Source organism: Trichomycterus rosablanca, chromosome 14 (assembly GCF_030014385.1).
Source record: "Trichomycterus rosablanca isolate fTriRos1 chromosome 14, fTriRos1.hap1, whole genome shotgun sequence".
NCBI classification, from domain to species: domain Eukaryota; kingdom Metazoa; phylum Chordata; class Actinopteri; order Siluriformes; family Trichomycteridae; genus Trichomycterus; species Trichomycterus rosablanca.
The window spans coordinates 7,572,499-7,716,677 of NC_086001.1; the positions used below are offsets into that span (position 1 = coordinate 7,572,499).

The 144,179-nt window shown below is 39.9% G+C and overlaps 5 protein-coding genes, 1 long non-coding RNA gene and 1 pseudogene across 7 annotated transcripts in view; 3 read left to right on the forward strand and 4 right to left on the reverse strand.

Moving 5' to 3' along the window:
- Positions 1-2,191: 2,191 nt before the first annotated feature.
- On the reverse strand, positions 2,192-61,054 carry LOC134327113 (chitin synthase chs-2-like). Its single transcript, XM_063009189.1, has 20 exons — positions 60,900-61,054; positions 37,585-37,726; positions 36,704-36,886; positions 35,825-36,589; positions 33,006-33,352; positions 32,157-32,246; positions 31,900-32,052; positions 23,665-23,839; positions 22,876-22,980; positions 22,646-22,787; positions 22,377-22,577; positions 18,545-18,829; positions 15,871-16,059; positions 13,631-14,039; positions 12,662-12,684; positions 9,996-10,060; positions 9,755-9,865; positions 8,345-8,562; positions 6,887-6,971; positions 2,192-6,031 (listed from the first exon to the last, which is right to left on the reverse strand). Exons 1-20 carry the CDS (start codon positions 61,052-61,054, stop codon positions 6,020-6,022), a joined length of 3,855 nt encoding a protein of 1,284 aa, XP_062865259.1. The 3' UTR covers positions 2,192-6,019.
- LOC134326903 (uncharacterized) lies at positions 27,479-30,205 on the forward strand. The gene is made up of 4 exons (XR_010014634.1): positions 27,479-27,583; positions 28,795-28,989; positions 29,078-29,146; positions 29,309-30,205. It is a non-coding gene; the product is annotated as an uncharacterized LOC134326903 (long non-coding RNA).
- Positions 61,055-64,831: 3,777 nt separating the features above from the next.
- LOC134327114 (chitin synthase chs-2-like) lies at positions 64,832-78,294 on the reverse strand (annotated as a pseudogene).
- Positions 78,295-83,724: 5,430 nt separating this feature from the next.
- irf1a (interferon regulatory factor 1a) lies at positions 83,725-100,823 on the forward strand. Its single transcript, XM_063008767.1, has 8 exons — positions 83,725-83,821; positions 85,427-85,667; positions 88,453-88,552; positions 89,922-90,101; positions 91,477-91,623; positions 99,050-99,102; positions 99,278-99,371; positions 100,503-100,823. Exons 2-8 carry the CDS (start codon positions 85,578-85,580, stop codon positions 100,577-100,579), a joined length of 741 nt encoding a protein of 246 aa, XP_062864837.1. The 5' UTR covers positions 83,725-83,821; positions 85,427-85,577; the 3' UTR covers positions 100,580-100,823.
- Positions 100,824-103,934: 3,111 nt separating this feature from the next.
- Positions 103,935-126,302, reverse strand: ddx21 (DEAD (Asp-Glu-Ala-Asp) box helicase 21). Of its 2 annotated transcripts, XM_063008253.1 has the most exons (16): positions 126,156-126,302; positions 123,276-123,488; positions 121,752-121,916; positions 121,387-121,459; positions 120,517-120,695; positions 119,964-120,081; positions 119,498-119,683; positions 116,918-117,063; positions 113,782-113,931; positions 112,206-112,367; positions 110,990-111,109; positions 110,811-110,884; positions 108,751-108,910; positions 107,858-107,992; positions 106,860-106,904; positions 103,935-104,426 (listed from the first exon to the last, which is right to left on the reverse strand). In XM_063008253.1, the coding sequence occupies exons 1-16, from the start codon at positions 126,240-126,242 to the stop codon at positions 104,160-104,162; spliced, it is 2,280 nt and encodes a 759-aa protein (XP_062864323.1). In that variant the 5' UTR covers positions 126,243-126,302; the 3' UTR covers positions 103,935-104,159. The 2 variants fall into 2 exon arrangements, with proteins under 2 accessions (XP_062864323.1, XP_062864324.1); XM_063008254.1 differs by lacking the exon at positions 121,752-121,916 and having other exon boundaries at positions 126,156-126,301.
- Positions 126,303-135,223: 8,921 nt separating this feature from the next.
- Positions 135,224-137,600, forward strand: LOC134326899 (RB-associated KRAB zinc finger protein-like). Its single transcript, XM_063009015.1, has 2 exons — positions 135,224-135,602; positions 135,882-137,600. Exons 1-2 carry the CDS (start codon positions 135,341-135,343, stop codon positions 136,910-136,912), a joined length of 1,293 nt encoding a protein of 430 aa, XP_062865085.1. The 5' UTR covers positions 135,224-135,340; the 3' UTR covers positions 136,913-137,600.
- A 4,097-nt stretch (positions 137,601-141,697) lies between these two features.
- si:ch1073-291c23.2 (uncharacterized protein LOC799862 homolog) overlaps positions 141,698-144,179 on the reverse strand; it is a 7,877-nt gene continuing 5,395 nt past the window's right edge. The window contains exons 6-7 of the mRNA XM_063008851.1: positions 143,378-143,491; positions 141,698-142,047 (exon numbers count right to left, since the gene is read on the reverse strand). Of these exons, the coding sequence (XP_062864921.1) occupies positions 142,009-142,047; positions 143,378-143,491 (153 nt within the window). The 3' untranslated portion in view covers positions 141,698-142,008. The remainder of the gene's footprint in view (positions 142,048-143,377; positions 143,492-144,179) is intronic.

Genomic DNA, 144,179 nt, shown 5'->3' on the forward strand with positions numbered 1-144,179 from the left:
TTAGTCTTATAAAAAGCAATATTTTATCTTTTTTTTTTAAACACAGACAATTTTTTTAATGTATTTTCCCCAATTTTCTTCCCAGTCAATTTGTATCCAATCACCTAATCTCATTTTGTATTCTTTACTGCTTCTAACCTCCACCCCTGACTAAGGAGGCCCTTGATGATGCATATACTGCATTTACAACTGGCATTATTCACATCTATAAAAGTGTAATAGGGTGTGTTAGTTTGTACGTGTACTTACATCACAGGGAAACTCTGTGAGATTACAAAAATGAATTCTGATATACACATATAGCTGAAATCAAACATTTACATACACTAGGATGTTAATTAGCGTTCAGGCGGCACAGCAGTCTATTATACAAGCCCACCACCACTGAGATCAAGGTTTGAATCTCAGCTGAGCTATCAGCTGGCCAGGCAACTACACAAACATGATTTGAGGGGTGTATGTCCAAAGGCCTGCGATGGATTGGCACCATGTCCAGAGTATGTTAGGCTAACATGAGGTCATATAGCTGTGGGAGTATGGTAGTTGTTGAAGACAATTTGGCTGATGGAGTAGTTGAGAGGCTGTTTGGCTGTGGGGGATTTGCTTTGATTGGTAATTTGCTTTGGGGTAGTAAAGGCTGAAGGGCTATTTAGCTGTTGGGCTAGTTGTGATTGAGGGATAATTTGCTGTGTAGTAGTTAAGGTTGAGGGGGTGTTTAGCTTTTGAATAGTTGTGGTTCAAGGGTAGCTGGATATGGGGTACTTGAGGCTGGAGGCATTTAGCTGTTGGGGTAGTTTTGGTTGAAGGGTAATTGGATTTGGGGTAGTTGAGGCTGGAGGCATTTAGCTGTTGGGGTAGTTTTGGTTAAAGGATGTTAGGCTAATGGGGTAACTGTTGATGAGGGGTATTTAGCTGTTGGGGAAGTTGTAGTTGAGAGGTCCTATAGCTGTGGGGGTAGTTGTTGAAGGCAATTTGGCTGATGGAGTAGTTGAGAGGCAATTGGCTGTGGGGGATTTGCTTTGATTGGTAATTTGCTGTGGGGTATTAAAGGCTAAAGGGGTATTTAGCTGTTGGGGTAGTTTTGGTGAAATGCTATCACAGTAATATTGTCGGCAATTTAGCTATTGGGTTGTTGTTGAAGGGCTGTATGGGGTAATACTGGATAATGAGTAATTCGTTCAGGGGTTGTTGAGGTTGAGGGATTATTTAGCTGTTGGGGTGATAAGGATTGAGGGGTAGTTGGCTTTGGGGTAGTAAAGGCTGAAGGGGAATTTAGCTGTTGGGGTAGTTTTGGTGAAATAGGTATTTAGACAAGGGTAATATTGTGGACGATTTAGCTATGGGGTTGTTGTTGAGGGGCTGTTTGGGGTAATTTTGGACAATGGGTATTTAGACAAGGGTTGTTGAGGCTGAGGAGTTATTTAGCTGTTCGGGTAATCGGGATTAAGGGATAATTGGCTTTGGGTTAGTCTAGACTGGTTAAAGACTATTAGGCTAACGGAGTAGTTGTAGACAATTTATATGATGGGGTAGTTGTTGATGGGCTGTGAGGGGTAATTTAGGTTGATTGGTAATTGGCTTTGGGTTGCTGAGGGATTATTTAGCTGTTGGGGTGATTAGGTTTGAGAGGTAACTGGCTGTGGGGTAGTTAAGGCTCAGGGGTTGTTTAGCTGTAAAATTAGGTGGAATGGGATGATGTTATTGTAATGAGATTAGGGATTTGTTTGTTTGTTTATTAGGATTTTAACTTCATGTTTTACACCTTGGCTACATTCATGACAGGAACGGTAGTTACTCATTACACAAGATTCATCAGTACACAAGGTTATATCAAACACAGTCTTGGACAATTTTGTATCTCCAATTCACCTCACTTGCATGTCTTTGGACTGTGGGAGGAAACCGGAGCACCCGGAGGAAACCCACGCGGACACGGGGAGAACATGCAAACTCCACACAGAAAGGACCAGGACCGCCCCACCTGGGGATCGAACCCAGGACATTTTTGCTGTGAGGCGACAGTGCTACCCACTGAGCCACCGTGCCGCCCATGAGATTAGGGAATCAGCGCTCTATCTGGATTTTTATTGGAACCACTAGAAAAACTAAATTCATAACAAATCACTCACTTTCTGATGAAGTAATGTTCTTTAAGTCAGTTTCTTTAATCAGGAAATCACTCTCACAGCTTTAAATTCGATTATTACAACATTTATTAAACACAAGAACTATAACATACACTGGTAATTAACAGGTCAGTTAATGCAACTAAGTAGTAATTAAGGTAGTATAAGTATGTAGACACAAGTCTAATACTGTCAGTGTAGAACGTATTTGAAGTGTATGCTCCAAATGAATAATAATAATAAGTTACACTTATATAGTGCCTTTCACAAAACCCAAGGTCGCTTTACGTATAAAAAGTAACAATCACACAGAGATAGCAGAAGATGAAGTGAGAAAGAGCTGAGAAAAGAGGTGAGTCTTTAGAAGAGCTTTAACGTAGAAGAAGTGGAACGTAGAGAGGAAGGAAGAGAGTTCCAGAGCGAAAGGTAAAATATCAAATATCAATAGTAAAATATAAACCGCCCATAGTACTCAGCCTGAACCTGGGGACTACCAGGAGACCAGCATCTGACGACCTTAAATTCAGTGATGGAGTGTGGCACTTGAGAAGGTCCAACAAATAAACAGGACCTAAAATTTTATATTGTTTATGCTTATTAATGGGCAGCCAATGAAGCTGCTCAAGGACAGGGGTGATGTGTTAGAATCCAAGCAGCAGAATTTTTAACTATATGTAGGGGGCGACTATTGAAGACTATGAAGACTATTAGGCTAACAGAGTAGTTGTGGACAATTTACCTGATGGGGTAGTTGTTGATGGGCCGTGGGGGATAATTAAGGTTGATTGGTAGGCTTTGGGTCGCTGAGGATGAGGGATTATTTAGCTGTTGGGGTGATTAGGTTTGAGAGGTAATTAGCTGTTGGTAATTAAGGCTTAGGAGTTGTTTAGCTGTAAAATTAGGTGGAATGGGGTGATGTTATTGTAATGAGATTAGGGAATCAGAGCTCCACCTGGGTTTTTATTGGAACTGCTAGAAAAACCAAATTCAATTAAACATAGAGAGGAAGGAAGAGAGTTCCAGAGCGAAGGGGCAGCAATAGTAAAAGATCGACCACCCATAGTACTCAGCCTGAACCTGGGAACTACCAGGAGACCAGCATCTGACGACCTTACATTCCAGGATGGAGTGTAGTAGCACTTGAGAATGTCCAACAAATAAACAGGACCTAAACCATGAAGTGCCTTAAATTTTATATTGTTTATGCTTATTAATGGACAGCCAATAAAGTTGCTCAAGGTCAGGGGTGATGTGTTAGAATCCAAGCAGCAGAATTTTGAATAATTTGTAGGGGGCAAAGTGACTTAGAGGCAAGCCCATAGAGCAGAGAGATGCAATAGTCCAGGCGAAAAGTCACAAAAGCCTGGACCAGTGTCTCAGCTGCCCTAGAGGACTATAGAGGGCAGATACGAGCAATATTATGAAGATAAAAGAAAGCATACCTGGACAGAGATTTTATGTATGGTTCAAAAGACAGAAGAGACAGAGGAGAATAGAACACCAAGATTGCGTACAGTAACTGAAGGTTTGACGTTGATGTCGTTTATAGGAAGAACCAAGTTAGAAAGAGAGGCGACATCAGACTTTGTGCCAGTGAACAGAAACTCTGTTTTGTGTGCATTTAATAGTAGGAATTTTGCTCAAAGCCAGGAGTTCAGTTCGTGGAGACACCTAGTTGGAATGGAATGTAGCAAATAATAAAATGATCAGAACCAAAGACTCTTCACTATAGGCATATGAACAGTCTACCTGCAAGCTGTTTCGAGAGGCCAGTGATGAAGGGTCATCTAGCATCAAAACTCTTGAGAACCGGTTCAGTGACCGATCAAATTAAAATCATAGAATCAAAGAACTTTACCCGGCCAGTGGTAAAGCGTCGAAATGCTCACAACTAAACCCAAATCCAACCAATGGGGTTAGTTCACTGCAACCAGCGCACTTAACTTGACCAGGTCACTATGAGCTCCACCACTGAACTCTCAGAACTCTGTAAACACTTTGAACTCTGTAAGTCCTTTTCAACTTATTTGGGAGATGTAGTTTTTGGTGGATGTAGCCAGTGAGAAATAAACTGCTACCAAATTCACATAACAAAAACGTGACACTTTTCTTCACCCCCAACACAAAGAATAACCACTTTTCAGTTTTAACATCTGGGTTCATACCGAAACATATATAACAATTACAGTGGTATTTTGTAACTCAACGTCCCCTAAACTCAAAATCATTGAAACTCAATGCTCGTCGTCAAGAAATCTGTACCCTTAAACTCAACGTTTCCCTTAAACTCAATGTGTTCACTTTGTTTAAAAAATAAAAATAAAAATCTAATTTTAAATGAACAATGAACTGCCGCTTTGTTCAGTGATCGACATGAGCGGTGTGGTAATACGTCATCAAAATGTGCATATGAGACGAATCTGCATTTGTGTGGAATAACCATCAGATTCACTCTAAAAGCATCCACATGTATCTGTGTTTAGCTGGATTTTCTTCCTGTTTCACTTTTAAACTTGTATTACAGCTCGGGGTTCTGAGAAATTGTGAGAATAAGCTTTTTATTTCAGTGTTTTATATTATAAATATTATATTTGTGTTATTTTCCGTGTATAGGTGTCAAAAACAACCCCATTATTTTACATGTGCCTAAAATATATGCGAGTCCATGGGACCATAGAACGCATTAACAGGTTTCCCATTCATCCTTATGGGAAAAAATACCTTGAAACTTAACGCCTTTTAAACTCGAAGCCAGTCTTAGAACCAGTTGACGTTGAGGTTTAAGGTACCACTGTAATTCTTTATACAAGGTACAACAAGCTAACTTACAATGACATTAAATATCAATATATAGATCTAGCAGGTTTAACATAGAAGGTCCTCTAATATGGAAACCATTTTTGAGGAACCATTTAGGTGAATAATAATATTACTAACAAAAATACATAATTAGGCATTCAATACAGTAGTTCTTGCAATGGATATACAAATTACTGTAGATAAATTCCAATAGCCTAACTATAAGAAAACAAGCAAGCATAAAAAGTCACTCCAGTCACTTCCTTCCCCTAGGGCAGCTTGGGGAGTAAATGACAGATCCAAAGGTCTGAAATTCCTGAGCGAGAGGGTTTTTTGAAGTATTAAATGGAAAAGAGTGAAAGGCAGGTGATACAATGCTAACTCCTGCAATCTGGTCCAGACGTTATCTATTTTATGACTGTTCCAGGTTAATTAATGATTCTGTAAAGTTGCTTTTGTTTTTCCCTTCCCTCCAGAGGTTGCAAAAGAAGCCATGAGTTACTGGTGTGTTGATTAGGTTGGGACTGCCAGTTTTGTAAGAACGAGTTTATTCCTCTGTAATATGATTTAGTTCTTGCATTGCATAGTGTGAGGAGGTTTGGAGGTCTCTTTCTTAAAGAGGTGAAATGCCCTGAAATGTGGAGGTATGAGCCTCTTTAGGAAGTCCGGTCCAAAGGATGTGATGAAGGTCACAGAGAGAGGTCACTGACTGTTGGCGATGGCAGCTGTTTTTACTACATAGGGTTGAAGGGTAATTGGCTGTGACGTAGTTAAGGCTGAGGAGGTATTAAGCTGTTGGGGTAATTAGGGTTGATGGGTATTTGGCTGTGGGGTAGTTGAGGCTGAAAGGTTGTTTAGCTTGTCCATGTAGTTCTGGTTGAAGGTTTCCGATGGGAAAAACGTTGACTTTGCCGGGTCGTCATAAAAACCAGAAGTCTGATCTTTCCCAAAAGTAGGGCTCATGCAGAAGAGACTAATGCCCCTCCTGGCACAAACCCTCATTTCATGGTTATCACAGATCCTTGGCCCTTGTCATAGATCATCATAAGCTACAGCCACTTGTAGGCTTTTGCTCATTTCCAGCCCATATTTTCCTAAAGATAATTCTGAAAAAAAAAAAGAACCATGATGTTATTAAAGTGTTTTTTTTAACATAATCCAAGAATCATCAAATCATGTAACACGATTGTATCGTATTTACTAGGGTTGTCACACGATTAAAATTTTTAATCGAGATTAATCACAATTAAAGAACCAAATTAATCACGATTAATTCGACTGCAAAAATAACTAAGCAAAATTTGAACAGTTATGCACATTTTTATTGCAAGAACATGTTTACCAATAAAATAATTAACAAAATTATAATACAATTATTGAATCTAAACTATCTGCAACATGTATAACGTCATGTAGACCCACATCATTAACTATGTTCAAGCATCTACAGCCCATTGCAATCCATTTAACACCATTGTTTTTAATGTTTCCACAACGTGCACAGTTCATGTGCTTTACATCCAAATTCCTCTGAAATAAAGTTAGGTAATAAAGTCTGAGCTCATTTTGCCTGTAACGCGTATCCGTGTGTGCAGACGCCTGACGAGACAAAGTCGTGCTTCGACCAAAGATGATATTGAAGCGTCAATTAATAACTGTAATTTTGTCTAGTGATGATTTCTCACACTTTTTGAAAACAGAAATTATTATTAGAAACACCCCTACATTTTGCAATATGTAGTAGCAGCAGTTAGAGAAAGACTGGAAAAAGACCTGTGTTATCGTTATACAATATAAACACAATGTTGCTGTGTTAAAGCAGCGCAAATGACCACAGTGACATATGTTTAAAGTGGCACAAACATAACCCAATAAAAATTTTATTCTCGATTAATTTTTTTAATTGTGATTTAAATTTTAAAGCGTTAACGCGATTAACGACAGCCCTAATATTTACTAACCATTGCCAGATTCTGTTGTCTTGCCTTATTGTTACCAACAGCCTCAGTCCCATTATAAGCGATGAAGTGGATTAAAGTCTGAAGTCTAAAAAAAAAAAAAAAAAAAGACACACACACACACACACACACACAATTAATCAAAGTTTCACCTTTTTAACACTATTAAATTACATAAAGTACAAGAATAGATCAAATATAATATATGGAGAGACAAGTACTCAACATCTTTTGTTTTGGTTACATTACCAGTGCAAATATTTATTCCAAATAACACACACTGACTTTTGATTCTAAACTTAAAACTTAAGATACATGTGTAATAAAAAGAAGGTATTCAGACAATATATTACAATTTAAAGTAAAAACATCAAATTGCATGTGATTGTATTATTAAAGACTGTATTGGTTGGGAAGTAAATGGAAGAGGAAGAGCTTTTTTCCTAAAACTGGAACCCTTCTAATCTCTACCACACCAATGTAAAAATATCACTGCACTTTGTACCACATCTGAACTCTGTACTTTTTACAAATGTATCATCTCACCTGTATATACCATCAGTATTTGCAAATTTGCACATGGCACTATTGCACTACTTACACCAGCACAACAATAATGTATATACTGTAAATATCTGCTATACTTATATACTTTACTTCATTTATTCTTATTCATTACCCATTCATCTAGCCACTTCAGTCACCTTCCATTACTCTGTAAATACATATTAGTCTATACACTGTACAATCATCATTATCTGTTTAAAATCAACATTATCTAATATTATCTTAATATTCTTAACTTATGTCTCCTCATTTCACTTATCTGGTCACTTTAACTGTATTATATGTAAAGAATGTATCTTGCACTGCTGGCTTTGTACTTGTTTACTCTGCACAATGACAGTAAAGTTGAATCTAATCTAACTAGCAGTGACAGTAAATGCATAAAAGCTTCTTAAAGTTCTCAGTGACAAAATGATTAAACAACATTTAACTACAAAAAGCTACAGATCCACAGCAAACACTGTAATCATTCCTGCCAGAACAACTGATAACACACAAGTGAAAACTTCATGGAACCACAAATCCTCTCTGGACAGACGTGACATAAAAAATGAAGAAAGGGAATAATGAAGTCAGCAGACAAGACACAAGACTGGGCAGGTTGCAGGACCATCTAAAAATCAGCTTATACATAAACAACTCACACCCAAAGAAGAGGAACTGAGATAAAGGTTTATCATTTGCAAATGACTATTATTTCTTACAGAAATTATCTCTAAGCTTTAATCACCAACAACTCCTAACCCTAACCCTGCATTTCTCCACTAATACGTATATATTTATAGTCCAAAGTTACAGGACATTTAAAGTGATGTATATTTGCACTGTGAGTATATTAAATACCAAAAATGGTTGATTACTTGTTTCCACCCACTGTTTATTGTACTCATATACCTGTGCCACAGCATAGCCAGGAACTGGATGACCAGAAGACCCAAACAGCTGAGGAGGAACATAAGTCCAATAGGATCGATATAAATGAAACTGTCAGAAGCAGAGGAGGAGTTGACATAAACTTTAGGGATGCGTATGGTCACTGAAGTACCCATGGCTTGCAGAAAGAAAGTAGCTACAATCCACAGAGCGTTGCTGATGAAAAACACGAAGGTAGCCTAGAAGCATAGGAAAATATTAGGTCTAGATAGTGCAGGTGAGTTTACATTGTTTATACAAGTACCATAATATTCAGCAATTAGTATTAATTCAAATTACTGTCACACCAAGAATGTTCCACTAATGTTTTTAGGTTATGCGGACACTGATTTGTCTTGTTTTCTTAGAGGAAACCAGACATGTTTGGCTATTTATTCTTTAATTTAATACAATCCAAAAAAAGTTGGGAAGGTAAAGCATTTACCACTTTGTAATTTTGCCATTCCTTCTCACAACCCTTTGTTTGTTTATTTAATAGGATTTTAACATTTGCCCTACACATTCATGACAGGAACGGTAGTCACTCATTACACAAGGTTCATCAGTTCACAAGGTTACATCAAACACAGTCGTAGACAATTTAATGTCTCCAATACTTGCATGTCTTTGGATTGTGGTAGGAAACCTAAGCACCCGGAGGAAACCCACGCAGACACAGGGAGAACATGCAAACTCCACACAGAAAGGACCTGGACCGCCCCACCTGGGGATCGAACCCAGGACCTTCTTGCTGTGAGGCGACAGTGCTACCCACTTAGCCACCGTGCCGCTGTTAGGTCTAGATAGTGCAGGTGGGTTTAAATTGTTTATACAAGATACCATGATATTCAGCAATTAGTATTCATTTAAATTACTGTCACACCAAGAATGTTCCAATAATGTTTTTAGGTTATGGGGACATTAAATTGTCTTGTTTTCATACAGGACAACAGACATGTTTGGGTATTTTTCTTTAATTTAACACATTCCAAAAAAAGAGTTGGGACGGTAAAGCATTTACCATTTAATGTTGCCATTCCTTCTCACAACACTTGTTGGCACCAAGGATACCAAGCAATGCAGGTCTGAATGGTCCTTTTTGTCTTTGAAAACAAACTGATTTGGACCAATACTTTGGAATGTTTAACCTTTTTTAAGTCATAAAGATATTATAGGCTTGGGTTGCTTGGGTAAAACATTTCTTCCTAACTTGTTGAGAACATTTAATTAATTCGAGCCTAAGTTTTAAATATATTCCTGTTATCTCTAAGATGTGACTTGTTTCAAAAGTCAACAAATGAAATTTAAAATGAATTCCTAAGTTAATGTTAATTCTTAAGTATGTTACTCTAAACAGCACAAGAGACTTTTAATAACATCACATAAACAAACCTTGTTGCGTAGGGATTGTAGATCAGCTTTGAGTCTTTCCTCCTTCGCTTTGTCAGTCTTTAATGGTTTTAAATACTGATCAATCAGGTCCTCCCAAAATGTTTCTTCATCCTAGCACAATAGCAATCACCAGAATACAGATAACATATTCCATGACATTGTTAAAAACACTGAATTCTTTGCTCTGTAAGAAAATAATAAAAATGAGAAAATTTAGGGAGTATTTTTAAGTAATCCTTACCTCACTGAGATCACACATCCTAAGGGGCAGTTCACCAGAGATCTGTTTAAGCTGTTCAATGAAATCTATCAAAAGAATAAATAAATGAAATAAAAATGTCAACTAACTGTGAATATGTATATGTGTACAAAACACTTCTGCATATACAGTGTATCACAAAAGTGAGTACACCCCTCACATTTCTGCAAATATTTCATTATATCTTTTCATGGGACAACACTATAGAAATAAAACTTGTATATAACTTATAGTAGTCAGTGTACAGCTTGTATAGCAGTGTAGATTTACTGTCTTCTGAAAATAACTCAACACACAGCCATTAATGTCTAAATGGCTGGCAACATAAGTGAGTACACCCCACAGTGAACATGTCCAAATTGTGCCCAAAGTGTCAATATTTTGTGTGACCACCATTATTATCCAGCACTGCCTTAACCCTCCTGGGCATGGAATTCACCAGAGCTGCACAGGTTGCTACTGGAATCCTCTTCCACTCCTCCATGATGACATCACGGAGCTGGTGGATGTTAGACACCTTGAACTCCTCCACCTTCCACTTGAGGATGCGCCACAGGTGCTCAATTGGGTTTAGTCCATCACCTTTACCTTCAGGTTCCTCAGCAAGGCAGTTGTCATCTTGAAGGTTGTGTTTGGGGTCGTTATCCTGTTGGAAAACTGCCATGAGGCCCAGTTTTCGAAGGGAGGGGATCATGCTCTGTTTCAGAATGTCACAGTACATGTTGGAATTCATGTTTCCCTCAATGAACTGCAGCTCCCCAGTGCCTGCAGCACTCATGCAGCCCAAGACCATGATGCTACCACCACCATGCTTGACTGTAGGCAAGATACAGTTGTCTTGGTACTTCTCACCAGGGCGCCGCCACACATGCTGGACACCATCTGAGCCAAACAAGTTTATCTTGGTCTCGTCAGACCACAGGGCATTCCAGTAATCCATGTTCTTGGACTGCTTGTCTTCAGCAAACTGTTTGCGGGCTTTCTTGTGCGTCAGCTTCCCTCTGGGATGACGACCATGCAGACCGAGTTGATGCAGTGTGCGGTGTATGGTCTGAGCACTGACAGGCTGACCTCCCACGTCTTCAACCTCTGCAGCAATGCTGGCAGCACTCATGTGTCTATTTTTTAAAGCCAACCTCTGGATATGATGCCGAACACGTGGACTCAACTTCTTTGGTCGACCCTGGCGAAGCCTGTTCCGAGTGGAACCTGTCCTGGAAAACCGCTGTATGACCTTGGCCACCATGCTGTAGCTCAGTTTCAGGGTGTTAGCAATCTTCTTATAGCCCAGGCCATCTTTGTGGAGAGCAACAATTCTATTTCTCACATCCTCAGAGAGTTCTTTGCCATGAGGTGCCATGTTGAATATCCAGTGGCCAGTATGAGAGAATTATACCCAAAACACCAAATTTAACAGCCCTGCTCCCCATTTACACCTGGGACCTTGACACATGACACCAGGGAGGGACAACGACACATTTGGACACAATTTGGACATGTTCACTGTGGGGTGTACTCACTTATGTTGCCAGCTATTTAGACATTAATGGCTGTGTGTTGAGTTATTTTCAGAAGACAGTAAATCTACACTGCTATACAAGCTGTACACTGACTACTCTAAGTTATATCCAAGTTTCATGTCTATAGTGTTGTCCCATGAAAAGATATAATCAAATATTTGCAGAAATGTGAGGGGTGTACTCACTTTTGTGATACACTGTATGTACGTAACAAAAGCATGTTTTAATTTTTATCTAAGCAATCATTACCTCCTGTGTCAATGTGGTCAAAATCACTTGATTGTTTATCAACATAGGGAAGATTTGAGAATACATACATTAAATAAAACAAGTGTGCTGACCTAAACTAAAAATCTTTGCCCTTTGTTGAGAAATTTGTACCCTTAAACATGTTCAGTTTGTTTTTAAAAATGTATTTATTTAATTTCAGATTAACAATGAACAGTCGCTTTGTTCAGCGCTCGGCTTGAGTGGTGCGGCAATACGTCATCAAAGTGCACATATGAAACAAAACTGCATTTGTGTGGAATAACCGTCAGATTCACTCTGAAAGCGTCCACATGTGTCTGTGTTTAGCTGGATTTTTCTCCTGTTTAACTTTTAAACTTGTATTACAGCTCGGGGTTCTGAGAAATTGTGAGAATCAGCTTTTTATTTCAGTGTTTTATATTATATGTGTGTTATTTTCAGAGTAAAAGTGTAAAAAAAAAATCTACATTATTTTACATTAGCCCAAAATATATGCAGTTCCATTCTTACCATGGAACACATTAACAACATTTCCATACATCCTTATGGGAAAAAAATATCTTAAAACTCAATGCCACCCCCAGAACACTGAGTTTCAAGGTACCAATGTACTTATATATGTACACTGTGCTGTAATATACTGTAGATATAGTTGATGAATTGGCAAGTAAGTGTACATAAAATATACAGTGGTTTTCAGAACAGTATTATGTAACACCCATATCACTCATGTGAAAAAGTAATTGCCCCTTGTTTCATGATCTGAATATTCAGTGTGACAAATGTCTATAAGCAGACACAATCAGAACAGAGGCAACTACTTTGTCACATTACTGCATATAGAAAAAGAGATAAGGAAATAGGAATATGTATACTTACAATCCTCAACTTCAGTTGTTTGCCTGAAAAAGTAGTATATATTAAAATTACCTTTGATAGTTGGTTGATTAAAAGTTAAATACAGTTAAATTTAAAAGTTGACATACTGTATATTTCTAAGATACATGCTATTAAATGTAGCAATGGCATTTTTCTCCTTTCTATGTGATCATTAACAAATGTTAGTTTAGCTTGAACCTTTTAGAATAGGGAATTCTTTCTTGTTAAATTCTAAGCACATGGTCAGTTTCAAGTGTCAGCTTCTAAGTTCAGGCATATCATTATATAGGCACCTTTCTAATATTGTGTTGGTCCCCCTTTTGCTGCCAAAACAGCCCTGCAACTACGATGCACTGTGTATTCTGACACCTTTCTATCAGAACCAGCATTAATTTCTTCAGCAGTTTGAGCTACAGTAGCTTGTCTGTTGGATCGGACCACACGGGCCAGCCTTCGCTCCCCACGTGCATCAATGAGCCTTGGCCGCCCACTACCCTGTTCCCGGTTAACCACTGTTCCTTCCTTGGACCACTTTTAATAGATACTGACCACTGCAGACCGGGAACACCCCACAAGAACTGCAGTTTTGGAGATGCTCTGACTCAGTTGTCTAGCCATCACAATTTGGCCCTTGTCAGACTCGCTTAAATTCTTACGCTTGTCCATTTTTCCTGCTTCTAACACATCAACTTTGAAGATAAAATGTTCACTTGCTGCCTATTATATCCCATCCACTAACAGGTACCGTGATGAAGAGATAATCAGTGTTATTCACTTCACCTGTCAGTGGTCATAATGTTATGCCTAGTCTGTGTACCTTATTAATGTAGTTCTCTCTATCAGAATGAAGCACTAGTTTGATATTTTCCCAAGACAGTTGTTCCATACAAATGTATGTATGTATCATGTGACTTCTGTGATAGTCAGGCATCTATCTGTTAAATCGGATAATAAGCCAAAAGTCTTTACCCGTCTTTAGATTTGCAGGTGCTTTTGGTTTCAGGCTCTACAGCTGAAGGTAGAAGTGGATCCAGCTCTGGTTTGCTCGTCACCTTCTCATCTTTTTTGAGCTGAAACTCCAGGCTGTAGCCACAGACCAGCTTGACCAGCTTTTGGCACTTAACATCTCTTCTCTTCTCGTCAGACCCCGCGGCCTGGTTGGATTCTCGTGTTCCCCATGAAACGTTATTCATGTTGACCATGGAGTAAATAGCCAGCAGAAGGTAGCCACTGGGGATGCCGACGACGTAGAGCAAGCCATAGATGATGAGATGAAATTCTTTTGGATGGAGAAGAGCAGTGAACGTGTACATAGTGATGATGCCAATGAAGAACAAGCCACTCGGGGTTATGAAGGTCTGCTGCACTACCATTTCCCCTTAACACACACACACATATACATACAAGTTTCAGTGTATCATATTAATAGGATTTAGTGTAGATAAAACCTCAGTCCTGTTAGTTCCAAATTTGGAATGTGTTGTAAAGTCGGGAGCATTTTACCCAATACAGAGGCTACGGATCAACCCTCTTTTCTGTGACGATCAGACAGAAGAAATCATAAATTGTTTTATATACAAAGGTACGTACATGTACACCCATCTGTACTTAAATTTGTTGGTTTTAGGTTTCACCTACTACACAGATAAACTTTGTGGGTATACAGTTACTGACTGTCACCTATAGCCCATATGTTGCTCTGAGATATTTCATGTGATATTTTATCTGCTCAACTTAATTTCATTTGTTAATAAACATCCATTCCTGCATTTCAGGCCTGCAACACATTCCAAAAAAGTTGGGACTAGTAATGAGGTGAAAAAACTAAATAATGATGTGATTCCAAACAGGTGACGTCAACAGGTGATTGTAAACATGGGTTGGTACAAAAGCAGCATCCAGGAAAGGAGTCTTTGATGAGCAAAGATGATCAGAGGATCTCCAGTCTGTCAACAAATGTGTGAGAAAATGATTAAAATGTTGAAAAACAATGAACCTCAAAGAAAGATAGGAAGGGATTTGCACATTTCTCCTGCTACAGTGCATAATATCATTAAACGATTTAAGGAATCAGGAGGAATTTCAGTGCGTAAAGGCCAAAGAAACAAGCTTAAGCTGGACGCCCGTGATCTTTAATCCCTCAGACGGCACTGCATCAAGAACCGCCACTCAACAACAGCTGATATAACCACATGGGTGAGGGATTACTTTGGCAAACCTTTGTCAGGCACTACAATACAGAGTTACATGCACAAATGCCACTTAAAACTTGTGCAAAAAAAAAGCCTCATGTTAACCATATCTAGAAGCAGTGTTGGCTTCTCTGGGCTCGGAGGCATCTAGAATGGACCATCATACAGTGGAATCGTGTACTGTTGTCAGATGAATCAGCATTCCAGGTCTTTTTTTGGAAAAAATGGACGCCATGTGCTCCGGACCAAAGATGAAAAGAATCATCCAGACTGTTATCAGCAACAAGTCCAAAAGCCAGGGTCTGTCATGGCATGGGGCTGTGTCAGTGCCCTTGGCAAAGGTCATTTACACTTCTGTGATGGCAGCATTAATGCAGAAAAGTACATTGAGATCTTAGAGCAACATGTGCTGCCTTCAAGACGTCGTCTTTTCCAGGGACGTCCAGCATTTTTCAACAAGACAATGCAAAAACACATGCTGCACACATTACAAAGGCATGGCTGCAGAAGAAGAGGGTACGGGTACTGGACTGGCCTGCCTGCAGTCTTGATCTGTCCCCAATACAGAATGTGTGGAGAGTGGAGACAACAACCCCGTACTATTGCACATCTTAAGACGTGTTTGCAGGAAGAATGGGACAAAATAAAAGCTGAAACACTAAATCACTTGGTCTCCTCGGTACCAAAACGTCTTTTAAGTGTGCTAAAAAGGAATGCCAACATTACAAAGTGGTAAATGCTTTACTGTCCCAACTTTTTGGAATGTGTTGCAGGCCTGAAATGTAGGAATGGATGATTATTAATAAATTAAATGAAGTTGAGCAGATAAAACATGAAATATCTCAGGTTCATCCTGTCTGCTATCAAATAAAAGTCAAAGTAATGACTTGTAATGAGTCAATGTAAGAAACTGTGTTTTTTTATTATTTGCATTTTTCATTCTGTCCCAACTTTTTCTGATTTGGGGTTGTAAAAACTCGACACAACTGAACTCGACAGAAAAGAAATTTCACTCACCTATAACAGAAAAGATGGTTGCAATCATTAGAAAAGCATACAATATGCTCATGAACGCAGCAATGTTGATTTGGGTGTCTGAATTAGTATGTCTGAGGTAATAACAGAGGGCCATGTAGATGGCTGGGGGTAAAACTGCCAGCACAAGAGCGACGTTGGCATCGATCTTAAAGACGAATTTAAAACTTCCTGTAAAAAAAAGCAGACATGTAAAAGCAACATGTAAAATACAAGTTTATATAAATGTATTAAATTAATTATTTCAGAGCAAATTTATGTGTAGCACTTTTTACAATGGACATTGTTTCAAAGTGACTTTACAGATTTCAGGACCAACAGACCAAAAACCCCTGTTGAGCAAGCCAAGGGCGACAGTGGCGAGGAAAAACTCCCTTAAATTTACAGGAAGAAACCTTGAGCAGAACCAGACTCGGCAGGGACCCCCATCCTCTTTGGGTGCATCTGTTTTGCCAGCTGTTCGTCTGGCTGATGTCCATTTTAATGCTATAATTTTATTATTTTTTTCTATTTGTTTCTATTTTATTTATGCATTTTGTCCCATTTTAGCGTAGTCAATTTTCTTCCGCTGCTGGGGGATCCCTGATTGCAGTCGAGGTGGGTTGCTGCTCACTCCTGCTCCGACCCGCATGCAGCCCTTAGCAGAACCCTTTTTGACCCATGCATTCTGCACAGGCACCTCTCTTTCTGCTAATCAGGGTCCTTACACAGCGTTTGAAGACTCCACCCACATAATCCGGACATCCTGTCGTAGCAGAAATGTCAAACCGAGGAGTTCAGAATCTCTGCGCTGAAGTGCTAGTGGAATATCCCGCTGCTCCACCTGGGCGCAATTTCAACAATTCTTAACAACTCAAGTTTCTTGCAATGTGATTTGTGTCAAGTTTACAGAGTGTATTTATGTTTTTACTTTTGTTTTTCACTTTGTGTTTCTACAGTGCTATTATACTACGAGTTGTACTGTTGCCAATGTGCTGTAATTATGTAATTATGTGTGATTATGTGCCTAGAATGCATTGACAGCTAATTAGCTAATTAGCAGCTATTAAGACTGGATTAAACTAAGCAGCATTTTCAGTTCAGCCCATTTGCCGAAGGGATAAAATATGAAATCATAACAGAGACAGATATAGAGGAAGCAAAGACAATAGAGCAACCAGTGTCAAGTCTTATATCATAACCTTGCAACCATGGATTTAGTGTCTAATATTGTACATATATAATGATGAAATGGATTGTTTGTTTGTTTGTTTTTATAATGCCATGTTGTCACATTTATTTTATTCACAGCAGGAATTAGTGTTTTATGCCAGTTTTTGTCTTATATTATTAAGGAATTTGAAGATTATTTCTGTATTATCATGGGTGAGAGCTTTCTTTAATGTAATGGGGGTATTTGTCTTTCATTGTTGTACTTCGGGCATTTGTTCGGGCTGTGATTTATGGTGATGGGTGTCTGATACGGATGTAACGATACACTCTACCCACGATGCGATACGATTCACGATACTGGGTTCACGATACGATTTTTCCCCGATTTTTTTAAACAATAAAATTAAAGACAAATGATGACAAAGTTTCCTTTTATTATATGTCTTTAAAAAAAATTCAAAAATAAAATACTGTATTTGTGATTATCTTTTATTTATCTAAATAATGAATGCACTTTTATTTCTGAGGTAGGTACAAACTATGCCAAATAATGCTTATTGCCGTTCAGGTGGCGCAGCGGTAAAAAGTACGCTAGCACACCAGAGTTGGGGTTTCGAATACATCGTATCGAATCTCAGCTCTGCCTTTCCGACTTGGCTGTTGTTCATAGGGGTAAAAAGTCGGACCATAGGTCCTCATAACTGATGCAACTGCGGCCCCTGCTGGCTGACTGATGGCGTCTGCATAATGCTGATGGGGGTGTGGCCCTCTGTACACAGTGCCCGTCAGTGTATGAACTTGACTTGTGCAGGTGAAAAATGCAGTCTGTACTGACTGTACATGCTGGAGGGGGTGTATGTCAGTTGAGAGACGTCCCCAGTCAGCGGTGAAGGGTCGAATCAGTATAGAGGACGCAATCAGGGTAATTGGACACGACTAGATTAGGGGAGAAAATTGCGGGGAAAAGTGGGAAAAATTGAAAATTCAAATAATGCTTATTGTGTAAAATTTTGTAAAACAAATCCCACATTAAATAAATAAATGAATAATACAAATGAAGAAAGTATCATCACATAAATACATTTGGCTGGAAAATCCCCTACCTGGCAACTTTGTGAAGTGCCGTCAACCAGGCGAGGTGAATAAGTGCCAGTGCCCTCTGCTGTTTAAAGTGAATATCGATTCATCTTAAATGAATATCTGATTCGAATCGTGGCACATGTGCACCGATTGTTAACAGTCTTGTGGTGCATCGTTACATCCCTAGTGTCTGACATTCCTGGCAAAGTTTTCTCCTAATATTAAGTGTTGGTGTGTCAATCTGGAATGGCCTATTCTACATCTAGTGTAGACAACATGGTCTGTACATTTTCCATAGTGAATTTTTGGTTTATTTCTGACATTTGGGTGAATCTTGTGTTATTTATTGATATAATGGTTAAATAGTTAAATAAATCGAATATATTACTCCTGAATAAAATTATAAGAAGATAAAAGCTGTTACCTGCGATCATTAAGCAGACTGAAGCTGGTCCCAGTATAGAGGCGGCCATGGTGATGGTCTGGTAGAGGATGTATAGTCGGGAAATGGATTTGTTTGCTTGAGCGGTGACTGTGCCGCTGGACAGAAGATCCAGAGTGTTGGCCATGGTTGACGGGCCCCAGCGACGCCTCTGATTGTAGAACTCTTTGAACTCCTGTGGAGCATTTGTGTATGAATCTGATGCAGCGTTGTACTCCACTCGCCAGCCCTGCTGCAGCATCAGTGTGCACAACCAGCGGTCCTCACCTGAATACAGTGGGATCATAAAAAAGCTCACTCACTCACTTTCTTAACCGCTTATCCAATTAGGGTGCAATGGGTGCAAGGCACACAGTAACACCCTGGATGGGGCGCCAGTCCATCGCAGGACAGACACAGATACACACACCCATTCACCTATAGGGCAATTCAGTGTCTCCAATTAACCTGACTACATGTTTTTGGACTGTGGGAGGAAACCCACGCAGATACAGAGAGAACATGCACACGCAGACACGGAGAGAACTCTGCACAGAAAGGACCCGGACCGCCTCGCCTGGGGATCAAGCCCTTGCTGTGAGGCGACAGTGCTACCAACCGAGCCACTGTTCCACTCAATATAAAAGCTTAATATCAAAAAATTAAACAGTTTTACTTGTGGTAGATTCCAAACTGTATTAATTAATTAATACTAATTAAAAATGCAAAAACATTAAAAAGTACAAAAACAAAATCTTTGATGTTGATGTTACATTATGCTTATCATCAGGCACGTGCACAGAAATTTTTGGGGGCAGGTGCTCAAGCCAAAAAAAGGGCACCCATCACCAAAATTATTAATAAAATTAAATAATAATAAAAAAAACCAGTAGAATATTTAACTTATATATTTATTTTGTTAACACAATCAGTACACATCTAATCAAATAACTCAAATTATCAAGCTGCATAAATAAATAAAAACAGGTAAAAACAAGGCCATATTGTGCGCGCTTTTTAATAACCAAACATCTCATACTGATACAGCTCCCTCATGTGCTTTACTGGTAGATGGCCTAATCCAGGATAAAGGAGAGCTGCTACCCTGAGCTGCTGCTGTAGTTCCTTTTTTTCTGCTTTTGTAACCTTTCTTTTCTTGGCATTATGCTGCAAAATTTATAAATGAGATAAATCAATGTTGTGCATAATAATCAAGAGTGACTTACTGAAGGGGAGAACACAGTATACATCATTTTACTGTTTTCGGACAGAGTTGAAGCATTACACTAATAATATACCATTACTAGTATCAATTTACCTCACCAGACTGTCATGTAGCTCAACTTAAGACCTACCTTTGATCAGAAACCCACTTTGGGTGGTTAATGTTAACAATGAGCCTATTATTATGCCAATAAAATCAAATAAACAGCAAAATAACATTTTCATATTTATTCATCATTTTTTGTACGCTGTTCTATATCATAGAGCATTATAATTAGCCTTCTACATACAGTGTATCACAAAAGTGAGTACACCCCTCACATTTCTGCAGATATTTAAGTATATCTTTTCATGGGACAACACTGACAAAATGACACTTTGACACAATGAAAAGTAGTCTGTGTGCAGCTTATATAACAGTGTAAATTTATTCTTCCCTCAAAATAACTCAATATACAGCCATTAATGTCTAAACCACCGGCAACAAAAGTGAGTACACCCCTAAGAGACTACACCCCTAAATGTCCAAATTGAGCACTGCTTGTCATTTTCCCTCCAAAATGTCATGTGACTCATTAGTGTTACTAGGTCTCAGGTGTGCATAGGGAGCAGGTGTGTTCAATTTAGTAGTACAGCTCTCACACTCTCTCATACTGGTCACTGAAAGTTCCAACATGGCACCTCATGGCAAAGAACTCTCTGAGGATCTTAAAAGACGAATTGTTGCGCTACATGAAGATGGCCAAGGCTACAAGAAGATTGCCAACACCCTGAAACTGAGCTGTAGCACAGTGGCCAAGATCATCCAGCGTTTTAAAAGAGCAGGGTCCACTCAGAACAGACCTCGCGTTGGTCGTCCAAAGAAGCTGAGTGCACGTGCTCAGCGTCACATCCAACTGCTGTCTTTGAAAGATAGGCGCAGGAGTGCTGTTAGCATTGCTGCAGAGATTGAAAAGGTGGGGGGTCAGCCTGTCAGTGCTCAGACCATACGCCGCACACTACATCAAATTGGTCTGCATGGCTGTCACCCCAGAAGGAAGCCTCTTCTGAAGTCTCTACACAAGAAAGCCCGCAAACAGTTTGCTGAAGACATGTCAACAAAGGACATGGATTACTGGAACCATGTCCTATGGTCTGATGAGATCAAGATTAATTTGTTTGGTTCAGATGGTCTCAAGCATGTGTGGCGGCAATCAGGTGAGGAGTACAAAGATAAGTGTGTCATGCCTACAGTCAAGCATGGTGGTGGGAATGCCATGGTCTGGGGCTGCATGAGTGCAGCAGGTGTTGGGGAGTTACATTTCATTGAGGGACACATGAACTCCAATATGTACTGTGAAATACTGAAGCAGAGCATGATCCCCTCCCTCCGGAAACTGGGTCGCAGGGCAGTGTTCCAGCATGATAATGATCCCAAACACACCTCTAAGACGACCACTGCTTTATTGAAGAGGCTGAGGGTAAAGGTGATGGACTGGCCAAGCATGTCTCCAGACCTAAACCCAATAGAACATCTTTGGGGCATCCTCAAGCGGAAGGTGGAGGAGCGCAAAGTCTCGAATATCCGCCAGCTCCGTGATGTCGTCATTGAGGAGTGGAAAAGCATTCCAGTGGCAACCTGTGAAGCTCTGGTAAACTCCATGGCCAGGAGAGTTAAGGCAGTTCTGGGAAATAATGGTGGCCACACAAAATATTGACACTTCAGGAACTTTCACTAAGGGGTGTACTCACTTTTGTTGCCGGTGGTTTAGACATTAATGGCTGTATATTGAGTTATTTTGAGGGAAGAATAAATTTACACTGTTATATAAGCTGCACACAGACTACTTTTCATTGTGTCAAAGTGTCATTTTGTCAGTGTTGTCCCATGAAAAGATATACTTAAATATCTGCAGAAATGTGAGGGGTGTACTCACTTTTGTGAGACACTGTATATTAGTTTGTGATGTTAATTACCTAGCAAAATTATTCCTCATTTGTAAACCTCAACTGTTGAAGAATAAATGCTTGCATGAAAATAACTCCTTAACTAAAGGTGACTTTTCCTACACAGCGGTTTGGCCAGGATGCTGTAATTATATAATATTGTGTGTTTGTATCTATTTTCAACACTTTACTGTCAGAGCTACTTCACATTCTCCTGGAAATTGTTTGTGCTGATGATTTTTTTTTTCTTCAGGCTTTCACATCAAAATAAGTCAGATTTTAAATGAAACAAAACTAGTGAACTTGTCTCATTTGTTAAACAGTAAAACTGTCTTTAAATTCTCTGATTATCGGGGATCAGATCGGGGCAGAATTCTCACAAGAACTCAAATAAAGGCCGTCAGATATCAAAACACTTTTGATATCAAAACACTTTTTTTTCTACACTATTGATGAATGTAGAAAAAAATTGGGCTCCAGCAGAAAGGGCACTTTCCTCATCCAGGGCAAAAGGGCAGGTGCTTGAGCACCACTAGGGGTCTATCTGTGCACGTGCCTGCTTATCATAATGCGTAATGTTTTAACAGATCTGAACTGTGAGCAAGCCAGTCTAGCAGCTGCACTCTCTGCTCGATAAGTAAAAAGTTATTGTATTAGGTTGTTCTGGAAGAGTCAGAGGACTCACCCTGGTCGTACTGTACATAGTGAGCAGCCTCAGTTGGTTTGGTGGTGTATCTCTTCATGACATTATCGTCCATTAGTGCTGAAGCACGCATCAGGCTGAAGCAGCCTGGACTGCACAGCACAGATCCAAACACATGCTCAGCCGTCTTCTGCAACCAGTGACCCACAGCGTACTCGAATTTCTGATACCACACCATCGGCCCTGCAGTCAACCCAGCAACAGTTCTTAGTATTATTGTTATCTTTATTATTATTATTATTGTCACTCACCTGTGCCAGTAGGATGGATCCGGCCACAGGCAGCTCCCACCTCTGGGTACAATCTGAGCCTGTCCACTAAAAGCATGACAGCAGAAGGCTGAAAATCTATGTCTCCATCTAGAGCCAGAATGTAGGTGTTTGCTTTGGCTTGCTGAAGAAAAAATGAAATACAACATTAGGTTATGAAATGCTATATACTGTATACTGTATGTACTGTATGTATGTATGTATATTAGAACCTCTAGGAGTTCTTCAACATTACACAGCAGCTCATCTCCTTCCTTGTACATATCGTAGTAAATACTGTGCAGCTTCCAGCCAAGCAGGTAGTACATGTACATGATCTGTGGAGCAAAAACCAACACTGCTTATAGTAAGACTTAAATATAAACTCAATAAATAAAACTGTATTTAATGTATGTTTACTGTGGGTTCTGGGACATCTATTGGATCAAAAATATACATACGTTCATGTGGTAGTGTAGTATGGACTTCTAAATTCTTGTTAGTAAGTGACTTCACTTGGCCCATATAAACAGGACTGGTTTGACTGCACCCAAACTGTCTCCTAATGCTTCGTGAAAACTGGTTCAGATTAACAGAACTGAATTTTAGCTATGCTATCAACTGGTCAGGCACCTACACAGACATGATTGGCTATGTCTGTCGTGAGTAAAGGTTGAAGGGATACCTCATTACCGCTGCTTTACTATACTATCTGGTTAAACACGCCTGCACTAAGCTGGTAAATAAAAGAAAACATGGCGTGACTCTTTCAGATTCAATCCTGCTCTCTATATTACCAGTCTAGAGGGAGCGTTTCTCTGTCTGCACTAGCTAACTGTTAAGTACTGTTAGGTATGGTACTCCTTGGTAAAGGTAGGGGTCTGTAAAAACTACACGCCAGTTGAATCATGGACACCAAATGCTCCAACACGTTACACATTGGTGAGCCATTAAATAATATGGTGAAAACTAAGAGAAAGGAAGAGTAATGCAAGATCTTAATAGACAGTGTGTGAGCTTACCTGAGACCATCTCTTTTTGTGACGGATTTGGTGTTTGTCCTTGTAGTGAACAAGCAGTGTGTTGCCATGAGGAAGGTTGTACTGCAAGCGGCAACCATATGGGGTCTGCATAATCTTCTGCTCCGGCAGTGACTTGCTCTCTTCAAACACATCCTGTGTGTCATTGCTAAATATCCTGTAAATTATTTGTAGTTTACTTGTCATTTGTACAAATGTTAGGAGCAGTTATACACAAGTTAATTATATATATATATATATATATATATATATAATAATAATAATAATAATACATTTTATTTATATAGCGCTTTTCAAGATACTCAAAGACGCTTTACATAAGACAAATAATCAAAACAAATACGTACATACACCATACAAATCATAGTACAAAATCAAAATAGTACATCAACATCAAGAATAATTAAGATAAAAACAAAGAGAGCAGCATAAGACAGTTCATTAAAAATTAGCTAAATTATGAGAGAGAACAACAAATATAGAACAATTTCTTAAAATTAGACAGAAACAGGACAGATTTACATGCAATCAGGAAACTGAAAACTTTACAAGTTTTAGGATCTAGGACTTCACATTTCTGTCGTGATCTAAGTATAAAAACTATTAAAAAGAATAGCAAAAATAAAAGCATTTATTTCGTGTTGTTACAAGTTAAATGCCATATTGAATAGATGAGTTTTGAGAAGTGACTTGAATTTGGACAGGTCAGGACAATCTCGTAGGTGTTTGGGGAGAGCATTCCATAAAGATGGAGCAGCTATGGAAAAGGCCCTGTCACCCCAGGTCCGGTGCTTGGTCCTAGAGGGTATGGACAGTAGGTTAGCCTCAGAAGAGCGAAGGCTACGGGAGGGAATGTGCTGATGGAGCAGGTCGGTGAGGTAGGATGGGGCCTGATTATGGAGAGCTTTGTGAGTGAATAGAAGAATTTTGAATTAAATGCGTTGAGCAACGGGAAGCCAATGAAGTTTTTGTAGAACAGGTGTAATATGATCACAGGAGCGAGTATGAGTAAGGAGGCGAGCAGCTGAATTCTGGATATACTGAAGTTTTTTTAGGATTTTGTTAGATGTACCATAAAGGATGCTATTGCAATAATCAATTCTGGATGTAATAAAAGCATGAATCAAGGTTTCGGCGGCAGAAAAGGAGAGTGATGGACGTAGACGTGCTATGTTTTTTAGATGAAAGAAAGCAGTTTTGGTGATGTGATTTACATGGCGGTCAAAAGAGAGGTTGCTATCAAAAATTACACCAAGATTTCGGATGTTAGAAGACGGAGACAAAGTGTCATTATCAATGGTAATTTGAAAATTTTTTGTGGTTTTTGCCAGGGATGTAGGACCTACAATGATCATATCTGATTTTTCACAGTTTAATTTGAGGAAATTAGCTTTCATCCACAATTTCATTTCAGTGATGCAATTTGTCAGAGTGGAGTGAAGTTCAGTATTAATGGATTTGGAGGAGATGTAAAGCTGAATATCATCAGCATAGCAGTGGAAATGTAAACCATGCCGACGTATGATGTCACCAAGGGGGAGCATATAAAGAATAAACAAAAGGGGACCTAACACTGAGCCTTGGGGAACGCCTTGGGACAGTGGAGCAATGGCAGAACTACAATTGTTGATATTAACAAACTGTTGTCTGTTTACGAGATATGACCTTAACCACAAAAGGGCAGTACCAGTGATGTTGACAGAGGATTCAAGGCGGGACAGAAGAATGGAGTGATTAATGGTGTCAAAAGCTGCAGTAAGATCAAGGAGGACGAGAATATTAATTTGTCCAGAGTCTGAGGAAAGAAGAAGGTCATTTGTGACTTTGAGGAGGGCTGACTCAGTGCTGTGCTGGGGGCGGAAACCAGACTGAAATGATTCAAATAGATTATTGGAATTTAGGTGATCTTTGAGCTGTGAGGCAACAACACGTTCCAGTATTTTCGACAGAAATGGAAGATTGGAAATGGGCCGAAAGTTACTCATAATGTTAGAGTCAAGTCCAGGTTTTTTAAGTATGGGAGTAACAGCAGCCAATTTGAGTGATTGAGGGACTGAGCCAGAACTAAGAGAGGAATTGATTATCTCTGTGATAAGTGATGAGATAACTGGAAAACAACCCTTAACAAGTTTTGATGGAGCAGGATCCAAAACACAAGTGGAGCTTCGCATCCCTGTTAAGATCTCAGATAGGTCCAAAAGAGACACAGGTGAGAACTGAGACAGAGGCTGGGTAATAAATTGAGATGAGATAGGCGGAGAAACAGAGATGACAGGGGAAACTGTCAGAAAATTGTGGATATTCTCAACTTTTGTTTGAAAAAATGAGAGGTAAGAGTTACACTTGTCAACTGTAAAGGAATTGGTAGTATTGTCAACTGGTTTGAGAAGTTTATTTATTGTGGAAAAGAGAGTCTTAGGATTTGTTGATCCAGCATGTATGAGTTCGGAATAGTAAGTGGATCGGGCTGCCGTAAGAGCGTCTTTGTAATGTTGAAGATAATCAGAATAAATCTGATAATGTACTGTTAGACCGGTTTTCTTATAAAGTCTTTCAAGCTGGCGTTTACGGGATTTCATTTGGTGAAGCTCAATTGTGTACCATGGTGCGGAATGACTAAATGAAACAAATTTGGTTCTCAAAGGAGCCAGCTCATCAAGACATGAGGCGAGTATGTCATTATAGTAATCGACAAGGTCAGATGAATTACTAGACAGTACAGGACAGACAGACATCTTTTTAACAAGAGAATCTGAGAAAGCAGAGGGAGAGATATATTGAAGATTCCTGAAGGATATTTTACGTTTAGCTCTAGTGATGGGCCTAGTGACCTCAATGTCCATGATGATTGTCAAATGATCAGAGACAGTAAGGTCATGGCTGGACGGCTGATGAACTAGGACACCAGTAGAGCAGACAAGGTCAAGAGTATGACCTTTTTTATGAGTTGGAAAATGTATATGTTGTGTGAAATTAAAACACTGTAACAATTCCAAAAATTCCCTGGCAAATTTACAGTTGTTGTCATCAATATGGATGTTAAAATCACCCATAAGCAGTACAGAGGATGAGAGGGCACTAAGCTGGGTTAAAAAATCTGAAAAATCAGAGAGAAAGGAAGCGTTTGGCTTTGGCGGACGATAAACTACAGCAGTGACCAGAGGAGTAGGCCCTGACAACTTGAAAGCCAGGTGTTCAAAAGAAAGAGCAGCAGGAAAAGACAAAGTGGTTATTTTAATATCATCCCTATAGACTGCAGCAACACCACCACCTCGCCCTTCCATACGAGGTTCATCAATATACGAGTATCCCATTGGCGTGGTCTGATTTAACGTAAAATAATCCAAGGGTTTATGCCAAGTTTCAGTGAGACAGAAAAAGTCTAGTTCACTGTCAGATATAAATTCACTAAGTACAGTACTTTTTGTGTTGAGTGAACGAACATTAAGCAATGCCATTTTCAAGTGGTATTGTTGTGTAGTTGGCTGTGAGGAACGAGGAAGAGAACGGAGATTTGCTAAGTCCACTCCGCGTTTCCTATCCCACTCCGTGGACAGCGTTGTCATGGAGACTACACCGCTACTGGTGTGCAAGGCAGCAGCGCTCTGATGACGTGTTTGCGGAGCGACAGTGCGCACGGCTGACCAGAAGGATGGAATGGACTCTTTGCACAACTACTTCCGCATTTTCTTTAGTGCTGCTCCAGCGTTTCCGGTTTGGCATTTCCGGTTTTCCACTACATTCGCAATGGCGGTATTTTTCAGTCGGTGTTTGCAAGAGCTTCCAAAAATGAACATTAACGACATTCATCGGATATGTAAGAAGACCAGTAAAGCCTCCTCTAGCAAGCTGGAGAAGGGCTTTAAACTGTATGCCTCGTCATACATCCACAACTACGAAGGTAAGGAAACGCTTATCTTATATTTTAGGTTAGCCCGCGAAGTACAGAAAGAAGCTACTTAGCTAGCGTTAGCAAGGGTAACTACATTAGTGTTAGCTGGGTTAGTTTGTCCTGTTGACAAGTGGAAGTATTATGTTGTTCATGATATTTACTTCTAGGCATGTTTTCCATTAAAATTATGAAGTTTTATGTCTTTTTTCACCCTGTTATGCTGTAATGGTCAGTATTGCTAACACAGCTTAACAGCATGAAAACGTTGCTAATTTGTTTACTAACGATGAGGTAACTAGCTATCTAATGTACAAACTGTACAATTAATTTGTATGTTATTTTTATTTAGTGTCGAATAGGGACAGGCTGTCAGGGGAGGCCAGTGTGAGAGCCTTGTGCTACAGATCCATGAAGAAGAACGAGTCAGCGCACAGTTTACGAGTAGGGAGGAAGTGTAGGGCTAAACCAGGGGTTTCAGACTTCACTCCTGTGTCCACAGCACTGCAGAGTTTAGCATTAACTTCATTTAATGTTCACTTCTTATATAACTGTCTTGTTCTAAAATTGGAAAAAGCTGTTGGCATCCAGGAGCTGAGTTTGACCCTCTATGGCAGTGTTTCTCAGTCATGTTCCTGACCACTCCATACAGTTTTAAATATTCCATGATTCAACGTACCAAGAATTCAATATACCTAATCTAGAGTTACCAGAAGTAGCATTAAGAGACACTGCTCTAGCAATGAACATATTGGCAATCCAGGATTCCTAAAGTCAGTCTTATGAACGCCATACTTAGCAATTTTTTGTGTTTCCCCCACATGACCAGCCTTTACTTAGGTAATGAGCTGAATCTGGTGGAAAAATATGCAACACATAGGGTTTAATGACTGGGTTGGGATCTCTGTTTGCTCTAAAGTTCAGATGTTCAAACACTGTTCACTGTTCTTTGATGTTCTAGGTTCTATATCCAAAACCTATTGCTATAAAATAAGCAAGAGGTTCCAGGTTCCATTCTTGGGGTGCTTATGCCCTACACATTTTTTTTCTCTCCATTTTAAAACACTTTACTCAGCCTCACCCACGAGGAACTTAATTTGTTAATTAGTTCAATCAGGTTTTAGATAAGTTAAAACAAAAAATGTGATGTGGGATCACCAGCACTGGTATTGGAACCCATGAATTAAACAAAGTCATTACTAATTTTGCTTACCCCCTTACAGATCGGGCTACGTGATTCATCTCCTGTTGTGCTGACACACACATGCAGTTCATGTGTTGCAGGCACTGCCCTATGCAACCACATAGTGGCTTTGCTTTTTCAAACTGCACATTTCTCTCAGCTCAGTGTGCCAGTAGTTCCTCCTGTGCACAGCTGTACTGAAACTGAACAGCGTTGGCACAAACCTCGGACAATTGTAAGTTTATAATAATCACACTTGATAAGCATTCTAATTTAATGCACTGTCTGAACTACATTACAGCAACGTTTGTCTCTCTTATTAGGGTGTAAAGCCAGGACCAATCAACAACATGATCACCTGTGCCAAATTAAAAGTCTCACGGCGTAGTTAGGTAAGGTGATTAATTACTTTACAAATCTTCTCATTAGACCTGCAGTTGTACAATTTACCTGCTCTACCACACCTGAAATGTATAAATAGTTATAATTAACTTTAATTTATTATTAACCTGAATGCTTATAGTTTGGGGTATTGTCTCTACTTAAATTTGTAGGAGTGGACTCTACAGGGGCATGGTGGGCCCTTTACCGGATCCATGCATGTTTAGAGTGGCAGAGGCTTATGAAAAATTCAGCCTTGAAGACAAGCCGCTGGTGACCACCATGGGCATGGAACTCAACAAGCCAGCTGTGCAGTGTGCGTTTGGTATGGTGCAGGAGGGCAGTGTTCTGTCATATCAGCAGCCTGTTTTACCATCACGACACATCACGCTGCATCCTGATGTTCCATCAACCCCACTTCTGCCTCTGAAAGACCACCACCTTGATGCACCCACCTGTGCTTTTGTGTGCACTGAACAGGAGCTTTTTGATATGGCTCACAAAATTGAGGTGTCAACTCGGGAGCAGAGTTCTTGGGCTGAGTGGCATCTGCTCCGCAAGCCTAGAGTAACAAATAATTAATAAATAATAATAATAAATAATAAAAAACAATAAATATTGGAAACAGAATTTGTTTAGACTTAATGTTTTAATGTACAAAGAGTATACAAGATATTTACAGAACCTGGTGTGTCTAAAATATGCTCTTTTACAGTTTAATAAATACATAATTTGTGGACAGAAATGAGAAAATGTAAATATTGAGTATTCTGTATACTTATTAAATTATAGGGCAGCACGGTGGGTAGCAGTGTTGCCTCACAGCAAGAAGGTCCTGGGTTCGATCCCCAGGTGGAGCGGTCCGGGTCCTTTCTGTGTGGAGTTTGCATGTTCTCCCCGTGTCTGTGTGGGTTTCCTCCGGGTGCTCCGGTTTCCTCCCACAGTCCAAAGACGTGCAAGTGAGGTGAACTGGAGATATAAAATTGTCTGTAACTTTTCAATATAACTTGTGAACTTGTGAAGTGTAAAACATGATATTAAAATCCTAATAAACAAACAAAATTAAATCATGTTTACTTAATAAAAGATTGTTTGTGTTTTTGTGAAACAGTGCATTGTGTTTTTATGTAAAGAACTGGTGTGTAATGCAAATTATTTACATGTTTGCTTAATTAAACCAGGAGCTGAATTTAAAGTGTTGAGAAATACAACAGTATAAATTACAGAGGGCATGGGGTCCCTAGGACTGGAGTTGATAACTACTGCTTTATTTTTTATTTAACCCATACCTTAACTAGTGCTTTGTTTTGATAGTTTGACAACAGGCATGCCACTGTAAATAACTGGCTAATGTTTACTGTATGGGAAAGGGAAATTAATTTGCCGTGGAGCCTGAGTGCTGTAGCTGTTCCATTAAAAAAAAGCAATGGTACTGCACCCTTCGTCAATCTTCTCCGATTATCTGGAATTTTTGGTTCAACCAAGTGGTCTGGTAAGAAATGTCTGCTACAGACCTTCGTATAAGGCGAAATAGTAAAGTGGTCCCGACGGATGTTTATTAGCCACTGCCTCCTGAGTTCATAGCTGGGAAGCTATGAAAACTTCCATTAAACTTCGCCGACGCCGAGCAAAGAGGAACACAACAGTGCTCTGAATATTTCTTGAGCTGTTTCTGAAAACGTTCCGATATAAAAACTTTACACCGGACACTCATTTTAATCTCACGAAGGTTTTGCATATGCCGATGAATGTAAACAATACTACCGGAAACGATCAAGCCGCACTATTTGAAAACGGAAATGCGTCATAGCCTTGAGTGCAAGTAGTCCATAGCGTTACCGTTTCGAAGATAAACAAGCTTTCTCCGGGAGCCCCTGTGAATATAACGAGGCCGGCGAAGGAGTCCAAGCTGTTTGATGACTGAAATACACGATGGAGTAGTGCAGTTGTTGAACTTCCTCAGCTGGTCAACGGTAGGGTGACCAAACGTCCGTATTTCCCGGGACATGTCCGTATTTCACGTCCTGTCCCGGGCGTCCCGGGTTTTTTTTTAAAAAGTGAGGAAATGTCCTGGTTTTTAAATTACCTTCATTGGACCATTAAATTTACAGGCACTAGGGCACTGCGCACGGCGCTGCGTGTGACGTAATCCCTGAGCCGCGTCAGTGAGGGCAGCCCTGTTCTTAATCAGAATGTAGACAGCGTGACTGTCAGTACGCAAGCAACATGCCGAAGCGCAAGTGTATGTTTACCGACGATTTACAAAAGAGTTTCCCCGCTTTCAGACCGGGTCGAGACAAATGGGAAGCCTTGTGCACAGTGTGCAAAGCAGGCACATATGTCTCGGTGTCCAATGGAGGTGCAATTTTTTTGTTAATTGGCTAATTTGTTAATTTATTTTTTCCAATAGCTGATTGTTAATTAGTTCATTTGTTAATTTATTTTTTTCCAATAGCCTACAGAACAGACAATATTTCGTTCATTACTGAGGGTAACTGAGTATCATGTGTTATTTGGAGTTGAGAGTTATTGTTAACTTTTGTTGTTAAGTGAGGGATGTTTAGATGAGACATTATTTCTTTCATTGTGCTATTCATTCATTACAGGAAATGTTAACTTAAGCTTTTTGAGTAAATGCATTTTGAATAAAATAATCATTTGTTATTGGAGTTTTACTCCAATGAGTGTAGAAACAAGGAGGTGGTTTTAATGTTATGGCTGATCAGTGTGTATTAAATTATGGCTTGAATACAGAATCACTTACTCATAAACCTCTTTGATAACTTCCACTAGAGTCTCGGCGTACTCGTTGACACACCGTTTGTTGTCTTTGGTGATAAACGCATCGTCAAAGTAAATGTGGAACTCAAAACTGACATCGTTAAATTGGTTCTTTTTTGGTCGGAATTTGTCTAGTCTGGTGGAAAAAAGAGAAAAAAAGAGAGAAAATCCTTAATTTAAGGTGGATTTAAGGTAGATTTAAGGGTTCTGACCGAGTAACAGAATCTTGTATTATCTTACCTGAATATTGAGATGATCATTGTCATCATTTCCTCCCAGGTCTCATGCCACATTGTGGCACAGATATAGATGGTCATTTTCTCCCTCTCCCTATTGATCAAAACAATAAGAAACAATGAGTCTCCACATCATTATATGCACACCAAGGTTGTAATATGATTTTTTTATGATCATGTGGATAGCTCGGCAGCTGTTGTAATTCATAATCACTAACAAAGAATTAAGAGGTCATGCCACAAAGAAACACTTTGAAATTAATAAACAAAGAAACATAATCAAAGGTTACTTGATTTTAAAACTATTAATACTTTCACCTCACTGAAGAGAAATCAAATTACAATGGTACCTTGAAACTCAACGTCAGTTGGTTCTGGGAGTGGCATTGAGTTTAAAAGGTGTTAAGTTTTAAGGTGTTTTAGGGATGTATGGAAAACTTGTTAATGTGTTCCATGGAACTGCATATACTTTAGGCTTATGTAAAATAATGGGGTTGTTTTTGACACTTATACACTGAAAATAACACAAATATAATATACAAACACTGAAGTAAAACGCTTAAAATTACTCAGAACCCTGAGCTGTAATACAAGTTTAAAAGTGAAACAGTTCCAACTCAAGCCGAGTGCTGAACAAAGCGACTGTTCATTGTTAATTTGAAATTAAATAAATAAAAATGTTAAAAACAAACTGAACACATTGAGTTTGAGTTTAAGGGCACACATTTCTCAACAAAGGGTGTTGAGTTTCAAAGATTTTGAATTTAAGGGACATTGAGTTACAAGGTACCACTGTATTATTAATTCAGATCACTGAAGCACATTAAAATGGTAATTCATAAATTGTATTTACCTGTTATGCTTGAAGTCTGGAACCTGAAACTTGACGTTTAGCAGCACGGACTGGTCGATGAACGCTGCTTCGTACAGGCTGCGCACAAACAGGTCAGCGGTCCTGGCAATGCGCTGAGTGTTTAAAAACCAGATGTAGAGCGTGCAGAGTACCAGACCGACCCACCAGCTCGCCAAAGACATGCCCATCAAGCTATAGCCCAGTGTTGTGCCATTCGCGTATGCCGTTTGGTTACAGAAGCTGCGGGTTAGGTCGGTCAGTAAATAGTTCATGACATTGAGCTTTGAGTTGCTCACACGCCAAAAGTTCTGGCAGTAGTTGAAAAATGTGCCGTGGAAACTTGGAAACTGTAGAGTAGAAGAGTGGAAATTATTATATATAAAATTTGACATGCAAAATTTGACTACAGATTATGCTATTTCACATGATTCTCTTAAATGTTACCATTAGATAACAGACACAGAAATGTATTTTCATATCTGCAGGAAACGTACACCGATCAGCCGTAACATTAAAACCACCTCCTTGTTTCTACACTCACTGTCCATTTTATCAGCTCCACTTACCATATAGAAGCACTTTGTAGTTCTACAATTACTGACTGTAGTCCATCTGTTTCTCTACATACTTTTTAACCTGCTTTTACCCTGTTCTTCAATGGTCAGGACCCCCACAGGACCACCACAGAGCAGGTATTACTTAGGTGGTGGATGATTCTCAGCACTGCAGTGACACTGACATGGTGGTGGTGTGTTAGTGTGTGTTGTGCTGGTATGAGTGGATCAGACACAGCAGTGCTGATGGAGTTTTTAAACACCTCAGTGTCACTGCTGGACTGAGAATAGTCCACCAACCAAAAAATATCCAGCCAACAGCGCCCCGTGGCCAGCGTCCTGTGAACACTGATGAGCTGATAAAATGGACAGTGAGTGTAGAAACAAGGAGGTGGTTTTAATGTTCTGTGATCTGTGTATATATACAGTGTATCACAAAAGTGAGTACACCCCTCACATTTCTGCAGATATTTAAGTATATCTTTTCATGGGACAACACTGACAAAATGACACTTTGACACAATGAAAAGTAGTCTGTGTGCAGCTTATATAACAGTTTAAATTTATTCTTCCCTCAAAATAACTCAATATACAGCCATTAATGTCTAAACCACCGGCAACAAAAGTGAGTACACCCCTAAGAGACTACACCCCTAAATGTCCAAATTGAGCACTGCTTGTCATTTTCCCTCCAAAATGTCATGTGATTTGTTAGTGTTACTAGGTCTCAGGTGTGCATAGGGAGCAGGTGTGTTCAATTTAGTAGTACAGCTCTCACACTCTCTCATACTGGTCACTGAAAGTTCCAACATGGCACCTCATGGCAAAGAACTCTCTGAGGATCTTAAAAGACGAATTGTTGCGCTACATGAAGATGGCCAAGGCTACAAGAAGATTGCCAACACCCTGAAACTGAGCTACAGCACAGTGGCCAAGATCATCCAGCGTTTTAAAAGAGCAGGGTCCACTCAGAACAGACCTCGCGTTGGTCGTCCAAAGAAGCTGAGTGCACGTGCTCAGCGTCACATCCAACTGCTGTCTTTGAAAGATAGGCGCAGGAGTGCTGTCAGCATTGCTGCAGAGATTGAAAAGGTGGGGGGTCAGCCTGTCAGTGCTCAGACCATACGCCGCATACTACATAAAATTGGTCTGCATGGCTGTCACCCCAGAAGGAAGCCACTTCTGAAGTCTCTACACAAGAAAGCCCGCAAACAGTTTTCTGAAGACATGTCAACAAAGGACATGGATTACTGGAACCATGTCCTATGGTCTGATGAGACCAAGATTAATTTGTTTGGTTCAGATGGTCTCAAGCATGTGTGGCGGCAATCAGGTGAGGAGTACAAAGATAAGTGTGTCATGCCTACAGTCAAGCATGGTGGTGGGAATGCCATGGTCTGGGGCTGCATGGGTGCAGCAGGTGTTGGGGAGTTACATTTCATTGAGGGACACATGAACTCCAATATGTACTGTGAAATACTGAAGCAGAGCATGATCCCCTCCCTCCGGAAACTAGGTCGCAGGGCAGTGTTCCTGCATGATAATGACCCCAAACACACCTGTAAGACGACCACTGCTTTATTGAAGAGGCTGAGGGTAAAGGTGATGGACTGGCCAAGCATGTCTCCAGACCTAAACCCAATAGAACATCTTTGGGGCATCCTCAAGCGGAAGGTGGAGGAGTGCAAAGTCTCGAATATCCGCCAGCTCCGTGATGTCGTCATGGAGGAGTGGAAAAGCATTCCAGTGGCAACCTGTGAAGCTCTGGTAAACTCCATGCCCAGGAGAGTTAAGGCAGTTCTGGGAAATAATGGTGGCCACACAAAATATTGACACTTCAGGAACTTTCACTAAGGGGTGTACTCACTTTTGTTGCCGGTGGTTTAGACATTAATGGCTGTATATTGAGTTATTTTGAGGGAAGAATAAATTTACACTGTTATATAAGCTGCACACAGACTACTTTTCATTGTGTCAAAGTGTCATTTTGTCAGTGTTGTCCCATGAAAAGATATACTTAAATATCTGCAGAAATGTGAGGGGTGTACTCACTTTTGTGATACACTGTACATGCTAGCACTGTAATACTACCCCATTTATATTGGAACATAGATGTTGAATGCGGTTGTGCATAGAGAGATGGTCATATTGGAAAGGGAAAGGACCTTCCCCCATACTGCTGCTATAAAGGTCAGGGATCAGTGTAGGCCACTGGAGTCATCAAACTGTTGCTGTTAAGTTGGAAGCATATAATTGGTTGGAAACATATAATAAGAAGGGTATGTGTGTGTGTGTGTGTGTGTGTGTGTGTGTGTGTGAGTGTATAACCTTTGACTGGAAGTTCAGAAATGGAACATAGATGGCCAGGAAGAAGGCGACCAGCACAGCCGGAGACGTGAGGATCAGAGGAACGATGAAGCTCCGGCGCACTGCATGCATTTTACACGCCGCCACAGCCAACCAGCGACACACGGCAGAGCAGATGATCTGAATGCTGAACAGACTCAAGACGATGGTCACAGAACTTGATTTAACTGACTTCACTGATGACCAATCCTGGTCCGAGAGTTTCACATAAGCTCCCAGGACAATAAACGTCACTACAATCCGCACCAAGCTCGACACGATGCCTACTAAGTTCCTGGACCTTTTAATGTCTCGAATGGTGTTTTGGAAGAAGTCCATGCTAAAAAGTGTGGCGTAGTTCTCCCACCAGTTTAGAGACACCAGGACAGTGCCTGTTATGGCTAGACCCAGATACATCACCATCACACGCCAGTTGGAGTCCGCTCTGAGGTAGTTCACAATGAAGAAGACGTATCCCGCAATCAGAAAAACCACAGCAGCTAAGGAGGTTGAGATGAATCGTTTCTGTCCATGCGCTTTTGCATTTGTGACCACCTGCAGTATGGCTGATGAAATGGCAACACCATTCAGGAGCATCACATTGGTTAAGATGTCGAATCTGGGCATGACGATCATGGTGAGGATGGAAGAACCGAGAGCCACCATAGTTTCCACCAAAACAACCTGAGCAGAGAGGAAAGGTTTGAGTATACTAGTAGAATGGAATATGTAAAATATATGGACACACAAATTCTAGCATGTATATTATTAAATATATGTTTTATACTCAGTACTTACCCATATCAGCGTTTGTGTGGACGGGGTTTTCGAATCCTTAAAGGTGATTTTCCAGATGCATTTAATCAGCATTAAAATACTTGGAGCAATTAAAAGGCAGCCGATGAACAGTAAGACGAAGGGTTTCGTCACAATGCTGCGTGTGTTGTGGCTGCTCAGGTTTATTAGTAACAGCAGGGATGTCTAGGGCAAGCCGTAGCCTAGTGGTTAAGGCACAGGACTAGTAATCCAAAGGTTGCTGGTTCAAGCCCCACCACTGCTAGGTTGCTGCTATTGGGCACTTGAGCAAGGCCCTTAACCCTCAGTTGCTCAGACTGTAACTGTAATGTAAGTCGCTTTGGATAAAGGCGTCTGCTAAATGCTGTAAATGTCACTAGGTAAAAGAAAAGCACTTGTTGTAGATAATGAGCTAGTTTTTCAATGGTCAGGACTCCCCCAGGACCACAGAGTAGGTATTATTTGGGTGGTGGATCATTCTCAGCACTGCAGTGACACTGACATGGTGGTGGTGTGTTAGTGTGTGTTGTGCTGGTATGAGTGGATAAGACACAGCAATGCTGATGGAATTTTTAGACACCTCACTGTCACTGCTGGACTGAGAATAGTCCACCAACCAAAAATATCCAGCCAACAGCGCCCCGTAGGCAGAGTCCCGTGAGCACTGATGAAGGTCTAGAAGATGACCAACTCAAACAGCAGCAATAGATGAGCGATCGTCTCTAACTTTACATCTACAAGGTGGACCAACTAAATAATACCTGCTCTGTGGTGGTCCTGTGGGGGTCCTGACCATTTAAGAACAGGGTGAAAGTAGATTAAGTCATATAGTCAGTAATTGTAGAACTACAAAGTGCTTCTATATTTGATTGTATTAGACATACCTTGCTAAAGAAGGCAAAAGCAAACACCAGGATTCCCACCAAAGTACATATGATGATCTGGATGAAGCTTAAGAGCTTGCGAGGTTTCAGTTCATCAGCAATTCTGGGGGTCTCCTTGGCAGCATCCCAGGCCTGCCTGGACCTACAATAGTTCACATATTGGTTTACATTTTAAATGAGCTTTAAAAGAGCTTCATTTAGACTACAGCTAAAAGCATCAATTATAAGACAATATTTAAATATTTGAATAAGTGAATGCTCATTGTCATGATAAACTTTTGGGTACAGTAGAATGGATTGTCCTCTTCTCTTTCAGTGGACAAAGTTGGTTGGAGCTCCTGCTGACAATAGGATAGAGAGCAAAGCTGGTGGAGCTCGACTTGTCTTAGGGGACGGTCTGGAGGACAGAAGTGAGGTTGAGGTGGTACATGAGGGGTAAAGGAGAAGCTGCAGGGAAAAGGACAGCCTTGTTCCAGCCCATACAAGCTTCTTCATGGTTGCTGGAAGGTTTAGGTGGGGTGACAGGTGATGGAAATGGGAGACAGTATGGATTGTTCTTGGGGTTTTGCTGTCTCTGGCAGCTAAGGTTGATCAGTGCCACTCACATGAGTCTGCAGCTCCCTCGGGGCATTCTCAGTGGAAGAAAGATCTTGTGATAAAGTGATGACATCAGGTGGTACAGCAGAGTATCTGGGTGTGGGTGATGACTTGTCTCCACCAAGAGTGGATAAACTGTGTACTGAGTAAATGAGGTTTCAGTCAGAGATTTGACACCGCTCTTGTTAGTGTGCTGTCCATTTCACTTAAACATTATATCTTTCCAAAAATGCAGTCCACCTGACCTGCAGCTTTTATGTAGACAAGTGTTTAATCCAAATAACCTTAGGAACATGCAGGAAATGACCAGTGATAAAAAATATTAAACTTGCTAAGTGTGATAAAGACCCACACATTTACACACAATTTCTCCCCTGGGTTTCAGTCTCATTGTGACACAGCACTCATTGCCAATGACAATCTGATCGCAACACTTTTCACACTACATGATTTTGATTCGCTGACAGGTCCGGATATTTAGCATGTGAGAGTTTACACATAGTGATCGAGAGCCGATTTTCGATTTTCAAACTCCTACACACCGATACTCCTCACTTAAACCCTGATAACAAGCCCTGATAACCCATTCCAAAAGCTGTCATTTTCTGTAGAAGTAACAATTCTGACAGCATGTGATCTGAAACCTGGAGAGGTATTTTAAAAGTTTCTTCCTCTGTAGCCAGTTGTAACTTGTCCGGTTCCTCAAACTATAGCACTAATGATACAAGTAACAAAACCACAAAAAAATGTCTACTTATGGCTTAGTTCTCATAACTAGTTTATATTTAACAAGCTAAGATAATGTAGCTTAAAACACAGGAATCTTCTAAAAAAAAAAAAAAAAAAATAGCAGAGATAAGCAGGGGCATGACTGATCGACAAGGAAACAGGATATACTGTATATGTATTTACTTTAGAAGATATTTTGTTCTGAATGTTTTTTATTGTGTGTAATATTTTTGGTATTTTTCGTTGTATCTTAATAAAAGACAGACAGACAGACAGAGAAATGATAGATAGATAGATAGATAGATAGATAGATAGATAGATAGATAGATAGATAGATAGATAGATAGACAGACAGACAGACAGATAGACAGACAGACAGACAGACAGACAGACAGACAGACAGACAGACAGACGCTGTCTGTAGTGAATCCTTGATTTGTGCTCTGTGTTTCTGGATGAAACCAAAAACAGCATGACACTGACCAGGGTTGAATAAATGATTAGCAAATTTTTAAATTGGAGCTAGAATTTGTCTACAGTTAAAAAAAAATTTCATTTCTAGACAGACAGACAGTCAAGCAGGCAGACAGAAAGAAAGAAATAAGGACAGATGGACAGAAAGACAAAAGGAAAGAAAGAAAGATAAGGCTGAACATTAAATACATAGAAGAACTTACCTTTGCTCTCTTAGTTTCTGATGTACGTGCATGCTTGCTTTGTAAATGTTGATTGGTAAGTTGATTAGTGTCACAAAGGTACATATGTGGGAGTACACCTGTGTCATTTGTTTGTATTTCATGACATTTGATCAGAATGAATTAAGAATCTGGAGCTGCCCCACCTTAGTAAGTCTTAAGTAGTGCCAAACTCAGAAGACATATTTTGATTTAAGGTGACTAAGTGCATAGTAATAAAAAAAAAATGTCATGTGCTTTACTAAAGGAAAGTCTGATTTCAGGTTACAGTTTGAATACAGGAAATAAGCTGTCTAAATATCATTCAGGTTTTTGATGGGAGGAAAAGCTTGTTTAAATGCGATATGAGAAGTCTATAAGATCTCCCTAAGATTGAGCCAATAATAAATGCCTTCAGTTCTGTAAAAGTAATACACAAATCGCAACACTTTCTATGATTTGATATAGTCTGCTTAAAACCCTATTTCTGAAAAAATAGGAATGTTTTGTATATGCTATAAAACAAGAATTTTAAAATGTGTTTCTCTAAAAAAAGTACAACCCCAAATCAGAAAAAGTTGGGACAGCATGTAACTCTGTATTGTAGTGCTTGACAAAGGTTTGCCAAAGTAATCCCTTGCACATGTGGTTATATCAGCTATTGTTGAGTGGCAGTTCTTGATGCAGTGCCGTCTTAGGGATCAAAGATCATGAGCGTTCAGCTTAAGCTTGCGCCCTTGGCCTTTACGTACTGAAATTCCATCCGATTCCTTGAATGGTCTAATGATATTATGCACTGTAGAGGGATAAATATGCAAATCCTTTCCAATCTTTCTTTGAGGTTCATTGTTTTTAAACATTTCAATCATTTTCTCACACATTTGTTGACAAACTGGAGATCCTCTGATCATCTTCGCTCATCAAAGACTCAGCCTTTACTGGATGCTGCTTTTGTACCAAACCATGATTACAATCACCTGTTGACATCACCTGTCTGGAATCACATCATTATTTAGTTTTTTCACCTCATTACTAGCCCTAAATTGCCCCCATCCCAACTTTTTTTGGAATGTGATCAGTGCCACTCACATGAGTCTGCAGCTCCCTCGGGGCATTCTCAGTGGAAGAAAGATCTTGTGATAAAGTGATGACATCAGGTGGTACAGCAGAGTATCTGGGTGTGGGTGATGACTTGTCTCCACCAAGAGTGGATAAACTGTGTACTGAGTAAATGAGGTTTCAGTCAGAGATTTGACACCGCTCTTGTTAGTGTGCTGTCCATTTCACTTAAACATTATATCTTTCCAAAAATGCAGTCCACCTGACCTGCAGCTTTTATGTAGACAAGTGTTTAATCCAAATAACCTTAGGAACATGCAGGAAATGACCAGTGATAAAAAATATTAAACTTGCTAAGTGTGATAAAGACCCACACATTTACACACAATTTCTCCCCTGGGTTTCAGTCTCATTGTGACACAGCACTCATTGCCAATGACAATCTGATCGCAACACTTTTCACACTACATGATTTTGATTCGCTGACAGGTCCGGATATTTAGCATGTGAGAGTTTACACATAGTGATCGAGAGCCGATTTTCGATTTTCAAACTCCTACACACCGATACTCCTCACTTAAACCCTGATAACAAGCCCTGATAACCCATTCCAAAAGCTGTCATTTTCTGTAGAAGTAACAATTCTGACAGCATGTGATCTGAAACCTGGAGAGGTATTTTAAAAGTTTCTTCCTCTGTAGCCAGTTGTAACTTGTCCGGTTCCTCAAACTATAGCACTAATGATACAAGTAACAAAACCACAAAAAAATGTCTACTTATGGCTTAGTTCTCATAACTAGTTTATATTTAACAAGCTAAGATAATGTAGCTTAAAACACAGGAATCTTCTAAAGAAAAAAAAAAAAAAATAGCAGAGATAAGCAGGGGCATGACTGATCGACAAGGAAACAGGATATACTGTATATGTATTTACTTTAGAAGATATTTTGTTCTGAATGTTTTTTATTGTGTGTAATATTTTTGGTATTTTTCGTTGTATCTTAATAAAAGACAGACAGACAGACAGAGAAATGATAGATAGATAGATAGATAGATAGATAGATAGATAGATAGATAGATAGATAGATAGATAGACAGATAGATAGACAGACAGACAGACAGACAGACAGACAGACAGACAGACAGACGCTGTCTGTAGTGAATCCTTGATTTGTGCTCTGTGTTTCTGGATGAAACCAAAAACAGCATGACACTGACCAGGGTTGAATAAATGATTAGCAAATTTTTAAATTGGAGCTAGAATTTGTCTACAGTTAAAAAAAAATTTCATTTCTAGACAGACAGACAGTCAAGCAGGCAGACAGAAAGAAAGAAATAAGGACAGATGGACAGAAAGACAAAAGGAAAGAAAGAAAGATAAGGCTGAACATTAAATACATAGAAGAACTTACCTTTGCTCTCTTAGTTTCTGATGTACGTGCATGCTTGCTTTGTAAATGTTGATTGGTAAGTTGATTAGTGTCACAAAGGTACATATGTGGGAGTACACCTGTGTCATTTGTTTGTATTTCATGACATTTGATCAGAATGAATTAAGAATCTGGAGCTGCCCCACCTTAGTAAGTCTTAAGTAGTGCCAAACTCAGAAGACATATTTTGATTTAAGGTGACTAAGTGCATAGTAATAAAAAAAAAATGTCATGTGCTTTACTAAAGGAAAGTCTGATTTCAGGTTACAGTTTGAATACAGGAAATAAGCTGTCTAAATATCATTCAGGTTTTTGATGGGAGGAAAAGCTTGTTTAAATGCGATATGAGAAGTCTATAAGATCTCCCTAAGATTGAGCCAATAATAAATGCCTTCAGTTCTGTAAAAGTAATACACAAATCGCAACACTTTCTATGATTTGATATAGTCTGCTTAAAACCCTATTTCTGAAAAAATAGGAATGTTTTGTATATGCTATAAAACAAGAATTTTAAAATGTGTTTCTCTAAAAAAAGTACAACCCCAAATCAGAAAAAGTTGGGACAGCATGTAACTCTGTATTGTAGTGCTTGACAAAGGTTTGCCAAAGTAATCCCTTGCACATGTGGTTATATCAGCTATTGTTGAGTGGCAGTTCTTGATGCAGTGCCGTCTTAGGGATCAAAGATCATGAGCGTTCAGCTTAAGCTTGCGCCCTTGGCCTTTACGTACTGAAATTCCATCCGATTCCTTGAATGGTCTAATGATATTATGCACTGTAGAGGGATAAATATGCAAATCCTTTCCAATCTTTCTTTGAGGTTCATTGTTTTTAAACATTTCAATCATTTTCTCACACATTTGTTGACAAACTGGAGATCCTCTGATCATCTTCGCTCATCAAAGACTCAGCCTTTACTGGATGCTGCTTTTGTACCAAACCATGATTACAATCACCTGTTGACATCACCTGTCTGGAATCACATCATTATTTAGTTTTTTCACCTCATTACTAGCCCTAAATTGCCCCCATCCCAACTTTTTTTGGAATGTGTTGCAGGCCTGAAATTCAGGAATGGAGCAGTGGCGATTTCTCTAAGACTGCAAGGGAAGCTCAGCTTCCCCTAAAATGTCCAAAATGAAATGGTCAAATATGTACAGTTGTGTTAACATTTAATTGACTACAAATGCGTTAGAACACGTATATCTCGAAGACGAGTTCGTTCAGAATCAGCTACTTATCACAGATCGACTCGATTTTCTTAACTTAACTCATACATTCCCGTAGCGTCAATGCATTTGCCCGCAGAAGCTGAGCGTCTCTTCACTTCTATGGGACTGTGTTGAGGTTTTTTTTTATGCTCCGAAACTCGCCGGTCATTGGATAAATGCCTTGATTTTGACCCGCCCCCGGACGCTGAGCGTCTCTGGGGGTGAATGGGGCTGTGGGCGGGTCTGGACGCTGAGCTTCTGCAAGATGATTGGAGGATCAGTGGAAAGGCTGAATCCCGTTTTGATTGACAGCTCGTTTGAGCGCTACACCGTCACTTCTCAAACTCAAACTCAAAAGAAGCTTTATTGGCATGACAAATAGGGACATTCGTATTGCCAAAGCAATACACTTCATTAGTCACTTAATCACTAGTCACGTGGGGGGTCAGCCTGTCAGTGCTCAGACCATACGCCGCACACTGCATCAACTCGGTCTGCATGGTCGTCATCCCAGAAGGAAGCTGACGCACAAGAAAGCCCGCAAACAGTTTGCTGAAGACAAGCAGTCCAAGAACATGGATTACTGGAATGCCCTGTGGTCTGACGAGACCAAGATAAACTTGTTTGGCTCAGATGGTGTCCAGCATGTGTGGCGGCGCCCTGGTGAGAAGTACCAAGACAACTGTATCTTGCCTACAGTCAAGCATGGTGGTGGTAGCATCATGGTCTTGGGCTGCATGAGTGTTGCTGGCACTGGGGAGCTGCAGTTCATTGAGGGAAACATGAATTCCAACATGTACTGTGACATTCTGAAACAGAGCATGATCCCCTCCCTTCGAAAACTGGGTCTCATGGCAGTTTTCCAACAGGATAACGACCCCAAACACAACCTCCAAGATGACAACTGCCTTGCTGAGGAAGCTGAAGGTAAAGGTGATGGACTAAACCCAATTGAGCACCTGTGGCGCATCCGCAAGTGGAAGGTGGAGGAGTTCAAGGTGTCTAACATCCACCAGCTCCGTGATGTCATCATGGAGGAGTGGAAGAGGATTCCAGTAGCAACCTGTGCAGCTCTGGTGAATTCCATGCCCAGGAGGGTTAAGGCAGTGCTGGATAATAATGGTGGTCACACAAAATATTGACACTTTGGGCACAATTTGGACATGTTCACTGTGGGGTGTACTCACTTATGTTGCCAGCCATTTAGACATTAATGGCTGTGTGTTGAGTTATTTTCAGGAGACAGTAAATCTACACTGCTATACAAGTTGTACACTGACTACTCTAAGTTATATCCAAGTTTTATTTCTATAGTGTTGTCCCATGAAAAGATATAATGAAATATTTGCAGAAATGTGAGGGGTGTACTCACTTTTGTGATACACTGTATACTGAGTAAAACTTGACTTTTTCATGGATTAAAATATGGAGACATAAAATTTCCCTGGTGAGCTAATAAAAACTTATTTTTTGTCTAGTCTATTTTACGATGTTTGTGTAGCAAAAGTAGCCAACAACTATGCTAAGGTTAGCTAGCTAATTATTACGTGTTTGCGTTCTAGGTAAAAATAAACTAAACAATAAACATTACTCATTTGTTTAATGCATATAATTTTTAAAATACTGATTTTACAGACTGATATGTGGAATTTGTTTTTTCATAGTTTTTATTGTTGTCCACTAATGGGATTTGTTAAAAGTAGATGTGTTCTGTAATAAATGATTTTTGGTAATAATTCATGTTTCCTTGTTCTTGTATCATTGTTTAAATTGTTTTACATTCAGCAAATTCAGTGCGATGCTAACAAACATTTAAATTAATGTTTAGAGATATTAGGCTACAGGATGTTGGATCAACGTAATTCTACGAGCAGTTGGCATAACTCAAAAAGACTAATGCAAAATGTTGCCTTGATTTTTTCTGTTGACCCAATGTTATATTTAGTATTAAAACTTTTAAGTTAAATGAATATTAAATAAAACATTGGGTCAACAAAAAAAATCAAGGCAACATTTTGCATTAGTCTTTTTGAGTTATGCCAACTGCTTGTAGAATTACGTTGATCCAACACAATATTTTAGGTTTTCATAATTCAGTAAAAAGCATTTTTAAATAACACTAACTTAAAAATATGTGTTCATGTTGACAGTTATTAAGTTTGTGTAATTTAAAATATTGTGTTGGGTCAACGTAATTCTAGGAGAAGTTGGCATAACTCAAAAAGACTAATGCAAAACGTTGCCTTAATTTTTTTTTGTTGACCCAATGTTTTATTTTTTAGAGTGTACATGAACAACGATTGGCTGTTGTTCATCCAGGGAGGGAGCCGGACAGGGACCTCACAACTGGTGCAATTACATCCTTTGCTGGCTCATTGATGGCGTCTGCACAGAGCAGAGGAATAATGCTGATCAGGGTGTGGTTCTTCATACACAAAGCTGATCTGTATATGAACTCGTCTCGTGCAGGTAAAAAGATGCAGTCGGCTACTGCTAACGTGTCGGAGGGGGCGTGTGTCACTTCACTCTCCTCAATCAGGGCAGGGATCGGCATCAGTAGAGAGGAAGCATAATGCAACTGGGTAATTGTAAACGTTAAAAGTCGGGAGAAAAGGGTAGAAAAAAATGCACAAACAAAAAAAAAAAAATATATATATATATACACATGTATAAAAAATCTACCATACCATAGAAATCTCAGTCTGTGTAGGGTAAGTTTGTGATAGAGAGTAAAATGAATCCCTCTCTAATTACTGCAAGTTGCAGTACAAACAATAATAAACAACAATACACAGTAGTAGTACTGTACATAAAAAACACACATCACATGTACAGTACGTGTGCTCAAACACCATAATAAATTTCCTTCTTTGTTAATAAAATGTATCTACCTGAAACATCAATAACTCTCATATTTCTCTATTATTTCCTTCTTTATTTTAACAGTGTTGTATTTTGTAGGTGTAATGGCACGAAAGAAAGAATACTTTACTCGATTTCCTTCTTCTCTCTCACTCACTGTCCCTGCTGTCTGATACACAGTGACAGCTACTGGCAGGAGTAATTATACAACAACAAACACCACTACGCTTTCTCTTCCCCTCCTCTGGGGACATTTTAATATTGAATTTTACAAACTATAAAGAAAACACCGAAAAAAACACTGTCCACTGCCTGAATATATATATACAACCCCTGGCAAAAATTATGGAATCACCACTCTTGGAAGATGTTCTTTCAATTGTTTAATTTTGTAGAAAAAAAATAAATCACAGACATGCCACAAAACTATCATTTCTCAAACTGTCAACCCTCTGGCATTAAGAAACAATAAAAAAAGAAACAAATATAATAGTTGTGGTCAGTCACAATTGCTTTTTTTTAGATCAAGTAGAGGAAAAAAATATGGAATCACTCAAATCTGAGGAAAAAATTATGGAATCATTAGAAAACACTGCACCATTATTACTTTGTTGCACCACCTCTGGCTTTTATAATGGTTTAAACTCTATGAGGCATGGAGTTAACTAATGACAAACAGTATTCTTCATCAATCTGCCTTCAACTGTCTCTTATTGCTGTTGCCAGATCAGCTTTGCAGGTTGGAACCTTGTCATTGACCATTTTCTTCAATTTCCACCAGAGATTTTCAAATGGATTGAGATCCGGACTATTTGCAGGCCATGCCATTGACATTATATGTTTTCTTGAAGGAAAGTTTTCACGTCCTTTGCCCTATGGCAAGATGCATTATCATCTTGAAAAATGAAGTCATCATCACCAAACATCCTTTCAACTGATGGAATAAGAAAAGCGTCCAAAATTTCAATGTGGACTTTGGCATTTATTGAAGACCATCTCCCCTGTGCCTTTACCCGACATGCAGGCCCATATCATCAACAACTGTGGAAATTAACATGTTTTCTTTAGGAAGTTATCTTCATAAATTTCATTGGACAGACACCAAACAAAAGTTCCAGCATCATCACCTTGCCCAATGCAGATTCGCGATTCATCACTGAAGATTACTTTTATCCAGTCACCCACAGTCCACGATTGCTTTTCTTTAGCCTACTTTAACCTTGTTCTTTTCTTTTTAGGTGTTAATGATGGCTTTTGTTTGGCTTTTCTGTATGTAAATCCCATTTCTTTTAGGTGATTTCTTACAGTTCAGTCACAGACATTGACTCCACTTTCCGGCCACTTGTTTCTCATTTGTTTTGTTGTGCATTTTCTGTTTTCAAGACATATTGCTTTAAGTTTTCTATCTTGATGCTTTGATGTCTTACTTGGTCTACCAGTGCTTCCCTTTTACAACCTTCCCATTTTGTTTGTACTTGGTCCAGATTTTAAACACAGCTTACTGGGAACAACCAACATCTTTTGCGACATTCCACAATGATTTATCTTCTTGAAGGAGTTTTATAATCCTCTCATTTGTTTCAACTGACATATCTTGTGTTGGAACCATGATTCATGACAATCTGCTTTGTGCAACAGCTCTCCGAGGTGTAAGCACTCTTTTTAAACTGAAGAATAATTAGCAAATCTAATCTGCTGCAGATGTTTTGTTTTTAAACTGCAAATTACAGAGTGATTCCATAATTTTTTCCTCAGATTTGAGTGATTCCATATTTTTTTCCTCTACTTGATCTAAAAAAAGCAATTGTGACTGACCACAACTATTATATTTGTTTCTTTTTTTTATTGTTTCTTAATGCCAGAAGGTTGACATTTTGAAAAATGATAGTTTTGTGGCATGTCTGTGATTTATTTTTTTTCTACAAAATTAAACAATTGACAGAACATCTTCCAAGAGTGGTGATTCCATAATTTTTGCCAGGGGTTGTATATATATATATATATATATATATATATATATATATATATATATATATATATATATATATATATATATATATATATATATATATATATATATATATATATATATATATATATATATATATATATATATATATATATATATATATATATATATATATATAGAGAGAGAGAGAGAGAGAGAGAGAGAGAGAGAGAGAGAGAGAGAGAGAGAGAGAGAGAGAGAGAGAGAGAGAGAGAGAGAGAGAGAGAGAGAGAGAGAGAGAGAGAGAGAGAGAGAGAGAGAGAGAATTTAGGTTCGTAATCTGAAATTTGTTCGTACGTTCGTACGTTAAGTTGAAAAAGATCGTTCGTAACCCTATGGTTGTATGTTAAACCGTTCGTAAGGCAAGGGTCTACTGTACTTGAGAACCACAAGAGATACTTATACACACTAAAGAACCTGACAGTCAGACACAGGTGATTCCAATGAACCGATGACAGATCAAAAACAAGGAGCGGAAACACGGTCATAAAACACTTGGAACATTGCCACAGAAATGGCAACAATAGAGGGAAGACCAGAGAGGATGTTATACAGAAAGGATGTTATCATTATTATCATTATTATTATAACTATTATTATGTTTCTGTTGCTTCTGCTGTTTTCAGCTTGTCCTGTAATGTTTCTTGAGTGCTTTATCTGTTCAGGTATTGCTTTATCATTTTGTCCCTAAGAACAGTGGAAAGCGACTTAATTTCCACCATGAAATCTTCCCAACTAACAGCAACATTTTATAATTTAGTAACATACTTTGAACAGGATGTCAATCCATTGCAGAGCCTTAAAAATGAACCTGTTTAAATTATCATTCTTATTCTTCTTATTCTTGTTATTCTTCTTATTCTTCTTATTCTTCTTATTCTTCTTATTCTTCTTATTCTTATTCTTATTCTTATTCTTATTATTATCCATTAATAATGGAATATAGCGAATAATAAAATCACCAGAACCAAGTCTCTTTTTCGTGAGCATATGTCTACCTGCAGCTGTCCCCTCTTCCCCTTATTGATTCAGCTCAGGTATAAAAATTAGGTTTCAGAGTGTAGTATTAGGCCACTAGGTGGCATGGTAGACCATTGTAATATACTGAGGTTTTTTTGTTTGTTTATTAGGATTTTAACGTCATGTTTTACACTTTTGGTTACATTCATGACAGGAACAGTAGTTACTCATTACACGAGGTTCTTTAGTTGACAAGGTTATATCGAACACAGCCATGGACAATTTAGTATCTCCAATTTACCTCACTTGCATATCTTTGGACTGTGGGAGGAAACCGGAGCACCCGGAGTAAACCCACGCAGACACAGGGAGAACATGCAAACTCCACACAGAAAGGACCCGGACCGCCCCACCTGAGAATCAAACCCAGGACCTTCTTGCTGTGAGGCGACAGTGCTACCCACTTAGCCACCGTGCCGCCCTACTGGACTAGTAATCGAAATATCGCTGGTTCAGTACACTGTCACAGCGTCTGCTAAATGTCGAAAATGGAAGTGGAGTCCCTATGCTCTGGGAACTATGTGGTTTTGTACATGTTTGGAGCACTGTGTGATTTAATAACCGGGTGTGGATATGCTGACTGATGGATACTAAATCTCTGTCTTTTTGTGCTGACTGGTCTAATCTTCTTTGTAGCAATTAATTCCAAAGTAATTAACATCTGTGTAAATGCTCCTTTACTTTGCAGATGCACTTACCAGTAGTAAAAAAGCAATTTGTCAAATAATTAGTCTGATAAACTAGATTGTTAATGTCTTTGTAAACACATAATATGGCTTAGCTCTGTTGTCGTGGTCATAAACCAATGATAATGGATCAGAACTCCAGTACAAGATGAAGTACACTGATCAGCCATAACATTAAAACCACCTCCTTTGTTTCTACACTCACTGTCTATTTTATTAGCTCCACTTACCATATAGTAGCACTTTGTAGTTCTACAATTACTGACTGTAGTCCATCTGTTTCTCTACATACTTTTTTTTAGCCTGCTTTCACCCTGTTCTTCAATGGTCAGGACTCTCCCAGAACCACTACAGAGCAGGTATTATTTAGGTGGTGGATCATTCTCAGCGCTGCAGTGACACTGACATGTTGGAGGTGTGTTAGTGTGTGTTGTGCTGGTATGAGTTAGACACACTTATTTCACCTTGTAGATGTAAAGTCAGAGACGATCGCTCATCTATTGCTGCTGTTTGAGTTGGTCATCTTCTAGACCTTCATCAGTGGTCACAGGACGCTGCCCACAGGGCACTATTGGCTGGATATTTTTGGTCGGAGGACTATTCTCAGTCCAGCAGTGACAATGAGGTGTTTAAAAACTCCATCAGCATTGCTGTGTCTGATCCACTCACACCAGCACAACACACACTAACACACCACCACCATGACAGTGTCACTGCAGTGCTGAGAATGACCGACCACCCAAATAATACCTGCTCTGTAGTGGTCCTGGGAGAGTCCTGACCATTGAAGAACAGCATGAAAGGGGGCTAACAAAGCATGCAGAGAAACAGATGGACTATAGTCAGTAATTGAGAGTAGAAACAAGGAGGTGGTTTTAATGTTATGGCTGATTGGTGTAGATGGTCAGCTTTTATTTAGGAGATTATTGGGTTACATCTGGACCATCCAGACAAATTTAGAGCACAGGAGAAAGTCATTGTGAAATCGTTGGTACATTAATTGCAGAGCTGATGTAGGTAGAAGTTCATTTCGGGGTGTGTTCTCAGTTGCAATCTGTGAATTATGCTCATCTATGTGAATCATCTGGCATTTTTTCACACCTTCTTTGGCACCTGTGTACCTAGGTGTATAATTATACTTGGAAGATGATGGGCCTGTACTGATGCACGTTTTAAACGAGTCAGGTGTGCACATACAGTATCAATTAGCCATATTGTGTACGTCACTACTAAAATGTAATTGCATGAGTAATTACTGCAAGTTGCAGTACAAACAATAATAAACAACAATACACAGTAGTAGTACTGTACATAAAAAACACACATCACATGTACAGTACGTGTGCTCAAACACCATAATAAATTTCCTTCTTTTTTAATAAAATGTATCTACCTGAAACATCAATAACTCTCATATTTCTCTATTATTTCCTTTTTTATTTTAACAGTGTTGTATTTTGTAGGTGTAATGGCACGAAAGAAAGAATACTTTACTCAGTCGATTTCCTTCTTCTCTCTCACTCACTGTCCCTGCTGTCTGATACACAGTGACAGCTACTGGCAGGAGTAATTATACAACAACAAACACCACTACGCTTTCTCTTCCCTCCTCTGGGGACATTTTAATATTGAATTTTACAAACTATAAAGAAAACACCGAAAAAAACACTGTCCACTGCCTGAATATATATATATATATATATATATATATATATATATATATATATATATATATATATAGAGAGAGAGAGAGAGAGAGAGAGAGAGAGAGAGAGAGAGAGAGAGAGAGAGAGAGAGAGAGAGAGAGAGAGAGAGAGAGAGAGAGAGAGAGAGAGAGAGAGAGAGAGAGAGAGAGAGAGAGAGAGAGAGAGAGAGAGAGAGAGAGAATTTAGGTTCGTAATCTGAAATTTGTTCGTACGTTAAGTTGAAAAAGATCGTTCGTAACCCTATGGTTGTATGTTAAACCGTTCGTAAGGCAAGGGTCTACTGTACTTGAGAAACACAAGAGATACTTATACACACTAAAGAACCTGACAGTCAGACACAGGTGATTCCAATGAACCGATGACAGATCAAAAACAAGGAGCGGAAACACGGTCATAAAACACTTGGAACATTGCCACAGAAATGGCAACAATAGAGGGAAGACCAGAGAGGATGTTATACAGAAAGGATGTTATCATTATTATCAATATTATTATAACTATTATTATGTTTCTGTTGCTTCTGCTGTTTTCAGCTTGTCCTGTAATGTTTCTTGAGTGCTTTATCTGTTCAGGTATTGCTTTATCATTTTGTCCCTAAGAACAGTGGAAAGCGACTTAATTTCCACCATGAAATCTTCCCAACTAACAGCAACATTTTATAATTTAGTAACATACTTTGAACAGGATGTCAATCCATTGCAGAGCCTTAAAAATGAACCTGTTTAAATTATCATTCTTAGTCTTCTTATTCTTGTTATTCTTCTTATTGTTCTTATTCTTCTTATTCTTCTTATTCTTATTCTTATTATTATTATTATTATTATCCATTAATAATGGAATATAGCGAATAATAAAATCACCAGAACCAAGTCTCTTTTTCGTGAGCATATGTCTACCTGCAGCTGTCCCCTCTTCCCCTTATTGATTCAGCTCAGGTATAAAAATTAGGTTTCAGAGTGTAGTATTAGGCCACTAGGTGGCATGGTAGACCATTGTAATATACTGAGGTTTTTTTGTTTGTTTATTAGAATTTTAACGTCATGTTTTACACTTTTGGTTACATTCATGACAGGAACAGTAGTTACTCATTACACGAGGTTCTTTAGTTGACAAGGTTATATCGAACACAGCCATGGACAATTTAGTATCTCCAATTTACCTCACTTGCATATCTTTGGACTGTGGGAGGAAACCGGAGCACCCGGAGTAAACCCACGCAGACACAGGGAGAACATGCAAACTCGACACAGAAAGGACCCGGACCGCCCCACCTGAGAATCAAACCCAGGACCTTCTTGCTGTGAGGCAACAGTGCTACCCACTTAGCCACCGTGCCACCCTACTGGACTAGTAATCGAAATATCGCTGGTTCAGTACACTGTCACAGCGTCTGCTAAATGTCGAAAATGGAAGTGGAGTCCCTATGCTCTGGGAACTATGTGGTTTTGTACATGTTTGGAGCACTGTGGGATTTAATAACCGGGTGTGGATATGCTGACTGATGGATACTAAATCTCTGTCTTTTTGTGCTGACTGGTCTAATCTTCTTTGTAGCAATTAATTCCAAAGTAATTAACATCTGTGTAAATGCTCCTTTACTTTGCAGATGCACTTACCAGTAGTAAAAAAGCAATTTGTCAAATAATTAGTCTGATAAACTAGATTGTTAATGTCTTTGTAAACACATAATATGGCTTAGCTCTGTTGTCGTGGTCATAAACCAATGATAATGGATCAGAACTCCAGTACAAGATGAAGTACACTGATCAGCCATAACATTAAAACCACCTCCTTTGTTTCTACACTCACTGTCTATTTTATTAGCTCCACTTACCATATAGTAGCACTTTGTAGTTCTACAATTACTGACTGTAGTCCATCTGTTTCTCTACATACTTTTTTTAGCCTGCTTTCACCCTGTTCTTCAATGGTCAGGACTCTCCCAGAACCACTACAGAGCAGGTATTATTTAGGTGGTGGATCATTCTCAGCGCTGCAGTGACACTGACATGTTGGAGGTGTGTTAGTGTGTGTTGTGCTGGTATGAGTTAGACACTCCTACCTAGTTATTTCACCTTGTAGATGTCAAGTCAGAGACGATCGCTCATCTATTGCTGCTGTTTGAGTTGGTCATCTTCTAGACCTTCATCAGTGGTCACAGGACGCTGCCCACAGGGCACTATTGGCTGGATATTTTTGGTCGGAGGACTATTCTCAGTCCAGCAGTGACAGTGAGGTGTTTAAAAACTCCATCAGCATTGCTGTGTCTGATCCACTCACACCAGCACAACACACACTAACACACCACCACCATGACCGTGTCACTGCAGTGCTGAGAATGACCGACCACCCAAATAATACCTGCTCTGTAGTGGTCCTGGGAGAGTCCTGACCATTGAAGAACAGCATGAAAGGGGGCTAACAAAGCATGCAGAGAAACAGATGGACTATAGTCAGTAATTGAGAGTAGAAACAAGGAGGTGGTTTTAATGTTATGGCTGATTGGTGTAGATGGTCAGCTTTTATTTAGGAGATTATTGGGTTACATCTGGACCATCCAGACAAATTTAGAGCACAGGAGAAAGTCATTGTGAAATCGTTGGTACATTAATTGCAGAGCTGATGTAGGTAGAAGTTCATTTCGGGGTGTGTTCTCAGTCAATCTGTGAATTATGCTCATCTATGTGAATCATCTGGCATTTTTTCACACCTTCTTTGGCACCTGTGTACCTAGGTGTATAATTATACTTGGAAGATGATGGGCCTGTACTGATGCACGTTTTAAACGAGTCAGGTGTGCACATACAGTATCAATTAGCCATATTGTGTACGTCACTACTAAAATGTAATTGCATGAGTAATTACTGCAAGTTGCAGTACAAACAATAATAAACAACAATACACAGTAGTAGTACTGTACATAAAAAACACACATCACATGTACAGTACGTGTGCTCAAACACCATAATAAATTTCCTTCTTTTTTAATTAAATGTATCTACCTGAAACATCAATAACTCTCATATTTCTCTATTATTTCCTTCTTTATTTTAACAGTGTTGTATTTTGTAGGTGTAATGGCACGAAAGAAAGAATACTTTACTCAGTCGATTTCCTTCTTCTCTCTCACTCACTGTCCCTGCTGTCTGATACACAGTGACAGCTACTGGCAGGAGAAATTATACAACAACAAACACCACTACGCTTTCTCTTCCCCTCCTCTGGGGACATTTTAATATTGAATTTTACAAACTATAAAGAAAACACCGAAAAAAACACTGTCCACTGCCTGAATATATATATATATATATATATATATATATATATATATATATATATATATATATATATATATATATATATATATATATATAGAGAGAGAGAGAGAGAGAGAGAGAGAGAGAGAGAGAGAGAGAGAGAGAGAGAGAGAGAGAGAGAGAATTTAGGTTCGTAATCTGAAATTTGTTCGTACGTTCGTACGTTAAGTTGAAAAAGATCGTTCGTAACCCTATGGTTGTATGTTAAACCGTTCGTAAGGCAAGGGTCTACTGTACTTGAGAACCACAAGAGATACTTATACACACTAAAGAACCTGACAGTCAGACACAGGTGATTCCAATGAACCGATGACAGATCAAAAACAAGGAGCGGAAACACGGTCATAAAACACTTGGAACATTGCCACAGAAATGGCAACAATAGAGGGAAGACCAGAGAGGATGTTATACAGAAAGGATGTTATCATTATTATCATTATTATTATAACTATTATTATGTTTCTGTTGCTTCTGCTGTTTTCAGCTTGTCCTGTAATGTTTCTTGAGTGCTTTGTGCTCTGTTCAGGTATTGCTTTATCATTTTGTCCCTAAGAACAGTGGAAAGCGACTTCATTTCCACCATGAAATCTTCCCAACTAACAGCAACATTTTATAATTTAGTAACATACTTTGAACAGGATGTCAATCCATTGCAGAGCCTTAAAAATGAACCTGTTTAAATGATCATTCTTCTTCTTCTTATTCTTCTTATTCTTATTATTCTTATTATTATTATTATTATCAATTAATAATGGAATATAGCGAATAATAAAATCACCAGAACCAAGTCTCTTTACCGTGAGCATATGTCTACCTGCAGCTGTCCCCTCTTCCCCTTATTGATTCAGCTCAGGTATAAAAATTAGGTTTCAGAGTGTAGTATTAGGCCACTAGGTGGCATGGTAGACCATTGTAATATACTGAGGTTTTTTTGTTTGTTTATTAGGATTTTAACGTCATGTTTTACACTTTTGGTTACATTCATGACAGGAACAGTAGTTACTCATTACACGAGGTTCTTTAGTTGACAAGGTTATATCGAACACAGCCATGGACAATTTAGTATCTCCAATTTACCTCACTTGCATATCTTTGGACTGTGGGAGGAAACCGGAGCACCCGGAGTAAACCCACGCAGACACAGGGAGAACATGCAAACTCGACACAGAAAGGACCCGGACCACCCCACCTGAGAATCAAACCCAGGACCTTCTTGCTGTGAGGCGACAGTGCTACCCACTTAGCCACCGTGCCGCCCTACTGGACTAGTAATCGAAATATCGCTGGTTCAGTACACTGTCACAGCGTCTGCTAAATGTCGAAAATGGAAGTGGAGTCCCTATGCTCTGGGAACTATGTGGTTTTGTACATGTTTGGAGCACTGTGTGATTTAATAACCGGGTGTGGATATGCTGACTGATGGATACTAAATCTCTGTCTTTTTGTGCTGACTGGTCTAATCTTCTTTGTAGCAATTAATTCCAAAGTAATTAACATCTGTGTAAATGCTCCTTTACTTTGCAGATGCACTTACCAGTAGTAAAAAAGCAATTTGTCAAATAATTAGTCTGATAAACTAGATTGTTAATGTCTTTGTAAACACATAATATGGCTTAGCTCTGTTGTCGTGGTCATAAACCAATGATAATGGATCAGAACTCCAGTACAAGATGAAGTACACTGATCAGCCATAACATTAAAACCACCTCCTTTGTTTCTACACTCACTGTCTATTTTATTAGCTCCACTTACCATATAGTAGCACTTTGTAGTTCTACAATTACTGACTGTAGTCCATCTGTTTCTCTACATACTTTTTTTAGCCTGCTTTCACCCTGTTCTTCAATGGTCAGGACTCTCCCAGAACCACTACAGAGCAGGTATTATTTAGGTGGTGGATCATTCTCAGCGCTGCAGTGACACTGACATGTTGGAGGTGTGTTAGTGTGTGTTGTGCTGGTATGAGTTAGACACTCCTACCTAGTTATTTCACCTTGTAGATGTAAAGACAGAGACGATCGCTCATCTATTGCTGCTGTTTGAGTTGGTCATCTTCTAGACCTTCATCAGTGGTCACAGGACGCTGCCCACAGGGCACTATTGGCTGGGTATTTTTGGTCGGAGGACTATTCTCAGTCCAGCAGTGACAGTGAGGTGTTTAAAAACTCCATCAGCATTGCTGTGTCTGATCCACTCATACCAGCACAACACACACTAACACACCACCACCATGACAGTGTCACTGCAGTGCTGAGAATGACCGACCACCCAAATAATACCTGCTCTGTAGTGGTCCTGGGAGAGTCCTGACCATTGAAGAACAGCATGAAAGGGGGCTAACAAAGCATGCAGAGAAACAGATGGACTATAGTCAGTAATTGAGAGTAGAAACAAGGAGGTGGTTTTAATGTTATGGCTGATTGGTGTAGATGGTCAGCTTTTATTTAGGAGATTATTGGGTTACATCTGGACCATCCAGACAAATTTAGAGCACAGGAGAAAGTCATTGTGAAATCGTTGGTACATTAATTGCAGAGCTGATGTAGGTAGAAGTTCATTTCGGGGTGTGTTCTCAGTTGCAATCTGTGAATTATGCTCATCTATGTGAATCATCTGGCATTTTTTCACACCTTCTTTGGCACCTGTGTACCTAGGTGTATAATTATACTTGGAAGATGATGGGCCTGTACTGATGCACGTTTTAAACGAGTCAGGTGTGCACATACAGTATCAATTAGCCATATTGTGTACGTCACTACTAAAATGTAATTGCTTGCGTGATGAAAGGGAGGCACAGATCTGTAACAAATAGGCGGGTGTGGTTAAAAAGACATTGTTCTAATGCCATGTTTTATCAGCTTTATAAAAAAAAAATGCCAACCTGTTTTTCACACCAGGCTTATACATGTTACAGTTAAATTAGGATCAGAATGGCCTTATTCAAGTCCATTTTACAATAAATAGATGTATACAGTGCATGGCTCATTACAGGATTAAAGCAATAAATAGACATTAGAGACAAATAAATCAAGTATATTAATTTAACTAAACAGATGCGTTTAATTTCTGTAAACGTTAGCTGTAAAAAATCCATAAAGTCTGGAGAAAAAATAATACATCCTTAATTATCATCCTGGTCTGGGTCATGTCAAGAGTACCAGTTCATCACATTCATCCAATTACTTACTGCTTCACATCTAGTGGCAGTTTACGGTGGTCAAACAACTTTCTGCATGTATTTGGAAAGTGAATGGAAACTGGAGTACCCAGAGAAAAAAACAACCTCAATTCCCAGGTATTTTGCTGCTGTGTGGCTCCCACTCCACCAGCCATGGCTTATTGGCTAATAATAAAAATAATAATACGGAGCCGCTCAGGTGCCGCAGCGGTAAAAACACACGCTAGCGCACCAGAGCTGAGCTTGTATCGAGTCTCAGCCCTGCCTGTTGGCTGGGCTGAGCAGCCACATGAACAACGATTGGCCTGTTGTTCAGATAGGGGTGGGATTAAGCCGGATAGTGACTCTCTTATAACTAATGCAGTTACGACGTCTGCCGGCTGATTGATGGTGCCTGCACAGAGACGGGAAAAATGTGCTGTCAGGGTGTGTCTCTCTGTATACAGTGCTGATCCGCACTGCACTCGTCAAAGTGTAGGTGACAAAATGCATACGGCTGCTGCCCACGTGTCGGAGGGGGTGTGGGTTAGATTCGTTCTCCTCAATCAGAAAGGGGATCGGCATTGGTGGAGAGGAAGCGTGACGCAATCGGACAATTGGCCCAGCGGGATATTCTGCTAGCACACCAGCTCCGAGATTCTGAACTCCTCGGTTCGAAACTCGGCATCGCCACCGTCTAGCGGGCATAATTGGCATTGCCTGCAGCAGACACTAATTGGCCACTGTATCTGCTAGGGTGGGCTGACCGGACTATGTGGGTGGGGTCTTCAAACGCTGTGTAAGGACCCTGATTGGCAGATAGAGAGGCGCCTGTGCAGAGTGCATAGGTGTAAAAGGGTTCCGCTAAGGGCTGTATGCGGGTCGGAGGAGGCGTGAGCAGCAATACACCCACCTCGACTGCAATCAGGGATCCCCCAGCAGCGGTAGACAAATGAACAACGCTAAATTAGGAAGAAAATTGGAGGAAATACATAAATAAAATAATAATACAAATAAATAATTATAATATACAAATACAAAGGAAGGGGAACAATGCAGAACAGACTAATGTCCCCTCTGACACAAACCCTTGAATCTTAATAAACACTTTTCTTAAACAGTTTCAGCAGTGTCACAGATCCTTGGTTGTCACAGGTCATCATACTGTAAGCTACAGCCACTCACAGGCTTTCGGTCGTTTCCAGCTCATATTTTCCTAAAGAAAATTCTAGAAAGAAAATGAACCCTCATGTTAATTTATTGTGTCTTGTCAACATAATCCAAGAATCATCAAATCATGTAACTCAATTGGGGTGTATTAATTTAAAAGTAATTTTATTTTAATTTTTTAATGGTTTAAATGCCTAGTTTGGAGGTACTTTAAGAAAGAAACAAAAAAACCCTTACATTTTCTTCAATGACCACTGTCAGACTCTGTCGTCTTGCCTTCTTGTTAACAGCAGCCTCAGTTCCATTATAAGCAATGAAGTGGATTAAGGTCTGGAGTCTAGACATAAAAAGACACACATCAAAATGTCACTGTTTTTAACATTATTCAACTTAATACAGGATCAAATATAATATATGGGGAAACAAGTAGTCAACCACTTTTGTATTTTTTATACTTCCAGTGCAAATACTCGTTTTAAATAACACACAATGACATTTAATTCTGAATGTATAGAAAATGTATGTGTGTATTTATAAGTATAAAACAAAAGTATTCAGACACCACATTCATTACATTGTCCAAAAATGGTTCTTGTGCAGATGGTACCTGTGCAAACTGTATGTTATATTATTATGAAAGACTGCATTGGTTGAGAAGATTTCACACACTCATAGTGCGGCAGCACGGTGGCTCAGTGGGTAGCACTGTCGCCTCACAGCAAGAAGATCCTTTCTGTGTGGAGTTTGCATGTTCTCCCCGTGTCTGTGTGGGTTTTCTCCGGGAACTCCGGTTTCCTCCCACAGTCCAAAAACTTGCAAGTAAGGTGAATTGTCCATAACTTTGTTTGACAATAAAACTTGTGAACTGATGAGTCTTGTGTAACGAGTAACTACCGTTTCTGTCATGATTGTAACCAAGGTGTGTAAAACATGACGTTAAAATCCCAATAAACAAACACAGTCATAGTAAATCCATAGAGTTCTCAGGTTTGCAATAATGAAACGACACATAAATCTAATAAGCTACCAATCCACATCAAACATTGTAATTATCCCAGTACTACGGTTTAAATAATACAAGTAAAAGAATAATGGAACCACAAATCGTCCCTGGACTGGTGTGCCATACACAATGTTACACCGTTCTCTGCGACTAATGACTAAAAAGGTAAGAATGAAGTTGGCAGACACACAAAAGCACCAGAAACATAAAAAAATAACAATAAACTGCTTATATTAATGCCCTGCGATGGACTGGCACCCCGTCCAGGGTGTTACTGTGTGCCTTGCGCCCATTGAAAAGCTGGGATAGGCTCCAGCACTCCCCTGGCGACCCTAATTGGATGAGTGGTTAAGAAAGTGAGTGAGTGAGTGCTTATTTTAAAAAATATTTCACACCCACAGAAGAACAGAGATAAAGATTCATCATTTGCTAATCAAAACAATGTTCTGGAAAAAAAATGCTTGGCAATAATTAACTCATCAAGTTTAAAGAAACAAGGGTTGTTTGTATGATCCCATCAGCACAAAACCCACAGTGAAGAACATTTGCTTATTATTGCTTATTATTAAGTACTCTCTGTATCTATTCATAGCCCAAAGTTACAGCACATTTTATATTTGCGTATAATAAATACCAAAAAATGGTTGATTACTTGTTTCCACTCACTGTTTATTGTACTCACGTACCTGTGCCACAGCATAGCTAGGAACTGGATAAACAGAAGACCTGCAAAGCTAATGAGGAACATAAGTCCAATCGGATCGATATAAATGACATCATCAGTGTCAGGAGAGGAGTTGACATAAACTTTAGGGATGCGGATGGTCACTACAGTACCCATGGCTTGAAGAAAGAAAGTAGCTACAATCCACAGAGCATTGCTGATGAAAAACACGAAGGTAGCCTGGAAACATAGGAAAATATTAAGTCTAGATCATTTAGAGGTGCAGGAGCATTTAAATTATTTATACAAGATACCATGATATTCAGGTAGGCATAAACACAAAATACTGTCACAGCTCAGAATTGGGTATTTAAAGAATGTTCCTCTAATGTTTTTTTTAGGTTATGGAACATTAATGTGTCCTTTTTATCAGGTAAATGGGCATGATTGACTATTTTCCCTTCTATTAGAATGATGTGTAATGCAACCATGTGTAATGCAACCATGCAACTATTTGTAGGAAAGGTCTAGATAAAATTGGACCACTATTGGATGTAAACTAATTTTGATTTCTTGGCCTTTTCTGATCATAAAAAAAACATAAAATAATAAATAGATTTATTCATAATTATGTATGAATGGCATGAAAGGTTGGTATGTGATATTATTTAAATATATTAAAAATTACATTTAAATAAATTATTTTAATATATTTAATTAATATCATGCCAATCTTTGTGTTTTTAGGGGTCACAGTGGCTAAGTGGGTAGCACTTTCTGTGTGGAGTTTGCATGTTCTCCCCGTGTCTGTGTGGGTTTCCTCTGGGAGCTCCGGTTTCCTCCCACAGTCCAAAGACATGCAAGTTAAGTGACTTGGAGACACTAAATTGTCCAAGACTGTGTCTGACATAACCTTGTGAACTGATGAACCTTGTGTAGTGAGTAACTACTGTTCCTGTCATGAATGTAACCCAAAGTGTAAAACATGACGTTAAAATCCTAATAAACAACAAACAATCTGTCAATCTGTCTTCTGCTGCTGGGGGATCTCTGATTGCATTCAGGGAGGGTATGTTGCTGCTCACGCCTCTTCCGACACGTGCTCAGTCCTAGCAGACCCCTTCTCTTTCAGCCATGCATTCTGCACAGGCCTCTATTTGCTAACCAGGGTCCTTACACAGCGTTTGAAGACCCCACCCACATAGTCTGGTCATCCCTCCCCCTAGCAGACACCGTAGCCAATCAGTGTCTGCTGCAGGCACTGCCAATTATGCTCGCTACATGGCGCCCAGCCGACTGGTGGCAACGCCGAGTTTCGAACCGAGGAGTTCAGAATCTCTGCGCTGGTGTGCAGCCTAAGCTTTAAATATTTATCTGCTATCTAAGATGTGACTTGTTTCAAGAGTCAACAAACATAATAAAAGTAAATTCTTAGGTTAATGCTAATTCTAAATTATGCTAATCTGAACAGCACAACAAAATTTTGATAACGTCAAATGAACAGTAAACAAACCTTGTTGCGTAGGGATTTTAGATCAGCTTTGAGTCGTTCCTCCTTTGCATTGTCAGTCTCTAATGGTTTTAAATACTGATTGATCAGGTCCGTCCAAAATATTTCTTCATCCTAGCATCCCAGAATACAGGTAATATATTCCATGACTTTGTTAAAAACACTCAATGACTTTCTCTAAAAGAAATTTAACTGACATTTCACTTCAACTGACAATTTTACAAATAAATGACTTTTACTGTTTTGGCTGACCAACTTGATTGTATCTTGTAAATGTAAACATGTAAGCACATTACAACACACTCGGGCGGCACGGTGGCTAAGTGGGTAGCACTGTCGCCTCACAGCAAGAAGGTCCTGGGTTCGATCCCCAGGACCGGAGCGGTCCGGGTCCTTTCTGTGTGGAGTTTGCATGTTTTTTCTGTGTCCGTGTGGATTTCCTCCGGGGCTCCGGTTTCCTCCCACAGTCCAAAGACATGCAAGTGATACAAAATTGGAGATACAAAATTGTCCAAGACTGTGTTTAATATAAACTTGTGAACTGATGAATCTGATGAGTAACTACAGTTTCTGTCATGAATGTAACCAAAGTGTAAAACATGACGTTAAAATCCTAATTAACAAACAAACAAACAACACACTCAGCAAAAGTTTGGACGGGGCAAAGTAAAGGTGAAAAGTTCAATCATCCAGAGCAAGAATCAAACTGGAACTGTAGAGCGTCAATTAACGCTTTACAAAATGAGCTAAACTGCTGGATGAAGGGCTTGCCAAAAAAGGAACTTAAACCAACAGGAACTTTACTCAACAACACTGATTAGCTGGCAAATAAAATAATTAAAGCTACAAATTAACACAACCAGCCCTTGGAACTCCAACAACACAGATCAATTCAATTTTATGAATTCAAAATTCAAAATAATATGGAGTATTTTTAGGTAATCCTTACGTCAGTGAGATTAGACTTCCTAAAAGACAGTTCACCAGAGATCTGTTTAAGCTGTTCAATGAAACCTATAAATGAAAAATACATTAAAAAATGTCAATTAACTGCACATGTACAAATATAATGTAATCGAAAACTAAATCTCACACTTAAAGTTCAACTGATTAATATTCCACACAATTTTACCCCTTGGAATTATAACAAAATTTTTATCTAAACAGTTGTTCATGACTTCCTGTTAGACTAATAATTTAAAGGGAGGCGTATATTATATTTGGCCATTATGTGGTGACACTGGACACTGGAAGACACAATCAGAACAGTGGCAACTACTGAATTCATAAAGACATGATAAAAAAACTTGGTTTAAAGAAACTCCAGTGGCCTGAATAGCCCCAATGAACTGGAATATCAAGTGAGGCTTTCTTGACCAACATCTGTGCCCAGCCCTACAAATGCTTCAAATGGGCACAAATTCTCACAGACATACTAAGAAGAGTGGTTGTTGTTTTGGCTAAAAAGATCAAATACTCTATTTTAATACCATTTGTTATTTAAATAAGATGTCCAACAAGCTCATGGTCAGGTGTCTAAATACTTTTCACCATATAGTCTATAAAAATGGATAAGGATATGGGAATATTAGTACTTACAATCCTCAACTTCAGTTGTTTGTCTGAAAAAGAAATAGTATATATTAATTACTTTCAGTAGCTGGTCAATTTAAAAGTTAATTACAGGAAAAAATTTATATATAAAAAGTTCATATATTTGTAAGATGAATGTTAATAAACTGAGTACAGACGTTTTATTAATGTTCTTTTTTGCAAGTTATAAGTGTATTAAGGGTTTTATAAATAAGCCTTTTCAAAAATATACATACATCAACTTAGGATTTTAAATATAATGGTTTTGTGTCTACAGTCAAGCAAGCTTGAAATTACAATAGGCCTAGAGACTGCTTTCAAAAAAAGAGTTCTGCTTTTCTGCTACATTAGTTTTTTGTAGCATTTCCAATTAGAATAAGGCAACAGTTTGTTATTCCAACCTTAGTAAAAGACCACTGTTCAAAAAATTTGGCCTCCATCCGGCTGGGTGGCTATATGAACAACGTTTCATTCAGGGAGGGAGCCGGATAGGGAGCTCATAACTGCTGGATGATTGATGGCGTCTGCAGGAATAATGCATTGATCAGGGTGTGGCTCTCTGTGCACAGAGCTGATCGCATATGAACTCGCCTCGTGCAGGTGAAAAAAGATGCAGTTGGATACTGTGCATGTGTCAGCCTCAATTGGGGCTGGGGTCAGCACCAGTAGAGAGGAAGCATAACACAGTTGGGTAAAAATCCAGTAGAAAAAGGGAGAAAATGCATACAAAAAAGTTTTGCCTGGTACACAAATCATTCAGTTATAGAGACAGAGACAAAAATGATCTCAACACTGTTATGGTATACATGTTCCATACCATATTTACCAATATTGTTTTACTTCAAAAGTCTTTACCCTTCTTTATATTCGCAGGTGCTTTTGGTTTCAGGCTCCACATCTGAAGGTAGAAGTGGATCCAGCTCTGGTTTGCTCGTCACCTTCACGTCTTTGTTGAGCTGAAACTCCAGGCTGTAGCCACAGAGCTTGACCAGCTTCTGCCACTTAACTTTTCTCCTCTTCTCGCCAGACCCCGCGGCCTGGTTGGATTCGCGTGTGCCCCATGACACGTTGTTCATGTTGACCATGGAGTAAATAGACAGCAGGAGGTAACCACTGGGGATGCAGATGATGTAGAGCAAGCCATAGATGATGAGATGAAATTCGTTTGGATGGAGAAGAGCAGTGAACGTGTACATGATGATTATGCTGATGAAGAACAAGCCACTCGGGGTGATGAAGGTTTGCTGCATTACCATGTCCCCTTAACACACACACACACACACACACACACACACACACACAGACAATATTCAGTTTGTACATTCTTTGCTGGTTAAACAAGGCTATTCTTAAAGGTGCACCTATCTGGAACGTACATGTGTTGATTATTTCAAAGTTTAATATATAGGTGTACAATGGGTATACCATTACTGACTGTAACCCATATGTTGCTTTGTACACTTTTTCACCCTAACTAGCTAACTAGACTCTAAACTAGACCAGATTATTAGTTATGGCTGAAATCAAGCATAATGTTCTGCCTCAATTTACATTATTCTGTTCTCAGTGATTTATGGAATAAGGCAAAACAAGTTATACTATAATAACTGTGATTTTATGTTGGTAATATTAGCACAGCACAATATTAGGACAGCTAGCCAACTTTGGATTCTGGAGGCTTTGCTACAATCTTTATTTGACAAACTTCAACTGGTCATGGGAACAAACAAGTGAGAGTTTAGTAGCCTCACCCACACACACAAAACTACAACCCACCCCCGTAATGTGCATTTTTTTAAATGCATTTCTTCCTTTTTCTCCAGATTTTTTTAGCGCGTCCAATTTTTACCCAATTGCGTTATGCTTCCTCCCTACTGGTGCTGACCTCCGCCCCGGAGAGCGAACTGACACACGCACCCTCCGACACGTGAGCAGCAGCCGACTGCATGAGTTCATATGCTGATCAGCCTTGTGCACGGAGAGCCACACCCTGATCGCATTATTCCTCTACTCTGTGCAAGCGCCATCAATCAGCCAGCAGAAGTCGTAATTTCATCAGTTATGAGGAGTCCCTATCCGGCTCCCTCCCTGGATGAACAACACCCAAACTTCGTTCATATAGCCGCCCAGCCTAGCCACATGGCAGAGCTGAGAATCAATACGATGTATTCGAAATCCCAGCTCTGGTGTGCTAGCGTATTTTACCGCTGCACCACCTGAGCGGTGCATTTTTTTAATCTGAAGAAAATGTAGAGACTTGCAGGAATCGAAACCTGGCACACTGAAAAGCAGTTTTACTCACCTATAATAGATAAGATTGTAGCAGTCATTAGAAAAGCGTACAGTATGCTCATGAACGCAGCAATGTTGATTTGTGTGTCTGATTTAGTATGTCCAAGGTAATAGCAGAGGGCCATGTAGATGGCTGGGGGTAAAATTGCCAGCACAAGAGCAACGTTGGCATCGATCTTAAAGACGAATTTAAAACTTCCTGTAAAAAAAGCAGAAGATATTTAAGCCACATATAAAATGCAAGTTTATATTAATTTATTAAATAGAATATGTATTGTAGTGCACTACAAGGGCACATCTGGTTTGTTAACTGCTTTTTATGACCAATGTCAATTTCAGTGCAAATAAATAGTAGTTTTAAATATTCAGAAGTGACATGGTGTGCAGCAAACTAAAGTTGGTCCTAATAACCTTGTATGCAACTTGTGCCAAGTAAAAAAAAAAAAAAGAGAAGTGTACATACAAATACAAATGCATATATTATTGGACAGTGGTAGCCTAGTGAGTAGATCTTAGGGCTATTAACTGAACGGTTGAGAGTTTGAATCCCAGCTCTGCCATGCAGCCACTGTTGGGCCCTCGAGCAAGGCCCCTAACCATCTCTGCTCCAGGGACGCCGTACGATGGCTGACCCTGTGCTCTGACCACAGCTTACAAACAGGCTGGGATATGTGAAGAAAGAATTTCGTGGTACTGTACATGTGTATATGTAGTATATATGACAAATAAAAGCATTCTATTCTATTCTATATAATACAAATGCATTAATATTACTATACATTATATATTATTATAATTATGTAAGTACCTGCATAATGGCAGCATGTAAAAAGTATGTAAACTGTCTTTCGTTTCTGTCAGATTTTCACAAATTAACTGGTCTTGAGAAATGATGTGTTAAATAAAATGATTACATAAATCTGATATATTATTCTGTTACCTGCAATCATTAAGCAGACTGTAGCAGGCCCTAGGATAGAGGCGGCCATGGTGATGGTTTGGTAGAGAATATAAGGTCGGGAAATGGATTTGTTTGCTTGAGCGGTGACTGTGCCGCTGGACAGAAGATCCAGAGTGTTGGCCATGGTTGACGGGCCCCAGCGACGCCTCTGATTGTAGAACTCTTTGAACTCCTGTGGAGCATTTGTGTATGAATCTGATGCAGCGTTGTACTCCACTCGCCAGCCCTGCTGCAGCATCAGTGTGCACAACCAGCGGTCCTCACCTAGAAATACAGTGGGATTATATACAAGCTTTAAAATAAAAGTTAGGACAGCAGCACTTATAAATATAAAATATAAGTAAAAAGTCATTTTATTAGGATGTTCTGAGTGACAGAGGACTCACCCTGGTCGTACTGTACATAGTGAGCAGCCTCAGTTGGTTTGGTGGTGTATCTCTTCATGACATTATCATCCATTAGTGCTGAAGCACGCATCAGGCTGAAGCAGCCTGGACTGCACAGCACAGACCCAAACACATGTTCAGCCGTCTTCTGCAACCAGTGACCCACAGCGTACTCGAATTTCTGATACCACACCATCGGCCCTGCAGTCAACCCAAACATAACACTGTATATGACCAAATGTATGTGGACATCCCACAGTTTCATGCCCTTACAGTCGTGACTTATTAATTAGAATTTTACGTCATGTTTTTCACACCTTGGTTACACCCGTGACAGGGCAGGTAGTTACTCGTTACACAGGATTTATTAGTACAAGTTTTAAGTCATTGACAATTTTGTATCTCCAATTCATCTCACTTGCACGTCTTTGGACTGTGGGAGGAAACCAGAGCTCCCGGAGGAAACCCACGCAGACACGGGGAGAACATGCAAACTCAACACAGAAAGGACCCAGACTGCTCCACCTGGGATCAAACCCAGGACCTCTTGCTGTAATGGTGCATGGTGTCCGGTGCATGGGATTAAATTTTAGTGCTTACACAGTCAGTCAAAATATCTTAAATAAGGAACTTCATGATTTACTCTTTTCCACAACCATAATATCTTGAAGTGCTAACCAGTTAGGTGTTTGGCATGTTTGCATTTGTGAGCAGTAAAGCCCTGACAGGGGATTAAACCCAGGACCCCTGAACACCTATATTATCATTATTATTATTATTATTATTATTATTTGTATTATTATGTCACTCACCTGTGCCAGTAGGATGGATCCTGCCACAGGCAGCTCCCACCTCTGGGTACAATCTGAGCCTGTCCACTAAAAGCATGACAGCAGACGGCTGAAAATCTATGTCTCCATCTAGAGCCAGAATGTAGGTGTTTGCTTTGGCTTTCTGAAGAACAGATCAAATTAAATATCAGATTATGAAACCCAGAGTTGTGAAATGCTGTCATGCAGTCATTTAGTAATTATATGCATACATGATCAACCATAACATTAAAACCACCTCCTTGTTTCTACACTTACTGTCCATTTTATCAGCTCCACTTACCATATAGAAGCACTTTGAAGTTCTACAATTACTGACTGTAGTCCATCTGTTTCTCTGCATACCTTTTTCTTCAATGGTCAGGACCCCCACAGAGTAGGTATTATTTGGGTGGTGGATCATTCTCAGACACAGCAATGCTGATGGAGTTTTTAAACACCTCACTGTCACTGCTGGACTGAGAATACTCCACCAATCAAAAATCCATCAGCATCCTGTGACCACTGATGAAGGTCTAGAAGATGACCAACTCAAACAGCAGCAATAGATGAGCGATTATCTATGACTTTACATCTACAAGGTGGATCAACTAGGTAGGAGTGTCTAATAGAGTGGACTCCAGCAGCACTGCTGTGTCTGATCCACTCATACCAGCACAACACACACTAACACACCACCATGTCAGTGTCACTGCAGTGCTGAGAATGATCCACCACCTAAATAATACCTAGTCTGTGGTGGTCCTGTGGAGGTCCTGACCATCAAAGAACAGGGTGAAAGCAGGTTAAAACAGTATGTAGAGAAATAGACGGACTACAGTCAGTAATTGTAGTTACAAAGTGCTTCTATATGGTAAGTGGAGCTGATAAAATAGACAGTGAGTGTAGAAACAAGGAGGTGGTTTTAATGTTATGGCTGATCAGTGTATATATTCTAACCTCCAGGAGTTCTTTGACATTACACAGCAGCTTGTCCCCTTCCTTGTACATATCGTAGTAAATACTGTGCAGCTTCCAGCCGAGCAGGTAGTACATGTACATGATCTGTGGAGAAAAAACCAACACTGCTTATAGTAGGACTTAAACTCAATGAATAAAACTGTCCACAATTTTACTGTGGTTTTTTTTTTATCTGTTGGGTCACAAATACACATACAGGGTGTTAGATAATTCATGTGGTGGTGTAGAAAATTCTCTAATTGCCATTTAACTTTGTAATATGGCGTATATAAACAGGGCCAGTTTGACTGCACCCATTAATTAAGAATTAATATTAGTATTAATAAAGACACTTCTCCTTATGCTGAAAAAATCTAGCCAATAATGCTTTCTAAAAGCAAAGTGGTTTTGAAAACCATATAGAAGTTGTTGTTGGTGTGTCATGAAATAATATAGAATAGAATAGAATATCTTTTATTTGTCATATATACATATACACTGGGGTCAGAGCGCTGGGTGAGCCATAGTACGGCACCCCTGGAGCAGAGAGGTTTAAGGGCCTTGCTCAAAAGCCCAACAGTGGCTGTATGGCAGAGCTGGGATTCAAACTCTCAACCTTTTAGTTGACAGCCCAAAGCCCAACCAACTAGGCTACTACTAATCAAAGATCATAATAGACAGTGTGTGAGCTTACCTGAGACCATCTCTTTTTGTGACGGATTTGTTGTTTGTTTTTGTAGTGAACAAGCAGTGTGTTGCCATGAGGAAGGTTGTACTGCAACCGGCAGCCATATGGGGTCTGTATAATCTTCTGCTCCGGCAGTGGCTTGTTCTCTTTAAACACGCTGTGCATGTCATTGCTAAATATCCTGTAAATTATCAACAAACACACTATATTGAATTTGGCAAAGTTCGCAGTGTTTCCTGCCTCTCACCCAATGAATCAGCAAACCTAACCTGGATAAAGCGCCAGTAAAACAATCAATGAATGAATTAAGGAACAAATGTGCTGAATATATTATTGTTAAGCTGTGGTTTGTACATGTTATCATGTTAAGATTGAAGAAAGTGGCATTATTGGTTCAATACAGGAAAAATCACTCAATCTTGCACTGCACTGACAATGAGACAAATTTGCTGGTCTTGTACATTTGCAATACTCAAATAATTGGTAGAAATATGGCAGTGATGCTTGATAGTCTTTTGTTTTGGCCTTACGATCATTTACAGAGAGGTCTTCTAGATCCATACATTACCAAAAATTACATACAGCAGGTTTACTTGTTAAAAGATGCCACGATACAACCATTTCACAACCATTTCACAACCATTACAATGTTTCTAACATATATTACATAGATATTAGGGATGTAACGATGCACCACAAGACAGTTAAAAATCGATTCACACGTGTAATGATTCAAAACGGTTTACATGTATAATGAATCGCTATTCACTTTAAACAGCAGAGGGCACTGGCGCTATTCACTTTGCCTGGTTGACGTCACTAAAGGGTTGCCAGGTTCGGCATTTTCCAGCCAAATTTATTTATGTGAGGATACTTTCAATGTATTTTTTTTTTTTTTTACACAAAAAGGGAAATGTGCAGCATTGTTTTGCATAGTTTGTTCCTACCTCAGAAATAAAAGGACATTCATTATTTAGATAAATAAAAGATAAGCACAAATACAGTATTATTTTTTTTTTATTTAAAGAAAAATAATAAAAGGAAACCGTCAAAATTTTGTCTTCAATTTAATTTTGTTTAAAAAAAATCGGGAAAAAATCGTATTGTGAACCCAGTATCGTGAATCGCATTGCATCATGGGTAGAGTGTACCATTACATCCATAACAGATATATATATATATATATATATATAAAATTATGGCTTGAATACAGAATTACATACTCATAAACCTCTTTGATAACGTCCACTAGAGTCTCGGCGTACTCGTTGACACACCGCTTGTTGTCTTTGGTGATAAACGCATCGTCAAAGTAAATGTGGAACTCAAAACTGACATCGTTAAATTGGTTCTTTTTTGGTCGGAATTTGTCTAGTCTGGTGGGAAAACAGGAAAAAAAAGAGAAAATCCTTAATTTAAGGTGGATTTAAGGTAGATTTAACGGTTCTGACAGAATAAGAGAATCTTTTATTATCTTACCTGAATATTGAGATGATCATCGTCATCATTTCATCACGGGTCTCATGCCACATTGTGGCACAGATATAGATGTTCACCTTCTCCTTCTCCCTGTAAATCAAAATGTAACAATGAGTGTGTCTACATGCTAAATGAACACTTCAACAACAAAGTGAACTGTATGAGATTAATATCTTTGACAACCAAACAGCAAAACAGCAGTATAATATCTGCATAACGTAGTCTGACTGCTTCGGTCATAAAAACATTTTTAATTATTACAAGCCTGTAATTTTAACTACTGTCAGAAACCAAAATGATGTACAGCTTTTTATTAGATTTTAATAGCTATCAACAATCTTTGGTTGTATTTTTGATAACTCTATGTAACAAAATCTGGAGTTTTCAATATAGTCTATACATTGATCAGTCATAACATTAAAACCACCTCCTGGTTTCTACACACACTGTCCATTTTATCAGCTCCACTTACCATATAGGAGCACTTTGTAGTTCTACAATTACTGACTGTAGTCCATCTATTTCTCTACATACCTTTCTAGCCCCCTTTCACCCTGTTCTTCAATGGTCAGGACCCCCACAGGACCCCCACAGAGCAGGTATTATTTAGGTGGTGGATGATTCTCAGCAGTGCAGTTACACTGACATGGTGGTGGTATGAGTGGATCCACTCACTGTCCACTCTATTAGACACTCCTACCTAGTTGGTCCACCTTGTAGATGTAAAGTCATAGACGATCGCTCATCTATTACTGCTGTTTGAGTTGGTCATCTTCTAGACCTTCATCAGTGCTCACAGGACGCTGCCCACGGGGCTCTGTTGGCTGAATATTTTTTTTGGTTGGTGGACTATTCTCAGTCCAGTAGTGACAGTGAGGTATTTAAAAACTCCATCAGCATTGATGTGTCTTATCCACCTCTACCAGCACAACACACACTAACACACCACCACCATGTCAGTGTCACTGCAGTGCTGAGAATGATCCACCACTCAAATAATACCTACTCTGTAGTGGTCCTGGGAGAGTCCTGACCATTGTAGAACAGCATGAAAGGGGGCTAACAAAGCATGCAGAGAAACAGATGGACTACAGTTAGCAATTGTAGAACTACAAAGTGCTTCTATATGGTAAGTGGAGCTGATAAAATGGACAGTGAGTGTAGAAACAAGGAGGTGGTTTTAATGTTATGGCTGATCAGTGTACATGCGAGATCCATTAAGACACAGTTTAAAGAGTCGGGTATGGAGGAACTTCAGTGGCCACTGTTCCATGTACTTTGTTCTTAAGGACAACTGGTTGCATAGATTATCTTGAAGTTGCATAAAAATTACGAAATAAAAATTAAGAAAATTAAAAGAAGTGACATTCTTGACCTTTGAAAATCTATGATCGGCTTTGAAAGATCTGAAAGATCTTTCTAGACTTTACATCAATTGTGGCTTAGTCTAATGGAGGCTTTTTCAAACCCTGGGTCGCAAGCCGAAGAAAATGGGTCGCAGAAGACATGCATTTACCTGTTATGCTTGAAGTCTGGAACCTGAAACTTGACGTTTAGCAGCACGGACTGGTCGATGAACGCTGCTTCGTACAGGCTGCGCACAAACAGGTCAGCGGTCCTGGCAATGCGTTGCGTGTTTAAAAACCAGATGTAGAGCGTGCAGAGCACCAGACCGACCCACCAGCTCGCCAAAGACATGCCCATCAAGCTATAGCCCAGTGTTGTGCCATTCGCGTATGCCGTTTGGTTACAGAAGCTGCGGGTTAGGTCGGTCAGTAAATAGTTCATGACGCTGAGCTTTGAGTTGCTCACACGCCAAAAGTTCTGGCAGTAGTTGAAAAATGTGCCGTGTAAACTTGGAAACTGTAGAGTAGAAGAGTGGAAATTGTTTATTGATGATAGAATCCAACACATGATGATTTTTTTTCTAAATCGCTGCTTATGCGTGTCATAAGTTGGGTAAACACCATGTAATTATTAAAATAATAATAGATGCCCTGTAGTGGCTGGTGTCATCTTATCAACAGGCAAAACAGGAATGGCAACCTTTCCACCCACAGAGCAGAACCAATCAATCAGCTCACATCTAGACCTAAATATCTGTCACATTGTTAGGATAACTGTTTTTATTTGTTAATTTTGGGTTGTTATTTGTTTGTAAGTTCAGATTAACTTTCTATTTGTCTTATTGGAACCTGTATTATGCCTGAATTCACATAATCAAGGCCTCCACTGTGGGTGGCTTAACTAACATGGGTTCCAATATTAGCAGTGTGTGTGTGGTAGTATCAAAAGTATTTGGACACCTGACCATAAGCTTGTTGGACATCCCATTAAAAAACAAATGGTATTAACAGTAAACCTCTTCCAAAAAGGCTTCTCACAATACTCTAAGAAAGATACTTTGGATCCATTCAGTCAAAATAGCATTTGTATGGCTGGGCACTGATGTTGGTCAAGAAAGTCTCAGTTGAGGTCAGGGCTCTGTGCAGGCCACTGGAGTTTCTTTACACCAGGTTCGTCATGTCTTTATAGAGCTTGCTTGTGTGCAAAGTTGGAAGAATGTATTGAAAGGGGTGTCCCAATACTTTTGTCCATATAGTGTATGTGTGTGTGTGTGTGTGTGTGTGTGTGTGTGTGTGTGAGAGTGTATAACCTTTGACTGGAAGTTCAGAAATGGAACATAGATGGCCAGGAAGAAGGCGACCAGCACAGCCGGAGACGTGAGGATCAGAGGAATGATGAAGCTCCGGCGCACTGCATGCATTTTACACGCCGCCACAGCCAACCAGCGACACACGGCAGAGCAGATGATCTGAATGCTGAACAGACTCAAGACGATGGTTACAGAACTTGATTTAACTGACTTCACTGATGACCAATCCTGGTCCGAGAGTTTCACGTAAGCTCCCAGGACAATAAACGTCACTACAATCCGCACCAAGCTCGACACGATGCCTACTAAGTTCCTGGACCTTTTGATGTCCCGAATGGTGTTTTGGAAGAAGTCCATGCTAAAAAGTGTGGCGTAGTTCTCCCACCAGTTTAGAGACACCAGGACAGTGCCTGTTATGGCTAGACCCAGATACATCACCATCACACGCCAGTTGGAGTCCGCTCTGAGGTAGTTCACAATGAAGAAGACGTATCCCGCAATCAGAAAAACCACAGCAGCTAAGGAGGTTGAGATGAATCGTTTCTGTCCATGCGCTTTTGCATTTGTGACCACCTGCAGTATGGCTGATGAAATGGCAACACCATTCAGGAGCATCACATTGGTTAAGATGTCGAATCTGGGCATGACGATCATGGTGAGGATGGAAGAACCGAGAGCCACCATAGTTTCCACCAAAACAACCTGAGCAGAGAGGAAAGGTTCGAGTAGAATGAAACATGTAATAATATACTACACTACATAGCAAAAATATGTGAACACCTGACCTTAAGCTTGTTGGACATCCCATTTAAAAAAAAAACTTGTTTCTACACTCACTGTCTATTTTATGAGCTCCACTTACCATAAAGAAGCACTTTGTAGTTCTACAATTACTGACTGTAGTCCATCTGTTTCTCTACATACCTTTTTAGCCTGCGTTCACCCTGTTCTTCAATGGTCAGGACCCCCCCACAGAGCAGGTATTATTTTTATAGTGGATGATTCTCAGCACTGCAGTGACACTGACATGGTGGTGGTGTGTTAGTGTGTGTTGTGCTGGTATGAGTGGATCAGACAGCAGCGCTGCTGGAGTTTTTAAATACAGTGTCCACTCACTGTCCACTCTATTAGACACTCCTACGTAGTTGGGTCACCTTGTAGATGTAACGTCAGAGACGATCGCTCATCTATTGCTGCTGTTTAGACCTTCTTCAGTGGTCACAGCACGCTGCCCACAGGGCACTATTGGCTGGAAATGTTTTGGATATGGAGGAACTTCAGTGGAATCCACAAAGCCCTGACCACAGACACACTACAACATCTTGTAAAATGTTGCACAGTGGCTCGGTGGGTAGCACTGTCGCCTCACAGCAAGAAGTTCGATCCTCAGGCGGGACGGTCCGGGTCCTTTCTGTGTGGAGTTTACGTGGGTTTCCTCCGGGAGCTGCGGTTTCCTCCCACAGTCCAAAAACATGCAGTCAGGTTAATTGGAGACACTAAATTGCCCTATGGGTGAATGTGTGTGTGTATATGTGTGTCTGCCCTGCGATGGACTGGCACCCCATCCAGGGTCTTACTGTGTGCCTTGCGCCCATTGAAAAGCTGGGATAGACTCTAGCAGCATGTATGAAATGCATGGATACCATCAAATATATGTTTTATACTCAGTACTTACCCATATCAGCGTTTGTGTGGACGGGGTTTTCGAATCCTTAAAGGTGATTTTCCAGATGCATTTAATCAGCGTTAAAATACTTGGAGCAATTAAAAGGCAGCCGATGAACAGTAAGACGAAGGGTTTCGTCACAACGGTGCGTGAGTTGCGGCTGCTCAGGTTTATTAGTATCAGCAGAGACGTCTATGTAACAGAAAATAAGTTACAAATCAATATTTATACACTGAAAATGCATTTAAATGCACTGGTATGAAAACAGCAAGCACTTCCTTAGCTACACCTATCTGGTGTGTACTTTCACTTATAATTTCTAAACTACACCTATGCATACTGAACAAATGACCTTTGTGGGTATACAATTACTTAAACATCTGTAGCCTAACAAAATTTGTCACCCATGGGTACCCTATTTATCAACTGAAAGCAACCCTTTAGGACCCCCAGTGACCAGATGATGTTTGGGTGATGGACCATTATCAGCATGTAGTGGTATGAGTGTATCAAGTACACTAGTATTGTTGGGATTTTAAATACTGTTTAATCTTACTGGCCTTTTTATTAGCAACACATACCCTGTACACACTTACTGAAAGTGAGTGAGTTAGAGACTAGAGCTAGCTTCTTTTTTCATGTATTAATCATCTCTGATTTCTCTAGTATTTTTTTTTATTATTATTTCTTAATTATCTGATCACATGAGGCATAGGCTTTTAATTTTTGGTTAAAGCTCTATTCTCCACCCAGCACTGACATTGTAGTGTTTAAAAATTCCAACAATCCTGCTGCACACATACCATGTCACTAACATATCACTATCATGTCACTGAAATGTCCATAACCCCAATAACGTCAGGTAATGGGGGTTCTATAGGAGCTCCTTGGATTGATAAATGGGCTACAGGGGGCTGCAATTACTACTTGTATACTGGCAAAGTTCATCTGAATGGTAGGTCTAGCTTATTAAATAATAAATCGATCAACATACATAACAGATAAGTGTACCTAATAAACTGCCCAGTGTGTGTACATATTTTTGATGATATTACTGTAGACCTACCTTACTGAAGAAGGCAAAGGCAAACACCAGGATTCCCACCACAGTACATACAATGATCTGGATGAAGCTTAAGAGTTTGCGAGGTTTCAGTTCATCAGCAATTCTGGGGGTCTCCTTGGCAGCATCCCAGGTCTGCCTGGACCTACAATAGATCGGTTCACGTTTTAAGTGTTTTAAGCTGCATTCATTTGGACTGTTCAACAGTTAAAATCATCAGTTATGACACAACATTTGAATATTTGAATAAGTGAATGCATATTCTAACAACAATAAACCTTTGGGAGGAGTAGAATATGATCAGCTGTGACAAATTGAATAGCGTTTTTATTCAGCCCTATCTTAAGTTGTTTCAGACAAGATCTATCTATATACAGTATGTCTATCTATCTATGTCTATCCATCTATGTCCATCTATCTATGTCCATCCATCTATCCATCCATCCATCCATCCATCCTGTCTGTCTGTCTGTCTGTCTGTCTATCTGTCTATCTATCTGATATCTATCTATTTCTATCTATCTAAGTCTATGTCTATCTATCTATCTATCTATCTATCTATCTATCTATCTATCTATCTATCTATCTATCTATCTATCTATCTATCTATCTATCTATCTATCTATCTATCTATCTATACCTATCTATCTATCTATCAATCTATCTATCTATCTATCTATCTATCTATCTATCTATCTATCTATCTATCTATACCTATCTATCTATCTATCAATCTATCTATCTATCTATCTATCTATCTATCTATCTATCTATCTATCTATCTATCTATCTATCTATCTATCTATATCTATCTATATCTATCTATATCTATCAATATCTATCTATCTATCTATCTATCTATCTATCTATCTATCTATCTATCTATCTATCTATCTATCTATCTATCTATCTATCTATCTATCTATCTTATCAATCTATCAATCTATCAATTTATCTATCTATCTAAAAATAAACCTGGAGGCTTCTAATGTTCTCTTATTATCCTAGAATTACTATGGTAAAGTAAGTGATTTAGATTTGCTCAGAGTACACTAAAACATTCAGAAAGAGTACTGGCTACCCCAGATTTGACCCTATTCATGAGTAATTGGTGTGTTGACCTGTGATGGATTGCCACACTGTCCAAATTGAATTCTTGCTTTGTGCTCTGTGTTTTTGGGTGAAACCACACAAACTATGATCCTGACCAGGGTTGAATATATAAAAAGCAAAATTTACAACTGAAATTTGTCAGACTACAGTTAATAAGGCTGAAGATATATATAATTTATATAATATATAAAATATATAAAACAACCTACCTGCGCTCTTTTTCTTTCCGATCTCTGTGCATGCTTGTTCTGTGTACGTGTTGATTTGTGAGAACGTGTCACAACAGTATATAAGTGAGTGTGTACCCGCCCTGAATTTTGTTTCATGACATTATAATTTCAGCAGGATGATCTGAGAACCTGGAGCTGCTCCACCTTAAAATCTCAAGGGTGGCCAAATTAAGGAGGCACATTTTGATTTGAGATGACTAAGTGAAAGGTAATTTAAAAAATGTGGAACCGTTTCTATGTAGGTCAAACCTGCATTACCAAAGTAAAGGTTTGATTTCAAGTTTAACAGTTTTAATTCAGATAAGGAAATCAGCGTCTACATGTCATTAAAGTAAATATTTGGCTTTCTGATAAGAGGAAAAGCTTGTTTAAATGTGATATGAGCAATTTATAAAATCTCCCCTAAATCAGAAAAAGTTGGGACAGTATGAAAAATACAAATAAATTTTACTATACATCCATTTCTGCATTTCAGGCCTGGAACACATTCCAAAAAAGATGGGACAGGGCAAGTTAGAGCTAGTAATAAGGTAAAACGATAATAATAATAATGATTAAAACAAAAGCAGTATATTTGAGGAGCAGAGATGGGCAGATGATCTCCAGTTTGTCAACAAATGTGTAAGGAAATTATTGAAATGTTTAAAAACAGTGTACCTCAAAGAAAGATTGGAAGGAATTTGCATATTTCTCCCTCTACAGTACATAATATCATAAAAAGATTCAAGGAACCGATCCCTCAGACTGAACTGCATCAAGAACCGCCACTCAACAATAGCTGATATAACCACATGGGTGAGGGATTACTTTGGCAAACCTTTGGCAAACACTACAATACGGAGTTACATGCACAAATGCCACTTAAAACTTTACTGTGGAAAAAAGAAGCCTTATGTTAACCATGTCCAGAAGCGGTGTCGACTTCTCTGGGCTCTGAAGCATTTAGGATGGACCATCACACAGTGGAAACGTGTATTGTGGTCAGATGAATCAGCATTCCAGGTCTTTTTTGGAAAAAATGCTCACCGTTTGCTCTGGATCAAAATTGAAAAGGACCATCCAGACTGTTAACAGCAACAAGTCCAAAAGCCAGGGTCTGTCATGGTATGGGGCTGTGTCAGTGCCCTTTGCAAAGGTCATTAACACTTCTGTGATGGCAGGATTATTGCAGAAAAGTACATTGAGATCTTAGAGCAACATATGCTGCCTTCAAGACGTCATCTTTTCCAGGGACGTCCATGCATTTTTCAGCAAGACCATATGCATGGCTGCAGAACAAAAGGGTACGGGTACTGGACTAGTGGGTCTGCAGTCCTAACCTGTCCCCAGTAGAGAATGTGTGAAAAATTTTGAAACAAAAAATCCTACATTGACGACCCCGCGCCGTTGCACATCATAAGCCGTGTTTGCAGTAAGAACTGGACAAAATAACAGAAACACTTTATTAATGGTATCCTCAGTGCCAAAACAACAATTGTTGTGGGAAGAAATGACAACATTACAAAGTGGTAAATGCTTTACCGTCCCAACGTTTTTTGGAATGTACTGCAGGCCTGAAATGCAGGTGTGGATGTTTATTAAATGTAATAAAAGTTCACCAGACAAAACATGAAACATCTCATACTGTTCATACTGTCTGCAATGACATGAGAGCACTTCTGGAAAGCACTTTACATACTGTCCCAGCTTTTTCTGATTCGGATTTGTAACTAAACTAATTAAATATTATGTTTAATGTTTTGGCTGATGTTTGTTCTTTGCAACCAAGGCAGCACAGACTACAGAAACAGCTCTTGTGGCGGTTACTGAGAAGCTTCATGCAGCCAAAGCAACCAAACTGTCATCTGTCCTCATTCTTCTCAACCTCTCTGCAGCTGTCGACACAGTGAATCACAGCATTCTCTTGTCCACTCTCTCCAACCTTGGAGTAACTGGTTCGGCATGGCAATGGATCAAGGTCGTCATCACAGATGGCCTCCTACCTGGAAGGGCGTTTCTACCATGTGTTATGGAGGGGATCCGTGCACTCTCTCAACTGGTGTTCCTCAGGGATCTGTACTTGGCCGACTTCTATTCTTTATTCACACCCGCTCTCTTGGTAAGATCATAGCCTCCAATGGCTTTACTTACCACTCCTATGCAGATGATACTCAGCTCATTCTGTCATTTCCTCCTTCAGACACACAAGTCTCAGCTCGCAAGTCTCAGCATGCCTGCACTATCTGTGATATCTCACAATGGATGTCGGTTCATCACCTAAAACTTAATCCCAGTAAGACCGAGCTGTTACTTATTCCTGGAGATTAATCTCCAACCCAGGACCTAGTCATCTCTCTTGATGACTCCCAGATCAGACCGTCTAATAATGTAAGGAGCCTTGGTGTCGTCCTGGATAACCAACTGACCTACTCTTCTCATGTAGCCAACATGACGAGATTGTGCCGGTTCCGCCTCTACGACATCAGGAAGATTCGGCCATTTTTCTCCATGGAAGCCACTCCGATTCTTGTGCAGTCACTTGTAATCTCACGGCTGGACTACTGCAACTTCCTCCTGGCAGGTGCTCCTATGTCCACTATTAAACCCCTTCAACTCATTTAAAAAGCAGCTGCTCGACTGTTTTTTAACCAACCTAAACAATGCCACATCACCCCACTTCTGCGTTCCCCTCACTAGCTTTTAAAACAACTCACCCTTTTTTTTTAGTTTTTTCTCGATCCATGGTGACTTGATGGATGAACGATCTGTAGGAATATTGATTCCGTGTAAGTCTAGATAGGTCCGCCAGGTGGGCCTTGTTCCTTCTATTCTTCCGACGATGATGTCCTTCTCCAGTGATCGCTCTCTTTTATGATGTGTCCAAAGTAGGCAAGTCGCAGCTTAGTGATCCTTGATTCGAATGACATGTCTGGCTTGATTTGTTCCAAAATTGATTAGTTTGTTCTTCTGACCGTCCATGGTATTGATAACATCCTTCTCCAGCACCACATTTCGAAGGCGTTGATTCTTCTTCTGTCTTGTTACTTTATCGTCCAGGTTCCACATCCGTACGTTACCACAGAGAAGACCAAACTATGTATGAGGCATGTCTTCGTCATTTGTGAAATGTTCCTCGATTTGAAGACCTTGTCCAGTGACTTCATTGTTGATTTCCCCATACCTGTTCTCCGTCGGATTTCCGGTGTCATTTCCGCATCTTGACTGATCAACGCCCGAGTAGGTTGAAGTCCTTTACAACTTCAAAGCCAACTAAGCCAAAAATGGACCAGCCCCAAGCTACCTTCGAGGTCTAATCAAAGCCCTCTCTGTACCACGCAACCTCCGAGCCACTAGTCTCGCTCGACTTGATCCTCCACCCAGGACTCGAGGAAGACGAGCATCAAGGCTCTTCTCTGTACCAGCACCCAAGTGGTGGTACGAACTTCCTCTGTCTGTCCGAACATCTGAGTCTCTTGCTGTCTTCAAAAGACGATTAAAAAACACCTCTTTACTGAGCACTAAAGCTGCAAAAAAAAAAAAAACACTTTGGTTCTAACAGGGTTTCAGCAGATTTGTGTTCTTTGACTGTTGTCCACTTAAACTAGAGTAAGGTACACATAGGTGTTTACTATGGAAGCTCTTCTGTAAGTCACTCTGGATAAGAGCGTCTGCTAAATGTGGAAAATGTAAATGTAAACAACTTTTATAAGATAATTGTCAATCATTTCAAAAAGAACATTTCTTAACATAAGCTTCTAATTAATGTAGGTCTTTTACCATCTACCATACATTACATTGTGAAAGGATTCAGGGTATTTGGAGAAATCTCAGACTGTGTAAGGCAAGGTTGGAAACCACTGTTGAATGTGCATGACCTTCAAGCCTTTAGATGGCATTGTATAAAATTCTACTTAAAAAAATAGCCAACCTGAAACTCAATTACACAAAAACAAAAGCCATACGCTGATTCTATGCAGTAATGCATCGTTTTCAGAGTTCTCTGGGCCCCAGTTCTTTGTAGATGACCCAAAAGACGGTGAAAATGTGTGATGTGGCCACATTTCAGCTTTTTTTCACAAAAAAAGGCTAGCCAAAGATAAAAAGGACCTTTCAGTTGCTCAGGTGGCGCAGCGGTAAAACATGCTAGCACACCAGAGCTGACATTTCGAACTCGTCGGTTGAAACTCAGCTCTGCAATCCGGCTGGGATGGGCGGCTAGGGACCTCATAACCAATGCAATTATGATCTCTGCTGGCTGGTTGAATGCGCTGATCAGGGTGTGGCTTTCTCCGTACACAAAGCCGATCTGCATATGATCTCATGCAGGTGAAAAGATGCCGTCAGCTACTGCACACGTGTCGGAGGGAGTGCGTGTCAAGTCTCGCTCAACTCAATCAGAAGTGGAGATCAGCATCAGTAAAGAGGAAGCGTAATGCAATCGGGTAATTGGATATGACTAGACTGGGAGAAATTTGAGGAAAATTTAGGAAAAAGGACCTTCCAGACTGCTATCAGTGAAAGAGCCAAAGGCCAACACCTGTCATGGTACCTTCGACACAGAGTTGAAGGTACCATTCACACAGAGGCGTATATTGGGATTGAAAAGAGAGATGTTATGCTTTTCCCAGAATTCTATTCTATTTCAGCAAGACAATCACAAGCCTCATTATGCATGTGCTACAGCAGTGTGGACACAGACACAGAGCGCATGTGCTCGACTGGTCTGTCTGCAGCACAGATCTGTTTATTAAATATTAAAATATTTGAATGGTCAAAAATTCCACTTGCAAAAGTGGAAGTGGGTATCCTAGCACAACACACACTAACACACCACCACCATGTCAGTGTCAGTGCAGTGCTGAGAATGACCCACCATCCAAATAATACCTACTCTGTAGTGGTCCTGTGGGGGTACTGAATATTGAAGAACAGCATAAAAGGGGGCTAACAAAGCATGCAGAGAAACAGATGGACTACAGTCAGTAATTGTAGCGCTACAAAGTGCTTCTATATGGTAAGTGGAACTGATAAAATGGACAGTGAGTGTAGAAACAAGAAGGTGGTTTTAATGTTATCGGCTGATCAGTGTATAATAGCTTTTTACTAATAAATACATATTATTTAAGAGCTGTGCCACAAGTTAAATCCCAAAGAAATCTAAATGCAAAACAATTTTGGAGAACATGCTTTCAGCAAAATAACATTGCTAACTGGTCAATTATATTTAACAGGTCAATTATATTCAATTATATTGACTATATATACGTAAATCTGCTTTTAAAATAAGTGGCAACTGTACTGCTGTGCACAAAGGTCGATAAAGTTGTGGATTTAATGCCTAGGATCTTCAATTAGCTCATGGTCAATAGTTTAATTGTTACTTATTTTACTTTTTGTTTTTTACCACCTATAAGTTTTAAAGTTAAATATCTCATTATAAATGTTTTCTTTTTCAGACGAGTCAATTGACTGTTCCAGCTATCCATTCCAAACAGACTGGCACCACCACAGCATCACAAGTCAATATTCTTGAGGGCACCAGCAACATAGCTAAACAAGGTATATCTCTACAAAAAACAAACATGAAATGCCAGGTTTTTTTTATTGTTGTTAATATTAAGTGTGTGATGTGTGATGTGAAAGCGGGGTTAAATGTATCAAGCACATTGGGCTGTTTTATAAAAACTGAACTGAACTGCTGAAGTAAAGTATATATAGCCAAATTTAAGGATTTGATATTGTAACATTTTAGAAGCACTACACATCTATAAGCCTACGTTAAATATGATTGCTGAAGGTAAATTAATCTTAAATAACATTTCCAAAGAGTAAGATCATGGTTTACTAAATCACAACTTTGATCTGTTCTGATTTTCCATATACACAAAATATACAGACATTTTAAAGCAATATATGATTTGCAATATATGATGTTGTATGATGTAATTAGAGAGTAGAGCTGCAAGACTGACCTGCCTGTTGTCCAGACCTAGATTAAACATCTGGGGCATTATAAAGAACAAAATAGAACAACAAAGCATTGTACTTCTGTGCAGCTGATTATCAGAGTTGCAAAAACACATGATACAAGTATCAGTTGAAGTCTTGGGTCAGAAACAGTTAGTAAGTGTTGTTTACAGGAAAGGGACAGTGTAATAATGGTAAACATTTACATTTTTGGCATTGAGCAGTCGCTTTTATCCAAAGTGTACAATCTAAGCAATTGAGGATTCAGGGTCAGGGTCAACAGTGGCAACCCGGCAGAAGCGAGGCTTGAAATGTAGTACAGTTTCACACCAGTACAATAGTACAATGACTGGATCCCAGACAATGCAAACTCCACACAGAAAGGACTTGGACTGCCCCACCTGGGGATTGAACCCAGGAGCTTCTTGCTGTGAACAGCAATAGGGCTACCCACTGAGCCACCGTGGCTCCCTACTTACAACTCTAAAAAACACTTGCATGTCTTTGGACTGTGGGAGGAAACCGGAGCTCCAGGAGGAAACCCATGCAGACATGGGGAGAACATGCAAACTCCACACAGAAAGGGCCTGGTCCACCAACCTGGGGTTTAAATTCAGGACCTTTTTGCTGTGAGGCGACAGTGCTACCCACTGAGCCACCGTGCCGCCTGACTAACCACTACAAAATAAAATTGTGGAATGCCTTCCCAAAACAGTGGAGGCTGTTATATCTGCAAAGGTGGGGGAAACTCTATATTAATGCCCATGTTTTGACTTAAAGTCAGGTGTCCACATACTTTTGATAAAGAAGTTTTGCATTTCGTAACAGATTACGTATAAAAAAAAAAAACACCCAGGTTTCTATGAGGTAATGCCATGGAAACACAAAGGAAAAAAATATTCCAATGAAGCCAGGGTGGGTGGGTTGACTATTGAGTACTACTAGAGAAATTCTCAAGCAAGGTTATATGGAAACAGCAGAAACCTGTTGGTGCAGGTACAGAGCGTGAAAGAAAAGCTATGCACAGCTTGATAGCTGTTGTTTCCTTCATAAAAGCTACACCGTGCCAGAGGTAAGATATTTCCTTGTACTGATCCCTCTTGGTTTTAATCTATTTTATAACCTACACAGATAGCCAAAACCAGTAAATGCTCAATAAATGTTCTTTGCAATAAATGCATATTCTTGTCTAATTAGGGTCGACAGATAACACCGTCTTTGACAGACTGTGTTCAGTCTGAAACAATCAGACAGAAGCAAAGACTTGGACTGATAAACATCTACACTGCACAAAGAAGGACAAGACTGCAGTATTAGTTTGTGAATAAGACAGAAAGACCACTAACCGATGATGCACACTGGTCGCCTACGCTTACGGCCCTGGCTGGAAGAACAAATTAAGTCTGGCAGATATCCTGGGGTCACGTGGCTGGATGAAGTAAGTTTGTTTACTGTTTGTTTGTTTGTTAGGATTTTAACGTCATGTTTTACACTTTGGTTACATTCATGACAGGAACGGTAGTTACTCATTACACAAGGTTCATCAGTTCACAAGATTATGGACAATTTAGATTCGCCAATTCTTGAACATTCACTTGCATTTCTTTGGACCGTGGGAGGAAACCGGAGCACCCGGAGGAAACCCACACAGACACGGGGAGAACATGCAAACTCCACACAGAAAGGACCCGGACCGCCCCACCTGGGGATCGAACCCAGGTCCTTCTTGCATCTTCTTACATCCAATACAAAACTGACAAAAGTCTTGAAAATGAACCTAATTACTTTGTTTCTTGGTATAGTTCTATAACTGCATATTAAATTGTGTTAATATTTAATCAAAACACCAAAACAAAACCCAAAACTATTGTTTTTTTGTCTGTTTATCTTGTGTTTTCTGAAAATCTGTGGGATCAAAAATGTGCACACAGCAACTAAGATTATTTGGTGTTATGGAAAGTTTTATAACATCATTAAACATTGTGGCATTGCTCCTAATTCTTTGGTAGTAATTATGATTGACTAGTGCTGGTCAATTCTATAAGTTCTATTTGGCTACTTGTTTGTGGGCATCGCATTGTTTCAGATATTTAAGCCACACTCAATTAGCTAAAATAAATATTATACATTTTGTGCCATGTTCTAGCAAGACTGCGCCCCAGAAGAGTGGAGGATATTGGTCCATATTGCCATTGGTCCATTGCCCATGGTTTTATTTATTTAGTTATTGGGATTTTAACATCATGTTTTACACACTTTGGTTACATTAATGCTAGGACAGGAACTGTAGTTATTGGTTACACAAGATTCATCAGTTCAAGTCTTTAATGTCAAACAGTCATAGACAATTTTGCATCTCCAATTCAAACCTCACCTCACTTGCACGTCTTTGGACTGTGCACTTACTTGACACACTATACACCAATCAACCATAACATTAAAACCACCTCCTTGTTTCTACACTCACTGTCCATTTTATCAGCTCCATTTACCATATATATATATTTATTACATATGTTTCCAAGAGTTATCTAAGTCAGTATTCCGCTAGCACACCAGCGCCGAGATTCTGAACTCCTCGGTTCGTTGCCACTGGTTGGCTGGGTGCCATCTAGCAGGCATAATTGGCAGTGCCTGCAGCAGACATGTTTCTAGGGCTAGGGCGGGATGACCAGACTATGTGGTTGGGGTCTTCAAAACACTGTGTAAGGACCCTGATTAGCAGATAGAGAGGCCACTGTGCAAAATGCATGGGTGAAAAAGGTCCACTGAATTGCCCTATGGGAGAATGGGTGTGTATATGTGTATATATGTGTGTGTGTGTGTTTGTGTGTGTGTGTGTGTGTGTGTGTGTGTGTGTGTGTGTGTGTGTGTGTGTGTGTGTCTGCCCTGCAATGGACTGGCACCCCGTCCAGGGTGTTACTGTGTGCCTTGCGCCCATTGTTAAGGGCATCAAATTTTAAATTTGTTTATAGATACAAACTACAATAATGTTGGTCATTAAAAACATTGGGAAAAATGATTACAAGTAATTGTAGGGATGAGACATCTTACCATCTACCGTCCATAAAATAACGTTTTAGGAAATCAAAAAATGTCTGGACATAAAGGGCAAAGCTAAAACCATATACAATGCTTATAACTTCATTTCCTTAAAAAAACGGCATGGACTTCACCACAAAATTCCTTTGTCAATACACATTGTTCTTCAGTTATTAATACATGCAGATGAAAATCATATCAATTTCTGTGGAAGTCATGAGTCAACGTTTACAACAATAAATCATTAAATCTGAACGGCTGACTCACAGTTCATGAATCATTTATCTACTCATACTAATCAAGTGTAAACTACATATCTTACTACTATGCAAATACACCAATCAGCCATAACATTAAAACCACCTCCTTGTTTCTACACTCACTTTCCATGTTATCAGCTCCACTTACCATATAGGAGCACTTTGTAGCACTCTATTTCTCTGCATGCTTTGTTAGCCCCCTTTCATGCTGTTTTGCAATGGCCAGGACCCACACAGGACCACTACAGAGCAGGTATTATTTATTTGGGTGGTGGATCATTCTCAGCACTGCAGTGACACTAACATGGTGGTGGTGTGTTAGTGTGTGTTGTGCTGATATGAGTGGATAAGACACAGCAATGCTGATTAAGTTTTTAAACACCTCACTGTCCCTGCTGGACTGAGAATAGTCCACCAACCAAAAATATCCAACCTTGTGGGCAGCATCCTGTGACCACTGATGAAGATCTAGAAGATGACCAACTCAAACAGCAGCAATAGATGAGCAATCGCCTCTGACTTTACATCTACAAGGTGGACCAACAAGGTAGGAGTGTCTAATAAAGTGGACAGTAAGTGGACACGGTATTTAAAAACTCCAGCAGCGCTGCTGTGTCTGATCCACTCATACCAGCACAACACACACTAACATACCACCACCATGTCAGTGTCACTGCAGTGCTGAGAATGATCCACCACCTAAATAATACCTACTCTGTGGTGGTCCTGGTAAAAAAGTATGTAGAGAAACAGATGGACTACAGTCAGTAATTGTAGAACTACAAAGTGCTTCTATATGGTAAGTGGAGCTGATAAAATGGACAGTGAATGTAGAAACAAGGAGGTGGTTTTAAGATGTTTTATATAACCTGAAGCCAGGTGGGAACAGATTTTTACTCTTTGAACCTATTTACACTTCAGGCTGGCCGGGTATTCCAGATTCCTTGGAAGCATGCCGCTCGACACGGTTGGAATATAGACAAGGACGCCACTTTGTTCCGAAACTGGGCCATCCATACAGGTGAGGGGCAAGTCCAGACATCAGTGGACAATGTTTCTGATTACGCTTCAAAACGATTTCCCCAACACATGCAGATCATGTTGCAAAGCAAACTTTAGCCCATAACTGAACTAGAGTACATCAGTAACCTCACACTGCTTGAAACTAAACAAGCTTTGTGTCCACTCATATTTCACGTTTGTCTGAAACCTGAGATCAGTGAAAACCATGCTACTTTGCCAAAAGTATGGGACATTCCAAAATGCAAGGCTTTGCTTATATGCAGCCAGAATTGTGTTGGTGATGTCAGGCATCAATGCTGAATAAGGTCTGTCTTGCAATTAATGCAACTAATTCATCCAAAAATGGTAAAGAGGTTAGATTGTCTATTTTTTAATAGAAATTGCTATTGTCCATGGTGCCTTTGCCAAACTAAACACATACACTGATCAGCCATAACATTAAAATCACCTCCTTGTAGTTCTACAATTACTGACTGTAGTCCATCTGCTTCTCTACATATCTTTTTAGCCTGCTTTCATGCTGTTCTTCAATAGTCAGGACCCCCACAGGACCACCACAGAGTAGGTATTATTTAGGTGGTGGGTCATTCTCAGCACTGCAGTGACACTGACATGGTGCTGGTATGAGTGGATCAGACACAGCAGCGCTGCTGGAGTTTTTAAACACCGTGTCCACTCACTGTCCACTCTATTAGACACTCCTACCTAGTTGGTCCACCTTGTATCAGAGATGATCGTTCATCTATCACTGCTGTTTGAGTTGGTCATCTGCTAGACCTTCAACAGTGGTCACAGGACGCTGCCCACAAGGCGCTGTTGGCTGGATATTTTTGGTTGGTGGACAATTCTCGGTCCAGCAGTGACAGTGAGGTGTTTAAAAACTCCATCAGCGCTGCTGTGTCTTATCCACTCATACCTGCACAACACACACTAACACACCACCACCATGTCAGTGTCACTGCAGTGCTGAGAATGATCCACCACCCAAATAATACCTACTCTGTGGTGGTCCTGTGGGGGTCCTGACCATTGAAGAACAGCATGAAAGTGGGCTAACAAAGCATGCAGAGAAACAGATGGACTACAGTCAGTAATTGTAGAACCTTTTTTTTTTTTTTTTTTTTATAACTGAGTACAATTTATGTTTATTAGCCTAAAGTATGTGGACTTGTTTGACATCCTATTCCCAAACATTATACATTAATATAAAATTTGTCAGGTACTGATGTTGAATGATTTAACTCAAAATCAAAGTTCCAATGTATACCAAAGGTGTTCACATTGTTGATGCCAGGGCTCTTTGAAGACCACTGAATTTCCTTCCCATCAAACTAATGATAATCAAGACTTTTAATTTTGTATTAAAGGGAAATACAAACCTGGCATAGATAGACCGGATCCCAAGACATGGAAAGCCAACTTCCGGTGTGCCCTCAATTCCCTGCCAGACGTTCAAGAGCTTCGAGACAAGAGCATCAAGAAAGGCCACAATGCGTTCAGAGTCTATATTCTTCTCCCTAACAGCAAAATGCCTAAGAGGAAAAAAGGTAAATCGTTACTTTCTCTGTGAAATGCTATACACAGTAGACCCTTGACTTACGAATTTAATTGGTTTAGAAGGGCTGTTCTTAAGTCAAAATGTTTGTTAGTTAAACCTATTTTTTCCCATAAGAAATAATGTGCCAGACCTCCCAAACCACCCCCTTACCTAACCTTTCTAATGTCTTAAATTGTCTTTTTTGTTATAAATACAAGTATATTTTCCCATAAATCTTAAACTATAGAATAGACATCACTGTAATAAACAATAATAAACAACAATACACAGTAGTACTGTACTGTACTTAAAACACACACCACATTTCAGTACAGTACGTGTGCTGTACCATACACTATAATATATTTCCTTCTTTTTATATAAAATGTATCTATCAGAAACATCAATAACTCTCATATTTCTCTATTATTTCCTTCTTTATTTTAACAGTGTTGTATTTTGTAGGTGTAACAGCACGAAAGAAAGAATACTTTACTCAGCGATTTCCTTCTTCTCTTTCACTCACTGTCCCCTCTGTCTGATACACAGTGACACCTACTGGCAGGAGTAATTATACAACAACAAATAGTGATTTCTTCATTTTCTCACCACTACGCTTCCTCTGCACATTATTTGGGGACATTTTAATATTGAATTTTACAAAATATAAAGAAAACACCGGAAAAACACCGTCCGCTGTCCGAATGTTTGCTCACTACATATATATATATATATATATATATATATATATATATATATATATATATATATATATATATATATATATATATATATATATATATATATATAGAGAGAGAGAGAGAGAGAGAGAGAGAGAGAGAGAGAGAGAGAGAGAGAGAGAGAGAGAGAGAGAGAGAGACGGTTGGAGTCAACTTGTTCGTGACGTCGCGTGTTTCGCGAATTTCTGTTCGTAATCCGAAATTTGTTCGTACGTTAAGTTGAAAAAGATCGTTCATAACCCAAAATGTTCGTATGGTAAACCGTTCGTAACTCATGTGTCACAACCTACAAGTTCCTTAACCGTAATTATGATTTATGACTATAGCTGGTGACTCCCCTTTGCATATATAAATGGACATAGATTAACTGCATCTATAAAGAATTACATAAAGTAGTGGTCTACTGTCAAGGATGGTAAGAAAACCCAGTCAACAGTGCCCATAGTCAAGTAACCTTTTTATCTTTATTGGTTTTGAAGACATTCAAGGAATAGCTCTAAGACCATGGAGATGTAAAGCTTACTTGACTGTGGACAGTGCTGCTCATGTTTCAGCTAATTCCTAATAAGGCCAGACCTGCTTTTGTTTTGTTTTTTCCAATTATTTCTGACCAACGGAACAAATTTTTGTCATCCTTTTTTTCAGACGTGTTTTGGAAGTATAGAGAGGAGATCAGAGACGTCTCTTCAGAGATGCTAACAAAAAATGCCTACACAACATTACCGTCAGTAAAAGAAGAGCACTCTGATACTTACTGCTCTTCTCCAACCACCGGCAGCCTGCCAGCACACGGTGAGATAACAGGATATTAGACAAAAACAATAAGTGCATTTATTGTGCAAATGCAACACATTTACTATATTTGCTGTGTCCCAAACCACATACAGCTAATTTTAGTGTGTTTGTTGGTACACTTTATATCTAAGAATGAGGGTTCTTAAAAAAAAGTTTCCACACTTTTCAAAACTCTGTTATTAATTTTGTTTAATTTTGACTTTCCTACATAATCACCTTCTGATGCATTTTTCTCAGCATCATACCAAATTTTAATGCCATCAACAAAAAATGCACTGCTGCTTTTACATCATCACATTAAAATCTTCTTCCCCTTAAATCTTCTTTTGGAAATCAGATGGGGCTATACTCAGACTATAAGCTCTCTCAGTCTCTTAAACACGACCAATTATTACACCTCCTGTCCTCACTGTTTCCAATGAAAATATAAAAGTGGATGGACATATAACTATACACTGACCAGGCCTAACATTATGACCACTGAGAGGTAAAGTGAATAACACTTATTATCTCTTCATCACGGCATCTGTTAGTGGTCACTATCAATCAAAAGTTTTCCAAGGAAGGAACAATGGTAAACCGGCAACAGGGTCATGGGCCGCCAAGGCTCATTGATGCACATAGGGAGCGAAGGCTGGTCCGTGTGGTCCGATCCAACAGACGAGCTACTGTAGCTCAAACTGCTGAAGAAGTCAATGCTGGTTCTGATAGAAAGGTGTCAGAATACACAGAGCATCACAGTTGCAGGGCTGTTTTGGCAGCAAAAGGGGGACCAACACAATATTAGGAAGGTGGTCATAATGTTATGCCTCATAAATTAGCCAATTTAGCATGACCGCTAGCTAACTTGCCACCAGCCACAACAGTGTTTATATACTGTATATGTATATGTCTATATAGACATATACATATACATATACAGTGTATCACAAAAGTGAGTACACCCCTCACATTTCTGCAAATATTTCATTATATCTTTTCATGGGACAACACTATAGACATGAAACTTGGATATAACTTAGAGTAGTCAGTGTACAGCTTGTATAGCAGTGTAGATTTACTGTCTTCTGAAAATAACTCAACACACAGCCATTAATGTCTAAATAGCTGGCAACATAAGTGAGTACACCCCACAGTGAACATGTCCAAATTGTGCCCAAATGTGTCGTTGTCCCTCCCTGGTGTCATGTGTCAAGGTCCCAGGTGTAAATGGGGAGCAGGGCTGTTAAATTTGGTGTTTTGGGTACAATTCTCTCATACTGGCCACTGGATATTCAACATGGCACCTCATGGCAAAGAACTCTCTGAGGATGTGAGAAATAGAATTGTTGCTCTCCACAAAGATGGCCTGGGCTATAAGAAGATTGCTAACACCCTGAAACTGAGCTACAGCATGGTGGCCAAGGTCATACAGCGGTTTTCCAGGACAGGTTCCACTCGAAACAGGCTTCGCCAGGGTCGACCAAAGAAGTTGAGTCCACGTGTTCGGCGTCATATCCAGAGGTTGGCTTTAAAAAAATAGACACATGAGTGCTGCCAGCATTGCTGCAGAGGTTGAAGACGTGGGAGGTCAGCCTGTCAGTGCTCAGACCATACGCCGCACACTGCATCAACTCGGTCTGCATGGTCGTCATCCCAGAAGGAAGCTGACGCACAAGAAAGCCCGCACACAGTTTGCTGAAGACAAGCAGTCCAAGAACATGGATTACTGGAATGCCCTGTGGTCTGACGAGACCAAGATCAACTTGTTTGGCTCAGATGGTGTCCAGCATGTGTGGCGGCGCCCTGGTGAGAAGTACCAAGACAACTGTATCTTGCCTACAGTCAAGCATGGTGGTGGTAGCATCATGGTCTTGGGCTGCATGAGTGTTGCTGGCACTGGGGAGCTGCAGTTCATTGAGGGAAACATGAATTCCAACATGTACTGTGACATTCTGAAACAGAGCATGATCCCCTCCCTTCGAAAACTGGGCCTCATGGCAGTTTTCCAACAGGATAACGACCCCAAACACAACCTCCAAGATGACAACTGCCTTGCTGAGGAAGCTGAAGGTAAAGGTGATGGACTAAACCCAATTGAGCACCTGTGGCGCATCCTCAAGTGGAAGGTGGAGGAGTTCAAGGTGTCTAACATCCACCAGCTCCGTGATGTCATCATGGAGGAGTGGAAGAGGATTCCAGTAGCAACCTGTGCAGCTCTGGTGAATTCCATGCCCAGGAGGGTTAAGGCAGTGCTGGATAATAATGCTGGTCACACAAAATATTGACACTTTGGGCACAATTTGGACATGTTCACTGTGGGGTGTACTCACTTATGTTGCCAGCTATTTAGACATTAATGGCTGTGTGTTGAGTTATTTTCAGAAGACAGTAAATCTACACTGCTATACAAGCTGTACACTGACTACTCTAAGTTATATCCAAGTTTTATTTCTATAGTGTTGTCCCATGAAAAGATATAATAAAATATTTGCAGAAATGTGAGGGGTGTACTCACTTTTGTGATACACTGTATATACATATATATATATATATATATATATATATATATATATATATATATATATATATATATATATATATATATATATATATATATATACTGTACATACATACTGTACATACATACTGTATATACAGTGTATCACAAAAGTGAGTACACCCCTCACATTTCTGCAGATATTTAAGTATATCTTTTCATGGGACAACACTGACAAAATGACACTTTGACACAATGAAAAGTAGTCTGTGTGCAGCTTATATAACAGTGTAAATTTATTCTTCCCTCAAAATAACTCAATATACAGCCATTAATGTCTAAACCACCGGCAACAAAAGTGAGTACACCCCTTAGTGAAAGTTCCTGAAGTGTCAATATTTTGTGTGGCCACCATTATTTCCCAGAACTGCCTTAACTCTCCTGGGCATGGAGTTTACCAGAGCTTCACAGGCTGCCACTGGAATGCTTTTCCACTCCTCCATGACGACATCACGGAGCTGGCGGATATTCGAGACTTTGCGCTCCTCCACCTTCCGCTTGAGGATGCCCCAAAGATGTTCTATTGGGTTTAGGTCTGGAGACATGCTTGGCCAGTCCATCACCTTTACCCTCAGCCTCTTCAATAAAGCAGTGGTCGTCTTAGAGGTGTGTTTGGGGTCATTATCATGCTGGAACACTGCCCTGCGACCCAGTTTCCGGAGGGAGGGGATCATGCTCTGCTTCAGTATTTCACAGTACATATTGGAGTTCATGTGTCCCTCAATGAAATGTAACTCCCCAACACCTGCTGCACTCATGCAGCCCCAGACCATGGCATTCCCACCACCATGCTTGACTGTAGGCATGACACACTTATCTTTGTACTCCTCACCTGATTGCCGCCACACATGCTTGAGACCATCTGAACCAAACAAATTAATCTTGGTCTCATCAGACCATAGGACATGGTTCCAGTAATCCATGTCCTTTGTTGACATGTCTTCAGCAAACTGTTTGCGGGCTTTCTTGTGTAGAGACTTCAGAAGAGGCTTCCTTCTGGGGTGACAGCCATGCAGACCAATTTGATGTAGTGTGCGGCGTATGGTCTGAGCACTGACAGGCTGACCCCCCACCTTTTAAATCTCTGCAGCAATGCTGACAGCCCTCCTGCGCCTATCTTTCAAAGACAGCAGTTGGATGTGACGCTGAGCACGTGCACTCAGCTTCTTTGGACGACCAACGCGAGGTCTGTTCTGAGTGGACCCTGCTCTTTTAAAACGCTGGATGATCTTGGCCACTGTGCTGCAGCTCAGTTTCAGGGTGTTGGCCATCTTCTTGTAGCTTTGGCCATCTTCATGTAGCGCAACAATTCGTCTTTTAAGATCCTCAGAGAGTTCTTTGCCATGAGGTGCCATGTTGGAACTTTCAGTGACCAGTATGAGAGAGTGTGAGAGCTGTACTACTAAATTGAACACACCTGCTCCCTATGCACACCTGAGACCTAGTAACACTAACAAATCACATGACATTTTGGAGGGAAAATGACAAGCAGTGCTCAATTTGGACATTTAGGGGTGTAGTCTCTTAGGGGTGTACTCACTTTTGTTGCCGGTGGTTTAGACATTAATGGCTGTATATTGAGTTATTTTGAGGGAAGAATAAATGTACACTGTTATATAAACTGCACACAGACTACTTTTCATTGTGTCAAAGTGTCATTTTGTCAGTGTTGTCCCATGAAAAGATATACTTAAATATCTGCAGAAATGTGAGGGGTGTACTCACTTTTGTGATACACTGTACATACATACTGGTCATAAAATTAGAATATCATGAAAAAGTTGATTTATTTCAGTAATTCCATTCAAAAAGTGAAACTTGTATATTATATTCATTACACACAGACTGATGTATTTCAAATGTTTATTTCTTTTAATGTTTATGATTATAACTGACAACTAATGAAAACCCCAAATTCAGTATCTCAGAAAATTTGAATATTGTGACAAGGTACAATATTGAAGACACCTGGTGCCACACTCTAATCAGCTAATTAACTCAAAACACCTGCAAAGGCCTTTAAATGGTCTCTCAGTCTAGTTCTGTAGGCTACACAATCATGGGGAAGACTGCTGACTTGACAGTTGTCCAAAAGACGACCATTGACACCTTGCACAAGGACGGCAAGACACAAAAGGTCATTGCTAAAGAGGCTGGCTGTTCACAGAGCTCTGTGTCCAAACACATTAATAGAGAGGCGAAGGGAAGGAAAAGATGTGGTAGAAAAAAGTGTACAAGCAATAGGGATAACCGCACCCTGGAGAGGATTGTCAAACAAAACCCATTCAAAAATGTGGGGGAGATTCACAAAGAGTGGACTGCAGCTGGAGTCAGTGCTTCAAGAACCACCACGCACAGACGTATGCAAGACATGGGTTTCAGCTGTCGCATTCCTTGTGTCAAGCCACTCTTGAACAAGAGACAGCGTCAGAAGCGTCTCGCCTGGGCTAAAGACAAAAAGGACTGCTGAGTGGTCCAAAGTTATGTTCTCTGATGAAATTAAATTTTGCATTACCTTTGGAAATCAAGGTCCCAGAGTCTGGAGGAAGAGTGGAGAGGCACAGAATCCACGTTGCTTGAGGTCCAGTGTAAAGTTTCCACAGTCAGTGATGGTTTGGAGTGCCATGTCATCTGCTGGTGTTGGTCCACTGTGTTTTCTGAGGTCCAAAATCAACGCAGCTGTCTACCAGGAAGTTTTAGAGCACTTCATGCTTCCTGCTGCTGACCAACTTTATGGAGATGCAGATTTCATTTTCCAACAGGACTTGGCACCTGCACACAGTGCCAAAGCTACCAGTACCTGGTTTAAGGACCATGGTATCCCTGTTCTTAATTGGCCAGCAAACTCACCTGACCTTAACCCCATAGAAAATCTATAGGGTATTGTGAAGAGGAAGATGCGATACGCCAGACCCAACAATTCAGAAGAGCTGAAGGCCACTATCAGAGCAACCTGGGCTCTCATAACACCTGAGCAGTGCCACAGACTGATGGACTCCATGCCACGCCGCATTGCTGCAGTAATCCAGGCAAAAGAAGCCCCAACTAAGTATTGAGTGCTGTACATGCTCATACTTTTCATGTTCTTACTTTGTATTGGTCTTAAGTAATATTCTAATTTTCTGAGATACTGAATTTGGGGTTTTCATTAGTTGTCAGTTATAATCATCAACATTAAAAGAAATAAACATTTGAAACATATCAGTCTGTGTGTAATGAATGAATATAATATACACGTTTCACTTTTTGAATGGAATAACTGAAATAAATCAACTTTTTCATGATATTCTAATTTTATGACCAGCACCAGTATATCATGAATTTAAAGCAATGTACGTCATGTGTTCGTGCCAAGAGCATGAGTAAAGCATGGACAACCTGCACATCTGTGAATGCACCATTAATGCCAATGGGTATACATACTGTACATACCTTTGTAATAAAATAGTGTAGATGCCCGACCACACCCATCTTCTACTAAAAAGTGTCATTAGATTACAAAACAGACAATACTACAGCCTATATGAGCAGCCTATATAACTATTTAACAACAATGGTCTGAAGCTGGTCTTTCCAATCAAGTGCTGTTAATAGGAAATAAGACGTGACACAGGGGTAAAATAGGCAACACCCACTTCTGTGGAACACGTTGCCATCAAATTAAAAATAAGCCTACATATAGACAAAAAAACCTGACCAAACCTGTTTGGAACTGGGTTTGTAGATACAGTGGCACCTTAAAACTCAACTTGTTCTGGGAGTGTTGAGTTTTAGGGCTGTTGTGGCCTAGTGGTTAAGGTACTGGACCGGTAATCAGAAGGTTGCCGGTTCAAGCCCCATCACTGCCAGGTTTCTACTGCTGAGCCCTTGAGCAAGGCCCTTAACCCTCAATTGCTTAGATTATATACTGTCGCAGTACTGTAAGTCGCTTTGGATAGAAGCGTCCGCTAAATGTCAAAAAATGTAAAGGCGTTTCAAGGTATTTTTTCTCATAAAGACGTATTGGAAACCTATTAATGCGTTACATGGTCCTGTGGAACTGCATATATTTTAGGCTAATGTAAAATAATGCGGTTTTTGACACTTAAACACACAACCGTTGCAAAAAGCTTAACATGACTTATTGTACTAAAATGAGCAAGGAATTTCATAAGTGGAGAGAACTTATGATCAGTAATGATTGAGAGGTTTAGTGTTTCTATGTCATAATTTTAATACATTAAGTCAAGCTGATTCTTACAATTTCTCAGCACCCCGAGCTAAAACACAAGTTTAAAAGTGAAACAGGAGGAGAATCCAGATAAACACAGATACATGTGGACGCTTTCAGAATGGATTTGACAGTTATTTCACACAAATGGAAATTCGTCTTATATTCGCACTTTGATGACGTTTTACCGCACCGTTCAAGCCAAGCAACGAACAAAGCTGTTGAATGTTAAATTCAAAAAAATTTAAAGTGAACACATTGAGTTTAAGGGTACAAATTTCTCGACAAAGGGCGATGAGTTTTGAAGATTTTGAGTATAGGGGACGTTGAGTTACAAGGTACCACTGTATTGATATCACAGACCAGTAGGCCTGAAGTTAGCTGAAGTTTTTTTTAAATTTAAATTCAATCTATTTATTTAGAATCGGCCATTCATATATTTTTTTAATTAAGGGGCACGTGGGTACAAAGGTGTAGATCTAATGTCACAATCAGCATTCAACATGTTTTATAGTAAGAAGTTAGCCAGTTTTACCTGTAGTAAAAAGCTTTATAGCCACACCCTGTCTTATTAAAGCAGTATGAATTTACCCTGTGGCAGTTTTAGTAATAAAAAATACTGTCGTACTAATTGTGCATTATGAAATCGTTTACTGTAGTGTGCTCTTTTACAGGACCAGAACCAAATGCAGCAGAAGACAATGAACAGACAGAAGCAGTGCTAAAGGCAAGTGTCACTATATAAATTATGTTTAGGTGTCTACAAACCTCTGACCTCAGGCACTGAATCAAATCAAGATACATTTAATCACTTATTATAATGTCAATAGACTATAGCACCTAGGATTTGCAAGGGTGGCTTTGTCAGGGCAGAATTATTTTACTGTTTCTTTGTTCAGCAGATAGTAGACCATCTACAGAACGTGGACCACTGGAGTCCCCTGCATGAACATGAAAGAGGCTGGAGACCAGCAAACTCATGGATGGAAGGACTTTGTAAGTGTACAACACACAATGCATATTTCATTTGCATATTTCATAGTCCAGTTTATCAGCTTTACTTACCATATAGAAGCACTTTGTAGTTCTACAATTACTGACTGTAGTCCATCTGTTTCTCTGCATGCTTTGTTAGCCCCCTTTCATACTGTTCTTCAATGGTCAGGACCACCACAGAGCAGGTATTACTTAGGTGGTGGATCATTCTCAGCACACAGTGACACTGACATGGTGGTGGTGTGTTAGTGTGTGTTGTGCTGGTATGAGTGGATAAGACACAGCAGGGCTGCTGGAGTTTTTAAACACCTCACCATCACTGCTGGACTGAGAATAGTCCACCAACCAAAAATATCCAGCCAACAGCGTCCTGTGACCACTAATTAAGGTCTCAAAGATGACCAACTCAAACAGCAGCAATAGATGAGCGATCGTCTCTGACTTTACATCTACAAGGTGGACCAACCAGGTAGGAGTGTCTAATGGAGTGGACAGTGAGTGGACACGGTATTCAAAAACACCAGCAGCGCTGCTGTGTCTGATCCACTCATACCAGCACAACACACACTAACACACCACCACCATGTCAGTGTCACTGCAGTGCTAAGAATGATCCACCACCTAAATAATACCTGCTCTGTAGTGGTCCTGGGAGAGTCCTGACCATTGAAGAACAGCATAAAAGGGGGATAAACAAAGCATGTAGAGAAACAGATGGACTACAGTCAGTAATTGTAGGACTACAAAGTGCTTCTATATGGTAAGTGGAGCTGATAAAATGGACAAGGCAGTTTTTTTTCCTTTCTGAATTGAGCTGGGCCAGTAAAGAGAACATGCTTCCAGCAAAACAACATTGCTAACAGGTCAATTATATTCAAGTATATTGACTATATATACATAAATCTGCTTTTAAAATAAGTGGCAACTGTATTGCTGTGCACAAAGGTCAATAAGGTAGTAGATTAAATAACACTTTTCAAGAAGAGTTAAGTCCATATTCCATGTTTTTGGAACAGGATATTCAACTAGTTCATGGTCAATAGCTCAATAGTTATTCATTCATTATTTTATTTTTTTACCACCTATAAGCTTTAATGCTAAATATCTCATTACAAATGTTTTCTTTTTCAGACGAGTCAATTGACTGTTCCAGCTATCCATTCCAAACAGACTGGCACCACCACAGCATCACAAGTCAATATTCTTGAGGGCACCAGCAACATAGCTAAACAAAGTATATCCCTCCAAATAAAATGCAGTCGAATGAAGAGTAAACACGACTACTGGACACGTCAGATTTTTTTGACAAGCTAAAAATATGATAAACATGAAATGCCTGTTTTTCTTTTTGTTTTGTTAATATTAAGTGTGCGATGTGAAAGCGGGGTCAAATGTATCAAGCACATCTGAACGTTTTGTAAAAACTGAACTGAACTGCTTAAGTAAAGTATATATAGCCAATTTGTTGGATTTGATATTGTAACATTTTAGAAGCACCACACATCTATAAGCCTACGTTGGGGGGTGCTGGAGCCTATCCCAGCTTTTCAATGGGCACAAGGCACACAGTAACACCCTGGACGGGGCGCCAGTCCATCACAGGGCAGACACACACACATACACACACCCATTCACCTACAGGGCAATTCAGTGTCTCCGTAATTTTAAACCAAGATGAAGAAACGACTCACTATTAAAACACAAATGGCTGGAGCTTCTGTCCCAAATACTGCTTACCTAGCTGCTATTTCAGCTCGACTCTGAAAGAGGACATTCAATAATTATAGACAGGACATTCTGCTACCAAGGATCGGGCAGTGCACATAAACACAGAGTTGTTTTAAACAATTATCTAATCAGTATGATGACACATGCATCTCATCTGATTCAAAATGACATCACTGTATTGCACAGGGCAAGAGAAGTCAGTGGATGATTTAATGATTATGAAAGTAATAAAAGTGATAAGATATAAACTCCAGCTGTCAGCAGTCATCCAATCTCAACCAAACTGAACACGTGTGAGACTCTGGACTGATGTACTGTTTGCTCCACCATTATCATTAAAGTAACATCTAAGGGGGGACTACAATGGCACAGTGGTAAATTACAAGTGGTAGCCCATAACTGATGGGGTCCAGGGTTTGAATTCCAAGTGATTTCATCTGCCAGTCAGGTATCTACATACATACATGATTGGCTATGTCTAGGGGGATGGTGGTCGAGGCACCACAATGGATTGGTGTCCTCTCTGGTGTGTTACTACATTGCCAGATGCAAACCAAATCTGTGGTGACCCTTACCTGGATAAAGCTGGGGTTAAACGTAAAATGAAATAAGGCTGTTTTGGAGGCTTGCAACAGCCCAAAATCCTACTACTATACTATGCTGTCACCCATATGAATCTTGTAAAAATGCCACATGCTGCATCCCAATCCATTCAATGCTGTTTAAAATGAATCATATAAAATTGTATACAGTTGTGGTACAGTTGCATTTCAAAATACAAACAGTGACAGCAGATTTGGTGCAAAATGCACATTAGATTAGTACTTACCCTTAACATTAAAAACGATCTTCTTGAAACTACTTTTAGGCATGATGAATCATACTGTCTATGCTAAATAAACACATTTGCAAAGACTGTACAGTGGTGTTCAAAAAAATAGCAGTCCAACACCATTAACTTGATAAATCAAAGTTTTTAGTAGAAATGCTGTTTCTACATAGCAAAAAATTTACTTGAAAGTGTAGTCGAGTATTGAAAACAAAACAAACCCAACAATTAGGACATGCATGCCGTTCATTCTGAGTAATCGAAGCATTGATTGAAAGGGGGTTGTTCAAAATAATAGCAGTGAGGAGTTCAATTGGTGGTCATTCATTCTGCAGAAGAACGGGTGTCAATTTTGGCCCTTATTTAAGGTAGGAGGGGGGCAAATGTTGCACAGGTTGGTCATAGCGCATTTCCTTCTGAAATACTGGGTAAAATGGGTTGTTCCAGACATTGTTCTGATGAACAGCGTACTTTGATTAAAAAGTTGATTTTAGAGGGGAAAAAAAACATACAGAGAAGTGCAGCAAATTATTGGCTGCTCAGCTAAAATGATCTCAAATGCCTTAAAGTGACCAAAACCTGAAAGATGCAGAAGGAAGCGTGGAACTACTGTTTGAATGGATCAAAGAATAGCCAGAATGGCAAAGGTTCAGCCAGTGATCACCTCCAGAAAGATCAAGGAACATCTGAAGTTCCCAGTGAGTACAGAAGATGATTAAGTGAAGCCAATTTACCAGCAAGAACTCCTTGCAAAGTCCCGTTATTAAGAAAAAGACATGTCCTGAATGGGTTCAAATTTCCCAAGGAACACATTGACTGGTCCAAAGAGAAATGGCTCAACATTTTGTGGACTGGTGAAAGCAAAATTGTTCTTTTTGGGTCAAGTGGCCATAGACAGTATGTCAGACGACCCCTGAGCACTGAATTCGAGCCAAAGTACACTGTGAAGGTAGTAAAGCACGGTGGTACAAAACTATGATATGAGGATGTTTTTCATACCATGGTGTTACGTCTATTTATCACAGACGAGGGATCATGGATCAGTTTAAATATATCAGAATACTTGAGATCAATCATGTTGCCCTATGTCGAAGAAGAAATGTCCTTAAAATGGGTGTTTCAACATGACAATGACCCAAAACATCTTGGTTACAGACAAACAAGATTGAGGTAATAGAGTGACCAGCCCAATCCCCTGACTTCAATCCCATAGAGAACTGGTGGGCTGATATCTGAAACACATTTTTTTTTAGGCAAAACCCAAAATTGCAGAAGAACTGTGGAATGTAGTCTAATCATCATGGACTGGAATACCTGTTCAGATGTGCCAAAAGTTGATCGACTCCATGCAACACAGATCTTGGAAACAATTGTTATGCCACTAAATATTAGTTCAGTAATTTAAAGTAAAGTGAAACCTCAAACATTTTCAGTTTATAGATACATTTTTTGAGTTTTTAAAGAAAAATGCTGGCACTGCTATTTTTTTTGAACAACCTATTATTCATTTTTCTTAACTTTCTGTAAAGGATTAACACAAACTGGCTAAATGTTGTTAATGTTTTGATTTAGAATTAAAAGTGTAGTATTTTCAGTGCATTTGCATTTATGGAAATAAAAGTTATTATAATGATTTTGTGCTTTATTCACTTTTTTAAAAATCACTGCTATTTTTTTGAACACTACTGTATATGGTCTAAAGTATGTGCATATCTGGCAAACTTTGAGTTGTCCCCACACCTTTGCACATATAACAGTCTAAGCTTTCTTGGAAAAGCTTTTAGAAACATTTCTATTTCTAATGTGTATGGTAATTTGGTCACATTGTTCAAAAAAGCATTTGTGAAGTCGGGCGCAGTCTCCCAGTACTAACACTGTAAAGCTCATTTTACAGACCAGATACAAACTGTACATTTCTAATGTAACTTTATAATGTGGCTTCTACCTGTTGAATGGGGGGGAGCAGGGAGGGGGGGGGGGAAGCAAAAGAAAAAAAAAACAGTTGCTCATTTTGTATTAAGACCACTTTAATGAAACTCTCATTCATGTGAATGGGCTTATATATATAGAGCTGTTTAAATACATAATCGCAAGGCAATTAACGTGTTTAATCTGAGCTGTGTTTGGTAAAGCAGATTTTCCAGTGAACGGTGATGCGTTCGATTCTGCAAACATCAGTAAAAAAAGGCCACCAGTCATAAAGGCTGGATAAGTCACTCAGTGCTTATGATTTAATAATCAAAAGCCTGACTGAAGCTTCGTTTCTGTCCACCGCCTCTTCCTCCACCTCCTCGTCCTCCACCGCCTCGTCCTCCACGTCCTCGCCCACCGAACTGGCTGTTATTTCCTCGGAAACCGCTGCGGAATCCACCCCGACCGCCTGGCCTTCCACCTCGGCCACCGAATTTTCCGCCGGACGATCGTTGCATGCTTTCCTCCAGTTCGGGGAGTTCTGTGGCAATAGCAAGTTGCCATCTGCGACTATCCTGCCATTTGTCCTGTAAAGAATACACATAACGTGTTAATTGCTGTGTTTTACATGTTAGTCATAGCGTCAGAGGTGGGGCTTGAACCAGTGATCTTTAAGTTACCAGTCTGGTACCTTAACCACCAAGCCATTATTACCCTATATTATAAAGCAATGGGACCAGGTGACGTATTGCAGTGTGAAACCCACTGCACCTGCCCACACTGACCACCCACAATCATACTAAATAGGGTTGGCTCGATACCACTTTTTTATGTCCGATACCGATAGATACTGCAAATTGAGTATCTGCCGATGCCAATACCAATCCGATACCCTCATTTCTCCTCTCAAACAACTAAGCAGTTATTTTCCTTAAGCTTAAAATAACTTCACACAGCTGACATGATGACCGCGCTACTAACAGGTTTCACTTACGTTCGAGCTACGTTCGTGTCTACAATTGGAAGATGTGGATGTTAATCAAAGACAATGGACCAATTAGAATCAACAGAGAGTTTGGTTGAGATTTTCCATAAAAATTCTGTCACGTTTTTAGATGATTAAAAACCAAAGCGCGCTTATTAAAAACCCAGCTGGATTTTGAAGAGGACGTGTGTGGCTAAACGGGAAACGGTGTAGTTTGTTTTTATTTCATAACACTAATAGATTAATCATTGAGGATGCGAGAGATCTTCAAGCCGGGTCAAGATAGGTTTTCTTTATCACTTATAAAGCGCTTTTTATTGTGTTTAAACAGTGTTTTTAGATGTGGCAGTAGTAGATGATTTTTTAAAATGCTAAGTTTAAGTAGATCATTGTGTTTTAATTTCTAAATGGCCTTATTTACATTAAGTTTTGGATCGGATTACACGTTTTTTTCTTCTGATGTCCGATCCAGTGATTTGGGCCAACATCGGACCGATACCATCGGTATCGGTGCTCCCTAATACTAAATAATGGAAAATAGATGTCAATACAACTGATGATAGCATGAGGAAGAGATCATGGAATGATGCCGGAAGACAAACTTAACATTACTACATACCATACAAGTCTTAAATTGCCAGTATGCCAAATGAATATGTCACGAACACTTGTGCCATTCTGAACTTACATTTCGGTAAACACGTTTAAGACATTTTCTAGGTCACAGCTGCGCCTAATGCCAAGCTTACACTACACGACTTTCGGAGCTGTCAGATCGCTGGACAGTTCACACTACACAACTGGATCTCTTGCAATCGGGAGTCTTTTAGGTCTTTGTGGTTTTCACACTACACAACTGATCTGTGATGGAGGGTCACACACTACATGATCAGGAGGAATCGCAGATGAGTCTGTCTGGTCTCCCAAACTACGTTTTGTCATGAAAACATGCTTGAGAAATGGGGTCAAAGTTAATTGAGCGCTGATGTGTAGCGTAAAAGCAAAGAGGAAAAATAAATGAATCCGAGTGGATTTGGCAACGCGACCAGCAGGGATTGTCTGTTCTGTAGTGAGTTGGAGGTTAATAAATATTTTTTGCAATGCATTGTTGGTATTATGGTTTGGCGTGGACGATAGGATCACAAAATACCGTAAATCCTGTGTATGCACCGATGTATTCTGATATAAACTATATTATGCCCGTCCTACATTTTTACATCTCCTTCCCCGGGTTTCCCCTCACCCCGTATCCTGCGTTCTCATTGGCTGTAGTTCGATGCCGCACTCGCTGCCACTCACACACCACATGATTTTGAGTCGCCGACTTTAGCAAGCTCGATATTTTTCTGGAGTCTGCCACTTGGCGAGCCGCTCAGATTGAGTCATTGAGTAGTTCACACATAGCGATTGAGAGCAGAGTTTCGATCGCGAGCGAACACGGAGTTGAATGGCAAACGACGGCAAATCTAGCGGCGACCTGTCAGCGAGCAAAAATCAGGGCAAAAATTGTGTAGTGTGAACTAGGTATAAGCCAATGTGGAAGTAACACAGGTCCATGAAAAACTTTACTATTAAATATTTATTATTATTATTATTATTAAAAGAATTATTGAGGTCTTGTCAGATTAAGACAGTTCACATTATCCACCAATAGTCATCATTTTATCATCAAAATAAAGCTCAAAAGTCAATCCATCTGAGGATTTCAATAGGCAAATGTAATAAGTGTCTCTTTTGGTAGCTTGTGGTCATGATCACATGTTTCTCACTCAGGTAACCTTGTACTGGCAACTAAAGTTGTGAAACCTGAGAATCAGGAGTCAAACAGAATCAGTTTCCTGTCAAATACGAGACATTAAAGAACTGGAGCTCTCAACTCTAACGCTTGCTTACATCAGCTATACAAACAAACCTGACATGGGATTATAAATGTACTCTCACCACAGCTTGCTCGGATCAAATTCTGCAAGACTGCAATCACACCCACACACACACACACACACACACACACACAGTAGTCCACTCATCCACATACCTGGATTTCTTTCACCTTATCAGCTGGAACGTCAAAGCATACTCCCTAGAAAAAGGAAAATAGATTTTAGAAAGCATAATCAAATATGTTTCATTTGTAACCTGAACAAATGCAAAAAGCTACAAAACATATACATACTGATCAGTCATAATATTAAAACCACCGCCTTGTTTCTACACTGACTGTCCATTTTATCAGCTCTACTTCCAATATAGAAGCACTTCGTAGTTCTACAATTACTGACTGTAGTCCATCTGTTTCTCTGCATGCTTTTTTTAGCCTGCTTTCATCCTGTTCTCCAATGTTCAGGACTCTCCCATGACCACTACAGAGCAAGTATTATTTAGGTGTGTGTTGTGCTGGTATGAGTAGATCAGACACAGCAATGCTGATGGAGTTTTTAAACACCTCACTGTCACTGCTGGACAGAAAATAGTCCACCAACCAAAAATATCCAGCCAACAGCGCCCCGTGTGCAGCGTCCTGTGACCACTGATGAAGGTCTAGAAGATGACCGACTCAAACAGCAGCAATAGATGAGCGATCGTCTCTGACTTTACATCTACAAGGTGGACCAACTAGGTAGGAGTGTCTAATAGAGTGGACAGTGAGTGGACACGGTATTTAAAAACTCCAACAGTGCTGCTGTGTCTGATCCGCTCATACCAGCACAACACACACTAACACACCACCACCATGTCAGTGTCACTGCAGTGCTGAGAATGATCCACCACCTAAATGATACTTACTCTGTGGTGGTCCTGACCATTTAGTGCTTCTATATGGTAAGTGCAGCTGATAAAATGGACAGTGAGTGTAGAAACAAGGAGGTGGTTTAAATGTTATGGCTGATCAGTGTACACCCACTGAAATCTAAACTTCACATAACTACATTTAAAGCTATTTTGTAGAACATAGATACTATCGATGACTGTAAAACATCATCACACATAAAATGATATGAACTCCTTATACTGATGTAAACAAACTGGACTCACCTTTTTGCCTTTAAGGAATGTCATTCCCTTGATCTGATTGTCTATCTCCTCCCCAAGCTGCTCTTTCAGGCCTCGCCAAGCATATCCGATGTTATGCATCTCCATAGAGCAGTTGAGCACGAAGGTGGTGTAACCCTGCAGGAAGACAAAACATGCATCAATTAGTCGGCTTCAAAGTACAGGAGCTCAAAAATATCTACCATGGCCTGAACTATTGCTGAACATGCTTGCAGTTAAATTGAGGGTTCTTATCCATAAAGACAATAATAAATAATAAATGCAAGTTGGTGGAAGGTTTTAAAATGGGTAACATATTTAACAATTCGGGTCCCAGTCAGTGTGGAGCCACCAGCAGGGAGGTGACCATTCCATTGCGGGGCAACACACATAATAACTTCATCACACCTAGGAGAACTTCAGGCCAGCCTATCATTTAAAAGTATAGCGTTTAGCAGACACCTTTATCCAAAGTGACTAAAAAAGTGTTGCTAATTACGGTGCAAACAATTTATGATTAAGGGCATTGTTTAGGGAACCACTTGGCGGTGGTGTGGCCTGAACCAGTGACCTTTCAGTTACGTGCCCAGTATCCTAACAGCTAAGCCATTACATTTACATTTAGCATTTACATTTTCAGCATTAGCAGATGCTTTTATCCAAAGTGACTTACAGTACTGTGACAGTATACAGTCTAAGCAATTGAGGGTTAAGGGCCTTGCTCAAGGCAGTTGTAGCCCAGCAGTTAAACAGTACCAGGTCATGTGTTGCTGTGTGGGGCCCACTGTACCAGCTGTGACACTGACCACCCACAACCCTACCAAATATCTAAGAAATTAATACCCCACTAGGGATGTTACAGTTAATACATTTAATTATGTAATGCGTAATCTTACAGAATCTGAGTTCAGGAGGGATCTCTGCTCTAGACTTGTAGCTCCTGAGATGTGAGCGAGAGCAGCTGCTAGTGCTTCCACAGCGCCTCGTTCTTCTATTAAGCTCTCGGCGGCTTTACGGAAATATTCCACAGCTGCTGCGGGTACAGAGTCCAGAAACCTGCCATGAAAACACACACAGCTGATTACTGACACTAAAACAGAATGAATGCTATTGCTGCTGCTCCAGCAGTATTGACATTGTGAGGTAAACCAGTGCAGAGACCAATTAAAATACCATTAAAAACTGGTGTAATTAATATAAATCATAGATTGTATAATATGACAATATAACATATTGGACTATAGCCAGTATTCTTGATTTTGGGCCTAAATGACATAACCTTTTAAAAAAATATTTTAAAAATTAATAGTTTTAATTATACGTTTTTCAAATGACAACACAAAGCAAGCCCTGCCGTCTCACACACCCAGCCTTGTTGGAAAATGAATAAAGGGAATCTTGAATGGCCCAGCAATAAAACAAGCAATCCTACTGGGCAAAACCAATGTAATTTCTATTACTAATGCAATTATAGCCTCATAAAAGCACTAAAAAAGGGAGGGAATGTAATTAAAATTACATGGCGTGACACTTTACATACGTGATACTGAGCCGTGTGAGAATCTGCCTCGGGCAGGTGAAAACAAGTGGTTGTCTACTAAACATAATAGTGTTAGTTAAGTTTGGTCAGGGTAGGGGTCTGCAGCAGTACATTTACATTTTCGGCATTTAGCAGACGCTTTTATCCAAAGCAATCTACAGCACTGTGACAGTATACAGTCAGAGCAATTCAGGGCTAAGGGCCTTGCTCAAGGGCCCAACAGCAGCAACCTGGCAGTGGTGGGGCTTGAATCAGTGACCTTCTGATTACTAGTCCAGTACCATAACCACTAGGCTACAACTGCCACTGGTACAGTAGATAGAACTGGGTATATGGATACAACTAGATTATGAGAAAGTGAAAATATAAAAGTATTTGGACACTCAACCATGAGCTTTTTGGGCTTTCCATTTAATTTATTTGACCATTTATTTATTAGAACTATAACGTCAAGTTTTACACTCTTACATTCATGACTGGTTACACAAGGTTCTTCAGTTCACAAGTTTATTGTCAAACACAGTAATGTACACTTTTGTATCTCCAATTCACCACACTTGCATGTTTTTGGACTGTGGGAGGAAACCGGAGCTCCCGGAGGAAAACCCACGCGGATACGGGGAGAACATACAAACTCCACACAGAAGGGACCCGGACCGCCCCACCTGTGGATCGAACCCAGGACCTTCTTGCTGTGAGGCGACAGTGCTACCCACTGAGCCACAGTGCTGCCTGGCTTTCCATTAGCTTTAGAAAAAAGACAACTAGTATTAAAATAGATTGACCTCTGTGTGATCATTTTAGCTATAACTGCGGCCACTGTTGTGAGAAGGCTTCTCACAAGACTTTGAAATATGTTGTGCCCAGTCAGTCAAAAGAGGATTTGTATGGCTGGGCACTGATGTTGGTCAAGAAAGCCTCAACTGATGGGTTAGGGCTTTGTGCAGGTCACTGAAACTTCGTTAAACCAGACTTAGAGCTTGCTTTGTGCACATGGGCACAGCATTGCTGGAACAGGAAAGGACCTTCCCTAAACCATTTCTGCAAAGGTAAAATCATTGTTCGCATTTGTCTTGGCTGAAACACGTATGTTTAGTAATTAGCGGAGGTGTTTCAATACTTTTGTCCATATAGTGTACTATAACAATATGCAACGTCAATCTTGGAGGTGTGAACAACACCCAGGTTATATTCATAGTCTGAATTGGTTGCCCAGACAACCAGTCTGTATGGCCATAAAGTCTGAATACAACTCATATTAAAATTAAAGATATATGAGATGCGCCCTATGTGTATTGTTGACGTTTTTCAACACAGGTGACGAGCGTGTCTATGCTACTGCACAGCACTCCTTAAAAAAAAGACCGCGCCTTCGAAAATTCCATGGAAAATTATTTAATATCTGATGTGAGTCACCTGACTGCATCTTTACTGGAGGATTTGATAATGTCATTAGCAGTTGGTACGCCTACTCGTTTGAAGGTCATGCCCTGAAGGATGAGAACAAAAGAAGGCTGTTTAAGAAGATCATGTTCTAAGAAGAGATGCTAACTGAAGCACAGGTAACAGGCAGTTCAGAGCTGCTGCAGACTCACGGCTTTCTGTTCTACGTAGCGCAGCTGGTCTTCTTCTTTGCGTTGGTAAAAACAGATGCAGACGCCAGTTCGCCCGGCTCTGCCAGTTCTTCCAGAGCGGTGAATGTATGACTCGACGTCCTTAAGGCAACAGAAAAATTAGTTAACGCTTAATATATTAACTGTATATACATACACACACACACACACATACACTGATCAGCCATAACATTAAAACCACCTCCTTGTTTCTACACTCCCTGTCCATTTTATTAGCTCCACTTACCATATAGAAGCACTTTGTAGTTCTACAATTACTGACTGTAGTCCATCTGTTTCTCTACATACTGTTCTGGCCTGCTTTTACCCTGTTCTTCAATGATCAGGACCCCCACAGGACCACTACAGAGCAGGTATTATTTAGGTGGTGGATCATTCTCAGTACTGCAGTGACACTGACATGGTGGTGGTGTGTTAGTGTGTGTTGTGCTAGTATGAGCACTGATGGAGTTTTTAAATACCGTGTCCACTCACTGTCCACTCTATTAGACACTCCTACCTAGTTGGTCCACCTTGTAGACGTAAAGTCAAGAGACGATCGCTCATCTATTGCTGCTGTTTGAGTTGGTCATCTTCTAGACCTTCATTAGTGGTCACAGGACGCTGCCCATGTGACACTGTTGGCTGGATATTTTTGGTTGGTGGACTATTCTCAGTCCAGCAGTGACAGATATACTGTAGAATCATCGGTCTTTAATGTCAAACACAGTCATGGACAATTGTGCATCTCCAATTCACCTCGCTTGCACGTCTTTGGACTGTGGGAGGAAACCAGAGCTCCTGGAGGAAACGCACACAGACACGGGGAGAACATGCAAAGGACCCGGACCGCTCCACCTAGGAATCAAACCAAGGACCTTACTGCTGTGAGGCGACAGAGCAACCCACCAAGCTGCCATGTAAATGTATCAAATTACATGATCAATTATGCACATGTGGACGCCTGGCCATGACATGTTGGATATCACATTCCAAACGTTCAAACTATCAGTATTCATCCACCAGAGCAGTCATGCTGAAAGAACAAAGAGACTTCCCCAGACTGTTGTATGAAGCATGCAATGAGTGTGGGTCAAGCACCACATATTTTAGATCATATACCGTACATTCGGTTAAAGTGCAGTAACTTGATGCCAAAGACAGAGCAGAAAAGCCTAATAATTTAAGAGCTTCTAACCTTGGGAGGTGAACACTGAATGACCAGATCAACTTCTGGGATGTCGAGGCCTCGAGCGGCGACGTTGGTGGCCACCAGAACCTCAAAGGTGCCATTTCGGAAGCCCTTCAATGTAAGCTCTCGCTGCTTCTGAGGAATGTCTCCATGGAGGGACTGGGCACTCTGGAAAAGAAAAACAAAATCAGTAATGTTATATGACAGGATTTCTGAGCATTGGTACTGGAGGCCTACTGTCCGAAAGGTTTGAGCTTTTTCTACTCTGTAAGACACCTGATCCAGCTCACGTAAGCTTAAGGTTAATTAGATCAAAGCCTCCAGGACTGGACCTGAGACTGATTGGACAGAAGGGCAGGGGTTATTATGTGATGGCTCTTACAAACGACTGCAGAAGAATCACTGGTATGTACAGTTGTGGTTAAAGCTTACACACCAACACAGCCTTACAAACACGTTTTCTGTGACTGACTGTACCACATGTGCCCATATAACAAGTACTTGTTTAAAATAAAATGGAGACATATCTAACTCCTGTACATCCTCCATACTGACCGAGGGAAACCACAGATTAGCTCATGCCCATTCATGTGTGAAACCATCTGGCTTTTCTTTTTATCAGCCAGCGGTAAATTTCCAAGTGTAAATTTACACTTTATTAAAGTATTCCTCAGCCAGACCAAAGGTGACCCCTCAGACCCATCTGAACTTTCCTCGAACAAAGATGGACAACTGTATCTGTAGAGACCCCAACACTTTCAGGCCACTAGATCATACAAACAAACAACTGGCCGTATTTACACAGCACATTAACAGCAGTCTCTTTGCTGAGCTCAGGAGGAAACCTCAGTCACTGTGTAGTCAGTTAATATAAAGGCCTAGCAACCATACCGCATCATAAGTTCGTGTAACAGACTTTTCTGTGGTGTAATGTGCAGCTGACCAAGTCTAATGTATGCGTTTACATATTAAGTGCATTTTGTCCCTTGTTCCATAATCAACGTAAAAGTGTACTTCTCTACACACGATCATCTCTCTGTAGTCTGTACTGCACCTCAAAAAAACAAGACAGTAAAGTTTTATGCTCCCGATAATTTGTCTAAACTCGGTTACACAAGCAATCAATTATAATTTTATAATTAATAAGTATAATTTAATGACTGCTGTGAAATGTAGCACGGATTTGTTCTTTAAAAATGCGTGAAATCTGTGATTTTGAAATTGCACACTTAACATGATAAAAGAACTTAAAGGTGTGAACATCTGATTACACACAATTATCCCGTCACTAATGAACAAGCTTCGAGCTTCATCACTGACAAACGTAACACACGTGAGTCACTGCGATTCAAAATAATTCTGATGAACAAAGCAAACTGTGTCATGCAAGTTTATTGTGAGTTATAACAAAGTTATGTGTGCAGAATAAGCAAAGCAATTAACCCAACAATTACTGTAATTTACCAGGGTTTAGTGTGAACAGATCTAAGTTTAGGCAGAAAACATTACTCAAGCTATTTTAAAAATAAATAAATAATTAAGTACAGTGTGTTATTGGTAGGTCAGGGATCAGTTTGCGTACCTGTTTGATGGAGGGATTCATGGAGAGCTCATGTGCTTCCTTCTTGGTCTCGCAGAAGACGATGGAGCGGCCGTGGCTGCCGCTGTACACCTGCACAACATCGCCGATCACCGCTGCTCTCTGGGACCAGTGGCACGCGATGGCCATGTGCTGCAAAACAAAATAGAAATGCAGAAATGTGAGTGTGTAGATTGTGGAATTGTGTAGACCAGTGGTCTTTATTTATTACCAGTCTGCACAGAAAGAATGAATGAGAGATCGCAACACACTTCGGTTGTTATTGTCTCCTATTACCCCTAGGTGGGAGCGTTTCATTGCAGTGAAAAAAGCTCAGGGTTCCCACTGATTTTCCATCATTTGTGAGTAATACTGTCTATTTTGAACCTCCCGCCCCTGCGGGTCTGTGAAATTATATCTTACATAGAACCGGTCTGCGGTGCAAAAATGGTTGGGGATCGCTGGTGTAGACTGTGAAATGGTTTCTTTATATTAACCCTTTAAAGCCTGAATGACCAAAACATTGTATCAAAGTATCAAATAGTACACATAAATTTTTTCCAGGAAAACAATATACATACTGATGATGTAGAGGTCCCTAAAACTTGTGTATCAAATATGATAAATGCTTAACGTGAAAAAGAGAGCTTAACGCGTCTTGTTGTACTAAAACAACGAGCGATGAATTTCGGCAGTACAGAGCACTTATAACCAGTGATAACGGAGAGAAATGTAGAGTTCCTATGTCATACTTTTAAGCCATGTGACTATCCTGACAAGCTAATTCTCAGCCCCCCGAGGGGCAAAACCACCACACGTGAAGTAAATACAGCTAAACAGATATATGTATGGTATTAAATGGTGGGTTTGATGGTTATTTCACACAAATGGATGTTCGTATTGTGAAACTTTAGTGACAATTCATGGCTATTTGTGCAGAGGGACTCGGTGAGAGCAAAGCGCAAACCGCTTCTCATGTGAATGCACTAAAGAAAGCAACAATGGTGACAAAAATGAGGAACAGAGTCTATGTAACAACATGTTAGTACTCTTTACTTTCTTTATGTAATGCCCACCGTTGATGGCGCATGCTTGGTTCTCCAAAAACTGGTGGAAACTTGGGTCGGTTCTCTAAACACACGCCAAGGTTCGAAGAAACCCGAACAGAACCGTTCAAGAACCAAAGATCTTTTGGTGGAAAAGCGCTGTTTGTGCCGCTGAGAAATTAGTGAAATTTATATAGATGCACAACCGGCCGATAACACAGCTGGGGATCGGAACCTGAATTGCTGGATCTCATCAGTAATGGGCTAGAATAAATTATTGCTCCACCAGCCAAACGGCCTCTTGAAAGCATATTTTTAAATAATTGATTTTATTCACCTCAGTGAAGCAGTTTGGTGTGGAATAAACACCTAAAATTTTAATTAAAGAACGGTATTCACATGTAGTATGGTTCACAATGCTGCAGCTCAAGTGCTTACCAAAACAAGAAAGATCAATTTACACCAGCCTCATTTAGTTCACATTAACAGCCTAAACGATTCCACATTCATGACCTAAATGGTTCGGCTCCTGTTTATCTAAGTGATTACCTAAATCACGTAAGTACTCTGTTTAGCAGAGGCAGGATTAAACTCTGCCAACGTCTTTAAAAACTAAAACATACAGAACCTTTTTTAAATTTTTCATTAAATGGACACAACCTGCATCTAAGCATTTTTACAGGATGCACTACACCACACAAAGGAGTGTTCGTGTCCGTTCATACTTGTTAAAGAAGTCAGTATAAATTCTGCTCAGTCAGAGATTGTTGGCTAAATAAAACACATCAGCAGCTCTATATTGCTTCGGTCATGAAACCTGATCAAATCCCACATGAAACCGCTTCAGGGCTTATTTTAATTGTAACAGTCTAATGAATCATTTCTATGTAATAAAAGCCCTGACTCAAAAGAAAGAAATCAACTAACACACACGTCTGCCAAAAAAAGCATCCTCATTCTTTTACGGCAGCCGGTTAAACCAGATTGGAAGAAAATAAACGCAGATTTTGACCACATATCTTTGTACATTTAATGACTACTGGGGCACTTTAGCATTTCAGCCATAATCAGCCACTGTTAAATGGCGAGCAGTCATAAACAGCCAAAGTTTGTGAATGTTCTAGAAAAGCGGAATTGATACCTTTATGCCAGTTGATCCCTGGCATCCTATAAGATTTAGGTTAAAAAATGCTCGGGTGGAACAGTGGTCTAACGTGTGAGCACACCACTGCGGAGTGTTCAAACTTGTGAGTTTGAATCTCAGCAGAGCCACTGACCTGGCTGTGCGTCCATACAAACACAATTAGCCGTGTTTGAGGTAGGGACAATCGCACTGGGTCTCTTTCCGCATGCAAACTCCACACAGAAAGGACCCGGACCGCTCCACCTGGGAATCAAACCCTGGACCTTCCTGCTATGAGGCGACAGTGCTACCCACTGAGCCACCGTGCCGCCACCCAGGGGGAAAAAATCAGTATGCTATTTATAGCTTATGACTCAAATACATAAGATTGAGTGCCCAGGTGGCGCAGCAGGATAATCCGATAGCACACCAACGCTGGGATTCTGAACTCCCGAGTTTGAACACTGTGCGCCCTCTAGCGGGCATAATTGGCAATGACTTCAGCAGACAAAATAAGCCATTAAGTCTTACAGGTGGGTAAAAAACTGGACTGTAAGTGGGTGGGGTCTTCAACGCTGTGTAAGGACCTTGGTTAGTAGCCCGAGGCGCCTGTACAGAATGTGGAGAAGCACAGAGATGAGGGCGTGCTCTCATGCAGACACGGGGTAAACATGCAAACTCCACACAGAAAGGACCCGGACCGCCCTACCTAGGGATCGAACACAGGACCTTCTTGCTATGCTGCCTTCTTTACAGTGCTGCCCTGAGCTGCTGTAATTGTGAATTGTAACTGACTTTTCATATGGGATTAATTAAGTTATCTATCTATCTATCTATCTATCTATCTATCTATCTATCTATCTATCTATCTATCTATCTATCTATCTATCTATCTATCTATCTATCTATCTAATAAGGTTGGTCGAGGTTTAAGCATCACGTTACCTTAAACACACACATCAAAACTTACCTCAACTGTAGTGGCAGTTTTTTGAGTCTTCTTGCCAATTAGGTCCACATGGACGTACTGTGGACGCATGTACTTTTTGGCCACGTCATAAACCCATGGAGGGCAGGTGGCAGAGAAGAGCAGAGTCTGAGGGTTACTGTCAGCACCTGAAACAAATGGTTTGGATTGAGTCTCACGTGTCATGTTACTTAAAAAAGATGTTCTAATTACTGACATACAAATAGCAAAATGTGATCATAGTATGATAAACAATGTATTCATTAAAACAACAGTTAAGGGGTTTGGCAGGGTGTCATAAGCAGCCTTGAACAACAACTTCTGAAATGAAAACAAATGAATTTTACATTACACCCAATGTTTGTTGACTTTGTTTCTATAGAAACAAATAAAAATCTGCTTAAAACTAATATAAAACTAAATAAAAAATAAAACAGTTATAGAAACCACAAATGAATTATGTCAGTAATTACAACTTCAATCATCAACAGTAAGAAATAATAAGCTTTCTGCAGCATTGTGGTTCAATTTTACCCAGCTTCTTGGCAAACCATCTTCATAGAATCACTTTGTAGTTCTACAAATACTGACTGTAGTCCATCTGTTTTTCTGCATGCTTTAGTAGCCCACTTTCACGCCATTCTTCAATGGTCAGGACCACCACAGAGTAGGTATTATTTAGGTGGTGGATCATTCTCAGCACTGCAGTGACACTGACATGGTGGTGGTGTGTTAGTGTGTGTTGTGCTGGTATGAGTGGATCAGACACAGCAGCGCTGCTTGAGTTTTTAAATACCGTGTCCACTCACTGTCCACTTTATTAGACACTCCTACCTAGTTGGTCCACCTTGTAGATGTAAAGTCAGAGACGATCGCTCATCTATTGCTGCTGTTTGAGTTGGTCATCTTCTAGACCTTCATCAGTGGTCACAGGATGCTGCACACGGGGCGCTGTTGGCTGGATATATTCGGTTGGTGGACTATTCTCAGTCCAGGGATCAGTGCTGCTGTGTCTGATCCACTTATACCAGCACAACACACACTAACACACCAACACCATGTCAGTGTCACTGCAGTGCTGAGAATGATCCACCACCCAAATAAAACCTGCTCTGTAGTGGTCCGGTGGGGTCCTGACCACTGAAGAACAGCATGAAAGGGGGCTAACAAAGCATGCAAAGAAACTAGTAATTGTAGAACTACAAAGTGCTTCTATATGGTAAGTGGAGCTGATAAAATGGACAGTGAGTGTAAAACAAGGAGGTGGTTTTAATGTTATGGCTGATCAATGTATATCGCTTCACTCATCTTTCATTTTCAGAGAAGGTGAAACTATAATCTCTTTACTTGTCTGAAGTTGGGGGTTCTTGGGATCGTACATGCATCTGCTCTTCAACCAGAAGAAGCTATTTTTGTTGACAAGCTCGTTTCAAGCATTTAATTTTTGAAGGAAGCGGTATGATCAAACGGAGATCATTCTACTTGATAAAATTACACACACCCTTTAAAATGACCTTGGAATGATTTCTGCATCATTAAAAAACAGTTCATACGTATCTGAATCATAATGAACAAATATATTTAGCCGAAACTAACAACACACAAACTACTACTATTAAGTAGCACCTCAATTCAGTAGTGACGTTCCCTGTAGCTGCTAATCACGCCTGCACAACAGTGTAAGAGACTGAAGGAAGACACCTTCTGAAATACCTTGCACAAGCAGCCCTCTTCTGGTAATACCACAGTATATCAATTTGTGAAGTATTTTTGAAGGAATTTTACTGTTACTATTGGCCTGTTGTTTACCTCCTTTAGCACTGCTTTATTGTGTTCATGCTGTAATCTTTGCAGACCTTGAGGACTGACACCTAGGTACCCAGATCAGTAATGTATTTAAGCTTTTGGATTTCCCTTGTTTCTTCTAAGGGCCCTCTGAACTGTGTTTTAATCTGAGTCTTTGTATAGGCGACTTCACCAGCACATTCTGTAGTATTTGTTACTCTGACGGCCAAATATAACACCACCCAGAGATTCAAGTGCTCAAGGTGTCGTTCAACTATGGCGAAAACTAAGGAGCTGCTCACACAAGCTGAGATAGGAGAGAATTAATTCAATTGCACCAAAAGGACGATGGGTATAAGAAGAATTCCAAGACCTTTCCATTCCTACAGACACCATTAGAAGTATTGACCAGACGTTATGGCACAGCAGCAAATCTGCCTGGCCATGGGAGGATTCTTTATATTTGATCCAGAGACATTAGCAATCTCATTAGGACAACAATGACAAACTGGAATTGACAATCTTGAGCAAATGACTGGCATGATGAAGTTACAGAAATACCAAGGCATTTTGAGAAGTAATGTGTGGCATTCTGTGGTGAAATGAAAACTTGTTAATAACAGAAACTGAATCTCAAATCCCTGTTTTCAAGCTACTTAGTAATTTAAATCTAAAGGTACACCAAGTTAAAAAAGTATGTGGACACCCGACCCATAAAGATATATAGTAGGAATATAGTGTGTTTGGTAATATATTAACAAAATGACCAAGTAAAACACCACAACATCTAATCTTTACCTTTTTTGTAAGAAGAAGAGAGGATCTCCTCTACTTGTTCGGCAAAACCCATATCCAGCATTTGGTCCACTTCGTCCAGCACTACGTGTTTCAGCTGTGACAGATCCAGCTTGTTGTTTTGCAGGTGGTCCTTTATTCGACCCGGGGTGCCGACCAGAACGTCAATGCCGCTGCGGATGGCATCCACTGTAGAGAAAATATTACACAGGTCAAAAGGAGTAATCCTTCCCTCTAGCCATGTTGAGTATTCATGATTGATTATAGATGCTTCGTGATTTTGATATTCTCAGCCAATGCCTGCCTGACATCACAAATACATGAGATGCAAGGGTGGGGGTAGAAATCTATATTGTGTACATAGTTGCTTCATGATGCATTCCAGGTTGCATTCTGTTATAAACACAACATTTAATAACTTCATGCTCAGATTTATCTATCATCAACCTACAGAACAATAACAACATACCTTGAGGGTTGTAGGAGCTTCCTCCATAGAAGCAGTGGACGGAAAGCTTCTTGGTGATGTCCTTAAAGTCTTTGGCCACCTGAATTGCCAGTTCTCGAGTAGGAGCAAGAACCAACACCTACATCGTTGAGACAAATGTGGTTAACATACACAGAAACCAAGTTCTATTTGCATTTACAGTCACTTTTGAGCCTCTATATTAGAAATGCCATATAAACACCCAGCCAGGCCCTATTGATCTTGCCTCTTTAATCAACAAGGCATATCTGCCAAGCAGAACTGTTTTTACAATATTATGTACCCAATGTTCTTGGCAGTTCTGCCACCAACAACCAAGTCATGGTCAAAGTCAGTGACTTATGCCCTGCGATGCGGTCACGTTAATATGCAAAGGTTCCTAATAAAGTCACCCATAATGGTAAAGTAGAGGTCATTTAGTTTTTTTTTTACCCCTGTTTAATCCTGGTCATGGGGGCAGTTTCCCCTAAAACACTGGGCACCAATACTTCAAGGGGCCGTGTTTCTCACATGTTGCACCTGGACCGAGACGTACCTTGGGTGGTCTTCCCCTCCTTTTGTCTGCAGCTTCTGACTGTAGCTTCTCTATTAATGGGATGGCAAAGGAGAACGTCTTTCCTGTGCCGGTTCGAGCTTGGCCGACCACGTCCTTCCCGTCATACACCGAGTTAAAGGTCTTCACTTGGATGTCGAACAGATACGTTGCCCCACGCTCTGAAAAAAGAACAGCCAAACAGTCAACAAAAAGTCAAGCATTTAAATTTATAGGTAAGCTTGTGACAATTACATAACAGTCTAATCACACGTGTTTGATGATGATAATGTCATTAAGTTGAAATATTACACACAAAATCATGAAAATTGGAAAATATATGCAGTCCTAGAACATACATTGTTAGAAAGTTAGCTGACACATCCTTACAAATGTAACCAAATAATTATTCTGTTATTACTAGGGTATCCGACACTAAACCAGTTCTGGAGATTACCTTCATCAAACACGCCAATTATGGCTGCGTGGACACCATGCCAGGTTGGTGGCTACGCTGAGGATTCCGCATTGACGTGCTAGTGCGTTAGACCACTGTTCCACCCAAGCACCCAATAAACATTTACTTTTTGAATTGAAAGGTGCAAATGTTTGAGGGTTTCCTGTAATGTGCTTGCTTATTTTTTACTTCGAAAATGTACCCACATGGACACTGATCAGGAGTCTTTAAACTTTGCCCAAGACTATAAACACAAATAATATGACACTTGACATGCGTTAATAACAAATATGTTTTTGTTAACATTTTAATTTAAATCAGGCAAAGTTTTTTCATCATAACTTTCCCCTGCTAGTCCTCCACTTACTAGCACAAAACTTGTCGTACATGAGAGAATAGGTATTTACTGGTCATACCTTGAAGTAGCTTGATGGTTTCATTAGAGATTCTGAAATTAGAAAAGGCTCCCTCCTTTTGCTCTGGTGTCTCCTGTGGAAGATATAAAAGCTACATTTACAACAACACCTTGGAGAAATCTAACCAAGCTAAACAATAGAAACATGTTGTAGTTCTACTATTACTGACTGCAGTCCATCTGTTTGTCTGCATGCTTTTCTAACCTGCTTTCACCCTTTAATTCAATGGTCAGGACCCCCACAGGATCACTATAGAGCATGTATTATATAGGTGGTGGATCATTCTCAGCACTGCAGTGACACTGTCACGGTGGTGGTGTGTTAGTGTGTGTCGTGCTGTAATGGGATCACAAAAATATACCTACCATCTCCTTCTCACTATCGCTGCTGGAGTCCTCGCTGGACTGGGCTGGTGTAGCATCTGTGGAATGCCCATTGAGCTTTAATTTAGACTTGGGGGATTTTGCAATAGTATCATTAACTGCACTGTCCTCTGGTGTCACATGCTTCTTTTTCTTCTTCTTCTTTTTCTAAATGGTGTATCAGGAAATATTAAGAGCAAATTAGTAGGGATGTCCCGATCATGTTTTTTTGTTCCCGATCCCGATCATTAATTTTGATCTCGATCCGATACCGAGTCTCAAACCAATACTTGTATTTTCTAGATATTGTCAGATAAGAACTAGATAATACTGTTCACACAGTGCACACTTCAAGTACATTACAGTTATTCAAATTAATCCAATGTACATGTTTAACAACTAAATAGCTCTGCAGTGCTGTAGGAAAAAAATTGCCTGCATCCAAGCTATTGCTTAATGTTCTTTTATTTTAACAAAATAAAAGTAAACAAACTTAGTGCAGCATTGTAGTAGTAAAACTAGAACACAAAATAAAGTGAAGGTGTACTTGTAGGCGTGTTGTAACTAAGCCAATCAGAGTGCTTGATACTGAGATGTCGTTCAGTCTTGTAACTCGGGCTGTATGTGGTCCTTTCATACTCGGATTAAAAGTTATTGTTTTGTAAACCGGAGTGATCCTTGACTCACACCATATAAACAGTAAAATTCTACAGTAATGAACGCAGCTCTGCTACTACCGCCTCGTGAAACGCTTACATTGCAGACATTACACTTCGCTGTTGGACTGTCCGTTTATGACAGCTGCTTGACCGCTGAGGTAAAACGAAAAAATCGGATTTACTAAAAAATGCCTTAATCGGGACATCCCTACAAATTAGGGACGTCGCTGATGAATTGATCAACCAATAACTGAAAATTCCTCTGACGAAAAACCATATTTTACATGTGTTTCTAGCAGCTGATGGATCAACATTTGAATCAAGAGCAAAGCTGCCAGGTTGCCACTGTTGGGTCCTTGAGCAAGGCCCTTAATCCTCAATTGCTTAGACAATATACTGTACTGTCATAGCACTGTAAGTCACTTTAGATAAATGTAAATGCAATTTTTAATGTTTAACTGACTGTTCTATATTATTGCTCATTCATAAGTTTTAAATTGCAGGCAATTCTGAGTGTGAGTTGAATTTATATAATTATAAATTTAATGTTTCTTTCTAGATAAACAGTGAACCCATAACCAAACCACGCCATTTAACAAAGCATAAAAAACGGTGATATACAGCTCAGAGCACGTTTAATATTTTGAGCATTTACTATACTCCTAACAGGGTTTCTGCCCTGTATACCAGATTTGGCACAGATTTTACATCAGATGCCTTTCTGATCCAACCCTGATATTTTTTTTCCTGGGCAATAGCAGATTACAACACTGGATCCAAACAAGAGTGGGCTAACATACTTTACAACAGCACCACCTTAAGTAAAAAAAAAAAATCTAATCATACAGCATAGTTATGTGGTGGATACCTCAGTCTGCTCGTCTGTCCCATTCACATGTTCATCACTGGAGTCGTTGTTTACTTTAAGTGGCTTGTTCTTCTTGTTCCCATTAACATCAGGAGAATCCTGCACTGTCCCGTTGGCTGTGTTCATCTTTTCACGTTTCACTTTCTTGGTAGCTGGTGGATCACACTCACTGTCCTCTGTTGCAGCCATTATTTTCTTGGTCTTCTTCTTTTTCTACAGGTTACACAAAACATAATTATGAGCAATGTAGTATCACATGCCAAAATTACTCACAAAATGTGATTGATTGACCTGTATCAATAATGTTGGTAGTCAGTTATCTCTTTTCAAGCAACAAAGTGCGGGTGCTGAAACTGGTCTAGTGAAACTTTTAAGGATGGACCTGGGTTTCCACTGGTTTAAGAGCCCAAGGATTACGTATAGGGATGTGGGCATTCCATCATCAGGAAAACACCATATAAACAACATGGTGTTGGACATGCCTCTTTCTTTGCGAACACTTATAATGGTCAAGGTTCTTGAAAAGCAATCAGCGTCTATGTGTGGCACAAAGGGATCGTCATAGATAGAAATTACATACAAGTCGAAAGACAAGTGCTTTTTTGCTTCACCTGTTATGATTGTGTAGAGTGATAATGCAGTGTGTTGAATCAACATGTGATCATGAAACTGTATGATCTCAGTGGACATTTCTGATTTCTAATTATGTGCATGGGTATTTTATGCATATTATGCATGGTCACAGCCATCAGGTTATGTGTCTGACTGTTTTGTTCCACTATAACACGTTTGATTCTTCCACAGACCACTGATGATTCATTACTGTTGTTTCTGCTGCAGATCTCTTGCTTTTAGTTGTGAATAATGGAAAGGTGGGTTAACAACATTTTTAAGGTGATGCTACGATGACCCTGATCCCCTCCAGCCCTTTAGCTGCTTGCTTCATAGGCTCACAGGTTCCAGACCAGCAAGATTATGGGACCAGAATCAGCACCATACCAGTGGAAAAGGGCTAAGTGAGCTCTTCAGTGAAATTGCTTCAACAGCCAATGTCTTTCTTGTTGGATACAAACTGCCCAATCTATTAGTTAGAAAGAGGGTCTTGTCTTTTTGAGAAGGAATGTTCTACCTTCTGTGGCACCACTGTACCAACCAAAGCTTGGTTAACGAATCAGCGTTAGAGTATCCTTCTCGCCTTCTCAATTCTCAGATCTGGATCCAATAGAAAACCCTTTCTAGTTGCAGCACAAAAGCCATCAATCCTAAATGAGGTGGAAGCTTTTGCATGAGAGGAATGGTTCAAGATTCCACAAGTAGGGCATCAAAAGCTTATAAACACTTACCAAAATCTCTTATTTATTTTCAGGGCAAAAGGACATTCGGTTAAGCACTGTTTGTTTGTTTATTAGGACAATCTAGTGTCATGTTTTACACTTTTGGTTACATTCATGACAGTAGTCACTCATTACACAAGGTTCATCAGTTCAGGTTACATCGAATACAGTCATGGACAATCTAGTGTCTCCAGTTCACCTTACTGCATGTCTTTTGACTGTGGGTGGAAACCGGAGCACCCGGAGGAAACCCACGCAGACACGGGGAGAACATGCAAACTCCACACAGAAAGGACCCGGACCGGCCCACCTGGGGATCGAACCTAGGACCTTCTTGCTATGAGGCGACAGTGCTACCCACTGTTAAGTACTGAGGCTTATGCTTGTTTATATCAATAAATATTCTTTCACTGTTTAATAATGCTTCTTGTTGTGTATTTTCATTTCATTCAATATGTCATCATAATACTTTTAATGTGATGGGGTCTGGTGTAGTATCAAATGCAACATTTGGTACTGTGGCAATACTACATGATAGATAAACATTACAAAGAGGAATACCAATTTTAAATGGTACTTAACTTAGGTAACGTAAGGTATTATACTAAACTCCAATAATTACATGACATTTTACACACAAAAAAGTCATTCATACAAGAATTCATAAAAAAGAAACTATGTGGTCTTTGGTTAAACATTAAAAGGCAGTATGATGAATAATATTCGATTTTTTTCTCCTGCTTGATAAAGTGACATAACTAGTTTACTCTGCTACTAATAAATTGTCATTTTGGAGCGCTGGTATGTACAGCCTATTGTATTATTCAACAGTAAATCAGATCGTGTGTATGGCCGAATACCAAATCCCCCTTTCCTCCCTACACAAGTGCACTACATGTCACATTAACAATATTCCATTTTCAGCATTTAGCAGACGCTTTTATCCAAAGCGACTTACAGTACTGTGACAGTATACAATCTAAGCAATCGAGGGTTAAGGGCCTTGCTCAAGGGCCCAACAGTGGCAACCTGGCGGTGGTGGGGCTTGAACCGGCAACCTTCTGATTACTGGTCCAGTACCTTAACCACTAGGCTGCCCTACATTCCTTACATTATATGTAGAACACATTAAAAAGCGTGCAATATGGGATTGGTTATATGGTCCCAAACAGCATATCAGTAGTTAAACAGGAGTTTATATTGTGCCCGAAAAAATAATTGACAGGAGCGGTAGTGCTTTAGTTATGAATGATATTTAGTAAATAGTCTTCGATTTGTTTTCAACACCACGTGGGTAACGGTGGTGCTAGGAGGCTAACTAGGTAGCCGCGTGGCTATTTAAATCCACGTTCAAACGTACACAGCTGATACAAACGTATAAATGTATATAAACACTTATGTGCGCGTTGTAATTACTTTGTTATATATAACGTAAATATATTATATTGTTATATGTAATATAAATATATGATGCTTAGCTTAGCTTAGCATAGTTAGTACGGCGACGCTTCCTATAAAAGTAAAATAACATTCTACTTGAACTTACTTTGGCTTCGATGTTCATCTCTAATCCCTCATCCACTTCGTTCATATTGATATCGTTGTCGTTACTGGAGAAAATAACCGATGGCATAGTGTGTTGTTTCTCCGGCAGATGAACACTGCCTCTGCCACGGGAACAGCAGAAAAAGGAACGATTAAACCCACACTCAAAGCGAATGCTATTCGTCGTGTTAATCATACCCGTTTTCCGACAGCGTTTGTTTACGCAAAGGTAGTGTCGATTGATCGAACGTCACGTCACGCGTCACGCAAGTTGTTGTAGTAACCAATCCGAACGCAGAGCACTTGCAAGAACTAGCCAGTCCTAGCCTAGAAGGCGGGATTAGGCGGGAAACGGGTAGGCAAAATAAAATACAAACGCATGGCTCACATGCGGGCAAGCAACCTGCACTATGGAAAGCCTCAAGGGTCAAATGCGTTACATTTGTTATGTTGTCATTAGGTAGTACTCTGTGTCGCTTGTATGCTTCATAGTAGTGGTGTGAGATACTGCAAAATGTGGTATCGATCCAGGGCCAGTATCGAAGATACCGATACTTTTTAATAATTACGGTAGCTGCATAATCAAATTGCTAAATCTGAATACATTTTCGTGACCTTTAAGTATTGTAATACATACATTTGTGTAAGTAGCTGCTCTCAGTAGGGTTGTACATTTTTAATAGTGACCGAATACACGTGTCCTTGTTAATTTAAAATAAAAACGATGCTATTCTGTATACATTTATAAGCACAACGTCAAAAGAAAAGAGCTCTCATTTACCAAAACACAAACACACGGAATAAGAGCCTCACTGCGCATGCTCCGATTCATTTGCGTAGGGGTGCGCAAAGTGCGTAAGGTACATCAGGTTCACGTTAAAAAAGATATGCTCCTGACCAATCATGATAAAACAAAATCCCTTATCAGGCTGTTTCTATAATTATAATAATAATAATAATAGGGAGGCACAGTGGCTCGGTGGGTAGCACTGTTACCTCACAGCAAGAAGGTCCTGGGTTTTATTCCCCAGTGGAGCGGTCTGGGTCTTTTCTGTGTGGACTTTGCATGTTCTCCCTGTGTCTGTGTGGGTTTCCTGTGGTAGCTCTGGTTTCCTCCCATAGTCCAAAAACATGCAGTCAGGTTAATTTGTAGATACTAAAATTGCCCAAGGTGTAAATGTGTGTGTTCCCTGTGATGGACGGGCGACCTGCCCATGGTGTTTCCTACCTTTCGCCCAGTGAATTGTACCCACCGCGACCCTGAATAGGATGAATGAATAAATGATTCTTTCAGGGTTGATTGTACATAGTTTGTCCAGCAGATGGAGACATATCTCGGTGATTCAAAACCTAAAACCAGTAAATTACATTTACATTTCCAAATCGATTTACAGTTGTGGACATATACAATCTAAGCAATTTAGGGTTAAGGGCCTTTCTCAAGAGCCCAACAGTGGCAGCCTAGCAGTGGTGGGGTCTGAACCGGCAACCTTCTGATTACTGGGACAGTTGTGACCTAGTGGTTAAGGTACTGGACTAGTAAGCCAAAGGTTACTGGTTCAAGCCCCACCACTGCCAGGCTAACACTATTGGGCCCTTGAGCAAGGCCCTTAACCCTCAATTGCTTAGACAACATACTGTAACAGTATTGTAAGTTGTCGCTTTGGATAAAAGCGTCTGCTAAATGCCGAAAATGTAAATGGTCCAGTACCTTAACCACTAGGCTACAACTGCCAACTAAGATAAGATTCCTTTATTGATCCCCATGGGGGAAATTCGAGAACTACTCCTCTAAACTTCTAACTTAGTGGTTTCTGACTAGTTTAAATTTAGTTTAATGTTTTTAGGCTTTAGTTTTATTTTATGGTTAGATTACAGCCTTTTCAAATCAATTATATTGTATCTTAAGTATCTTCATATTGTAATATAGTGTCGTGTCAGTACAGCCTTTTGATACAATGATCATGGCACCTTAATATCATTTTTGTATTTAGAAAACTGAAATACAAGCAGTCTGTTTTAATTTTTTTTGTTTAAGATGCATATTTTTAAACCCTTTTCTTTGATACTGTAGCATTTGGGGTAACTTGCTAAAATGACTACATATTAGTAATAATTGGAGTTTGGAAAAATGATCCAACCCTGCAAATAACATTCAGTATCATGAGCAGTACATGCAATACATAATGTGTCATAAACACTGTGCCAAGTGAGTAGTGCCCTGTTACTGGTGTGTGCGTGTGTGTGTGTGTGTGTGTGTGTGCGTGCGTGTGTGTGTGCTTTTCCATTTGGAGACCTCTCTTGGCCGGTGTCTCATGTCAGCTGACAGGGAGTCCCAGTCAGAATTTAACCAACTGATTGGCACATGGTTTCTGCTCACTCCAAGTACACATCAGCAACTTGTGACAGTCACCAGTGGGCAACCTTCTGACCTTTTATTAGCCAGCAGTATGCCTACAGAGCTAGCTCTGAGGCTAATGGACTGTTATTTGTATTCCTATTTTATCTTGTTGCATAACATAACCTACATGAAGACACTACAGACTTTTATTGCATTTGTATTTTCTCTATTTCTATAGTTTGCTTAGATAGTATTTCAACTTATATTTATTATTAGTGTCATCTTGGGGATGAACTGGAATATTGATTAAAAACCCGGTCTTTTTATCCAAGTCTTGTGTCTGACAAATGCTCTTCACAGGAATGGGGGCAGCATGGTGGCTAAGTGGGTAGCACTGTCACCTCACAGCAAGAAGGTCCAGGGTTTGATCCCCAGGTGTTGGGTCCTTTCTGTGTGGAGTTTGCATGTTCTCCCTGTGTCTGTGTGGGTTTCCTCCCACAGGCCTAGAACATGCAAGTGAGGTGAATTGAAGACACTAGATTGTCCATGACTGTGTGATATAACCTTGTGAACTGATGAACCTTGTGTAATGAGTAACTACCATTTCTGTCATGAATGTAACCAAAGTGTAAAACATGATGTTAAAATTCTAATAAACAAACAAACATCACTGGAATGGCACAAATGAAATGTCATGAAAACCATTTTCAAAAGTGTAGAAACTGGGATAACAGCAATGAGGTGGGGTAACTCCAGATTAATGCCCACAGCATTTCTGACAAGCTTTTGATCAGGTGCCCATATACTTTTTGGCCATTACTATTTATACTGCATCCCTGTTAGAAAGCAATTTACTCGGGTACAGAAACATTTGATGAGGATCATGCTATACCCCACTGTTTCTTCATCACTCATCTCACCTTTACCAGACAGGTCTCATCCTGTCTCTGTGTTTTTTATGGGTACTTTGGTTACTCATTACAGTAACCATTACAGTAAGCCGATTTGCTCCTAGTTCATTGTGTATCCCTGCCTTGTGCTTAGTGTTGAATCAGACCCACCCACCAAATTGCCTATAGGTGTACAGTGGGGCCAAAAAGTATTTAGTCAGCCACTGATTGTGCAAGTTCTCCTACTTAGAAAGATGAGAGAGGTCTGTAATTTTCATCATAGGTACACTTCAACTATGAGAGACAAAATGAGAAAAAAAAATCCAGGAAATCACATTGTAGGATTTTTAAAGAATTTATTTGTAAATTATGGTGGAAAATAAGTATTTGGTCAATAACAAAAGTTCAACTCAATACTTTGTAACATAACCTTTGTTGGCAATGACAGAGGTCAAACGTTTCCTGTAAGTCTTCACCAGGTTTGCACACACTGTAGCTGGTATTTTGGCCCATTCCTCCATGCAGATCTCCTCTAGAGCAGTGATGTTTTGGGGCTGTCGCTGGGCAACACGGACTTTCAACTCCCTCCACAAATTTTCTATGGGGTTGAGGTCTGGAGACTGGCTAGGCCACTCCAGGACCTTGAAATGCTTTTTACGGAGCCACTCCTTCGTTGCCCGAGCGGTGTGTTTGGGATCATTGTCATGCTGGAAAACCCAGCCACGTTCCATCTTCAATGCTCTCACTGATGGAAGGAGGTTTTGGCTTAAAATCTCACGATACATGGCCCCGTTCATTCTTCCCTTAACACGGATCAGTCGTCCTGTCCCCTTTGCAGAAAAACAGCCCCAAAGCATGATGTTTCCACCCCCATGCTTCACAGTAGGTATGGTGTTCTTGGGATGCAACTCAGCATTCTTCTTCCTCCAAACACGACGAGTTGAGTTTTTACCAAAAAGTTCCATTTTGGTTTCATCTGACCACATGATATTCTCCCAATTCTCTTCTGGATCATCCATATGCTCTCTGGCAAACTTCAGACGGGCCTGGACATGTACTGGCTTAAGCAGGGGGACACGCCTGGCACTGCAGGATTTGAGTCCCTCTCGGCGTAGTGTGTTTACTAATGGTAGCCTTTGTTACTTTGGTCCCAGCTCTCTGCAGGTCAGGTCCCTCCGTGTAGTTCTGGGATTTTTGCTCACCGTTCTCATGATCATTTTGACCCCACGGGATGAGATCTTGCGTGGGGCCCCAGATCAAGGGAGATTATCAATGGTCTTGTATGTCTTCCATTTTCTTACAATTGCTCCAGTTGATTTATTCACACCAACCTGCTTGCCTATTGTAGATTCACTTTTCCCAGCCTGGTGCAGGTCTACAATTTTCTTCCTGGTGTCCTTCGACAGCTCTTTGGTCTTGGTCCATGGTTTGGAGTCTGACTGTTTGAGGCTGTGGACAGGTGTCTTTTATACAGATAACGAGGTCAAACAGGTGCCATTAATACAGGTAACGAGTGGAGGACAGAAGAGCTTCTTAAAGAAGAAGTTACAGGTCTGTGAGAGCCAGAAATCTTGCTTGATTGTGGGTGACCAAATACTTATTTTCCACCATCATTTACAAATAAATTCTTTAAAAATCCTACAATGTGATTTCTTGGATTTTTTTTCTCATTTTGTCTCTCATAGTTGAAGTGTACCTATGATGAAAATTACAGACCTCTCTCATCTTTCTAAGTAGGAGAACTTGCACAATCAGTGGCTGACTAAATACTTTTTGGCCCCACTGTAAGTGTGGTATCTGGAATGAATCCTTGCACCCAGTGTTTTCATGTGTCACCAGACCTACTGCAACCCTAATCAGAATAAAATAGTTAATAAAACGTAATGAATAACACAGATTTTACCACAGGTAGCATGCTGGCACGGCTGGTAGGAGTGGGTACCACACAGCAACATGGGTACAAGACATCTGGGTGCAATCATGTCAAATGTCAAGTCACATTTATTTTGTATATCAGTTTTGCAATAGCTATTGTCTCAAAGCATCATTGAGGATTCCAGGACCAAAACATCCTGATGAGCAAGGTACATTAGTTTCCTTTTACCTCCCAAAAACATACAGAGGATAGATTGGCACACTGCCATGTGGCACTGGACCCACTGCATCCCTGACTAGGATGAAGCAGTTTAAGTGGATTAAACTATTGCTACATTTAGTTGAACATTTATGTACTTCTGACATCTTCAAGCTGAATAAGAGAGTTGGCATAATGGTGCATGTACGTTAAGAGACCTGGTAACGTGGTTGCGATCACATTTGTTTAGACATTTGGCATGTTCTCCCAGTGTCTGCATGGGTTTCCGCTCACCTTTTAAAACAGGCATTTGGTGATTTAGCTACTTTTAAAATGGCCCTAGGTACAACTGAGTGAATGTTTGACTATGTATATGTGTGAGTACGTGTCGCAATGCAATGGATCAGTGCCATGTCCAGCCATCCAGCCTTAAAACTGGCCAGGATGAATCATCAGTACACACACAGTGTGTTGTTTTGTAATCCAGCGAGCATGTTCATCTAGATGGCTGAGTGTAACACTACACTGAGAGTGAGTGCTGCTACAGTGTGGTAAGCACGTGGTGGTAGAGCTTCGCTGTCAACAAAGTCCTGAATGCCATTGGCTGGCATGGCGGAGTGGGCAGGGGGTTGTGTAGGAGTACTAGGAGATGCAGCTGGACGTCACGTAGCGCTCACTGTACAAATCAGCCGCCTCAGAGAAGAATGGAGGTAAGACAGACCCCTAACTGCTTCTGTTTTCTACTTTACATTGTGTTTATGGGAAAGATTATACATGGTATAATAATGCACCATACACATAATGAATTATGAATTAACAAGAACTGTTACGGGTATTGCACATTATTATACAGGGTGTCCCTAAGGTTTGGACACATAGGAAATATCACTAACTATAACTAACCATATGTTTACTATGTGTTTAAAATACCCACACATTCATATTGCATCACAAATAGTGGAAAACACATTGAAGATGCTATTGATAAATATTCTATTGTTGAAGAATTTATTGAAATTTATTGAAAATATGCTTCTTGCCTATGTGTCCAGACTTTAGAGACACCCTGTAGAATGTTTTAGGACAATGTTTTAGTAAACCAATTTCATTTAAACTTTATTAATTATTTTCTACAACCCCAAAGCAGAAAAAGTAATCTTGCTATTCTTTTTCACCACATCAATGATACCAAGCAATTTAGTGTTTCGGCTTTTATTTTGTCCCGTTCTTTTATTTGTCCCATCTGGAAAAGATGACGCCTTAAAGGCAGCATATGTTGCTCTAAGATCTTAATGTATGTTTCTGCATTAATGCTGCCATCACAGAAGTGTAAATTACTTTTGTCAGGGGCACTGACACAGACCCATACCATGACAGACCCTGGCTTTTGGACTTGTCTCTGATAACAGTCTGGATGGTCATTTTTGTCTTTGGTCCGGAGCACACAGCGTCCATTTTTTCCAAAAAAGACCTGGAATGCTGATTCATCTGACCACATTACATGTCTCCACTGTGTGATGGTCCACCAGTAAAGTTTTAAGTGGCATTTGTGCATGTAACTCTGTATTGTAGTGCTTGACAAAGGTTTGCCGAAGTAATTCCTCACCCATGTAGTTATATCAGTTGTTGTTGAGTGGCGGTTCTTGATGCAGTGCCGTCTAAGTGATCAAAGATCATGGGCATTAAGCTTAAGCTTGCTCCATTGGCCTTTACGCACTGAAATTCCTCCCGATTCCTTGAATGGTTTAATGATTATGCACTGTAGAGGGAGAAATATGCAAATCCCTTGCAATCTTTCTTTGAGGTTCATTGTTTTTAAACATGTCAATCATTTTCTCACACATTTGTTGACAAACTGGAGTAAAGTAAATGTAAGGAATACTGCATTATTTTATTTGCATTTTCCATACTGTCCCAACTTTTTCTGATTTGGGGTTGTATTAAATAAAACAATTTAGTAGTTTAACCATTCATAAGTTTTATATTGTGGGCATTTCTGAGTGTGTGTTTAAAGCTCGCACCACCCTGCAGCGAATCTGCATATACAGTGTATTACAAAAGTGAGTACACCCCTCACATTTCTGCAGATATTTAAGTATATCTTTTCATGGGACAACACTGACAAAATGACACTTTGACACAATGAAAAGTAGTCTGTGTGCAGCTTATATAACAGTGTAAATTTATTCTTCCAATATACCAATATATTTCAATATACAGCCATTAATGTCTAAACCACCGGCAACAAAAGTGAGTACACCCCTTAGTGAAAGTTCCTGAAGTGTCAATATTTTGTGTGGCCACCATTATTTCCCAGAACTGCCTTAACTCTCCTGGGCATGGAGTTTACCAGAGCTTCACAGGTTGCCACTGGAATGCTTTTCCACTCCTCCATGACGACATCACGGAGCTGGCGGATATTCGAGACTTTGCGCTCCTCCACCTTCCGCTTGAGGATGCCCCAAAGATGTTCTATTGGGTTTAGGTCTGGAGACATGCTTGGCCAGTCCATCACCTTTACCCTCAGCCTCTTCAATAAAGCAGTGGTCGTCTCAGAGGTGTGTTTGGGGTCATTATCATGCTGGAACACTGCCCTGCGACCCAGTTTCCGGAGGGAGGGGATCATGCTCTGCTTCAGTATTTCACAGTACATATTGGAGTTCATGTGTCCCTCAATGAAATGTAACTCCCCAACACCTGCTGCACTCATGCAGCCCCAGACCATGGCATTCCCACCACCATGCTTGACTGTAGGCATGACACACTTATCTTTGTACTCCTCACCTGATTGCCGCCACACATGCTTGAGACCATCTGAACCAAACAAATTAATCTTGGTCTCATCAGACCATAGGACATGGTTCCAGTAATCCATGTCCTTTGTTGACATGTCTTCAGCAAACTGTTTGCGGGCTTTCTTGTGTAGAGACTTCAGAAGAGGCTTCCTTCTGGGGTGACAGCCATGCAGACCAATTTGATGTAGTGTGCGGCGTATGGTCTGAGCACTGACAGGCTGACCCCCCACCTTTTCAATCTCTGCAGCAATGCTGACAGCACTCCTGCGCCTATCTTTCAAAGACAGCAGTTGGATGTGACGCTGAGCACGTGCACTCAGCTTCTTTGGACGACCAACGCGAGATCTGTTCTGAGTGGACCCTGCTCTTTTAAAACGCTGGATGATCTTGGCCACTGTGCTGCAGCTCAGTTTCAGGGTGTTGACAATCTTCTTGTAGCCTTGGCCATCTTCATGTAGCGCAACAATTCGTCTTTTAAGATCCTCAGAGAGTTCTTTGCCATGAGGTGCCATGTTGGAACTTTCAGTGACCAGTATGAGAGAGTGTGAGAGCTGTACTACTAAATTGAACACACCTGCTCCCTATGCACACCTGAGACCTAGTAACACTAACAAATCACATGACATTTTGGAGGGAAAATGACAAGCAGTGCTCAATTTGGACATTTAGGGGTGTAGTCTCTTAGGGGTGTACTCACTTTTGTTGCCAGTGGTTTAGACATTAATGGCTGTATATTGAGTTATTTTGAGGGAAGAATAAATTTACACTGTTATATAAGCTGCACACAGACTACTTTTCATTGTGTCAAAGTGTCATTTTGTCAGTGTTGTCCCATGAAAAGATATACTTAAATATCTGCAGAAATGTGAGGGGTGTACTCACTTTTGTGATACACTGTATATGTTTGTCATAAAACTTATAGGTTTACATAATTATAAATCTAATGTTTCTTCCTAGATAAAAGGCGAACCCATAACCAAACCTTCCCACGGCTTTGCTCTGCTACAAGAGCTCGACTCACAGCGGCGAACGGGGCGCTTCTGTGACTGTGTCATAAGGCTCCATGTTCACCCCGATCGGCTTTTCATGGCCCATAAGAGCATCCTGGCCGCCTTTAGCCCAGTTCTTGCGTCTCTTCTTCCTAATCACGGATCCCTCCTGGACTTAAATTCTCCTCAGTTTACCCCTGAAACATTGGCTTTTCTCCTTGAGTACATGTACACGGGCACATTGCCTCCAAGCAGCCAGGAGAAGCAGGTACTTTGTGCAGCCTTCCACCTACAGATGGAGCCACTGCAGCAGGCACTTACTCGAAGAAGAGAAGAGATGGACCTGATCTCTGAACCTGGTAAGAAAGTACAGCAATATTAGAGTGAGAAGGAAAAGTTTGTGGAGCTTAAAATTTACCTGGAGTTTTGTGTGAAAACATTTTGCACACTGTTCTTTATACCTGTAGCTAAATAGAAAACTTTTATCATCCCTGAGGGATTGTTTTTCACGGCAGCATACAAGGTTCAGTAGGTTACAGTACATATTTAGCAGTAACATGTTCTCCATTGCTGCTAATCAGACTTGCAGGTAGGTCAATTATCCAGAATACTAACTACCCTCTACTTTCCATATACAGATCAGAAGAAAATCAACAATAAGACTGAGACAGAATCTGAAAAGCAGGAATCCATCACTGAGACTCCTTCAGCCTCTTCATCATTCTACCCATATAGTTCAGACCAGCCTGTGCCATGTTCACCAAGTTACGAGGAAGTGCCAGTCATATGCCATGCTAAAGCAACAGGAAACAACACACATTTACTACCAACCCAGAGTGATAATAGAACTCTAGATGTTGTGTCAAAGGCCAGTGTGTCAACTGAAAGCTCTCAAGATAATGGTTCTTTGGTCGATCATTTCTTTAATCTGTGTCATTCAAGAGAAGACAAGATGGTTAAGAGTTCTCTGATAAACGTGCCCGATGAACCTGAGATGGTTGTCAAGTTTAACTCCAAGGACATTACAGAACTTAAATCCAATGATTTCCACCTATGTTTATCCCCTGCTGAAAGAGATCAGAGTTCTCAAAGTGCTCTAGTGACCTCTGAAAATCCTAGCAGTGGCACTAGAAAAGATCCAGGATGTGCAACAAGAACCTCAGATCCTAAAGTGTGGCAAGAAATTGACCACTGTGTCACAAACGCTTTAGTAGACAGGAAGCCATCGGGAACTATTGAAGATGCCATAGAAAATGAACATCAAAGCTATCAATTCTCCAACCAGAGGTCAGATTGCCTAAATGCCTATAAAGGACACATAAGATATCATTGTCTTTATGAACGTGATTTTGAAGGCAACCTACCTTGTGCTGTTCCTAATGCTGAGATCAGAGATAGCTCCAGAGGTGTGAAGACGATCAATACAGCTGAGATATCGCTCTCAGCCACAGAAAGTTCTAAATCCTATGGTTGCTCAAGGACGCATCCGTTTCAGTGCTCGGTGTGTAAGCGGGCCTTCAGCCAACGTGGTTCTCTAAATCGTCACATGCGCACTCACTTGGGCGTACGTCCCTACTCCTGTCCCCGCTGCTCCATGACCTTCTCAAGACAGTACAGGGTCTCTGAACATATGCGTGTCCACCTAAGAAGTTGTCCAGACCCACCATAGGCCTTAAGTTATATATGGGCCAAATCTATCTATTTAAAAGTGGAACTACACCTCAGTGCCTGATGGGAACTAAGGGGTCTATAGCATCACTTTACAAGATATGATTCCATTGCTCAAAGTCAAAATGAAGTCACTGGCCACTTCTTTACCCCAGCCAGGTGTGTATTCTCCCAGCTTTATCCACATCAAGTGTAAAGAGTCATGCTGTGCCCTACGTCAAACCTCCACCACTCACACTCAGCTAGACAGAGTCACAGTTGCACTGGCAATGAGGAGAAACCCTACCCGACCCTTCAGTCCCTTAGACATGAACAGTAGTGTCTGGCTGGTTCAGGCCTGTAGCTCTGATATACTTAAACTCAGGAGTTGAACAACTGTTTGTGCTGGTGTGCTGGTGTATTAAAATGCTACGTGACTCAAGCACCCAAAAATGATTAAATCAGAACTATCCAAAGCAAAACTACTGTCTTTGTAAGCATTAATAACATAATAAATATATATTTTTTTGCATTTTTCCCAAGTTTGAAATGTCAGATCTGGTGTGCAAGCGACGCAACTGAAGGATTAGAATTCACTCTCACTTTTAGAGTCAAATGAATACACACACGTTATACTTTCTTTTATAAACAATGTGTTTATTCATAAAGCATACACATGTAAATTACAACAACTATTAAATCAAGGAGAATAATCATTTTCTCATTTTATTACAAATGTTTACATGGAGGTCACACAGAAACATTAAAGATTTCCAAACAAACTCAGCAAAAAGATACAAAATGACTTTATGCTTTATGGTCTGTGTTTGGCAATTGAACCCTTTTAGTAGCACCAGTACTGAGTGTGTCTATCTAGTCCAGTGGTCCCCAAACACCGGGGTCCATGGGTCATTCATTAACGGGCCATTCATAACGGTCCCCAGAGGGCGGTCCAGGTCCTTTCTGTGCGGAATTTGCATGTTCTCCCCGTGTCTGTGTGGGTTTCCTCCGGAAGCTCCGGTTTCCTCCCACAGTCCATAAACATGCAGTCAGGTTAATTGAGGACTGTGTGTATGTGTGTCTGCCCTGCGATGGACTGGTGTCCCGTCCAGGGTGTTACTGTGTGCTTTGCACCCATTGAAAAACTGGGATAGCCCCTGCCCCTAATTGGATAAGCGGATAAGAAAATAAATGATTTAAAAAAAGCTAAATTAGTACTTAATAACAAAAAAAATGAGTGTTCCTAGTTTATTTGACCTGTGAGATACTGAATAGAACAGAACCTCTAAATAAATTCAATATTAAAGTCAGTATATTAGTACGCACACAAATTGTATAAAAATTGACTTAATATAGTCAGCATTCATTTATTATGAAACAGTTAGTGTTACATTCATTTGATACAAAATATTTGAAGTGGTTATTGTGCAAGGTACATTTTTAGATATGATAGATTATTATCTATGTGTTATAGAGACATTGTTCACATTTAAATTGTTCATGTATGCTGAGTCATTTGTTCTGCTCCATATATACTACATCTTCTAGAATTAATTCTAACAAGACTTAATTGCAAGAACTTCAGATTTATAGACTATACAGTAGACCCTTGACTTACAAATTTAATTGGTTTAAAAGGGCTGTTCTTAAGTTAAAATGTTTGTTAGTTAAACCTATTTTTCCCATAAGAAATAATGTAAATAGAATTCATCCATGCCAGACCTCCCAAACCCCCCCTTACCTAACCTTTCTAATGTCTTGAATTGTCTTGTTTGTTATAAATACAAGTATATTTTCCCTTAAATCTTTAAAACATTCTTGTAAATTTCCTTTTTTTTAATAAAATGTACCTACCGGAAACAACAATAACTCTCACATTTCTCTATTATTTCCTTCTTTATTTCAATAGTGTTGTATTTAGTAGGTGTAATTGCACAAAAGAAAGAATACTTTACTCAGCGAATTCCTTCTTATCTCTCACTCACTGTTCACTCTGTCTGATACACAGTGATTTGTTCATTTTCTCAGCACTAAGTTTTCTCTGCACCTTCTTTGGGGCCATTTTAATGTAGAATTTAATACAAAATATAAAGAAAACACCAAAAAAAAACACTGTCCGCTGTCCGAATGTTCGCTCACTATATATATATATACAGTGGGGGAAATAAGTATTTGATCCCCTGCTGATTTTGTAAGTTTACCCCCTTACAAAGACTTGAACAGTCTATAATTTTTATGGAAGGTTTATTTTAACAGAGAGAGACAGAATATCAACAAAGAATCCAGAAAAAAAACATTAAATAAAAGTTATAAATTAATTTTTATTTAATTAAGGGAAATAAGTATTTGATCCCCTACCAACCAGCAAGAATTCTGACCCCCACAGACCGGTTATGTGCCCATGAGGCACACAAATTAGTCCTGTCCCTGTATAAAAGACTCCTGTCACAGAATCAGTTTCTTCCGTTCAAATCTCTCGACCACCATGGGCAAGACCAAAGAGCTATCAAAGGACATCAGGGACAAGACCTGCACAAGGCTGGAATGGGCTACAAGACCATCAGCAAGAAGCTTGGTGAGAAAGAGACCACTGTTGGTGCGATCATTCGAATTTGGAAGAAATACAAGATCACAGTCAATCACCCTCACTCTGGAGCGCCATGCAAGATCTCACCTGGTGGGGTAAGAATGATTCTGAGAAAGGTGAGGTCAGTCCAGAATTACACGGGAGGAGCTTGTCAATGATCTCAAGGGAGCTGGGAGCAGAGAAATGCTGGATATGACCCCAAGAACACCATCCCCACCGGGCATTTCTTTGCCTCCAAACACGGCGAGTGGAGTTGATGCAAAAGAGCTCAATTTTGCTCTCATCTGACCATATCACATTCTCCCAAGCTTTCTCTGAATCATTCAGGTGTTCATTGGCAAACTTCAGACGGGCCTGTACATGAGCCTTCTTGAGCAAAGGGACTTTGCGGGCACTGCAGGATCTCAATCCATTACGGCGAAGTGTGTTACTAATGGTTTTCTTGGTGACTGTGCTCCCAGCTCCCTTGAGATCATTGACAAGCTCCTCCCGTGTAATTCTGGACTGACCTCACCTTTCTCAGAATCATTCTTACCCCACCAGGTGAGATCTTGCATGGAGCTCCAGAGTGAGGGCGATTGACTGTGATCTTGTATTTCTTCCATTTTCGAATTATCGCACCAACACTGGTCTCATTCTCACCAAGCTTCTTGCTGATGGTCTTGTAGCCCATTCCAGCCTTGTGCAGGTCTACAATCTTGTCCCTGACGTCCTTTGATAGCTCTTTGGTCTTGCCCATGGTGGTCGAGAGATTTGAACGGAAGAAACTGATTCTGTGACAGGAGTCTTTTATACAGGGACAGGACTAATTTGTGTGCCTCATGGGCACATAACCGGTCTGTGGGGGTCAGAATTCTTGCTGGTTGGTAGGGGATCAAATACTTATTTCCCTTAATTAAATACAAATTAATTTATAACTTTTATTTAATGTTTTTTTTCTGGATTTTTTGTTGATATTCTGTCTCTCTCTGTTAAAATAAACCTTCCATAAAAATTATAGACTGTTCAAGTCTTTGTAAGGGGGTAAACTTACAAAATCAGCAGGGGATCAAATACTTATTTCCCCCACTGTATATATATATATATATATATATATATATATATATATATATATATATATATATATATATATATATATATATATATATATATATATAGAGAGAGAGAGAGAGAGAGAGAGAGAGAGAGAGAGAGACAGAGAGAGACAGAGAGAGGTCTTGACAACTTGTTCGTGACGTCATGTCACATGTTCCTTGAATTTCGGTTCGTAATCCAAAATTTGTTCGTATGTTAAGTTAAAAAAGATCACTCATAACCCAAAGTGTTCATATGGTAAACGGTTCGTAACTCAGTGGTCTACTGTACTTTTGCTACAAGGTATATGGGATGGAAATGGAAATGTTTATTTACTGCAGAATGCTGCAGAATTGTCACAATGAACATGCAATTCCATGCTCCACAAACAGATATCAACCAAAAATATTTCTGTTTTAGACTTCACATTCAATGTCCACAAATGAAAAAAATTAGTGATTTGTAATCCTTTTTTAAATGTATTATTATTTCTATGTTTAAGCCACATTCTATGTTTAAGCCATATTTTTAGAATCTATTAGTACTGCTAACACAAATATGCTGGAAAAGGAAAAGACCTTTCTTGTACTTGTTAGTGGTGGGTGTGGCTGAAACACCTGAACTGAGCATTGATGCTCATATACTGATTAGTATAGTACTGTATTATAGTATTTCACATTCAGCATGCTATACTAAGACTTCCACAAATACATAAACACTTCTTTATGGAGGTTTCCTGAGATGTTGGTGTTCATTTGGGGGCTACCTCAGTGTTCCAGACTCATGGCAGTTGTCTCCAAAGGTTACATCCAAGATGTACCAGGGATGTTTAAAAAGTTTTCGCACTATTATGTTTTGGTTGGAAGCGGTGAGGGGGGAGTAGTAGTAATCGATCGTGTCTGAGACGCTTATAGTCCTGACTTAGCGCCATCTGATTTCCACTTTTTTGGACGCTCAAAGAAGCTTTAAGGGGAAGAAGATTTATATGATGATGATGTGAAAGCAGCAGTGCATCAGTGGCTATGCGCTCAACCAAAATGCTTTTTTGCTGATGGCATTAAAAAGTTGGTACGACACTGGGAAAATGCATCGGAAGGTGACTATCTATATATATATATATATATATACAGTATATAGATAGTCACCTTCCGAAGCATTTTCCCAGTGTCATTCCCAGTATATATATATATATATATACTGGGAATGACACTGGGAAAATGCTGCCAATTAGCCAGAACTCTTAGTTATTATCCTGCCAATTAGCCAGAACTCTTAGTTATTTTATCCGGTTAAATCTATTGGAGTTTGCTGCTATTTGTATTTAAATGTTCTATGAACAGAAATAACATGTTTTTCTTTTAGTCTTCTCAAAGTTCCTTACTTGTTAGAATGAATTCTAATGAAAACTCCATCTTGAACTACTGTTTGGAGTCCACTGTGGTTTCTCCAGCTTGGCATCATTCTGTTGAAGCTGGGTAACGCATGACCACAAACATCTGAAAAGAGAGAGTGATTAAGCATTAAAATATTAGGAGGTGGACCTGTACAACCCCAAATCAGAAAAAGTTGGGACAGTATGGAAAATGTAAATAAAACAAAAATGCAGTGTTCCTTACATTTACTTTGACTTTCATTTGCTTGCAGACAGTTTGAACCCGAGATATTTCATGTTTTATCTGCTCAACATCATTTAATTTGTTAATATACCTCCATTCCTGCATTTTAGGCCTGCAATACATTCCAAAAAAAGTTGGGACAGGGGCAATTTAGGGCTAGTAATGAGGTGAAAAAACTAAATAATTATGTGATTCCAAACAGGTGATGTGAACAGGTGATTGTAATCATGGTTTGGTACAAAAGCAGCATCCAGGAGTCTTTGATGAGCAAAGATGATCAGAGGATCTCCAGTTTATCAACAAATGTGTGAGAAAATGATTGAAATGTTTAAAAACAATGTACCTCAAAGAAAGATTGGAAGGAATTTGCATATTTCTCCCTCTACAGTGCATAATATCATTAAACGATTCAAGGAATCGAGAGGAATTTTCCAAGTCCAAGGGCGCAAGCTTAAGCTGACGTTTATGCATTTTTCAACAAGACGGTGCAAAACCACATGCTGCACACATTACAGAGGCATGGCTGCGGAAGAAGAGGGAACGGATACTGGACTGGCCTGCCTGCAGTCCTGACCTGTCCCCAATAGAGAATGTGTGGAGAATTTTGAACCAAAAAATGCGACAACGACGACCCCGTACTGTTGCACATTTTAAGACGTGTTTGCAGGATGAATGGGACAAAATAAAACACTAAATTGCTTGGTGTCATTGGTGCCAAAACGTCTTTTAAGTGTGGTGAAAAGGAATGGCAACATTACAAAGTGGTAAATGCTTTATTGTCCCAATTTTTTTTGGAATGTGTTGCAGGCCTGCAATTATTTATTAATAATTTTTTTATTATTTGCATTTTCTATATTGTCCCAACTTTTTGTGTTTAGAACTGGATTGTGTTTCTTCAATCTCAATGTCTATCCTAATAGATACAGTAAGCTCAAATTAATTTAAATTAAATTAATATTTTAAATTACTTCTTTGCTGAGAATAGTGGTAGTGTCTTTGTACTGACTGATGGGTGAGATGTTTTTGGCAGGCTGTGCAAAGCAGTGACACCTACAACGTACTCTCATGTGCTTAGTGTACCAAATGAACTGTACCTAAAACAACCCAACAACCAAATTCATTTTCCTGTATGCTAACCAGCTGGGTTTGTCTGATGCTAGCCAAAGAATAATAAAAGGATTCAGAAAAGAGAAGATGATAAGGCTTTAACCTGTGTATGGCTGGAGCGCAATGCCAAACGGGCGAACACGGACATGGCTATGAGGATCACTCCTGCAACCAAGCTGTGGAACAGGAACACTGCTTCCAGGCTGTTTAACATTAACTGAAGAACAGGACACATACAGTCATTTGTTATGGTAGCAGACACCAGTCTAGCCAACATTTGTACTGTGTTTCTTCAATGTTCTTCAATCTCTTATTTCAACCTAGATTGCAAAAGTAAGCTTCGGTGGCATAATGGAGAGCCATGCTGCTGGTAACTGTAGTTCCTGAGTTCTGGGGGTTCAAATCCCAGGCTGGGCTCACAAATACAGAAGCCATCTGGTGTTACTTCAACTTAGCCATTAGGGGGACACACATCAGTATACCGTTAGTGCTGGTCCCAAATTGAGATAAATACGAAGGTTGCATCAGGAAGGGCAAATATGCAGATGAATGACCAGCAGTGATCTATCAGGAGCAGCGAAATAATTCATTCATCTACTCTGCATAAACTAATACGAATTGTATCTTACTTGTATTTGTATAACACATTAAATAACCATTTACAGTCCAGGCAATTAAATGGACAGTGGTAGCTCATCAGTTACATCAAGGTACTGTCCAGTTTTCCTCCCAGTGTAGTCATATCCAATTACTTAATCGCATTTCACTTCTTCTACTGCTGCTGACCTCCACTCCTGACAAAAGAGAGCCATGACAAACACACGCCCCCTCCGACGTGTGTGCAGTAGTTGTTGCTTCTTTTCATGTGCACAAGGTGGGTTCATATAGAGACCCGTATCGCGCAT

Bases quoted from the DNA above. Each gene is read 5' to 3' on its own strand.
- LOC134326899 (XM_063009015.1), top strand. From the start codon at position 135,341: ATGGCCCATAAGAGCATCCTGGCCGCCTTTAGCCCAGTTCTTGCGTCT. The intron at 135,603-135,881 runs GTAAGAAAGTAC...TTCCATATACAG, and splicing joins GGACCTGATCTCTGAACCTG to ATCAGAAGAAAATCAACAAT.
- ddx21 (XM_063008253.1), bottom strand. From the start codon at position 126,242: ATGCCATCGGTTATTTTCTCCAGTAACGACAACGATATCAATATGAAC. The intron at 123,489-126,155 runs GTAAGTTCAAGT...TGTAACCTGTAG, and splicing joins AGATGAACATCGAAGCCAAA to AAAAAGAAGAAGACCAAGAA. The intron at 117,064-119,497 runs GTAAAGATTAGA...CATTTGTTTCAG, and splicing joins CTCTTCTTCTTACAAAAAAG to GTGCTGACAGTAACCCTCAG.
- LOC134327113 (XM_063009189.1), bottom strand. From the start codon at position 61,054: ATGGGTACTGTAGTGACCATCCGCATCCCTAAAGTTTATGTCAACTCC. The intron at 22,981-23,664 runs GTAAGCTCACAC...TTTGCTCCACAG, and splicing joins ACAAAAAGAGATGGTCTCAG to ATCATGTACATGTACTACCT. The intron at 9,866-9,995 runs GTAAGGATTACT...CTATTGTGCTAG, and splicing joins GGATGTGTGATCTCAGTGAG to GATGAAGAAACATTTTGGGA.
- irf1a (XM_063008767.1), top strand. From the start codon at position 85,578: ATGATGCACACTGGTCGCCTACGCTTACGGCCCTGGCTGGAAGAACAA. The intron at 99,103-99,277 runs GCAAGTGTCACT...TTTGTTCAGCAG, and splicing joins AGACAGAAGCAGTGCTAAAG to ATAGTAGACCATCTACAGAA. The intron at 99,372-100,502 runs GTAAGTGTACAA...TTTCTTTTTCAG, and splicing joins CTCATGGATGGAAGGACTTT to ACGAGTCAATTGACTGTTCC.